The sequence below is a fragment of the Perca flavescens genome, chromosome 2, assembly GCF_004354835.1.
Source record: "Perca flavescens isolate YP-PL-M2 chromosome 2, PFLA_1.0, whole genome shotgun sequence".
Lineage (NCBI taxonomy): Eukaryota > Metazoa > Chordata > Actinopteri > Perciformes > Percidae > Perca > Perca flavescens.
The window spans coordinates 29,095,931-29,240,109 of record NC_041332.1 but is presented as its reverse complement, the minus strand read 5'-3'; the positions used below and the strand labels follow the sequence as shown (position 1 = coordinate 29,240,109).

At 39.2% G+C, this 144,179-nt stretch overlaps 2 protein-coding genes, 1 long non-coding RNA gene and 1 other non-coding gene across 6 annotated transcripts in view; 1 reads left to right on the top strand and 3 right to left on the bottom strand.

The window, feature by feature from the left end:
* ednraa (endothelin receptor type Aa) overlaps positions 1–6,561 on the bottom strand; it is an 11,906-nt gene extending 5,345 nt beyond the window's left edge. The window contains exons 1-4 of one of the 2 annotated variants that reach the window (XM_028598003.1): positions 6,227–6,561; positions 4,687–5,202; positions 2,335–2,462; positions 448–646 (exon numbers count right to left, since the gene is read on the bottom strand). In XM_028598003.1, coding sequence (XP_028453804.1) covers positions 448–646; positions 2,335–2,462; positions 4,687–5,154 — 795 coding nt within the window. In that variant the 5' untranslated portion in view covers positions 5,155–5,202; positions 6,227–6,561. The remainder of the gene's footprint in view (positions 1–447; positions 647–2,334; positions 2,463–4,686; positions 5,203–6,226) is intronic. The other variant, XM_028598011.1, reaches the window with a different exon arrangement.
* Positions 6,562–35,313: 28,752 nt separating this feature from the next.
* LOC114571660 (uncharacterized) lies at positions 35,314–123,705 on the top strand. The gene is made up of 4 exons (XR_003694697.1): positions 35,314–35,566; positions 37,058–37,181; positions 70,053–70,140; positions 123,640–123,705. It is a non-coding gene; the product is annotated as an uncharacterized LOC114571660 (long non-coding RNA).
* Positions 103,658–105,334, bottom strand: pou4f2 (POU class 4 homeobox 2). Of its 2 annotated transcripts, XM_028602713.1 has the most exons (3): positions 105,259–105,326; positions 105,130–105,180; positions 103,658–104,801 (listed from the first exon to the last, which is right to left on the bottom strand). In XM_028602713.1, exons 1-3 carry the CDS (start codon positions 105,324–105,326, stop codon positions 103,859–103,861), a joined length of 1,062 nt encoding a protein of 353 aa, XP_028458514.1. In that variant the 3' UTR covers positions 103,658–103,858. The 2 variants fall into 2 exon arrangements, with proteins under 2 accessions (XP_028458514.1, XP_028458505.1); XM_028602704.1 differs by having other exon boundaries at positions 103,658–104,791; positions 105,126–105,334.
* A 9,663-nt stretch (positions 123,706–133,368) lies between the features above and the next one.
* On the bottom strand, positions 133,369–133,440 carry trnae-uuc (transfer RNA glutamic acid (anticodon UUC)). The gene has a single exon. It is a non-coding gene; the product is annotated as a tRNA-Glu (tRNA).
* Between the last annotated feature and the right edge of the window lie 10,739 nt (positions 133,441–144,179).

The window sequence follows — 144,179 nt, the reverse complement described above, 5'->3', positions numbered from 1 at the left end:
TTTGGGAGGAATACTCCTTAAGTATCTGTAGGTTGGTATATTAATTGTCTTGTATTTTTAATTATTTATTGCTGGAGCAGGACATTTATTTTATTGTTGTATTTGGCTCTAAAAATACATGCCTCTATAACCAAAATAGCACATTAAAAATTAAATAAAAAAACGCTCATTGACTCCAAAACAAACAACACACGCTTTTAAGACAACGGAAACATTAGGCCGACCTCGCGCTTTCACTTTAAGTAATGCAGGTGCGTTTCCTATTTCGTTACTCCACTATTGTTTTGCCTCGTTATTGCAAATTCAACTATCCCTCCTCTATGAGTACTTTGACACAATGTACTACACAGCTCATCGTGGCCTTGATACAAGCAAAACATTGGGAAACAAAAGCACTAAACAGCGATTTCCTTATCCAAAAACGATAAGAAAAGGATGATAGCGTACCACCATGAAGTCACTCTTGGGGTTAAGCATGCAGGTGCGTATGGATTTGTTCCTGTAGTCGAAGCTGACCATGTCGAACCCGATAGCCTCGGGTACTGCCAGGACGAGTGACAGCAACCAAATAGACACAATCTCCACGACTGTAAACAGAGGGATGCCCACTCCCTGAACTCTGCTCCAGGAGGCCACAGCTCTGTACCTGTGGAGGGCAGACACAGCGATACAGTAAGGTCCAGGCATAGCAGATGGTAGATTCAAGTAATAAGATTAGGGGACAGTGAGTTACTAAAGCAGGAATGTTTATGATGTAGCACTCCTGGAATACAAATGTAACACAATTACCATGTTATTACTATTTTCTTAATTGAAACAGGGCTGCAGTTCGGCTGCTTTCAGTCAGTGCTCCATCGTTAAATAGAAATCAGTGAATTCATCATTTTCTTTGTCTCTCCTGACTGACAAAGCAAACAACATTTTCTTTATGTATGGCAGCACACCAAGCACAACAAACTGCTCAGTCAGCAAAGGATATCCAAATGTTACGAATGAATGAGGAGAGACGATCAATTGTTTATTTTAAATATCCAATATTTATACTTTTGTGAAGCCTCCAAACAGACTGGTCCATGTTGGCAGAGAGGTCTGTCTGTTGGCTTGTGTTTCCCATGCACTGAATACTTGTTTGCTTGTTTGTTTCATTAATGGAAACCACTTGTCGAAATGTTTTAGTAAAATCCTGCATCAAGATTTTATGGCAAAAACAATATATTTTTCATGACACATTTGAATTTCTCTGTTGAACAACATGGCGGCATTTATATTTCACTAAGTGGTAATGTATCCACCTTTTTTCTCTTCCTCCAACATTGAAAAGATACAAAAGAGACACACAGAAAAAAATGCTACACGTTTCCTGGAAACAAATGGTGAGCATCTGCTCTTGAACACAACTGTACAGCACTGCAGTGTTTTTCTCATAATAGAGGTCATTAAATATGTCTGCCTGGTCGAACCTTGGAGCCTATTCAGAGCATGCAGGCAAGCCTCTTATCTCTAAAGTTGTGTCTAAAGTGAGATCACACTGAACTTCAGAACTTAACGATAATCATTTATTCATTAGGGATTTTCTATTAAGGTACTGTTAAAAAAAAAAAAAGTTGTCAGTATAGATAATGACGTTATCTATACAGTGCAAATACTGGAGCCTATCATACACTTAATGTTGCATATAAAATGAGTGATTCCATTAAAGAAGTAAAGAGCATCTTATAAAACAGCTCATCACACAAGTTTTGAACACAGAGGCAACAAATTGAAAGAAAAATTCCTTCCCAGTGAGAATGCTCAGTCAGTATTGACCTTTCCCGAAAATGATCATCATCTCAGCGAACCAAATCTCCATGTCATTAAACTGGAATCAAATCCCAAAAAATCTTTGCATCTCTATTATAATGACACAATTATATTAGAAGCAAACATTAATGACAAATCTAAATCAATGCGCCCCCCCCCCCCAACATTTGATTGCTTCCTTAATAAAAATAAATAAATCTGGAAAAAAAATCTTCATGTTTCAGTATGTGCACAAACATGGTGCAAGTTACTTCACTTCATATGTCTCTAAGGAATGATAAATACACAAACATAAACACAAATACAACCTTCTTTATAAGACTGAGAAACAGTTATAATGTCCAATAAGTTTTGGAGAATGAATTTATTCCACTTTAACAATTCATATGCACAAAACCTATTATAATAAGTGTATTTTGGTCACGTTTGTAGCACTCACACAGAGCAGGAATTTTGCATTAACTTTTCAGCTGGCCCACCAAAACGGACCCTCAAAGCTGTTGATGTGACAGTGTGGCGTGTGAAAGCACTGACCTGTCCACACTGAGGGCACACAGGTTAAGGACGGTGATACCCACAGAGGCTTTCTGCAGGAAGGGCACCAGTTTACACAGAAACAGGGCAAAATCAGTTTCCTCAAGAGGCCAGCGTCCTGCCAGGAGCTGGTGGAAAAAGCACATAAAATAACTGTCACACAAACACTTCTCTAATAGGAATTAACTCACATTTGGAACATTTATTGTTCAACATTCACACTAGTACCTGCAACCAATGATTATTTTCGTTGTTGATTAATCTGTTGATTATTTTCTTGCTTAATCGATTAGTTGTTTGGTCTATAAAGATTTGGTCTCAGAAAATGGTTGACAAAGGTTGATCAGTGTTTGCCAAAGCCCAAGATGACGTCCTCAAATGTCTTGTTTTGTCCTCAACTCAAAGATATTCGGTTTACTGTCATAGAGGAGTGAAGAAACTAAAAAATATTCATATTTTAAAAGCTGGAATCAGAATTTTGACTTTTTTTTTCTTTCTTAAAAAATGACTCAAACCGATTAATTGATCAAAATAGTTGGCGATTAATTTAATGGTTGACAACTAATCAATTAATGGATTCATCTTTGTAGCTCTAATTCACACTTATGTAATTTGTCAATAAATCACTGATTGGCTTAGCTTTTGTGTCATTATCAAGTAAATTATTTCAATAATATAATCTGTTTTTACAAGTCTTTTGACAGCTGACTTTTATTAATCTTACTTTTGTTACTGGATTCATGCGTACCGTCGTTAATATCTATTTAAGGCAATTTTACTGTAGTTGGAGGCACATCAGAGAACTCTCAACGTCATCTTAACGTCAGAGTGAGTTTAATCTGACACGGACCATATGGAGTTCATCTGCTGATAAAACTTTGCACAATTTTTGCAATACATTCACGTCTCCTGCAAACATACGGCCTCTCCAAACAAACTCTACGACCACATTTTCACAATAATTCCCTGCGTTGTCACCAGTATCTCAGAGCCACTTTGACAACCTCTTATAATATTACTCCCTTTGACCAGGCCACTTTCTTTTTCATCAAAGTGGTACTTTTCCTTCAGCATGTTACAACCTGCCTTAAACCGTTTCCCAAAGCTGAGCCAAAGGAAGAACTTCATGGTGCTTCCTGGCCATCTATTGTTTACTTCTGTCGTCTAAGTTTCCCAGATTTCAGTGTGTAAGTAGCTGATTATTTTTGGAAACACTGTCACAGCCTTGAGGAAGTGAACAAGTTGAAGGTTTAAAAATTGTAGACGTGGCTCTTTCTTTGTTTGTGAATAAACTGTTCCCCCCCAAGAAGAGTTTCTTTTTTTTTTCTTGCACGTGTTGCTCGGACTACAGAGTTGCTGTGCCCTACAACTTCCAAGTTAATTCTAACCAGGTGGCTTTTTAATTTTTTGTACATTTTTTTTAATGTTTTCTTGTAAAATGGCTTACCATAATGCATTGGAAAGATCAGGTTGACTGATGACTCCATTTTGCCATTATTCTTGATTATTATACAAAGCATGACACTATTTGTTGGTTTAAATCAGCCCAAGACAGGAGCCCCAGGCATAATTTATCATCATTAGGTGCTTCATATTTTAAAGGCACAATCCGTAGTCCAAAAGAAAAACAAGAAATGTAAGTCACCGTAAATCAAAACACAAAATTGAAACCGCTCTCAGACTGATTGACAGGTCTTTTGAATACATGAATCATTAGAAAACTACTAACTGTAATGTTTGTAATGTTTTCTGATGCTGTAAAAGGTTTGTTTACATTAGTAATGCTCATAAATACAGGAAAAATTTAAAAGGACTTTTAATTATAACCAGCTGAGAAAAATAGACATTTATTAACAATACAGCATTTGAACCTTACTTTCATTTGGATACAACATTATAGATGGGGCTTTAATGAAGAATTCAGTTCAAAACTTCACAAGTGATTTTTCACTTGAGTAACATTGGGTCCTTTTTTTGTTTTGTTTTTAAATAAAACCTCTGGATAAGGGTCAGTGACTAATATCCCGGGTCAATACAAGGCCACTGGCATGTGTGCCTCCAGCCTGATTCCCATGTTTATTTAAGCCAGGCATATCCCTGCACCTCTCATCACCAATCGGCCCACACGAGGGAGATAACGGCATACGACTGATTACACTTTCCTATCTTTCGCTTACAACCCTTCCTACTCCCCCCCCCCTTTCCCGTAATATTCCACTTTATCTCTGCGTATCACCTCCATTGTTGCTGCATTTCATCATATCGACACAGAGACCTGTCACTCAGCAGCTTGGCTTTCAAAATAAGGTCAAGACTTTGATTAAACATGCACCAACAGAGTGAAAACCGTACCTTGTATACATTGATGGGTATATCAATGATTATGTAGATAAGGTCCCCCAGTGCCAGACTGGCAATGAGGGCATTTGGCCCGTTCCTCATGCACTTGTGCTGGTATATAATCCTCAGCAGGGTGGCGTTGCCGACCAGGCCAACGACAAACACTATGATGGAAATGATGGTGTTGATGTACTTAAAATAGCTATTAATAGAGGTATTTACAGAGCACATTGGAGGTGGTACCGGCCTCTTCATGACAGTTTCATTTCCAGATCCCACAGCTTGTGCCTCAGCCCCTGGGACCCCCAGGTGGATGCCAGGCCCTGTGCTGGGAATGACAGTGCTGTAGAACCCCGGATACTGGAGGGTGGAGTGGACCTCCTCTGCTTCAGCTCTGTTTATCTGGCACATTCCTCTGGCTGCCATACAGGCCATTAGCACCAACATATGCACAGCTGGGGTGCCCATTATGGAACACATTCGGCGCTTTGATTTCACTGATTGAAAGACTGTCCCAATATATCACTGCTGAGAAAAGAAAACAAATAACAAGAAGAAAAATGTGGTTATTTTTCAGACAACACTCTACCCAACACTGGTTGTTTTTGCATTTTGCCTCCACTTAAAATGGAACCAACGTGGAATAATACACGTCAGTTACAAGAGTTAAACAGCATTACTGTCCTTTCAAAAGCTGTGAGGAAGTTTACAACTTCTTCAAGACTTCAAAAAGGATTTGCCAAGGAGGCACAGATGGGCTAGTTAGAGCCAGACAGGCATCAGCAGAGCGCATTGGGCATCTTGTTTGCTCTCAGTCGTCCCTGGAAGAGGGAGCTGTCGGTTATGGCTTTGTGTCAATAATGTTTCAACCACACAGTGAAGCTTCTGATGCTGTTTTCACAATGAGCCCCTTGCGTGAGTTTGAGACTGAATGATTTCCTCAGTTTTGCATTCTCCCTCTGCTTCTAATTTAGAAGGCTTAAACATGTGGTTACAAAACAAAGAGCTCTTTTTTTTTAATTTTTTTTTTTACATGAAAGAAGTGCTACACGGGTGATTTCTGGTCAACATTCAATGCAAGCAAAAAAAGTAAAAATACAAATCAGGTGAAGATCCAAATCTGCAAAATAACAAAATACGTACTCTTAGTTATACTTTGGATTTGCCTGTGAACCTTTTGGGTCTTTACTTAGTTTGCTGTTATGGATATGTAGATACCATCACCTTTACTGCCCTCACACGGGAAAATCAACAAACCTTCTGGACAAAATCAATTCATTCCACAAAACTCCTGGTAAAGAGCAGATAAAGTTTCAAACTGTCAGATTGATAGTGAAGCCCTTTTCATCATGTCACACAGCACCGGCAACTCTTATAGCCCAGAGTTCTTCCTGTTCAAAGTCCCAGCTGTCACCAAGTACACAAAGAACTATTTAGCAGCCAGCCCTTCAAGTAGCATCACAGTTTTGCATCAACATGACACTGCTGGGATCTGTGACAGCACGCAAACTGATCTATCCATAAATTATTAATAAATTTGGTTTTCACCTACCGCTTCTAAAATGTCTGCCTGGCCCCCTTGGAAACCGTCAGGCAAACTTTCGGCTGAAGCCCCCAGACGTCTGTATCACATCACATGAGTAATTAACGCACTATCAAAGCCGCAGCGTATCCCACTTGGTTTGAGCAATGCACCCGTCTGCTCTGAGGTGCCTTCGCATTATGGCTCAGAGTTTCCTGTGGAGAGTTTGCAGAATGTCTGAGTGTGTGTGTGTGTGTGTGTGTGTGTGTGTGCGAGAGTGTGTCTCTGCAAGTGTGTCTGTGTGTCAGAGTACCAGTGAGACACTTTGACTGGGTGGGATAGTAAATCTCCACCTCCCTTTGGTAACAGACTGGGCCCCCTTTGGAAACATCAGCCCCCCCCCACCGCTTTTTCCCCTCTCTCTCAGAGGCACCGCCTGCTGACAGTCATCTCCAAGGCAAAGCACACACACAGGGGCAAGGGCATCTGGGAGCCCAACGCCCCTCCAATCTGCCCCTTTCCTTAAATCCCTCCTACCTTCTCTTTCAATCCCTCTCTGACTTAGATTATGTCTTGTATACGTTACATGCAACTGTTTCCTCACACGAGAGGCAGCAGAGATTAGATGGGAGGGAGGGAGGAAGGCACAGGGAAGTCAGTGTCCATATTGTGATGTTATGTTTCCCTCATTTGAGAGGGGGGAAACCAAGACGGGAAATGGGAGCGAACCATCAGCCTGCCTTTTACTTTTACAGACTAACCGCTATGTGGGTGGCCCGACCAAATCACACTTTTATACTCCTGCTACACCTAAACTTCAGATGCAGTGTTGCAATAAAGCTTTATATTAGCTGTGAAATGTGAATAATCACTGTGTGGTATGGGGGAAAAGTCTTAATGAGCATTCCCTACAATAACCAAACAGCTGACAAAAAAAAGAAAAACCAAAGAAATCCAATAAATTGGTTTTCCTTGCATGCAAAGAACAAAACAAACAACACAGACAGTACTGTGCGAGATGACTACATGCCTGAAAGAGAATAGACCGTTTAATGTCAAGAGAGAAGAGTGCTCTTACATCATTGTCCATTATGGATTCCAATATGGACCATTTATCATGATGCGTGCTGAGAGCAGGAAGAGGGCTATCAAAGACACCACAATCTGTCTCTCCCGCTGCCAAAGAGCTGACAAAGAGGAAAACCACTCAATTAAAAAAATCATATGCTGCTCTTGCCTGGCAGAATTCAGTACATATTTGTTAAAGATGGCCAATTCCCCACTGAATACGTTAAACAAACAAATATATCAATACCTGTAAATACTTGATGTGGTTCATTGAAAATAAGCAGGTTATTTTATTTTTACTTTGAGTTACAGTTGATTAAAAAAATATATAATAATAACAAGCCAGGTGCCTGGGTAGCTCACCTGGTAGAGCAGGCATTCATATACAGAAGTTTACTCCTCAGAGCAGCAGCCGCAGGTTCAACTCCGCCCTGTGACCCTTTGCTGCATGTCATTCCCCCTCTCTCTCCCCTTTCATGTCTTCAGATGTCCTATATAAATAATATATTATATAATTTTTTGGCCTACCAAATGTCCAAAAAATAACAAGTGTACCTGTGTACATTTACAAGAATTTCACACAATTTCAGTTACATTTTTATTAAAAGGGTGTTAATAAAGGGTGATAGTGTGTTATTTCTGAACATTAAGTGTATTTATAAATGCTGGCTATACAAAGTAGATAGTTATGGACAGAAATTTGTAATATCAACCTGTGATATTTTTTTTATTCACGAGAATATAATATTATATAAATGCACCTTCAACTGGAACACTATATGATGAAAGAAAGAGAAACATGGATAGAGTTAATCACTCATACACACACACACACACACAGACACACACACACACACACACACACACACACACACACACGTAGTGCTCACATACACAAACAAACACACTCCCATTGACTGTTTCCCTGAGACCTTCAGTGTCAAAGGTCCTTGACTGGCTAGCTTCTGAGATGGCTCCATTGTGTGTTTTCAATCCTATTTCTTTAACCCCTGACATACAGTATTTGTTTCTTTCAAATTTGCGCTGTTAATTTGAAGTATCATGTTCAACCTTTTCTTACTTCTCTTGCCCACCAAATCATCCAAACTAAACAACAAAACACGCAGTTAGTCAAAATGTATGAACGTATGAGCATTTTCTGATCTGCTGCCCCACTCCAAAATGCAAAAGACCAAAATTGACAGTTTTCTTATCTGCTATATGGTTTGGTTGGGGTTACACACAAAAGCAACTTGGTTAAGGTCAGGGAATGATCATTTGAACAAATCACCAATGCTGTTGTCCTTATCAGGTGAGGACAATCTTTTCCTCTCAGCCATGTTATACAAATACTTTTGATATCATGCAATAATACTCTTTATTGTAATATGGGGCTTGCACATATAGTATAGCTTGAACCATATATCCATCATTAATTATTTTGCCATTATACTTTAAGTTAAGTAAAAAAACATTTTGTTAACTAGAAATAATTACTAGATTCCATATATGTAATGCAATTAATACATACAAAATGTAACAATTATATACCTTTCCCTTAAAACACTGCCATGTCTACATTTTTTTTTTAAACTTTAAATTAAACTTTTATGCTTCCTCCCAGAACATATAGGTTCAGTGTTTATCATTCATTTGCAGTTACTTTTCCTACAGTCAAACGTGACTTAACTGGGTAATGCCAATATTTACAGCCAATTAAAATTAAAGGGATCGTGTTTTCTTTAATTGTAGTCATGAATTTATCATTGCTTCTGAATTAGTTATGGTCAGCAGTGGCAAATATTTAATTTATTGGAACGTGATTTGCTGACGGCATGTGATTTCTTCCCCCCACCACTTTATCCAAAGTCCCTTGATTGTTGGCAGCTTCTATGACACTTTAACTTTTGAGGGGGTAGTAGAGTCTTTGTTAGTAAATCCATTAATATATAAATGATGAAACCTTTACCTGCTCCCAGTTGCTTTGGCTTTCATGTTGTTGTTGTGTTGTTGTTTGGATCGTAATCAGGTATTAATGCCATTCTGTCTGAACTCAAAGATGGCAGGCTGCCTGGTAATTCATATGCTTGTTCTCTGATGGCATCTGTCGAAGTGTGCTCTCTGCATATTGGTACATACCCTATGGGAAATTTCAATCCAGCCCCAGACTGAGTGGGATGTAAGCAATTTCTTAACTGGGACACTTGCGCGAAAACAGAAAGAACAGAGAGAGAGAGAGAGAGAGAGCAAGAGAGAGAGAGAGAAAGAAAGAGAGAAAGAAAGAGAGAGAGTAATAAGTCATAAGTTTGAGGCCAATTCTGTGACAAGCAGTGACAGAGTGAAGAGGGTTCAGTGTACTGCCTGGCTTTATTAATTTGTGACATAACGCTCCACACAAACAAAAAGTTACAGCATGAGAGAAAAAGAAAATGGGAATCTTGATGGAGGAATTTTTATTATACCCTGATTAGTGCCAGCACTTGACTTCATCAACAAAAAAAAAAAAACAATCAATGTAATATTACCAGACTATCTTAATTAGGAGGAGGAGAGCTTTGTCAAAGCAGCGATGATGATATCTGATGAACAGAGCCTGTGGAGAAGGCTGTGCTCTTGAGAGGAATTTGGCTGTTGTAAAGTTCCTGCAACTTTCTTAACTTTGGCCTCGAGCTTTCTGAAGGTGGATGGTTAATGGAAGCTGACAGCCGGTTATCTTTTGTACAACTTTACTATGATAAGTTTGCAGAAACAGCTAATTTGGGGCTCTTGGAGCTTTCAGCTGATTATCTTTGAAATGTGTTTTCCTCGAGACCTAGGTCATAAACATTAAAGCATCCGAATGAATCAAAATTGTCTGTTTTCTCATCTCATTAGAGAAAGGTTTTGCTTTAGTTATGACAAAAGGTAAATGTCTAGCGATGCACAACATGTCATTGCTGTATAAGACTTACATACTTGAGTTCAATCAGATTTTTTTATTTACATCACAGAGATTATCCATAGCACAAACAGGAAGTCACATCAGCACCATAATATTTAACACATGAAGTGAATTTGAATTGCTGCCATTGAGGGTTTTTTGAGTTATTTCACTTGAACCAGAGTAACAGGGGCAGCTGACTTGAAATGCATTTGTACAGTGTATTTTCCACTTAAATCTTTGCTGCTTCATATCTCAGAACTGCATTCAAATCAGACAGCACCTTGCAATTTACAAACTCAACCACTTCCAAGGGATGGCTCGGTCTTACCGGCATCAGCACTCCCAACTGGAATCAGGCAGGCTGTGAGGCTGTGCATAAATGGGGAAGTGTGATTGTCAATTTGAACATCATCGTGTTGAGTACCAGTAACATTGTACAAGATTAATACAAATTGCAGTAACGTGGTCTAATCTGTTAACTTTTTGCAAAATGCAGAGAGTCGAAAAGGACGATTCTGCTCTGTGTGCCGTGCGTAGAGTCGATGTCACAAGCAAGCATTAGCAATATGGTTAAATATAGGAACATTTTTTAGTTTTCTGTAATGTGGCATTGCATGAAATGTGCCAAAGAGAAAGTTAAAAAGTTTAACAATCTCTATGTCTGGAGGTTGCTTACAAATAATGAATTAATTAGTTAATAAAAAATTGAAACATAGGAACTTTGCTATTACACTACTGTTGTTGGAAAACAATGCCATCTAGATTCTCTGGAGTCTCTTTGGGGCTGCGATAACTATTATTCGTAGGAGACAGCATTGTCCAGGAGCAGTGTCCGTAAAGGCTGTGATTTGATGTGGCTAGAGGCTCTTGGATCTTAACTGATCTGAAGTAACGTAATGTTAAGCTGTGATAAAAGTTAATGATAGCTGTAAATTATAGCCAATAGTTATACAGCCCACCCCAACCCACAGTTATTTTTCATTAGCCCAACCTTTTCAGTCCATTATCGCCAGCTCCAACAAGTTAACTGTGTCAAATTTCAAAACGCGACCTTTTGCACTGCCGATTAATGGTCACATTTACTACCCTCAAGTTAGAGGCCAGTTGTATTTTCATACACTGACTAGAGCCCCTTTCCAACATGCACATGCACTGCAACCCTGAAATGATACCCAGAGGGCACTACGTGACTTATCTCAAATCTTGACGAATCACGTAAAGGCAAGCAGTCGTCCCACCCTATCAGAAGTTCGCTTCTCCACGGACGCTAGTTTGAAAAAGCTGTCTGATGCTTGTGGCCTGACCGTAACAGATTTTTCACTGCTGAAAACCTAGAAACTAAAAAGAAATGTGTTAAGTTTGTAAGTCGTTATGTTAGCGTGTGCCAGAGCCAGACACGTCAACAGAGGTCCAAGTCCAACCAGAAACATCAGGTATGATTCATGAGCTTCAAAACTAATGTTAACGTTGATGTGAGCGGAACAGCGTTAATGAGGAGTCTGCAGCTACCAACCTTAACATTACCTTAGTCAATGACACCGACGTCAACAATAACGTGAGTAACAAAACACATGGATGGCCTGACTATTGGTCAAGGGACCAAATTATGTATTTTTGCTCCACAAACAGCTGGCTCGTTTTTAAAGATAACAAACTGGGCTGCAAAACATGTAGCAGCATCTCGTCACTTGTTGGCCAGACAGCGAGGGGACTAAAGCTGTCAAGAGAATGACACACGCACAAACACGCATGCACACACACACACACACACACACACACACACACACACACACACACACACACACACACACACACACACACACACACACACACACACACACACACACACACACACACACACACACACACACACACACACACACACACACACACACACACACACACACACACATGACTTGTTTAAATAAATGCATACATTTATGTTGTTAATAAATAACAATAAATTGTTGTTGTACCAGCAATATCTCCAAGTTTTGTTTTTCACTGTAGAAATCTCAAATGTCATAATGATTTGCCAATGCAAGAGAGTACCAGCACCTTTTTTTCCCCACTTAAAGCACTGGTTTCTATCATGCGGCTGGCGCGAAACCGGAAGAAAACAAACATCTGAGGGCGAAGAGGGGTGATTAACACAAAGAGGCCAACGGAAATGTCTAACTGGAGAGACGACGAGATCCGGGAACGTCTGTGGGTAAAGGCCGATGCCGAAATCATCAGACAGATTTAACAAACTGCAAGAGACTCGGTTGTTTATGACCAAATTAGGAACCAGCTACGCTGCGTCATGTCCTGCCTCCGGCACCCTCTACCCAGACGCCACCCCTTGCCTAAACCCAACTGTGTATTTCCAGTAAAATGCATTGATAGAAAAAAAAAAAAACATAATCCCAGCAGTATTATAGTTCCGACAAATTATTTTTAGCAAATGAAAAAAATAGTTTTAACATTAACCTAATTTGTCGGAGAAACTCTGAGTATATTCAGAACTGTGTAGTGCTCTTGTCAAAGAATTACTGTGACATTTAGGGAAACTTGCTTGGTATATGTATCATGTGTGTGTGTTCAGTGTTTAGCCTTAACACGTTAGTTTAGCACAAACACTGGAAGCAGGGGTAAAGTGATAGCTTTGTCAAAGTTGATTTCAAAACTGTCATGTCACACGTTGTATCTTGTATACCAACAATGTTGAAAAATGAATCATGACATGATTTAATTAGCAGCTACCAGAGCTAGGTCTTTTTTGATTTTGGTTTCCGGTTGCTAGCTGTGTTCTGGTTGCTTCTACTATGCTAAGCTAAATGCAACAAGCATGTTTCCCAAATCAGTGTTCTTTTAATTTAATGTTAATAGGTTAATTATGACATTCAGACAATAGTTTTCTGGTAGCTAACGCACTTAACAGGTATTAACCAAAGCAGAATGATCATAAGTGACCAAATAATTTAATATTGTGGGAAGAAAACAGTTCATTAAAGTGAAACTCCAATAAACAGCAGCTACACAATGGTATCAATTAACAGCCTAACTGTGAGGTGAAAAGCAGTCATACAGGAGGATAAAGCTTGAAAAAACATATCTACCAAGCATCATTCTTAAAAACGATAAACTGCTTTTTATTTTTACATTTGTTGCTATAATATACAGACCCAAGGCTTGTTGTATTCACATGCTATACACAGAGCTTTCAGACGACAGGGTAACTGATAGTGGAGTCTTTGACATGCCACTTCCAGCTGAGACACATTCCTGCTTACAATCTGGCTCTTGTCGGACAGACCCTAAACGCGCTGATAAACGCGAGGGTCTGAGCCCATTGCACTTTGCTTTTCCCTATCAGAAAGCCCATGAGTGCATGCTCAAAATGTCTGGTGCATAATTAGAACTCCATGTCCATCAAACCAGCAAACAGGACTGCTTTGGATGCTTAGATATCTACGAGAGATACGTAGATATCTCTTTGTATATTCTGTATAAACTTCACATCAGTGTGTCTTTACTTCAGGTAGGTTACGTTTGAAAAACATCTGTGGACAATTTGAATGTGGCATGCTACTCGTAATCACAGCTGTGAAAACCAAGTGGCTAAAAACTGAAGATAACAAACCTCCGTCAAGAGAGACTGATGGGGTTTCCTTGTTTAACTTCCAGATGTTGCTCTGCTCGAGCTTGTTACCTGATAAAGATCTGATATCAGACCACAACTTGAATGTATTTCACCTTACACCTGCATCCGTCTGCTTGTTGAGAGCAGTGTTTTTGGGAAAAGGAAAAGGATTTGGACAGAAAAGAAAATGTTGTGGAGCATTGAATTTGAATGTTGGAGGAAATGGCTCTGTTTTTAGCTACAGGTGGCTGAGAGATTTACAAAATGCTTTTTAGAACAACACTACACAAGTTGATATATGTGTAGCATGTGATGGCAGTCTGTCAAGAAGTGCACTCCTCTCTGCCAACCGTCTGCACGCTTTCCTCCCAGTCGGTTCCCAACTGTCCATCATATCCAGTTTCTATTTTAATTGGAGTAACCTCCAGCATTAGCCCCCCTTCTCCCTCCAGAACACTTAATCCCTCCACTTATTTCCCTTGATTGCTTGCAGTGTTGTTTTCTGCTTTGATGTAGGGCATTTGGCCCGTTTGTATTGCTCTCTGAGACTGCCTTATAGAACTACTGAATACTTAACAATTATCAAAGCTAGTGAAGTGTGATTTGTGTGTAAAACTCGAGGTGAACCGTTTTAACATAAAAGTAATTGTAATTAATGGGGCTCACCTAGAACAACTTTTATTTTTGACCTCAACTTATGAAATGAAATACCAGATTACTGTCACCGCTGTGGTTCACTGTGATACTTTGACTCACAGACCTTCCATGCTGTATGACGGCTACCTCAGCCAGTGGAATATAATAATGAGCTAAAAGTAAGGTCCAGAAATAGTGCCAGTATTGTCCCGCCATGCACAAGGGTAATCAAATTTCTGTTTTTGTGTTATAATGGGATAATAACAATTAGGGTTATTCAAGCAAGACTATTCTTAACACTTGCACACGTGCACATACACATGCTCACTGTATGGCTTGCACCTGTCACAGTAGTCAGACACAATTGGAAGCTGTATTGTATGCTTGTGGACTTATTTTTTGTCACAGATGCCCATTTTTTTGCACTTTGAATATATTATATAATATATTTTTTAACAGCTGTATACTATTGATCCTGTATGGATGTGATATGATTGCTATGATTGTTCGCATGGCCTGGCTCAGGTTAAAGAGAATGAATGCCAAAGAACTTAATAATATTATCTTCTTTGACAGTCAGTCGGATCGGTGCATGACTCACATACTCGCCGATACCAATACCAGCATTTTAGGTCATATTGGAGGCATTCCCGATACTGGTATCAGTGTCGGAACAACTCTTGTGAAAACACCAGAAATGAATACACAGACTGTACTGTGATGATAATCAGTGTTTCTAAATGTTTATTGACATCTCATGTCATCGCGTTGTCAAACAGCTGCAGTGTCGCAGACTGTGGTTATCCCATAAAACCTTCATGCATGATACATTACCTTTGTTTTTTTTTATATTATTTTCCCTCTGAGTTGAACAAACCACTGGGATTTCTGGCCTCATCTGGCCTTTCGTAGTGTATGCCCTCCTTCTGAGTTGTACTACTCCAGCAGACTGAGCAGCAACTCCCAGGACCTTATCGTACATCCTGTGTTCATGAGTAAAAGGGGCTGTCAAAGGTTAGAGTGGAGAAGACTGACATCATCTGGCAGTGATAATGTTTCTGATTAGTGGCTGAGATATCATATGAGATGTGCCTTGAATGTGTATTTGAGTGTTTGTGATCTGTGCTTTTTTCTTCTCCTGATAATTAATAAAGGCCTGGGCTCAGAGAAATGGTATTTAGTATAAGTATACATTTGGTATTTACTTTTAACCATTTACAGACACTGACTCAAACTAAGTGAATATGTTCTTAATACCCCACAGTTTAATGAGTAAGAATGAATGAGGCTAAAAAACAGTTAACACAAAACTTAAAAAACGCCAAAGAAACAATACTACCTTTGATGGCCATGCACGTTAAAATACAGCGATGATCACACTGATTAGCTGTGATGGCTGTGATTCATGGGATATGCATATCTAAGCACCACTCAGACCAACTAGCCTCAAGCACTAAACTGACCTTTGACTTGTATAATGGGACCCTCATTCAGCCCTGAGGGTCAAAGGATACTTAGATGCCCACCTGTGTAGACAATTAATACAGGAAGCTTGTTTTCAAACTGAAACACAACACTGAATAGATTCAATTATTTATGTATCTTTATGATTTACTGGTTATAGATTCCAATATGGTATGCTTTAACAGTTTAATTGCCTCTCTGTTGACTGCGTTATTGGTTATTGAATCATCCATAATGCTTCACAGATAATGCAATACGTGTTTTCAATGTATAAATAATTTTTTTTGCATTGCCAGGTTGTAGGAACTCACATTTGACAGAAAGCCTCATTACCTGCAGGGCATCAGGTTTCACTAACCTTAATACACATGCATATTCATGACCTTCTATTACCGAAAACCTGATGGCTTGTTGTAAAAGGTTCTGTGGTTTTTCCAGTTTTCCAGTAGACAGAGAGTTGTTGTTTCTGTCCACTCAATGAATGTAAGTCCAATACTCATATGGCTCTGATTTGGCCTTCCTGAACTACTTAAGGGTACATTTCTGACTCTTTAAGCTGCTAAATGCTCCAGCTAGTCACTTCACTTTGTCTTCAGTTTGTTGCTATGCAGGTAGAGTACAGTGGGTTTATTAGAGCTTCTTCCCTGAAAGAGAGACAGCATTAATTGTGAGTGAAATGGTAAAGTTGCAGCATGGAAAACCAAAACAATGAGCTGAAAGTTACTAAAACGCTCTGTAGTGCTTAAAGGAACTATGAGGGTGATCATTTTCTGTGGGTTCATCACTATGTGCAATTCCTCTCACATTACACATAGTCATTGGATGCATTGTTTGCAACTATTGATAAGTGCAGCCTTAGATTGTGAGTGCTCACAATCTGTCAATCCAGTTTTCTTTTTATGCGTTGTAACAGCTTATGATTATGATTGATCTGTGTAGCATGAATACATGATTTATTTACATTGAAATGAATCATTAGTGGCAAAAGCTTTTATAAACCTTCTATAAGATGTTGCTTACTGTAAAAATGTACTAATTCCCAGAGTTACAATAGCTACTAATAATGAACCCTATGCAATATACTGGGTTTTCCACACTCCGTCCTTTTGTGTCCACTGTTTTCATGCCCTGGTAGTAGAATTTTTAACAGTTGGTTCCCTTCTTCTTTATGTGTTGCTCATGCAATCAGACTCAGTGTAGAGTGAGTTATACTGACCAAACCTCCCACATTTGGCTGGTGCTTCCTGCTCTTAAAGATCAAAGCTGAGGAAATGGCCACTGCCAGGCGTGCCAGGGCAGGGCTACCGAGTTACGTAGTGCATGTTTGGAGATACAAGTTATTAACCGCAGGCTCTGTGCTTTTATAATGCTATGTTCTTTTTGTTGGGTGTCTTTCTCTGAGAGATGTTTGTTAAAGTCACTAACCCAGTGATGACTGATGATGGACACAGCTTAAACAGTGCTGTTATGTGTAAAAACATTTAATATTTTGAGAGAAAACAATGAAGAAAAAAAAAACAAGAGATGACCATTTAGCATATCAGAACTGGTCTTCCCCATTGCTATTCAAAGGCAGCATTGCTTCATTGGCATTTGCGGGAAATTGGAGATGACATTGTACACTATGGTATTTCACTGAGACCACCGCTAAAATGTTATGAAACAACATGTCTATGACGATAGTGAAGTCCAGTGTAATTTCACAACAGTCGGACTGTAGCAAGCTTGAGAAAAGTTTTTTTTCAGCCATGAATATTCACGAGGATTAAGTACAGCCAATGTATCAACACTCAAATGACTTGCAAAGGGCGTAAACTGTGTTCACGTCAATGCAGCCGAGTGCCAAAAACCAGCTTCCTGAAAACCATCAGCATGTCCAGACATCATCATCATCATCATCATTTCCTGTGCTTGTTTACACTAAATGTTCTTCCAGAAGACAGGACTGCTGTGTGTGAAACTGTGATTATAAGAAATGTCAAAGACTATTAATAATGTATTTTAATGGTCTAAATGTTACCCGTTTGTGCCAAGACAAGCCTGAAGTGATTTTATCAGTCACCAAGTTATAGTTAACATAGCGTATACATCAAGTGTATGCACCAAAGCCTGAAACTTAATCTAGATGTACACACAATACTCCAATGTTACCTCTTCTGATTGAACAACCATATTGAATATACAGTGTGTATATATATATATATATATATATATATATATATATATATATATATATATATATATATATATATATCCAGACAGCTAGCTAGACTATCTGTCCAATCTGAGTTTTTGAAAGTACACATGTTCCACATGCTCCGCTCGGTGCTTAGCACTGCCCATGACGATTGTGATTGGTTTAAAGAAATATAAATGAACCAGAGCACTTTTTTTCTCCCATCCCGGATTGCTGTGTGGACTAGCCAGACGCTCCTCCGCAGCGTTGTGGAGGAAGGTCTGAGAAAGCAAGACTAGAAATCCATAAACAAATTCTAATTCTACTCTGTTGTGAGCAATATATATATATATATATATATATATATATATATATATATATATATATATGTGTGTGTGTGTGTGTGTGTGTATGTACAGTACAGGCCAAAAGTTTGGACACACTTTCTCATTCAATGCGTTTCCTTTTTTTTTTCATGAATATTTACATTGTAGATTCTCACTGAAGGCATCAAAGCTATGAATGAACACATATAGAATTATGTACTTAACAAAAAAGTGTGAAATAACTGAAAACATGTCTTATATTTTAGATTCTTCAAAGTAGCCACCCTTTGCTTTTTTATTAATAAGTGACAAAATTCCACTAATTAACCCTGACAAAGCACACCTGTGAAGTGAAAACCATTTCAGGTGACTACCTCATGAAGCTCATTGAGAGAACACCAAGGGTTTGCAGAGTTATCAAAAAAAGCAAAGGGTGGCTACTTTGAATAATCGAAAATATAAAACATGATTTCAGTTATTTCACACTTTTTTGTTAAGTACATAACTCCATATGTGTTCATTCATAGTTTTGATGCCTTCAGTGAGAATCTACAATGTAAATAGTCATGAAAATAAAGAAACACATTGAATGAGAAGGTGTGTCCAAACCTTTGGCCTGTACTGTATGTATGTATAAATATTATGTATAAGATATATAATCCTGAAAGACACCAGAATTTAACAAAAATATAGACATACAGTAAACATATTATCTTATTAAGAATGTTTCAATGTTCAGTAGTAATACTACACTATATCCTAAAAGACACATAATACCCAAATTAGTACAGCATTTTTTTAATCCTTGATCTTGAATTTTAACTTTGTCTTGCAGCCAGGTGAAATATACATGTATGTACATACACGATTTAGTGACAGCACCACCTAAAACCAGAAATACATCATCACTATCATCATCACCTACCAGTAACTATGTGGAAAACTTATCGTCAGACCGAAGAGCCATTTAAGGATTACATGTTAGTAATTGAGTTATAGTGATTGACGGGAAATACGTTAGTCATTTCTAAAATCAGACCTATAAATGGATAATATTTCAAATCAGTATAAACATTTAGTTTTGTTTATTTTCACAACTGTTTCCTCTGTTCTGTATAATCATTTACATTAATTCCCACTTTTTTAATCCTTTTCCTGAGGGATTTAAACACAGAAGTATGCAGTGACATTATATGCTAAATGTAATAATTCTAGGCTTAAAAAAAACACACACACACAAACACAAAGTATATTGAAACAATCCTGTGACATAGATACTATACATACAACATACTAATTATTACATATAGAGAGTATATATACCTGGACAAAGCAGCCACATGACAACTGCCGTTTGAAGCTCATTGTTCTCTATAAGACTGGTTTACAATTGAGATCCCACTACTCAGAGATGCTCCTAACCTTGTAAATATCTTATGTTACATAGTCCTGCTGAAGACAATTCGATTATATCTATTTTTGTTGAACTAACAACATCAAAAAATCCATACACTGACTCCCGTCTTTCATATTGCACCAACAAAACAAACATCACAAACAACAAGAAGCCGAGCAAGATCTAGGCTTTGGAAGTCATTTCACCACACCTTTATCGCGATATAAAACATGTCATATATTTATATATTTATTTATTGGTGAAACATGTTGAGGTGCACTGAGGCCATGAGGTAGAGATCAGTGGAGCAGCATGAGAGACTTCCTGTGGTTAGGGACTCTCAGAGGAGAGTGTGAACTTGTTCAGAAGTCTTGGATCACAGTACAGCCTACAGCCATACCTCCGTCTCCATCTGGTGTCGTAGCCACAGCAGCGAGGCTAATGACCCAAGTCTGCTGGCTCTTCGCTCAAATGGGCGACTCATCAATACGTCTGACCTGAGGATGGACTTGGAGCTCTGTATCAGCAGGAGGTCCACTGTTATTCAAGTCCATTTTCAGAGTATTGCTCACAACAGAGTAGCATTAGAATTTGTTTATGGATTTTTAGTCTCACTTTGTCAGACCTTCCTCCACAGCGCTGCGGAGGAGGGTCTGGCTAGTCCACACAGCAATCCGGGATGGGAGAAAAATATGCTCTGATTTATTTGCATTTCTTTAAACCAATCACAATCGTCTTGGGCAATGCTAAGCACCAAGCAGCACCGCTGCAAAATGAAGGAACTTGTCTGGCTGGAACATGTGTACGTTCAAAGGTTGTAACAGATAGTCTAGCTAGCTGTCTGGATTTACCCTGCAGAGATCTGAGAAAAGGTTAACCATAGTCCTCATAAATTGACCGGAGTTTAAAACGCCAACACAAAGAAAGCCCAAAGTAATGGATATCCGGCCTAAATTAGGGAAATCTGGCGGAATTTCCGTCAGCAACAGGGCAATATAAACAGCATAGCCTATATAGAATATACATGTTTATTGTATGCCTGTTGGGCATTTTTTCTAAAATGTTGTACCTTCATTAACCTTTGGACCCTCAGTTTATCTCAGGCTATCATAAACAGGAATAAACCCCACCCCCATGACGCATACAAATTCAAGAGCTTCTCTTATCCAAAGCTCTCTGTGTCCTAGGAAAATTTTCGTTCTGAGTTCCTTAATAAAACATAAACAGAGCAAACATGAAAAAGACCCGAGATGACCTCTGGCATAAAGTGGATGTAAGGCCACCCACTGGGAGTCTCTTCAATCAAAGACCTGGGTTGCTTGTGGTGTTGAAGGTGCAGGACGACTGAGATGAATCTGTGCTCAACAATTGTTCTGATGTCCAGAATCCAGGTCTCAAACTCTTTTTTCCCCCCCCACAGGACCCAATTCCCAGAGAGAACACATGCAGTCTCATGAAACATGTCCAATGAAAACAGTCACCTCGGTGACCTGCAGGGACCATCAGTGTGGGCCTCTAAATCCTCAGGGGAGATCCCGTGGGCTGAGCATTGGATGATTTAATTACACTCGGAAAACATTGTTTGTGTGCGTGCGTGCGTGCGTGCGTGCGTGCGTGCGTGCGTGCGTGCGTGCGTGCGTGCATTTGTGTATCTATAGCCATGTTTTGCTTTCCTGACTTGGCTGAACTGTGTGTAGACATCAGCATCAGTTTGAACCGTGTCCTTCTTTCATGCTTCCTTCTAATTTACAAGTACTCAACTGAAATAGGAAGAAGTGGCAGGAGCGCTTCTGGTATCCTTTTAACCCCCGGTGCTTATTGAAGGGAATACAATTCACAAAAAGGAAGAAGAATTATGACCAAGAAAGTCATAAAAAAACATGTCCACGCACTCAAGGTTTGGTTACTAAAAAGTGATAAAAAAAGGCCTTTAATAAATAGGATAAGACAATAAAAATACACCAACGAGTGTCGGCTTCGAGGAGGACCCTCTTTAATGACTTTCTTGGTCATAATTCTTCTTCCTTTTACTCATTATTTAATTGATGGGAATCTATGAGGGAGTGAAGAAGGAAACAATGTGTGTGAGTGTGTGTTTTGGTGTCCGTGGCGGGCCGCTAGTGTGTGTTTACAGGACATAAAAATGTTTTTCAAAGATAGGGGGCCGAGATGAGATCTGAGCTGGTTTTGGTCTGTTTGAAATATCGGCTCTTACTGAGCGCTGTGCCCTTTGTGCTTGTTCTCTTTATAGCCTCCACTCTGCAAAGAAATTGTGGAAGTATCTCACTATGACAGAAAGAGGCAAATAGGTTTGTTGTCTAAGAAACATGTTTAAGTTTTATATTAATAAGATAAAATAGGTTCATTTTTAGTCTGAATCATATAATTTTTACCAAGACTATCTCATGCTCATGTGATGCACAATAACTGAGATTTTACATCCTGACTAACTAAAAACATTACCGCACATCATAGTTATTATAAATCTTGGCCATAATAAATCAACAGCTTCTCGCTAACCAATCATTTACAACAAACCCCCCTATCAAAAGTTATATTGTGTATCCTCTGTGCTACTAATGAAGCCACCAACAATTCAGAATAAGATTTTAAAAAGCAACTGGGACACTTTTGCTTCGAAAGTAGTCCCCTCACCACACTTTGGTTCAAATGATCTCTTTCATTAACAAAACCTCCCAATACAAAACTATAAACATTAAAACTGCAAACAAGGAACATGGGGTGTACTGTAAAAAAGGGTAAGTAGTATAAAAGAAAAAAACTTAGTCTTGGCAAACAAACTTAGCGGCACAGACATGGCTGAAAGAATGTACACTAACCAGTCGGTCAGGAAACAGTGATTCTACTGTTTGGATTTATTATACATGCGGTGAGTCCCGGAGCCTTCTACAGTGTGACTGACGTAGGTTGAAGAGTGCAGACACTGATGAGCTAGCATTTTGTCCAAGAAATGTCAGCCAACAGATCTATCACATGTCTCCATAAACATGCAGAGGTCTAACTTTCTCACCCTGAAAATCAGTGTCGGTCTCCAGAGAACATATTTAGTGTTAGCACAGATAAGACATTTTCTCAGCATAACATTTGTTGTTGTCCGTAATTTTGCTTTTTTTTCTCTCTATTCTTGATGACAAAATGCTAGTACAACTAAAAACCTTAACGCCTTGATGGCTTTGTGATTGCTTCTGTAGTGCATAATCGCAAACACATTACAGCTCCAATAGTACCCTCTACCCTACATGTGGTAGCACTTAATTGGTTTTAAAGGCTGGAACCGGTTCCTTTGGTGGGTCGGTGTCACGACTGAGTTTGGTCAGAAGAAAAAAAGAGATTGAAAATAAAAGATCAAAAGGGTAGGAAATTCTTATTGTGGTTTCACTCGATGCAAGAAAATACAAATATGAAACATTGTGCTCTCTAAACACAGAGCTGTGTTTGCTTTCAGAGATGAATCCAGCAAAACATTTTGTGAAAATGACTTCTGTTCAAAATATTTTTACTTTCTCTGGCATTGCGAATATTTAATTTGGTTGTGATGAGTTTATTTTGTTATTTAGAGACGCTGATTAACTTTTTACATATACAGCGTTTGCTTTCGAGTTGATCATTTATTAGTTTTGTTGGAAAATGTAATCATTAACATTAATGAAGCTAGTGTCTGTGAAGATAATGTCGCATCAAGATTGCTGAAAGAAAAAGGGGATAATCCACTGCAGAGGAAACTCTGCCATCTTAAACAACTTTGCTCCTACCACAACAAAAGGGGATACACAGGGTCAAACCCTAGTGCATATCATATAGCTGCATGTGTTTGTGTTCCTCCTTAAACTGCATGGAAGCAAGACAATGCCTCCATTAGTCACCCAGTAAACAATCTTGGATTAAAAAAATCCAAGAGCGGTAGCACCGGGACTGGTTATAATATGGCTCCATATGTCTATATGTCTGTCTAAGGTATTTGATATTTGAACCCTTCCTTTGATGTCCCTCATCAGAGACGAACAGCTGATGTGTAATGACACTATAGGACAGACAGATACGTAATCATTCAGCCGGCACATGTACCAGTTGTCTGTGGGTTAAAGGACAAAAATGTGCAAAGTATATTTATATTCACGTCTATCGTCATGTTTATTAAAGTGATATTGTGGCAGTTGTAGTAACCATACTTTGGATAATCCTTTCAGACCAACTTGTACCTGAACTTATTATAGCACACAACAACATGCTGTTAGCTCTTGCAAATGCCCTTGTGTTATGTGCTGTTATTGGCAATAAATAACTCGAGCAAAGACTTCAAGCAAAAAGAGACCCGCTTGAGACATGCGTGAGAAATTTCTAACCTTTCCCAGGGTTCAGTGGGGCTTGGCTCTCTGCCTAGAAGCGTCAAGCTCTGGATGATGTTCGGGCCTTTTGATTTCTAATATGTCAAAGGAGAGTTTCTATAAACACTGATAAAACGATTCAGAGAATGAGAAAAGTCATAATGCTTTTACCATTTAACACAACTTGTAAATTATGATGAAATATAAATGTCTAAACCAGTTGTTCTCAAGCTTTTTGGCTTTTGACCCTCTAAAACAGAGGTGCCCAAATTCCTTTATATGAAGGGCGAAAATGCATCTGGATGGAAGGCCACGGGCCAAAAATAAAGGTTCACGTCGAAGAATTCCATTATTCTTTGTAGATAAAATGTACGTATTTAATCTATTTACTTAATCTAATAGGGAAGTTTACCAGCAATGTGCTTTACATTGCCGTAAATCTCAGATTAAGAACTTTTTAGCGGCATAAAAGGTGTGTTTCGTAATCATTACAGTTAGGATTTTACAGCACTTTCAAAATAAGCATGAGCATGTCAAATGCCATTGCGGGCCAAAACAAAGGAAGCACGGGCCAAACTTGGCCCGCGGGCCCTAAATTGACAGCCTTGTTCTAAAACAAAAGTCAAATTGTGACCCCTTTGTAAGGGTTATTTATTTTCATGCTCTATGAGCAAAGAGTGATCTTCTGTTTTACCTTTTCAAAATGTTATTTTTAATTAGTTAGTTTGAGCAGTAGTGGTAGTGTGCACATCCCCACTGGTGAGGTGCAGGGCAAAAAGGGGCTGGATACAACTGAAAACAATGAAATGCCCGCACTCTGCTAATACTCCCATAGGTGTGCTGCAACGTTTCGACCCTGCTTGGTCTTCCTCAGGCAAAATCAAGGAAGGCCCAGCAGGGGTCGAAAAGTTGCAGCACAATAAACGTATGGGAGTATTAGCAGAGTGTGGGCGTTTCATCCTTTTCAGTTGAATTAGTTAGTTTGCCAAGCCAGAAGATGTAAAACTATCCAGTAGCAAAGATAAAATACGCATGTTATGTAGAAGACATGAGCTTTTTCGTTTTTCCTGTCATTTTAATCATCTTCTAAGCCTTCAGATCTATCTTGCGGCCCCTTGGGGGATGTCCCACACCCAGGAACCATTGGACTAAACATTAGGTCTAGATGTGTGAGGCCAAATCACTTCAGCCTTCCTCTGTAAAAAATTTTTTTTCTCTGGTTTTATTTAACTTCTTTTATTTCTACTCTTCTACATGCTGTGGAGACTTTAATCTAGCTACATGTTAATGTTTTTAATTTTGTCATAGAGCCTTTTTGGAGGGTTACATCTTTTTGTCCAGTGATGATACTATTTCCTAGTTTAATGCTCTCAAATATGACAAGTTGTCTGTGGGATTTTTATATATATATATATATATATATATATATATATATATATATATATATATATATATATATATATATATATATATATATATATTTATATTTTGTGTTTTAAGGAAATGACCACTAGATGTCATAGTTGCTTGGTTTTCAGGAATATCCAGGAGTTCGGTTACAAATCTTTACAGACCTCCCGCTCTGCTGAGAAAAACACTGTTCAGGAAAGAAGGTTGCTTCCAGAGATTTTACGAGCTTGTAAAATCAAATATTTCTAATATTACACTTACATAATGTCAATTACACGGATTCACAGTTGATTCCAACACTTTTCAATTAGACTTTTGCAGAAATACACAAATGGCCACAAATGCAGTAGAAATGCTTTTAATGTAATTAAACATCATGTTTCTGATCGGTTTCAATGTTGTCTAATGCTTTTTTTAAACATTCAAAAAAACATTTGAACTTCATGAATGGAATCAAATGAATTCTTCTTTTTTTTTAGGATATCACAAGCCTTTCAGTAATATTTACAGGGTTTTAAAACAAAATTCTAAAATTGATTATGTTAATGTCATGCTAACAGGCAATCATTCAAACTTGTGTGCAAAAGTCCTGCATTAATGCCGGAAAAAAAAGTCTGCCTTAAATATTTCACTTTACTTCTGCACAGTCGGAACAAAAAGAGGCTATCAGCCCCCACATTATATTCTCCCCCCCTTCCTCCCCCTTCCTCCTGTCTTGCTTCTTCAATTTCTCCTCTGTCTAAATTTCTCTCACTGTGCATCTCTCCATCTTTCCAATTCAAGTCAGACAGATGCCTCTCCGGAACTTCAGAGCTGTGGAGTGGAAGTGATGAAAGCCACAAGCCGGGTCCCACTGCAAGACCCCAGCTCCTCGTCTGCCAGCACAAACTCCCTCATTTAGAAGCACATCCTGGAACTGGGGCTGCTTTTTAATTAAAGCCTTAGTGGATTGGGCGAGACTTAGTAGAGGTTGCGAGGGAAACTTTAAAGTTGCACTTGACAGGTATATTTAAGTTCACCAAGTTTGACCAGATGGAGCATGTATATTGTATAAGTCTTTGAATATGGTGGTGGTGGGGTGGAAAGAAATATATCAAACAAGCAAAAAGAAGAAAAAAAGGAGGGGGGGGAGAGTTGAAGGGTGGGTGTTAGTTGAGGGATGCAGGCATGGGGAGGGGGGAGGAAAGCATATAGGGAGCCCAGAGCAACTAGCAGGGAGCAAGCAGAGCACAGCCTTATGGGTGAATGTTAGATGTTTCGGCAAGGAGCTTCTCAAGATTTAATTTCATTAAGAGCAGCGGTCTTTATCTGGCATCAGATAAAATAAAACATTTGAAAGACTTAATTGTTAATATTCATCGATATGTCTAATTATGCAGCGAAAAAGTGAAAAATGCATCACGAGTTTCTCTGCATGGATGCAGATGAATGGATGTGTCCCTCAGAGAAGACACTTCTAACGTGTCTTTTTATGATTCATTAATCCGTCTTCACTAATCAGCAGCATCACAACAAACGGACAAACAAGTGATCAAAAAGAACCCAACATGCAGTATTGAACTACGCTCCCTTTGGGAAATCATCTTCGGGAGGAAGTCCCCCCCCCCTGCCATTTGTGGATATTCTTCATCCAAAATGAAAAGTTTGCTACAGTCTCTCAACACAAACAATTTGTCTGAAGGAAAGTATTGCACAGGAATGCAGGGGAAGGTAGTATCAAGTATTTAAAGTACCTTTCTATTATATACAGAGTTTGAAATGTAATTTATACATTGTTTGCTGTGCACAGGATTTGATTTTAGACAGAAATGGCTAATAGATGAATATGTATATGTATATAAATAGATGAATGAATACAAACAACCTTATGCATTTTGTCCACTTTGTCTTACGAGTGTGGAAAGACTGAAGAGCTTTGTATTTGCTCCCTCTAGTGAATAATTTGGGAAATGACAAACTGGACCCTTGATCAAAAAGAGAATTGTTTGTACATCAGCAGAAAAAGACCAGACACAGTATCATGCATCTTTGCATACTTTTGTGTTCTTAAGCCAATTCCATACACTCAGGAAAAATAGCTTAATATACTATATTAAACTGTTTTGTCTTGATTTGTAAAAAAAAAAAAAAAAAAAAAAACATTTCTAAATTTCAGAAACCATTCAGACAGAGAAAATCTTAATTCCTCCAAGCCAAGTTGGTCAGCTTGGCTATTTCCCAACAGCCAGCACTTCTTACTCTTTGGCCATAACCAAGCACAGCACTTACACTGTGATTTCATCATCATGCTGGACTTTGGTAATTGGGAACTTTCAAACTGTTAAGAAAGTATTTTTTATTCTTACTTTAAATGTGAAGAAAATGGTGAAGCCGTCCATATGTGATGACTTACACTTCATTGCACATTGCCTCTGTGTCTGTATCTTGTTCTCTAAACAGCATGCTCTCCCTTTCCGTCTTTATCATTCCCCCTGTGTTGCAATATAAGACGCTGGTGCATTCCCTGACCATCATCTCTCCCAAGAGAGGCCTTACTACCATTTATTCTCAGTTAAACCAGAATAAGTTGGCTCAGCTTTTCAGCTCTAGGCCTAATTTTAGTTTTGTCCTAGCTTACCTCTGAGCTCTCCCAAGAACCAGACTCTCTCCAGACACACAGGAGAACATTGTGAGCCTGTGCACCATCTGAGCCTGGGACCCTCAGGCTCCTGCTGTATCAATAATGCAGACATGACCATACTGATTGCAGGAGACAACTGGTGTTTAGAAGGAGCAAACCCAAAAGAGTGCTCTGTCTCTGCTGTATACACAAGTTAGCTCTGCTCTCTGTTTGCCACTGATTTAGATGTACAAGTGCTAGAATGATTGCTTGGGCTTTGTGCAAGGTATGTCTGGGTTAGGCATGCATGTGCATGTGCACGCGTGCACACACACACACACACACACACACACACACACACACACACACACACACACACACACACACACACACACACACACACACACACACACACACACCTAAGTACATGCACACACTCAGTCACAGGGAGGGCACATACAACACCCAGTCTTGTTGATGGGGCCATTGATTTTTGAAGGCCTCCCTTCTTTCTTTTCTTTTTCTTTGATTATTAATTCACAGAAGCAAAAGAGAACTGCCCAGTGCTTTTAAATCTTAACTGTTCACTGAAGTACCGGCTATGGGAAAGATGTGCCCCACACGTACAGTATGTGTTTGATACTGCCAGTAACAAAGAAGTAATCTCATTCCTTTCTGGTTTTTTATATTATTGAAATGGGTACTACAGCATTAATGCGGTTGGACAAAATATTTGTATGTATTTTTTAGGCTATATAATATAGAACAGGGGTGTCAAACTCAATTTCGCTAAGGGCCACACTGGAAAACAAGTTTTACATCAAGGGCCAAACATGTTTATTGACATACTTTTATTTCATCGAAAAAGTAAAATATCTTTGACTCAATTCTTGCATGTCTTCTCACTTACAGTTTGGTCCACATAAAGCCCTGAAAAAGTGAGCTAAAAAGTTCCAAAGCCATCCTTGAAATTAGCAAATCAAGCAAAACAATGATTACATTTTCTAAGTAGGCTACCACACAGCTGACTCACAACAAGCCCTTTCACAGCCGGAATATGCAAACTCTCTGGTTCTGTGGGAATTTCTGAGTCTCAAAGTCGGCAAATTTGGCAAATTCTGCTTTGAATGTTGCGTAATTGCAAGTTGAAAAACACTTTCCCATGTTTTTGGTTTGGCGCACAACTAGGCGGGCTAAAATGTATTGTGAACCTAAATTGATATGCGGGCTGGATCAGAATTTGCGAGGGGCCAGATTTGGCCCGTGGGCCTTGAGTTTGACACATATATCACACATGTGATATAGAAGATTACTGTAATTAGAGGACACACGCTTAGTAAAATTGTATTACTGGAAGTCCCATTTGGTCAATAATTAATAGTAAAAAAGAACTATGAGTGTACACTTCAGATCTCATCCTGTGGTTCGTGCATTGGCTTATATATGATACCATCCATGATACAATGGAGTAAACATTTGTTCCTAATTTGAAGCAAATTAGTCATAATTTGGGCAGCTGAATATTATACTTACCAACCAAAAATGTATCTGCAACTATTTTGATAATTGATTAATTGTTTAAATCATTTTTAAAGCCAAAACTGCCAAACATTTTTTGTTTCCAGCTTCTCATATGTGAGGATTTGCTGCTTTTCTCTGTCTTATGTGATACAAATATGAGTACCTTTGGGTTTTGGGACTGTTTGACAGACATAACAACTAATCTAAAGATGCTGGATCTCCAGGATATCGTGATGGAAATTGTCAATATTTTCTGACTTTGTATTGACCGAATAATTAATGGATGAATCGATAATGATCTGGTGTCGTATTCTCAGAAGACAAACACAGAAATGGACAATGCTGAACATTAATCAACCCTTTAATCACTAAACAGAAGTTAAACTCATTACTTCAATGTTTTAATGCCTGCAGGATCTGAATTATTTGCTACCAAATGGAGAACTTAACAAGACTCGAATATTTCAATTCTTTCCAGGGCCTTCCAGCCTTCTAGGGCTACACTATAATTGAAGCTCAGTTCTGTGAAACACGCTATTAATTAGATGTAGCATAAGTGATTGGTTAAATGCTCTGGGAACATGGCTCTTTGTTCTGGTGTAGAGCAGTGTACACGTTGTACTTACTGTGATAGGGGTTAATGTGATAGACTGTAATTGGCTCAAGAAAGTGGCTGGGTCAGAGTTAATTTGGCATCTGCTTTTTCATTCAGTCTAAAATAAATTGCCTGAAATTAAATAATAATAATAAGAGTCACATTTCATTAGACATCATGCCTGAGCGGGAATTAAAATAAATATGGATACAAATAAGGTTTGTTGAACCTATTTAATAAGATTGGATGTCAGAAGTATTTATTCTACAACATAAACAAATAAAAAAACATAAGGAAAACTTAAACTTAACAGATACAACTTAACATATTACTTACAATAAAAATGACAAAATTTCTATTTTGCAGTTAAATAAAACACATTAGCCTTTTCATCAAATATTAGATTATTTCAATCAACATTCTTAAATTGAGAGATTGCATTTGTTAAATCTATTTCATTTGTTTTCACCACCTTTATTGACTATAAATCAGCATTCGCTGTTTGAAGCATAAAGACCTAATCAAAGCTGCAGTCGGAATATGAAACAGCTCATGATGACCATAACACTGTGTTCGTGCAAGCAAACTTGAACTTTAAATATTTGAAGTCACGGGGAAATATTTATTCACATCTGTCATAAAGAAGTGACAGCTGTGAATGTGGTTTACCTTGATGTGTTTTGATTTATTCTGGCCGCCCTGAGGTTATACCTGTGAATTAGAGAGCATCAATAAGGAAAGACCATCTCCCCTATTCCAAATGGTAATTACCAACATCACTATTGATCCAACTATTGATGCATCGCTAATTGTTTCTTGCAGTTATTTATTTAATTCCATCTCTGGCATGTGAATGTGTCGACCTTGTGCAGCGGGGAAACATAAGGGTTGGTTAGGAGAGGGAAAAACACACATTAAGATTCCACTTAAGACCTTAAAACAGCAAGGCCTTCTCTCGTTTCCATCCAAAGGAGAGTGCTTGGTTATGATCTGTTCATGAGGTTGAAAAGCATAAGCAGAATGGCAATTTGAGTCGAGACAACATCGGATGATACTTTAGTTTCTTCTTCATTGCAGCCTTGAAGAGTGATGTTCTTAGAAAACTCCAAGGATACTACCAAAGGTTCAAAATGGCGTCATATTGATCAATTATAACACTACATTATCTAAGCTATAACATATTTGGTTACCAGTAGTCTTTAGAAGGACTTAAATCGGCGTGAAATAAAATAATACATATATAGTATATAGATGAAGTTATCTTGGGTAAGAGTGCATTCTTATTTTGAAATAAAGGCAAAATTAGTGGAGAGTTGAAACCATGAGCAGCATTCATATGATTGGCTGAATGCTAATAATATGATTGTGGTTTATGAGGTAGGTGTGTTGAAAAACGTCCCAGCATGCACTGAGGCAATAGATTCATTTATAATCTCATTTTATTCCTGCATTGTTACTGGTGTTCATTTTGTTCTACATTGTGCTCCACAATGTTTCCACTGTTTCCATACTTTGATCACTGTTAACGCTTTTGTGCGTAACTTTTTAATATTAATAAACACAAGTTACATTCAAGCCATTACCATATGAGTTGCTACAAATCTAATTAAGACTATCAGCTCCACACAACTCTCTCTGTATTTATCAGTATGGCTATGTTCAGAAGATTGTGTCGTCCGGTGACTTTCCCGCGCAGAAGCTCGAGTGAAGATAATTACCTCTTCTGAAGAGTGCATCATGTTTTTTTAATCCTCCGTGTCCTCCTTGGCTACTAGCCACTGTGTGGAGGAGGGGTGGTGGCGCGTGCGCGATCACGTAATGCTTGTATTATGTGGGCGTGCCGACAGTTTTGTTGTCATTACTTAGAATTCCTCATGGGGGCAGCAGAAACTACGCACTATAGCTTTAAACAATCTACGAGATGCTGGTGCATAATGTGTGAGGTTCTCCCATGGACAAGCAAGAAAGTTGAAACTTGTCTCTTAAAAGCAGTTTTAATTGCATAAACAATTTACAGTAAAGTGAGTGCTGCAGTTAATCATGTGTACAGATTGGTATCAAATTAAATGCCGTATGTTCTGGCTCTATTGGTCTTTTTAAGATAGAATCTTTTAGTTGGATTTATGTCTTTTCTCTCACAGTTTCTCAAACTAAGTTTTGTGTGGTTCCTTTTTGTTTACAAACTTGTATTCATTTTCATTTTTTCATTTTCAGGAGCAGAAGCATTTAATGAAATCTCAATCGTGGAGATTTAGGAATAAGCAGTTTAACCACAATGTAGTGTCCTGTAGTGCAATCCCAACTGTGTATTTACAGTATCTCCTGCTAAAGCTGTCAAGTTTGGGCTATGCAATGATGTTAATGGCACCATAACATTGGCACCGCAAACACAGATGCTCACCTAAATCTTCTTGTTGTGCAAATACCTCAAGTTCAGTCCCGGAAAATAACATTCCCTTATCATGCAGCTGCTTCGACTCGATCAACTTTTAGAGACACATAAATTCATACTTGAACACAGGACAGCTTTAGTGATGGAGTATGGCCAAATAGATCTTCTCGGACCCTGACCTGTGACCTAGGAGTGACTTGATGTTACGTACATTTTCCCCTTGTCTCATCTTACAGTAGCAACAACACGGTGTAGCCATAGCCACTGACTGTGTCAGACCACAGGTGCTTTGGGACACACACTGCATGGAATACACATCATGACCAAATGCAATGTGTGTGCATGTGCATGTGTGTGTGTGTGTGTGTGTGTGTGTGTGTGTGTGTGTGTGTGTGTGTGTGGAGAAAGTTGGCCTTTGCCAGGACATCTGGTACCTGTCACAACACTTTGTGCGTGTGTGAGCACTTCATTGGTGTGCCCTGCCCAGTTCTGCCCACCCATCAGGCACCTGTTAAGACCTTTAGTCAGAGCTGTAACAGAACATCCGCAAGGGCCATGTAGGTGTCTAATGCAAGGAGTGTGTCATGCTTGTGTACAGTCTCTCCGCTCGTCACACATTAAGGGTTTTTTGGATTTCATCCAAGAGCAAGGTGATGATGTGAGTAGATACGACATTGCTTGCCTGGGGATGAGTCTGCCTGACTGGTGACCTCAGTACCTTCACCACACATAACCACGGCTGAATCTCATCTGATGAACTATTGTTTTGACACAACAGTAGGTGATGCATTATGGCTTTTACTGGAATATGTGCACATACACACATATTTACAATGGATGTCAGCAGTTGATGATTTGAAGATAATTACAGTGTATTTATTTTCTCCTTGTCTCCCCTCTGTCTCTCCCTCCAACTCCCACCCCTCTAGATTGTGAAGCCAAGCCTCTAGCAGTGTAGTGCTGAAGGTGTGTTTGTGCTGTTATGCCCTCTGGCTTGGCTGCCAGCTTACTCCCACTGATCTGAGCCAGAAGGCAGACTGCCGAGGAATACCGATCACCTTGCCCAGACCGAATCCTTTGAGCTCTCTCTGGCATCTTTCCCCCTTCTGCCAGTTTCCTCCTCTGCTCCTCTCTTCCCCCTTCTGAAGTTGACAACAAAGACATCCTCAGGGTCCTCCTTGATGTGAGACCCACTCTTGATCTTTTTTCCCTATGTTTTTGTACCTTATAGTTGCACTACTTTCATATTCCGCAAGCACGATATTTACACACTAGTAGACAGAGAAACAGGGGTCTTTTCATGTAGGAACCCCTGCCAACATGTTAATCACCTGAGGACCTGCAGTGGTTATGTTGGCCCGGCAGAGGCAGGACATTAGTGAGACACCTCTTTCCCTCTATTTGACCAAAGACTTAAGACACTTTGCAGATTATGCTATCTATCTATCTATCTATCTATCTATCTATCTATCTATCTATCTATCTATCTATCTATCTATCTATCTATCTATCTATCTATCAATCTCTTTGCTTTGGACTTCATAGGTCTGTCAGTACAAGAATCAGTGCACTGTCATTGGAGCCATGATATCCAATAAGACTTACTCCTCCGCATACATCCTCCTGCCTCCACTTCTCCTTACCCCACCCCGCCCCTCAAGCCTCCATCATCACCCCATCACCAACCCCCTGCTTCCATGAAGTGAAATCTCTGAAGAGCTAATTAGTGGTGGAATGGAGTCCAGGAACAGCCAACGGAGCTGAAGGAGGGAGATTGGCGCTGGTGCTGGCTTTATCAGTCAGGGCCTGACAGAGGGGTGACAGAGAGTGGAGGAAAAAACCATCGGCTCACAACTGACAGAGGCAATGAAGCGAGCCTCTGAGCCGGAGAGAAAGAGAGTGACAGACAGGCAGGCGAGGCGAAAAAAGCTGGCTTCTAGCAGCTGTCCTGTGGCCTGTAGGCAAACTGAACAGTCCCACTCACTGAGGCAAGTTTTCCCCTGCGCCTGCCAAAGTGTTGTGTTTGTTGACCATCCCATTTGATGTTGTGTTACCATAGTGCAGCTTGGCCTAACAGTTCAGAATCTTGACTCAATTCAATTTTAAAACACCTGTTTCACATTTAAACAACTGGACTATTCCCATGCTACAGTGTCTGTGCTAAACAAATACTATTACTAGTATATGACTAACATACTGTATGTTATTTACTTCAGTAAAAAGTGCATAAACACAAGGGGATGTTCTAAATATTACAAAAGTATGTAACTGCAATTGGAGTTTTGTAATGGTTTTCAATTTTTCCACACCAATAAGATTTTAATAGTCATGACAATAGTAATCATTTGTTTTACATTTTTAGCTAATCATCCTCATGGGCAAATTAGGTATTTTGGAGCTAGAACACTTATTCTGGTATGGTTGTGTATTACATTAGTGTATTAATAAAGTGAAAGCTAATTAAAACCTTATTTCAACTCTGTGAAATATCACAGACAATGTTTTGTTGTTGGAGGTGGGTGGGGTGAGTCTGAAAATGTACAGTAATATGTTAAACCAGTTTTAATCCATTTTTATTTGTATCATTAATATAGTAGTTGTATTTAATTTAGTTGAACTCAAACTAAATTGGGCCTATGCATATTATTACCTTTTAATGCTTGAGGATACGATTTTATTTATTTATTTACCCACACTCGGAAAGTTCATGCAGAAAACAGCCAAATAATACAAGAAGAAGAAGAAGAAGAGGAACAACAACAACAACAACAACAACAACAACGGTGGACAGGTGGGGAGGGAAAGGGTAAAACGTCAAGCTACAGGCAGTCAAAACAAGTGACCACAGAGATGTGACTGTCGCGGAGGGAGTCTTATGACGATGCACAAAAAGGTAAATACGCGCGTGTCGAGTTGATGTGAACAAAAAAGCTAATTTGCTGTTAGCTGTTTGCATTGTTTGCAGAACGTTAGCTTTTAATTTGTTAGCGGCATACCAACATGTCTTGTGTCAAAATTATAGTAGGCCTATTGTGTGTGTGTGTGTGTGTGTGTGTGTGTGTGTGTGTGTGTGTGTGTGTGTGTGCTTACAGTAATACTTGGCTAAGGGAACTAACTGTTACCGAAGATATTAAAAACGAGTAACGTTACCTGACGTTGTCGTCACTGCCGAACCGCTTCGAACAGGGTATGGTTGTGCTAGCATACTCAATATTTATTAATGGGGTTAGCAACTTAAGCTAACGTTACACATATAAGAGGTAGCTATACGTTCAGTTTAGTGTCCAAATTCCTTAATTATGAACCTGCTAAACCACCTGTTTAACAGGTGTTTGGGTTATTGTTATGGTTAGGGTTAGGGCAACCTGTCTTAAATAAGACCCTCATCATTTTGGACACTCAGTTTTTTGAAAATAATTTGGGATACTAAACTGCACGTATACCCATATAAGATAGCCTACGTCATAGCATTCCTTTCAGTAAACATGACTAAACTTTATGGATATGAGAAATAAAAAATGGCCAGAATTGTGTAGAAGAGCTATCGTTTGGTTAAACGCGTTAAAAGTTGGGAGCCCAAAAAGTCCACAAGATTTTTGCAGTGATAATGTTGTCGATGATGACTTTCATATTGAAAACTAACTCCAAACATGTTTTGAAAAAAATAACATTTGGATTTGTCAATGAAAATGCAGCACGGAGTTGGAAAACAGAGGCTACTGATGTTGAAGTTGAACAAACTGAACTAGTTGTTATTTAGTTGCTAAATGCTTCTGTCCATTGTCTTTATCTAAAGCCACAATATGGTCAAAGTAGGCAGAATGTAGTATTTGTTATAGAAGCCGATTAGGAAACAGAGGGGCCCCATTGTGTGCATTGAACCTGTACTCAAGGGAAAGTATATGGAGGAAAGGTGTCACTCAGTAACAACTCAATGTGTTGTAGATTTTTCTCTTTTAATACTTAAACGTGTAGTAGCATTCTTCTCTGGGTTGCTTCATACAGATATCAAAGTTCAGTGAAGTTTACATGGAGATACAGTACATGAAAAACATTACTTTAAGGCATGTAATCAATTAACTATGGGCAGTATAGATAGTCTAGTATATAGTCACATACATGTCCTTCCCTTACCTTACCATTGTATATCTTTAGCTCGCTATAGTTAAGACAAGTCAGGTGTTCAGAGGACCGAAACTGGCCCTACTTAATAACTAATTCATGAAAAAAAAATGAATTAACCTTTGTTGTTCATGGTCCAGATGCATTGTTTCTGCCTTTCAGTGTGTGCCACTAAATGGTGACGTTTCTGCAGGATGTCATGAATGTGTTGCAAAGCTGATTTAATTGAGTAAGAAGACTGACATTTGTGTTCATTAAACAGATAACCAAGAAGTTCTCCTTGGATCCTGGCGGGATTAGATATCTCCTACCATTTGTTGCCTAGTCTCCCATCTTCCCATTGCTCAAGCTGCCTACATCTCCTCGGCATAACCTTCCACCAACTTGTGAGTACTAACATGGTGCATGTGTTTAGTGTTTAAGGCACAAGTTTAGATTTATGTGGGGATGGTATGGATATTTTTCTACCAACTTTCAATAAACCTAAAATATCCCCACCAACATTTTAGCTTGTAATCAAAAAGGCTGTAACAGATTTGCATCATTTGATCACATCTCTACTGTTGTGAATGAGAACAGGCTTTTCACAGGCACCTTTCAGCTCCAGGGGCTAAGTGTTTAGTACCCAAAAAGATAGCATTTGGTGGGTGTATCACTTTACATGGGCTATAATCATCAACAATGGATCATGTGGCAACTAGTATGTGACAGTAGTCTCTCTTACCTGACTCTGCAGTTTCCCTCAGCTCTACAAAGTTTGTCAGTGTCTATTAACTCATTGGTCTGCCGGCTCCCATTTTACTGCTTTGGTTCACTCTTGCAGCGCTCACCTGTGATAACTGACGCTATGCTACCAGTCCAGCACCAAACGGCAGACCGACAAAGTCAGCAACCAGCTAGTGAACACGGTGGAGCATTTAGCAGATAAAGTCAGCTATTTCCAGAGTTGGTATTGGAATATTGGACTTCCAGTCTTCAGGTGGATATAAACCCAACTTTTAAATTAATGCTGAAGCTACTCCGTATCTCCAGTATTTGTAAATAAGCAACTGTTTGTTAGCATTGTATTTATAGCTTATTTCTGCTTCCCCAGAAGTAGCCAAAATAGTTTAAGTTAATAATAATAGTTATCTAATATAATAATCCAATAATAGTTATTAAATAGTACCAGCTAGATTGGGTTCTATCCTCCTGTACACAGTGCTGTGGTGCTAGCATGGCTTGGGTGTGGGGAAAGGTCAGGGATGTGGCATTACACTTTTATGATGATGATTTATTTATTTTGTCAAGTAAATCCAATCAGAATGCCTGGGAGCTAGCCAGATAGCAAACAGGGATAATTAGCATCACTGGGAGAGGTGGCGTCTCCTTGTACTCTGGCCTCCACTTGCTTTTATCTGTAGAAGAGGTGAGGTGGTGGAGAAGCTAAATATTGATGGAGCTGTCCATACTCTAGCTTTGTTAAGGGCTGTGTTTCCATGCTGGACTTTCTTATCACTTACACTAAGGATGACAAACTTCAATCATTTTTACATCTTTTTTTTTTCTCTCTAGCCAATAAGTTTAAGGTGTTTATTTTGTAGTTTGAGAACATTGTTGCTATATCAACAAAGTCAGGATGAACCTTCTACTCAGATAGCAATCCATTTCTGCTCCTCTGTAGGCATTTTCACTTGAGCTAATTAGTTTTTAGGCGCTGAATTTTTATCCTCATTTTAAATCAAGAATGTTATGCTGTGTCTGCTGAGGTTTACACCAGGGATTGTTACAGACATCCCTTGTGTGTTCAAACTCACCACCTCTGGAATGTCCCCTCTGTGATTCCTCACAAGAGTTGCATACTAATTAAATTGTGTTTTTATAGGATGTACTGATAATAAAAATGACTCGGGATGTAGAATTATCTGTCCAAATAACCCACCCTCAAGACACTTGTTACAATACTGTATACATAGATGTGCATTTGGAAGTTGTCAATGTACACAGTTTCTGGGCGCCTGGGTAGATCACCTGGTAGAGCGTCTGCCCATACATGTAACTCGTATGATAGATATGTCAAATTTTATCTAGTTTACGTGCCTTAGATTTAAAAGAAATCTGGGTATCCTGATCATAGTTCAGTAATACAATCATAATGCACTGTCTACTGCAGCAGGCAAAGCAATTGCATAATCTGTTTTGGTTACGGAGTGGTTTAGCTGATCTAGCAAGCATTCAGAATCGGACAGAGAACTATGTGAGTGTTTAGAAACGAGGGTGAAGAAGCAGAACATGTGTTGTGCTGATGTGCGTCACTTTGCTGTGCATCTGTGTTCCTTTTCATAACCGTCCTCTTGATTTCCATTTAGAATTTGCAGTAACGGGATTTTTACACTATTATCTCTTGTTGCTCTGTGTACAAAAAAAAAGTCTGATGTTTGGCCTGACAGTCTGAGGTTTGAATTGAGAAGGAGTTTGGGTGTGAATGACGCTCGGATATGATGCAGTACTGTATTGGATATAACTGATATGCTTCTTGGCATTGCAGCTACATCATGCAGAGGCCTGATGTGCTTTATGAACAGTACCCATTATGATATACTGTATGTTCTCTCTCATTGTGATGCAGTATTCTCATGGATGCTAATCATAATGCCTATTAGACCCTAAAGGCATTACTAAAGGCAATAAGAGCAGTAATATTGATTAGAGATTGTCTCCTGAGTGATAGAGGTCAATTTGAATCGCTGAAGACTCTTAACCTCTATTTGGATTATTACTGCTTGCAACTGAAAAAGACCAACACAAAAAGGATAGCAGATATAAGAGGACAAACTGGGGAACTGTTTCGTCCTCCAAATAATGATTGATGGCTGTCCAAATTAGAACAACTGGCAAGTGAAATTCAGTCCTTTATTCTGGCTATGGTGAATGGTATTGTCCTGTTTTTGTGCTTTAGTTTTGCTCAAGACATTCTGTGTATACCTTGGGGTGTGCTGAATAATTAATAGTGCCCTAATGACAACTGTAGTCCTAGATATAAGAATGACCTTAAAAACATTGATCTTTTTTTTTGACGTTGCATATCACTTTGAACTATAAATCTATTTACATTTGACCCTGGCAGACTGATCTATAGCCAGCGTTTAAGTTTGAAATCTGGTAAACTGGTAACGCAGTGTATCACAGTTGAGCCTCTTTCTTTTGTTTCTGTAATGTATAGCTCCATTAATCAATATTTTTTGTATATAATTACTTCATGTAATGCAAAAGGGTTTGCTCTTAGTGACGAACCGACTCTGCAGGTCTACAGTATGGACGTTTTTAGCCTCTTGTAGTTCATAGTTTTGTTTGTGCACATTCACTCTATGGTTCAGTCTCACAGTTTGCTGTGGGTCAAGAGCTTACCTTGGTTTTAGTTACTAGGGCTGTCAAAATTGGCAAAAAAAATTACATTTGAATATTCCTTTAAAAAAACGTTTGAATATGAAATATACATTTTTGTGCGTTATGCCCACAAGAGGGCAAACCAATATAATGAGGGACATATCTAAGTAAATTTAACATGAACATGTGTTTTCTATTTCAACATGTCAGGGATCTCTGTGATTGCTGGTCCCTGTTAGCATAGAAATCTAGACGCACCCTAGCGGCAGCAAATGTAATTTGCAGCCAGGATCAGTCTAGCAGCTCTCCGTCTAAACAACAAGGACAGAAGAGTTGCGACGGTTCCGTGTGAATTCCCTGCTACTTGAAAACAAAGAAGATGGCTGCTGCTGCTGCGACTCTGGAAGACTTGGAGTTAAGCACTGAAGTCATTCTTAAAAAAAGGAAGATGTGTTCGGAGTTTTGCCGACCGGATACGGCAAAAGTTTAATCTGTCAACTAGCGTTGCTCTGGTTGGTTGTAGCGCTATCCTATTGCTTGCAGTAAGAATTTGAAAGACAACCGTTTATCCCGCTCCTCGGATTGAGCCCTGCCAATGGTGAGTTCCCAGACCCAACATCTTGATGTGGGTCTGGCTTGTCAGGTTAGGTCCCTGTATAATACAATTTAAAAGGTTATATTCTGGAGTGACATTAAAACTAACCAATCATATTCCACCTCAGTTAGGGAGGTGATAGATTTTCCAACATGCGAACAGCAAATGCAGCAGCAGCAGCTACAACTGAGAAAAGTGAGGATATTGTTGCTAGCTTATTGGTATGACTGAGCTTAAATAAATAAACATGTAATAATGAAAAATTTGAGATAGTTGGCTGGTAAAATTTTGGAGATAACTTGTGGATTTAGTTGGTAGGATGATAAAGCAGCAGAAGAATGGATAGATCCTTAGCCCAATGGTCATGGTTTACCTCTGAAGTTGGTGGTGACCAAAGCGGAGGTAATATTGCTTTGTGTCTGCTGGATCTATAAGGACAAAGTTGTGTCAACAACATCTGGTTTCAGTTGAACATTCTGTTGCTATTGGTACAGTTCCATAGCAGTTACATTACATTGTTACACCCATGGTTCCACCCACATAAATGAGACATGCATGGTGAGAAGATTAATTATTGTAATGTGGAGATTATTGCAAGAGAAAAGTATATGTATACGCCTATGTAAGTGGCCTGAAGTTTATACTTGTGCGTTGGTGTGTTTGTCGATCTCTTTAGGAGAATAGCAGGGCAGGCATATGTGTGTGCGTGGGGAGTGTGTGGTAGAGTGAGTGAGAGAGTGACTGTGATTAGCTTTGGCGCGAGTAGAGACTCTAGAGTCATAGTGAGAGTAACAAAGTGTCTCCCCTGTGCTTTCTGACCACAGACGGAAATCTGGGGGGGGGTGTAAACTATTTAAAAACTATTTAAAAAACATGTGCTATAACAGTGTTACTCGCATGGCTCCCATTATCCTCCATGACACGCTCTCTTCCACTTTGCTTGACAACTCTTCTCCAAAACAAACAGCTCTGAGATAACAGAGCTCAGCCCATAGCTTCACTCAAAGCAGATATGCGTGAAATAAAAACAGGACACGTAATTTCACTGTGTGTATTGTTTAACTACGCTAACTAACCGTAATAGCATGTAATGATGGAAAAAAAAACAGACACCGGCTGTGTCTCAAAGATTGGGCAACAGCCGGGATGTTGAGAATCCATTCGCGAGAGGTGATGGATAGTTCCAGTCACTTCGTCATGTATTCACTTCGTTGAAACAAGAGAAGAAAGCCTCACTGATGTGAAGAACAGGACAGAGATCCATAAATGCTCTCTGCCTGCCATATACCAACGCTCCGGTAAGTCCACCCACCCCGTCTTCTGCCCGGGCATGCCCCAGCTGCCCGCACATTTGTTGACAAACTCCCACAAACAATGACGCATGCGATGGTGAAATGGCGATTTATCCCTTTAAATGTGAATAATCAACATATTGCTCCTCATAACCACTGAAAACTTTCAAAAAATCAAACCCAAAGTCCAATTATTATGGACGGTATCTGACATTAAGCGTTTCTTCTTCACATTTTCAGCAGGGCAGCAGAGTGGCTGTGGGTGAACTGTCCACGGTTCTCATGGGGTTTATAAGTCCTAACGTGAAAAAGCTTAATGTGGTTTAATGTACCTAAACAACGATCAGTGATCACCAAATTTCTCTCTCATATTGCCCTTCATCACCATTGAAAACTGTCAAAAAATGTAACCCAAAGTCCAATTATTATGGACGTTATCTGACATTAAGCGTTTCTGCTTCATTAGATTTAGATCATTCACTTTTCTTTTTTTTTACGACGTAGTTAAGGTTGCCTTAACTGCATAGTGCTGCGGGAAACCCTGGGATAGACCAATCGGCCATGGCCCGATTATTGGTCCTGTTTTTTTGCAGTTTGCAGATTATCTGTATTTTTGTTTTATTTGCCTGATAAGTGATTTAAAGTTAATGAATTAAAAGTGCGCTACTTTGGCTGCGCTACAGCTCTGTGTCTGTCCCTCTGCTTCGGTTTCACTCACCACTGACTCTGACTTTATGTCCCGCCCACAACACTATCTGACTATCTTTTACTGTGTAAAACAACATTTTACAAAGTTTTTTATTGGGGTTTGTAACATTTCAAAATCTTAATTTTGACTTAAAGATTTTTATTTTCACTGTAAATGCATATCGGTTCCAAATAACGGTAATCTCCACATACCTACGTACGTACCCATAGCGTCGATTTAATGCAGAAGCAGAAATCGACCTTAGAAACTAACAAACACTGACATGTTCATGTCATGTTCATCTGCTGTAAATTATTGCCAAATGATATACTCTACACTTTCATGTGAAGTTATTATGTCAAATATGTCACAGAAAAAGTCCTCAGAAAATGTCATATTTTGTAAATAATTAGTAGGCTTTTGTACCACAGTTTATAGGGACGGTGATGATCAATTTCTTCATGCTACAGAGTTCTTTGGCTTTTTCCTGTTCTGCTGCCAAAAACATCTACACATCTGCTGAGCCAGACAAACTTCTATTGGAAAGATGCGTGCAATACTGGTTCAAAAAGTGAATGTACAAACGTTATCATTATGTTTTATGTCTAAGTATGATGTAGTTTGGTTGTATTTATATTACAGCTCTGCTGTACGGTATAGCATACTTACAGTTTCTGTGAAAGATTTGGAGGAAGCTACAGGCAGATGTCTGTTGCTTTGCCTCGCTCTAAGTGAAGGTGACAGCATTCAAACAGTGACAGGCTTCCCTTTGACTGAATGAACATTTCTGGAGGCACCCTGCAAGGCTTTTTTTGGTTTGCGAGGACCTATCATCAAGGGAACCTGCATGACGAAAATAAAAGTGGCTTTTTTTTCTGCCTTTCTTTTTTCACGTGCTGCCAACAGCACCACATCAACAAACTCCCTTCAACGGCCTTTTCTGGCCATGCTTTAATAGGCATGGTGAAAACTGGCTGTTGAAGGAAGTGTATATTGATATGATAAAACTTATTTCATCCTGAAAGTGCAGAGTCTATTGATTTTAGAAAGTTGTACTACATAAAAATAACATACGCTATATTGAAATAAATATGAAAGCTTGCAGATGAGGAGGTACGCTAAGTTTTGAGTGTTTTTATTCATCCTTGGATCAGTGATTATTCACAGTCGATACTTCAAAAATGACTTCAAATTCATTGAATGCTAAATATATACAGGTTGGGAAAAGCATGTAGAGCACTGTGAAGGTTTTTAAAGGTTTACTTGGCAAATGTAATAGATAAGAGATGTCAGTTTCACAGTTTATAAGCTCCCTGGGCCCCTAGAGGGCTGCCTTAGCCTCTGGCCATTCTTCCCTTACCTTAGGCATCATCTGGAAAAAAAACTGATGCTTCGAGTCATTCTGCATCCCTGCATCTGTCTGAAAATAATTGGTCAGGAACCTCCTCTCCAAAAAGGAGCAATGAAAGAGTAATAGCTTGCAGCACATGTCTGACAGATCACATTTGAAACTGAAAATGTATAGCCCTACACTATGTGAACTACTAACCTCATACCTAGTTTAAACAAAGTTTCCTGTACTTTATCAACACTCCTGAGGAGAGAAATGTGGGGCCAATATATAACATACTAAGCTTTGCAGTGGGGCTTCTCATGGACAATTTAGGAAAGCCGATGGGTCTACAATGTTATGGATTGACACAGTTGTTTTATTATTATTGCTGCAACAGCCACTAATTAGATAAATAACCATAAGGGGTGTCAAATGATTAAAATATTTTAATCTATCTGTTTTAAATGTACTTTAAAAGGGATACTTTTTTAATTCTCAAGTGCTATTTGAGACTTAATGTACTCCGGTGGTAACATGCAAATAACTTTAGTCTCTGGAAAGGCTTTGAAACTCAGCTTGTCATTCAAAACATCCTTTTCTTTATCCATTTCTGCTTAAGGTTTATTTATTTTTTGGGTCTGGAGCTGCTTTTTAATGATCATTGATTTAGTTAAAATGTAAGTAATAAAGACTATTACTCAGAATGGGTAGTCTCTCTTTAGATGAAGCGTGTGGCTGATAAAAGAACCTTTTATTTGTGATTCAGGATAACGTTTAACCTCTGAAGTCATACAGGGTGTGGCGTACACTACATCCATCGCAGTCACCGTCTTTATCTTGGCATCTCTGTGTTGGGTGACGGCATCACGGAGGGCTCTCTCCCTTCAGCACATTGCGGGTCTCCTCGTAGATCAGACCGGAGATGCGTTCTCTCTGTTGAGGCGAGCCAGACGATGGTCAAATCATGTGCGTTATTCGTGTCAATAAAAAAAGAGTGGCATTAAAAAGAATCAAAAAGTTTGACAGCCCTAACCATTCATGTTAAAGGTCCCATGGCATGAACATTTCACTTTATGAGGTTTTTTTAACATTAATATGCGTTCCCCCAGCCTGCCTATGGTCCCCCATTGGCTAGAAATGGCAATAGGTGTAACCCGAGCCCTGGGTATCCTGCTCTGCCTTTGAGAAAAAGAAAGCTCAGATGGGCCGATCTGGAATCTTGCTCCTTATGAGGTCATAAGGAGTCATAAGAATTTCGGGAGAGAGACTTCAGATACAGTATTAGGGGACCACTAAGGTCTATATAAAAGCATCCAAAGAGCACCATGTCATGGGACCTTTAAAATGAAACAGCGTTAAGCCTAAGTTACAGTTTCAAAAGCTAAAGTGTGTAGTTTCTGTCTCCCCCACGGGGAATTTTAAGTAATAAAGACAACAAAACTGACACAAGCCTTACGTGATCGCGCACGCGCCCCCACCCCTCCGCCACGCAGTTGCTTTAGCCACGGAAGACACGGAGGATTCAAGCTTCTGCGCGCCAAAATCACCGGACCACACAATCTTCTGAACATAGCCATACCGAGAAATACAGAGAGAGAGTTGTTTGGAGCTGATAGTCTTGATTAGCTTTGTAGCAATTCATTTGGCAATGGCTTGAATTTAACGGACGTTTATTATTATCAAAAAGTTACGCAGTAGAATATGTTTAATTACTTCAAGAGCTGATTTTTGCTAACTTCCTGTCCGTTCTCACTAACTTCCTCCTTTGGGGTACCTCTGGTCCGCTACAGTAGGTGACTCCTGGACCACACACACACACACACACACACACACACACACACACACACACACACACACACACACACACACACAAAGGTGAAAACTGTTAGAAAAATTTCTCTAGGAGTCAGTGTCAGAATCAAACAGGCAGGTATTCTAGCAGTTAACCGGTACATGAAAACAACTCATACAGTGTCTCTCATCAAATGCTCAAAGGCTTGAGTGCTTGACTCCCAGGTACTGCCATGCACAATCATGACCTCACAGAGACAATGTTTTACTGTCCACACTATATTTTTTCAACAAAACAATACTGTCTTTGAAGTAGAGAGCTCTTTAAAAATACAGTATTTTTGCTAAAATAGTAATACATTCTTCTTGAGTGACGGTTATAACTAAGTCCTAGTTAGTCATGGCAAACTAAAATTGTAGATTGGGAAACTTTGTAACTCATTGACATATACTATTTCAATAAATAATCACACTCTCTTGGGCTGCAATTATAACTTATGAGTGTCTGTGTGTCTGTCATCATGGCAAAATGTAGTCCTGGAGACACCTATTGCAGTGGTAACTACCACTGAGTATTTTGGTAGGTGTTTATATTTGTTTGTCTGTCTTTGGCCAAATTTTGTCACTGCGATAATGTCCCAACCATGTCACAAACCTTTATAGGTGTGTAGTTGAGATCAAAATGAAGGCAGAGTTTGAAGATGGGTGTGGTCCGAGAAAGGACTTTTTTTTTCTTTCTAGCACCTTTGTTTTGTCCTCTCTTTTCTTCCGCAATCTTTATTCGCGTGTATATTTGGTGATATAATCTGTTCCCTGGAGGGCTAGAATAGGTATGGTTAGCTTTGCCTGTTCCGCCATCGTCAGTCACGCTGTAGCTCTGCTGCCGGAGGCGTGAACGCGCAGAGAGGACCATGTCTTTGTAGTGCTCTCTCTCCTGATAAAGTGGGAACGGGATATCAGAAAACTGGTTTACTCTGTTTACTGCACAGCAGATACACTGGGAGACTCATGTTACTGAGCAAACGCTCTATTTCAGTGATGGCTGTTGGAATGTAGAGCTATTTATCATTTATTGTTTTACAAAAATAGAACACTTACAGTACCTTTTTTTTTTTTTTTTAAAGTAAAAATACATTTTCTTAGCAGTTCCTGTGAGGGTTTTGTTAAAGTAGTTGATTGATCAGTTGATCTACTATAGCAATGTTCCTCCTTTCCACTGGGTGACTTGACCTTTGATGCCTCATGAACTTATATGCATTTGATGTACAAAAGATTTATTCAGCAAAGAGACAAGTAATTCAAAGAAGCACAAAGGAGCTAATATAGTTTCCATTGCCATTTGAATTATTGGTTAAACAGAGTCTTAGTGAATGGAAATACTCAGTACTTACAGTATTTGTGTAAATGTGCTCTTTTCTTTCTGTTTCTACCTATTACAATAACACAGGAGTACCTGGTTAAAACCATGGCCAAAATTGCTGCTTTCCCCACATGGGAACTTGACTGCATTGTCCATCATTTCTGTGAACGACATATTCAGTCACATCCTCGTATGCATGGGAAAATATGCACAAAGGTAGACTGCTTTCTTCAACATTTCAAATGAAAATATACATAAAAAATACATTTATTTACTTGCTATCCAGTGTTGAAGGGAACATAAAATGCATAGAATGGATTGGGCCTGAATCTGCACAGTGTAGCCAACCTCTAATAATAACGTGGCATACCTACATTTGCCATTCTTTTTGGCCATGTCTAATCCGGCAGAAGAAAGGCTCCTGTGCTCAAGTACTGGAGGGAAAACAATACCATGGGGCTTTGCTCTACCTGTAAGCCCACAGATGAGACAGAAACAGAGGAAAATTAGGGGGGAAAAAATCATTATTCTCTGAATGAGATGTCTTGGGTTTGATCAGAGTGTGAATCAAAGCCCATCTCTTAGACTACTTAAACATTCACTTTTAAAATTCCAACCTGATTGTACTTTTATGGAAATTTCTTGCCATCAGTGGCTGCATTCTCTCCTGTCTCCAGGTCCTCTTGTATCCCTGTAGATATCTGACTCTGCCCTTCATTAGAATTCTCTTGGTAAGAAAGCAGGAGAAATGAGCAGAAGATGTAAATTCAGTCGAAAAGAAAAGGTTTAGATCTTTTCCTTTTTTGTCCAGGGAATAGAAAAAAAAAAAAAATCATGGATATAGCCCACCACTTTATCTAGTCAAACCTGACATTGGGGCAGAAGACTAAAGAATTTTATTAAGAATATGTTACAATGCGTCACATCATCACAATATAAATTATATTGTGTGTGCATACATATACTATTTTTTTATTACTTGATGCTTCTGTTAATTAATGGAGGAATGTACAATAGCGATTACAAGACAATTAGAAAATTAGTGGCTACAAATGTATTCATAGCCAACATAGTAACAATGTAGGAAAGGCTCCTTAAATAAAATTCAGAAAAAAAATAACATGTAATCTAACAATAATTCATTTATGGCAAAAAAGTGTATATAACTTACTAACTTGACTTGTTCAGACATATTCACTTGTTCTGAAACCATGTCTTACACCTCCATTTTGAAACCAAAGGGTCCATGGCACCACATCATTATATTCATTCAAGTGTATCATACTAAAGTTATTTTACCATAAATTAGGATTATTGTAATTTGTCTTGTAAATAAATATGCATATATAGTTGATACAATAAACATATTTGTATGTGTTTATTGTCAGATTAATTAGTTGAGGACAAGTGACAATTAGACAATTAACACTTAAGTTGGGCACCCATTTTACAGATTGGAGTCAAGATATGCTCAAGTGGGATTTGGGTACGATGGGATTTGGAGGAAACATTCGGCAGGGCCTTGTCACCACGACTTCATCAAATCCTTTTGCTCATCAGACATGCTTGACATTTCCAAGGCGTCTTGCAGATTGTGTCACACGAAACAGAAGTTGTATCTGCTTCTGTTTTAAGTAACTAAGGGCCTTAGTAGGTAGTAACCAAATAAATTCAAGCTTGTTTAGCCCCAGTACTGCTGTGCACTCATGTGTGATCGTGGGTGTTTTGACAGCGCTCACAGCCCAGTGCACGATCAATGTTTTTACAACGGTTAATTGGGGCTGGATTAGGATTTGAAGTTACAACACTTTGGCTCATTACTAGACCCATGGAAGCACAAATGTAGACAATTGCACTGAGCATCTGTTCCGCCAGACAGACACAAGACAGACAACTAGTGGTGTAACGGACCATACGTAGTTGCCGCAGTTTAATTGCAAAGTTTAACCATAATAATAGTGTGAAATCAATTTTTACTGTTGGTTAAAGTAGGCTGAAAAATCACTGTGGAGGGTTGGCATGAAAAGATACAGGCAACGCAATTTCAGTGGCAGTTGGTAGTTGATTTACCCAAGAATAGGGTGTTTAAAGCCGGGATTGGGCAGCGAACCCCGGTGCTAATATGGCACCGGTGCCTAAACGACGGAATAGCAATGTGGATTTCGGTGCCTCATTTCGTTGCCTCATACAGTAAATGCCTGCGCTGGTCTCTGATGCTCCGAAACTGACGTTAGAGGCAACAGAAGCATCGCTGCATGTCACGCTAGTTAACACTAAAGTTACACTTGGCAGCAGGTAACTTTAGCCTACCGTTAGCTAGTAACTGGATAAAACACGGTTAAAATGCTGACAGCTAAACGGTGTAAAAGTTGTGACTGTATTTCACTGTAGAGAATTCCAACAGCGTACAACAGTCTGCACTTGGTCACTGCTTTTGTCGGAAAAACAACATAGACAGGACTAAATAGTGCATTTACTTGAAACTGAGAGTAATTTCACCCTAGGGTCCTTTGCACCATGACCTCGAGCCAAACACCCCCCCAGAAGCTTTTTTCACCTGGGTCGAACATTGGGAGAGTTAGCGTAGAATAGCGTTATCAGCTGAATAGCTTAGTGCAGGGGCTAATGGATCCGAAGTGTCTCTTAACATTACCCCACTAATAATGCCCGAAATGATACCAAACGTCTACACTAGTACAAAATGTTGCATCTCTTTTTTCGGTGTTGTAATTTGTAGACGTCCCTAAGCACTTGTCTTACAGCAGCAACAACAACAGCAGAGAGCAGAAGCCAGCAGGCAAGTGTTACTTACATAAACTTCTGGTGTACTTACAAACTTTCCAATCCATCGTTTTATGAGTACATAACCTATTTGTACTACTGTAGACGTTTGGTATCATTTCGGGCATTATTAGTGGGGTAATGTTAAGAGACACTTTGGATCCATTAGCCCCTGCGCTAAGCTAACCAGCTGATAACGCTAACTCGTCCAATGTTCGACCCAGGTGAAAAAAGCTTCTGGGGGGGTGTTTGGCTCGAGGTCATGGTGCAAAGGACCCTAGGGTGAAATTACTTCGAACGATCACTTTAAGAGATGCATTTATATGTGTAAGAACTGTTCTAATGGATCCCGCTGCAAAACGGTTAAATGGACTGGTTGCAGTACAACTGTAATACTTACATTTCTGCAATGGCAGTTTATGTATTTGTCTACATTGACTTTGCTGGGGTTTCCCACCGTTGGTGATGCTACAGAAAGACAGCATTCAGTCTTGCCTGCCACACATTTGACCTCATTTAACTTTATACTACATTTACTTAGCAGAGATGGGAATTAATGCTTTTGATTTATACAAAGAAAAAGTGTAAATTTTCTAAATAAAGAAAATTGACAAAATACCAATATATTTATGATCTTGATTATACATCTGTTCTCTCGCTCATCATCGAGAATGCGTTGCATACATCTATCAATTTAGTTAGTTTATGTAGTTAATTTACTACTCTTAATGTGTGAAAATGAGTAGGAACATTAGCAGTATATATGGGTATGACTTAATTATAATACGTTTTTAATTCCTGTTGAACTGAAAAAAATATGTTCAGTTTCCTGCTTGATAAATCAAAGCAAACTACAGTTATTTCATTCTATTACTATAAAGCACTTAAATCAAACCGTTGTTTTTCTTCACTACTTGGATGTAAACCTTTCATACCTTAAAAATGGGCCAACAATAAGTACATGGAGTGTGTTGAAGGGTCAGCCAATAATTTGCTTGGGCAGTTCATTTTGAATGTCCCCTAAATTTTTTTTCTTTTTTTTAAAGATTTGTGAAGCTGAGAATCTACAGTAAATGATTATTTCTGATATTTTCAGATAGGAAGCAGGAGAGCCACTTTCTTAATCTATGCTTTGAATATGTGTGATGCCAACGTTGCAGAGTCGTGGCCACACAGGAGTATCCTCAAATCTGAAGGGAGTCACATCTCTGCTCTGGTGACGAGATTGTTGAAAATTAACAAACCTTTCAAGTGGAAAGTTCTTTGAATGGCTGCCTGCCATGATGGACACAGAAAAAATGTAGTCTGTAGTATTTCCTTACCGACCAGGGAAATGGCATCAAGGCCGAGCCGAGTCACATGGCAGCCAACCAGCACTTCTTCTCATTATTAAAAAGCCATGCACCGACTCCCAGATGCTAATCAGTCTCCCAGAGACCTCAGCGCTGTGTGGTTAGTACAGATTTACAGCTCTTCTCAGCCCTCCGCTTTTATTAAAGATGATCCTTCACACAGAAGTAAAAAGATGTTCTCCAGACAAATGTTAAAATGCAATGCAAAGTTTCAGGCATGAAAGGCAAAAACTGTAGGACTATTCCAGGGAGGATGAAAAAAGGAGGAAAGAATGAAGAAACATCAAAGGGCCAAAGAAGAAGGAGTAAAAAGGAGAAAAGCTGTGAAATATTTAGGACGAGGTCGCAACAGGTGGTCAAGAGTGCAATGCAAGGCTATCATTACCATGATGATGCTTGTACTTATGAAATTTAGACATTTGTTTTCTCCAAATAAAAAAAGAAAAGCAATTCATATACGGTAACCTAAGAAATGAAGCACACAATTAGATTGCTCCTAGATGTAGTTTGATGACAGTTAGGCTGCAAGAATTCAAATCAGAAACCATATCATTGTTATAAAATCATTGTAAAAACAAATGTGGCTGCTTGAAGCTTGTTGTGAGAAAGGAAGACATCAAAAATGACTTATGTACTGTAAAATATGGTGCTAAAGTTCCATAAAACTGATTTGATTCTAAACATTGTTTGCTACAAACCAAGAAAAATAAGAATTCTACTGGTATGTTGTTTCCACCTATACCTGGTGGCCAAATCCTGTACAGTGCATTAAACAGTGTAAAGTCATGCCCCATCAAGAATTTAAACCACTTGTCTGACAAGATGTGACTTAATTTTTTGAATACAGAATAGAACATTTGTTATTTTAAAAAAACTTTGAGCTGCATTCAGGGATATTGACTTACAGTATGAATAAGAAACCATTTCCACTCTGAGAGTAAACACCTCCTGCAGTATTCAAATGTTTTGTATTTATTCTTCCACATTCTATAAATGAAAACCAGTCATGCTTCAGAGGCAAACACTGATAGAAAATGCCCTCAATTTGAAAAGATCACTATCAGAAAGTAGCGTCCGCCTTATTTATATTGGGGTTGCTAGGGTGTTTCTGAATAAACTTGAATATTATATCCCCACACATTATACACAAAATCATATTAATTCATTGATATAATACTAGAAAAAAAACACCATTATACCTGTTAGAATATATATTTAGCCAGTGTTAACATTTGTCAATGAAAATCAAATTTATAGTTAGCTGTAAGACATTTACTGTCAGAGAAGAATTTTCTGATATGGTGAACTGATCAGAAGTCACTGGTGTGATTCTAGTATTTTAGACACCCCGACATTGTCTAACAGAAGATGAGCAACATCAGAGTCACATCTAATGATTTTATTAGCAAGTAATCCAATGGCTATTATTATAGATTAATAATTTAGTTTTGTAATACATTATCATCCCAAATTTCCAGAGCCCAAAGTTAAAATGACTTATTTTGTCTGACCAGCAGTCAAAAAACACTTGATCGATAACTTAATCCATTATTCAAAATTGTCATCAGTTCATTTTGATTTCAGTTTGAGTTTCAGTTGAGGCTGTTAAGGAGTAGATTTCTATTTCATGTTAGTGTAAATGCACTATTTTAAGTCACACAGATATAGGGCCATTGTGGGACTGCAATTAAAAGAAATCAAAATCTCAGAGTAAGGTTAAGATAAGGGATTTTCAAATAAGCCGCCTGCCTTTTACTTAGTACTATGGCTGACCGATTAATCGTTTTCAAATCAAAATTGCGATTTAAAAGAATGCGATTAGAGCGCGATTAACGAATGTGAATATTTAGTTGAATGTTTGGCGTAACATTTGGTTTAAGGACAAATAGGACATTTTGTTTACAGAAATGTCCTATTTTCAGTGGATTCTTCATTTATTTTGTATTCCCTTAACATGATCCTAGAAGGTGCAGTATGTAGATGCAGCTATTTAACTGAGGCATATCAGAGATTTCAGTTTACAGGAAAGTACTGATATGTTTTTAATGGAATTGTTTTTATTATGTGTTATAACTTTAGCTTCTGTTATAAATGTTCTGTGTTTGACTGTTCAAGGTTCCATGCTTATTAAAAGAAAAACACTTATTGCTGGCAATTCATATCTATGTTTTCATCCTTGCATAAGAATATAGAGCAGTTTTGGTGGCTCATGTTATAATGCTCAATGACATGTTTTATCTGTGACACTAAATGATGTGATATTAAACTTAAGCTAACCTTTCTTTTTTAAATCACGGATCGAATCGTAATTGCAATATCTGGCAGAAAAATCGCAATTAGATTTTTTTTCCCCAAATCGTTCAGTCCTACTTAATATTGTCAAATGAATGACCGTCAGACAGACTATGGAATTTGTATCTCCAGTTGGGATGCTTTGTGTGACACAGGAAGAGCACTGAGCTAAAATCACATACTTTGCATGAGAATAATAATACTTTATAATCGTGATAGTTGTGTGCTGTTTGGAGGTATTTATCATTATTGCCAGGTAAGCTAAAGATAAAGAAAGGAAACACTTTACCGCACTGTGTCGTGCTCTATTCCAGAAATAGCATCGTGAAAGCATAACCGCAGGGTGTCTCCGTATTTGAGGCTGTCGATGCTTCTTCTCCTCTTTGCTAGGCTTCGTCATTCACCACCCACTACTATACATCTTAATATAGAACTACATTGCCTTAACATCACTTCCTGGTTTCTCATCTACAGGACATTTTATTAGCGGTCTAGTCCACCAGACAGACGGTACAGTATTTTATACAGTAAAGTCAGACTCTCTTTTAACATTTAATCTGCATGAAACTAACAGTAAATTATGGACGACAAGTAACAGCAGCTCATCAGTGATCTTTTAAGACAAGTCTTTTAAGTTTTGTCAGTCTTCTACAAGGGCAGATCTCCACAGATGAACTCTGTATCTCTAAGATTATTAATACAACCCTTAGGGAGAACAAACTGCAAGTCTAGCAACTGCTTTATTAATCTCTCTTTAAATTAAGGAGCAGTGGTGGGCATCCTTTTCCTGCGGTTTTCCTTCTGCAGGTTTTATACACAGTACTGTAGAAGCCTGCATAGGTTCATAAACCCAAATGTCTCGTGGCGATTATTAGTCACCCTAACGACAATGCAATTAAGACCCTCGCCTAGCTAAAAACAACTGAGTATGCAAAAAAGTAAACTGTGCAGGAGTGTTTTTATTTGCCGTAATTCATAGACTGGTCCTGAGTCTGCCTTTCAGGTAAGTTTGCATTTCATTTGGCTCTGCTCTCTCTTAACAAACGAGATGAAGAAACAGGGTTAATTAACATATATTTACAAATTATACTATTCAAACTAATTTAGGTTCTGCAAAATGAATCTCGGATACAAAGGGAACCAAAATGGAAATTTCTGAGCATTAAAATGGATGAGTGTTGTTTTAAGAGTCTTTAGCATCACTGATCTTTTATTAAAGTTATTCAGTAGCCTTTTGCATGATTTCAATGAACAGTGCTTACAGAAGATCACACGACAGAGTGTTTCCAAATTATGTATTAATTCATCCTCGGCATGCATTCATGAAAAAAAAAAAAAAAAATGCCACTGGGAAATTGTAGAAGAGGTCACTTTATTTTTCTTAAGGTTCTCAGTTTGAACATGTGCATGACATCACAGTAAATTAGATACAGTATTATAATTAATGTATTTGCCTACCAGATTAACAGTACAGCGAACCCTCTGCCATGGAATTAGAGTCTGTGATCAATATCTAAAAGACTATGTTTTAATAATGTGAGTTTTATAATGTTTTTGAATATTCCCCCAAATAAAATGTCAGACTTTTGGTCCAAATAAAGAAGCTCTATATAATCTAATTTTATAATCAGATTATATAAACTATACAGTACAACAAAAATTAGCACAGTTCTGAAAGAAAGCTTTATTCAGGCTCTGCAGTTTCATACACATTTTACAGCTTAAAGATATTTTATTTACACACTAATGTGAATCACATCACCAAAAATGTTGCTTATGAAAAACCCATTAAACAGCATTGTCTAAACATTTATTAAAGACTGAGTTTGCAGCACTTTTTATTTATTTTTTGGGGCTTTTCATTCAAATATCTTTTCTGTCACATGCATTCTTAATTGTCAATGTTCCTAGGTTTTATTAAAAAAATTGAATTCAAAGATATTTAAGAGCTTCACCATGTGTGTTATTAAATACAGGTAATATTCACGATTAATATATTTTAAGACTTCATTTTCTCTTAAAGCTCAAACATTAAAATAGCACACAATGTCCACAGAGTACGGTTGAGATGCAGTTGCATCTACATGGGCCACATGATTTTCAACAATATACAACATTTTCACAGTGAGTAGCCTCAGAGCGGCACAATTATGAAGCCGTCACAGCAGATAGCAGCCTTATTTTGGTTCTCCATATTTCTCCAACACTCCACTTATTATTATTCATTTCAACAGTGAATATACATATCATGATTTGATAATGCGACGATAAAGAAAGATTTTCCTTCCCAACCATAAAGCAAACCATTTGTTCGCCAGCTCCATTTTTTTTGTTCCTTTGACTCTGTCATACACAATTTATTATTTATTCCAGTCTTCTGTATTACAAATGGTCTCAGGATTAGGACAAATCACGGCTCTCCAAACTATCAGGAGGGAAATGGATTCCTGAACAATATGTGTCAACGGAGAAATTGGCAAAGGAGTGACAGTGGCTCTGGAGAGGGGCCAAACAATGCCTGTATGTCGCAGGAGGAAATCATGCTGTTCCACTTGAGACAAACACAATTTCATATTAATGAATAATTGAGAAAGTTTAGAACTGGGTTGGGATAGATGTGCGTGAGTGTTACGTGTATCTGTGTCATGGTGATACTTGGATTGTTTCCAGCAGAGCAGCCGTATAGAGCTGCTGTTTCTTTAGTGGGATTAAGTGGATTGATCACATACAGTAGGGGTCACGACAAAGACCTGTTTTAGGAAACTTTTCCTTAAGAATGCATTTCTTCAGCTTTAATTTTAGTGACTTCACACACACCTTGGTTTATTGCTGTATTAGCTGATATTCTCCTACATGTATGTACTGCTCATCTGCATGAACTCACTGTGCCTGTGCTCGTTAACCTGTGCCTCAGTAACAAGGCCGCGACTCGTTTGTTACATGAGAGGAGGAGGAGGAGGAGGAGAAAGGAGGGGGTGGTCGACTTAGAGCACAGTGCCTTGACTGGAGACGAGGACGCTCCATACTGCAACCCCTTTCCATGCTAATGATCCGAGCTCTGCGCGTAATTAAAGCCCTGGTACCCCTCTCCTGTGAAACGCAAGGGGGGACTCTTGTACGTCTCCGAATGTAGCTAGAGGAGGTTCGGAAAAACTTCTGAACATCTATGGTCCATTATGTATAATTTCAAAACACATCCCAAGTAGGAGGAAAAGAAACTTTTCATTTTTAATGACAAAATCATGAATTATTCTATTTATTGTATACACTCACTCTTTCAAAGGTATAGTCCATGAAAGGTGAAACTGAATCAAGAGGGAAGTCTTTTTTGCCGTTAAGTAGGACTTACTGCAGCAAACGACACCTGTTGAGCGCTGTGGAAATGAGCAGAAGCTACATAAATGAGTGCAACATTAAAGGGATATCTTTTTAGTATTAAAACATTTTTTCTGCTCTTCTTTTGTTTTTCTTGTAGTTTCTCCACCATCATATTTCCATCACTCTGTTAAGATAAGGACAAAGTGCCATAACAAAAACAAAACACAATGACATGCTCCCCAGTACGCAGGAATGATTCAAACACTACACACTCAATTTCAAAACTATGGTGTTTTTGACATTTCATAAAAGTATCCTTAAAAATAGAAAGGTGCCTCTGTGATAAATGAAATAACATTTATATGATCCCCACGTTTCAATTTAAAAAGCTAAAGTTCATCCATGTGCTCTTGGACATTTTTGCAGAGGTTTCTGACACTCATGCTTATCATGTAGTTGAGAGATGTTGTGATATTGTGTTCTCGGAGAATTTCAGCCACGTTTCTAGTTTTAATTACATTATTACTAGTTGTTGCATATCCTGGGACTGAGCTGTGTGCTTGTGGCTTGTGAGACGCTAGCGTTTATAAACCAATAATGATTATCTTTAATACATGATTCATTAGTATGTCCTAAAGGAAGCACTGCTTTTTTTTATTCCTTACAGGCTGACTTGACTGCACTGTGTATTAAAAGTAGGAAAAACTCTAGCCCCCTTTTGTCTGTTTTTAAGGAAAGGAGGTAGAGTATGCCTTTCACTGTAATTGTTATCCATTATGTATGACACATTTTTGTTATTCAATGTTAATGAACTACACAAATTAAAAGCACTGTGCTCTTTATTTGTTGGGACATTTTCATCTTGTGTGCATCTGCAACATATGGTGTAGTTTTCACATTCAGCCAATAGGTGTCCCTACAAACCACATAAACAGTGCACTGTTCTGGTCCTGCTTGCAGCATGGCACTGTTGGAACTGCAAACATAACAATCATCACCATCTCTTTCACTATTACAGAACCAGAGGCCACAGTGACAAAAATACTGGTAATTAGAAAGTAATTTAACTTTCCATATACAATTCCTTGACTTTCTGTTGTGTTTGTTCAACCGAACCGAAGACCTCATTATAATTTCTGTATAGATCTCTTTAGATTGACTTATCAAATATACAAATACATCATGAATACTCTGGCTGAATTGATCTTATGTTTAAATAGAAATGTTAAATTATTGCATGTATTTACAAGACATGTAAATAATAAATGTGTGCATTCTAAAACAATATTAGATGCAGTCAAGAATGGACCTTTTTGAACTTGGAAAGTTAACTTAAAGGGGTATTTCCAAAGCAAATCTCTCAAAAAACATGAAACAAAAGGTGGTGGTAATATCCAATGTTGCCACACTTATAATTACACCGACCAACTTTACAGATAGTCATTGGCCGAGTTCACACACTCATGAAATAAAACTCTTCTGAGTGTAAAATGTTCAAGCAACTATGAGTATACAAGGTGATTTTCCTATACATTGACGATAACACAACTCCTGATAGTGTCATTCGATGACAGCAGAGATTAGATTACAAACCTAAGCGCGCTACAAATCTCATCTGTCAGTTATAATACCCGATTTGCCCATCAGTTAACAGTCCCCAGAGCTAACGCCTCCATCAGGCTCTCCTCATTACGATTTACTGTTCCCAGTAACTGGAATGAGCTGCAAAGCAATACTGAAGTGGACATTTTTATGTCAACAGCTCCATGCTTTTACTGCAATTCTTGAGTAATTTCTTCTTGCCTCCAAAGCCAGGAATAACCAGGCAATAACCAAAACCTGATGTTCCTTTATGTGTTGTCTCCTTTGTTCTTTGATAGCTTTTAACCCTCTTGAGTCTGCTTTTGTCTCTGCACTGGTACATTTGGGCTGTAATTGTATTCATGATGTCTTATTGTCTGATATACTGACTGTGGAGTAGCTCTGCCTTGTTGGAGTATTAGGTGGCTTCTAGTTGCAGTTCTATGTGTTGCTTCCCTTGTCACCGATTGTTATAGTGTATTATATCATGTATTAATTTTACATATTAAGGATTGATGCGTGGATATACTGTGTATATATACAGTAAATATGCATTGCTTCAATTCAAATCACTTACTATACTACAATACTACACGCTGTTTGTTAATATTTTTCATATTGACCTACTCAATCAAGTAACTGCAAAATAAAAAGAAAACAAAATCTAACATGTACAATATTTCAAAAATAAATGAATGAAACATTCAAAGAATTAATTCTCCCTTAAGTTACTGAATCTTTTTTTGCAGCACCAGTTGTTCACATGTTCAAACACACATTCTCTACACTTTATAAACAGCCCTGGTGTACTCAAACATGTAAATGACATCTTCATACTCCCACGGGCAACCAATGCACACAGCACATAAATAAACATACACAAATTAGATAACAAGGTAGCCACAACCAGGCCTTTGTAGGTCTTTGATAGCAAACCACTATACAACAGAGGATTGTAATAGGTTGTCCTTTTTTGCCTGTTGTTGATATACCATCTGGCCCATGTAACAACTGCATCCCTTTAGGCCTGCAAATAATGACTTTCCATATCCTTGCATCTAACCTGTGCATGGCTCATTGTGCTTTAGGGGAATATGTGACACTTCACATCCCTCCCCTTCGCTTTCCTTGTCTTTAGTACACCTCTACAGTTGATGTTTTTGACTATGGAGATAGGCAGGCCTTGGCTTGCAGGATAAAAGGAAAGGGTAGCGCCCCTCAATCACTCTGCCCTCCAGGAGGCGAGAAGAACGAGGCATGAGAGGGATGGGGGGCCTAGCAGGGTGCAGAGATGTAAGACACATTTAGACACCAGCTTTGGCTGGTGTAGAAACTGTTGACTTTTTTCCCCCTCTACCTCTTCTCTATCCTCTTTTGTTGCCCTTAGCGTCAAAAGGCATGCAAATATTGACGCAGGACTATTGAAACTACTGGTGAAAGCATATTTAAAATGTCAGGGCCCTGCCCGGTAAAGTGAAAAAGCTGGAAAGTGCATCTCCCACGTGGTGCTGTGATTATTGTGGCCACAGGTAGAGCTTTCTGTCCACCTGCCAAACTGTGCAATTGTATTTTTTTGCATCCAATCTGATATCCACCGAGAAAAAATGGCATGTGTTAAGGTTGGTGAATCCAATTTAACCTCTTTGCATGATTCCAATACCCCATCTTCTTTTTCATCCTCCTCCTATAGTTTTACATTTTCAGGAATTTGCTGAAACAACATCTGTGTAGTCATGCTGGGGGTAGAGGGGTAACGTGGAGAGCCGTATACTCAGAATCGTTACTCTGATCGAGGCACCCCTAGGGAGGCTGCAGGGCCTGGGTCAGCCATATGGTGGCAGAAGCCCCTGGAGGAGCCAGCCCGATAAGCTGGATCAGCTTCAGCACTTCCTGACCGAGACTTGGGCCCCACCACCAAGCAGGTAATGAGGGGGGTGGTGGCAGCTACCCCTTAGCAGCAGGAACCACAGCAGCACCATTAGGAGCCTGAGGGCAGAGAAATAGAAATGGTTTCATCCATGGCATCTGCTATGCTAAGGGAAAATTAAAGTCAGGGCTGCTGAAACTTGCACTAAATCTGCTGAGCCTCTCTGATAAAATATTTTAAGTGATAACTTGTTGAATGCTGAGGATGTTTTGATTATCAAATATCTACATTAATTTTCAAGAGATAGATTACGCTGGGGTTGTATCTAACAGAGTTGTGAAGAATCACCTTCTCTTTTTTTATTACTGTGTCAGACTTTTAGAAATAATAAATAGTTATCATCATAATAAAAGCCTGTGCAAAATAACTATTTTAAACGTATAACATCCTTTGTGATGCAGGGATACAATGTCAGTACCATTGAGTATTTTTCACTCAGAAATATACATGTCAACTTTTTCTGTACTCTCTCCCGAGTTCAACAAAAACATAATCTTTATGCAACAGATTATGTGAGATAATTTATAAAAAGAAAATAATGATGAAACATTTATTCTTGAGTGTCAAAATAATTTAGAATAAGTATGTGTGTTTGAATAAAAAATAAATGACAAAAATTCTGTAATAACTAGTAGTGTCAGTGAAAAGGCCAATACATTTTTTAAACCTGAATAGTTATATCTGGCAACTGGTTTATGTGTCCAGTATAACACAACTGTAAGCTCTCAGGACCTGTACATGGAGAGAAACAGACAGTCAATTTGTCTGCTGGCAGGTACACAAATCTCCACTGTCGGAGTGGACCGTACCATTCTCTGGACTGAACTAGAAGATTGCATTCCTCTAATACAAAGACTAGTGGTGGATATGGTGTAATACGTCCTCAGAGATGTCAACAAAATGAGATACTATAGTTTATAGTTTATGGTAGTGACTGACCTAAAAACAAGTATTGAATCCACAGTTTCTTGTTTGCACTTAGTCACACATGAAACATTTCGGAATTATTAAGGAGATAAAACAATTTTCCAGGCCTAACATTATTCTTAATAATTATTCATTGTGTTTCAGTATTTATTAGATATAGTAGAGTTTTGTTTTATAGTATTTGTCCTATAGGGTTCCAATAAAACTAAATGAATAAGTGAATTGATTAGTGCATACAGTAATCTATAGGATGAAACATTTTGCATTGTTGCATTTCTGTGGCTTAGAATATTACGCTGAGCACCCATATCTCCCTCCAAATGTGCTTTCCCTTCAACATTTCTGACTGCAAGGCCTTCCCCGTTTTGCTGCTCACTTGCACTTGTTGTGTGATTCTGAATTTTAACCAGCAGTGTCAGCCAAGAAACACCACAGAACATGTGTAAAGCATCGTAACCACTCATGTTTTATATACCAGTTAACACAAACAGCCATAGTTTGAGATAAACACTTGTCATGCTTCTCAGTTTACATTTTAAATTGGTTTCCATTTAGCCGGTGCAGGAACTTAACATTTAAATAGTTTTTGCGCTGTGCACATAATCACATAGATTTCTGTTGGTAAATTATATTAATACAGGTGATTTTCAACAAAACACTTTTACTGCTCAAAACTAGCTTGTATGGTTGTCCTGTAGCCCCTCCTCAACTGTGATGAAATAGCCAAGAAAGACACTTAGGAGAGTTTTCTGATCTGACGTCCCTGCTGCTGTCGTTCTTCTCCAGTGGACAGTCTCAGACCTATCAATGGCACAACTGCCCTGAAGTCATCGCTGTCTATGCTAGCTAACAGTGTGATAGTGATGGTCCATGTGTATTTCCCATGTCTCCCCATTACTCCCCACATTGTATTGTTTAAATATAATATATAGTCTAGTATGTTTTATTTATACAGCCCCAAATCACAAATTTGTCTCAAGAGGGCTTTATAATCTGCACAACATACAAACCCAGCATTGTGGGATTACTGGATTAGTCCAAAACAAATCTCTCAAAACTCAGAAATGAATGGCTTTTAAACCTAAAGTGTTTGGTCAACTAGATTATGATATGCAACCTGCATTTACGAACAAGCCAGTTCCAGAATCTCTAGTCTCAAGAAGTAGAGCATATATTCATTGCCTTATGAAGGGATTTCCAACTTTGCTCACCATTAATCAAATAAAGCAATTTTTTTTAGAAATATAGCCTGGAGCAGATTAATTGGTATGCTGTGTGTCTTCAGCTTTCCCAATATTTATGAGAATTTGTGGTAATCACACCAGAATTCTGCAAACCCAAAATGCCACACCGATATATCGGCGGGCCGATATCAGGCATTTTCCAAACTATGGGTATCGGCATTTATAATGGCCAATAAATTAATATTAAAAAAATGTAATAAAAACGGACAACCTTCAACCATGTTATGAGTGTTGGCGTTGCATAGTTTGTCCTCCAGAGGGCACTCTACAGCGCCCCTATTGGCAACTCTTTGATTTTTGTTGTTATTGTTTTTGTTCAAAGGACTTTAAGGTTCATATCTTAAGTTTGTATTTTATTTATCAGAAGTTTATTTATTTTAAATATATTATTTTAGAGAGGACTCATAAATAACTACAAATAACTAATTTAGGGAAATCTGTTTATGTTTTGTAACACATTTCTGGATTTAAAAAAAAAAAAAATATCGGCCGATATATCAGAATATCGGATTTTTAAATTACCAAATAGTTGTATCGATATCGGCCTTAAAAATCCTTTGACATAGGTAGCCAGTCAGACTTTTTATCTTTACCTCCCTGCCTCGATTTAAAGTTGTCAATTTTAACCGAAATGTTAACTCCCACCCAGCTTTGGTTTGGCTTAGGCTAAATTCACAACTACAGCAATGCATGATCTCTATTTTCATTCACTAATTACAATATCAGAATGGTAATACAAACCTGACACAATAAGAGCCAGTTCTCCTCCCAGTGAACAGCATAGATTAGCTGCAATTTACTATTAAAGTCTAAAAAGAGACAACTCGGTCCTTTGAGAGAAGCATTGTTGAAAGTTTTCACTCAGTGCCAAGTTTCTGAGCCGGAGCATGCCATTTTCATTTTGTTTGGCATTTTTGAGACGTCTGAGGGAGTTGGTGTGCACTTTAAGAGATGCTGACATGTTATTGTCGGAGTGCCTTTTGGTCCTCATCTCTAATAGAGAATGGCTTGCCTTTTGTATTCATAATGCATGCTCTCTTTGAGGTTGTTACAGGTGCCACTGAGAGACTCCTTATCAGTCTCTCCTTGTTGACGTTCACACCAACATAATTGTTTTGCCTTCCTAACAATATATTCTGAGAAGTATATGTAACATATTAGCTAATTGTGGATTCTCTCAGCAGTGTGGCCTTGCCCTGCCTCACCTGGTTTCTAATTAATTAGCTATGTTTATGCTAGCCATTATAACCTTGACAGCTCGTTACCTTCATCCCAGGAAAGGGTTCTTTCATGACAAATTACTAGGCTGGATTTGTGACACCTCTCTGACTTGCCTGTGGTGTCCCGTGCTGGGGACAAAAGCCCAGATGACTCTAACTGAGCTGTGTCTTGAAGATATGAGCTATTCAAATGAGATGCTAACAGAGAGGGACTTTGTGATGCTGGATGTCTAATGTTAATGTTCTCATTTGAATATAAAAGAATCTTTGCCATTTTCTGTGGATCAAAAAATGGGAATAAAAGATGTGAATGTGAGTTGTTCAGGCATGACTGACAAGACAATGGGAAAGTTTTACAGTGTCGCCGCCTTTTGTCAAACTGGTATTCAGATAGCATTCAAACAGAAAGGATTGTGGGTGAAATGCCGGGGACTTAATGGAAAATGAAAAATATCCAATCTTGTTTTAGTTAGTACACTTAAATTGTGATGCTATAGACAGTGGTGCCGCCAAAGGGTGGCCAGATACAATCGCTGCCCCACACACACCCCTTCTCGCGAGTCACATATGCATCATATGCAACATGCAAATAAAGGAAAAGGACAACTAAACTATTTGAAGAACATTGAATCAACTAATGCATGTATACAGTATACATGCATTAGGTGATTCAATGTTCTTCAAATACAGATTAAACCCATTAAAAAAGGATTGTTATGGAACTCAAAATGTTAACTGTACTGTTATTAGTCTATGCACATCCGATAATTAGTAACATTAACTGTAAAATAAGAAACCCAAATATATCAGTATTATGGCAGAAACGATTTCTCGAGTAACTCGAATAATTCGATTACTAAAAATCCCAGATGCAAAATGATTTGCCTCGAAGCTTCGTTTGATCAATGTTACCAACGTTGAATTGCTCACAGTGTTTCCGCACGGACAATTATTACTGTCGCACACCGGGCTGACGCTGCTGGCGACACATGCCGTGAAGACTGATGGCGCAGATTACAAAAAGAGAGAGCGTTAATAGTGAGGGGTTAAGAGAAGAGACAGGCTGGAGAAAACGTCAGAAAGTGTCCAAAGTTTGGAATCAGTTCAAACATAATTAAAACGAAAACTCTGTACAGCGTGTGTCTACTGCAAAATCAAACTAGCTTACCACAATAATAGCACAACGTCAATGCTTCAGCATCTCAACAGAAAACATTGAGTCTAACTTAATCATCCATTCCACAAAGCGGACCTGACAGAGTCAAAGAGTTGTACGGACGATGAAACTACACCAAACACAACAACTACCAAAAACAAAGACAAGAAAATACATAGTAGTGTCCACAATTTGATCTAAAGAGCCGACTTGTTGACTATCCCTTCGGAAAAACAGCTGATTGTTGGGCACCATTTTCTCTCACTCTCTCTCTTCATGGAGAAAGAGCTGATCAACGATCTACTAGCACAAGTGTAACATAGCTGTGTGACATTGTAATCAAATATATAAATGAAAAAAGGTTGACTATAACTAATATTTACATATAGGCCTATATATAGATCAGTCTCAGGTTGAAACTTGTAGTACTGAAAGTTAAGTTGCACAACTTAAGGTAATGTTTATGTATGTTTAATGTATGCCTTAGTTTGAGGTTGTTTTTGCATTTCAAAAAATGTTTTCTTTAAAAACAATGTAATATGGCACTTAAATGCACTTAATGTGTTTAGTTTTTTGAGAGATGATGCAATGTAGCCTAGGCAATAACATTGTTGCTTTTTTCGAAAATTAAACCAAACTATTGTATATTATTGCTCTTCAATAAAACAAAAGTATTTCCTATCCGATTACTTGATTAATCAATGGAATAATCGGTAGAATACTCGATTACTAAAATAATCGATAGCTGCAGCCCTAATCAGTATATTATTCTCTAAGTCTCATATTGACATAGTTTACATAGTTAACAGAATAATAGAATTCCTGAAATTCAGTTATTTTCAGTGGCCCCATCTTGCCACCCCTATGAAAATTTCTGGGGGCGCCACTGGCTAGAGACGAAAGTGTGTGGAGTTTCTTGCGAGGATGAGGAAGCTATAGAGGCTTGGCTGGTTTGTTTGGTGGATTAAGCAGTTTGCTTCTGATGGCTAGATGGCTACAAGCTAGGTTACAAGACTGTGTTAGAGATAAGTGTATGTATTGTTGATGTCCAAGATGGTGTAGCTAAAGAAGATTATTTATATGGTGGCTTAGGCAGTGTGCTAGTTGACATGGCATGCTGTTGGCATAATAGTTAGCTTAGCAGGCTAGTTAGTTTGACACATCTCAACAAAATTCCACTTATTGAGAGGCCATGTGATGATCCTGTAGATTTGTCTGCACTCTTACACTCACACAAAAAGACAAGCCAAGGGAGACCTCCCATTGGCTGGCATGAGTCAAGGCCGAGTCAAGCCGCAGAGTATCTGCTTTTTGCTTGAGTGAGAGTACTAATATAAGGCAGCTTAGAGGTAAACTAGGTTAGGGCTAGAGAATGATGTCACCATCACTGCCATAGACCCAACCTCTGGAACATTTTACTATGTATTGATAACTGACCATATTAAAGAATAAGTCCAATAAATTGATCGTTAGAGTACGGAAAGACAATGACCACAGTCACATTTTGTCGTCCGCTTGTACATTTGTGCTTGCTGCCCATCACTGAACACATCTGGTGTTGAACACACACACACACACATTAATCAGACATGTATTCTCATATTGAGAGCATTATGCTCAACTATCTCTTTGGCGGTCAGTTTAGTTCCTGCAGCCTCAGTGTACTCTGGTTTAACAATGTTACTTAAAATATTGAAATTGTTCCCGGTGTCCTGAGAAAGCAATTACAGCTTACTCAGACAAATAGGCCTATTCAGGGGAGGGTCCTGATTTCCCTGAACCCAACAGGATGTCCTTCAATGAGACGGAGATAATAATTCATGCTCAGGGGCTCCAGATATGTCAACAGGTCTTATCTACTGCTCCTTATTCACCATCATTGCTTAATATACTGTATTGTCAAAGGCACATTGAGGATGTATAATTCAATAAGCAATGTACTAAAGAATTAATATATTCAAGTTAATTATGCCACCGTGTAAGGGAACTGTTGTACATTGGATTACCAAAATTATTTTTTACTTTTGACCTTGGTCTCTGCGGATCAGCTTCATAATGAGGTTTTAGTTATAGCTTAACATTTTAAAACAATTGGCGTGGAGCGGCCCCTTTATTTATGATTCAAGGATTGATGTCCTTTGTTTAAATAAAATATGGCTGAAAGGTGGGAGTGTGAATGAATCTTTTCAAGCGAGTGATTACATGGGAGATTTATTTATTCATGTTTATGTTAGGTTTCGCTATTCTTAAGACAGCTGCTCCACAGAGGAAAAACTGCAGAGGAGATGGAAAGGAGGTGGCTGGTGTAAAGTGTTGATAGAGAAACTAATGATATCTGAAGGTTTTAATGAGAGGCTCTGCTTCTCTCAACCTTCACCGTTCCAATATGCAAACCAACCCTGCAGGTCCTGTACCTGCTCTGAGCTGAACAACTTGTTCAGCGGAAAATGAGTGGCCTCATTGTATATCCTCCCAACTTTGACAGCTGGGAGACGCCTAAGGCTCATCCTGAAGCTACTACCTCGGTTTGTGAGAGTAGAGCTGCTCCAGAAAGACTTGGATATTTTGCAATCTTCCATTAATTGCAATGCTGTATCAGTGGCACTTGTTTGTCCTGGCACTCCATGCCTTTGTAGTTCTGATTGACAGTGTGAGTGTTAGAATGGAGAGGGCACTACTGAACAAATGATTAGTTATTCCTTACTGGCCAATGGCAGCTAATAATGATGATTTAAAACAAGAGAAACGGTTCTTGCGAGGTCAAAGTGTGAACACCAGCCTCAGAGGATCACAGCAACTTCTGTAAATTGCATTAATTTTTTACAAAATATGCTAGGTTCTTTGTGTCTGCTAGCCTCATCTTATTAGATTTTGCAATTATTATTCTTTTTCACTGTTACTACCCGCAAAAAAGGCACACCCCTGACACAGTGGAAATAATTAGCGTGAGGTCTAAGGTTTTTATTTCTAGAGATCACGACACTGAATTACCTGAAGAATACCTGGAGCAATCTATGAACCTAATTAACTTCCCACAGAGACCAAATCAACACATCATTTTGAAATATATGGGAAGTCAAAACGAGCATTTGCCAAGGTCTTATCCGTCCCTTTCTCTGCCTGCTGTCTTGCCAATGCTGCTTTCTCTGGGATCTATTGCATGTAAGCAGAGCTGAAGAATGACGGGCGAATGTGGTGGGAAGGACCCATTTATTCCATCAAGTAATCAATGTGCAGTTTTAATTCATTTGAAGGCACTCAATCATGCCCCTAATGTTGATGGCTCACGGGTGTGAGCATCAGTTATGCAGGAGTGTTATATAGCTTTGATTTGGACCTATTTCATCAAATATTTATGGGGTAGAAAAAAAAGTGCATCAAAATAAAAGTGAACTGAATTACACTTAAGTTTCTCATGTGTTGGGAGATCTTGACTTGTATTTTTCTGAATACTGAGAGTTCTTGTGTCCAGGTTTCTTTGGGTTTTTTATTTTTTTTATTTTAGGGAGTGTTGGAAGAATCAGACATGTCATGAAACTTTTTTTTGCCTATTTACTTGATGAACTCATCAAACCCTTGCTTTCAAGCCATAAAAGGCTTTTGTGTGAATGGACATATAGAACAAAAGCAAGTGATGCAAAAAGGTGAAATAGGGGTATATCTCTCCAGCTCAATTGAGCCTGCCTTTTCTCCTCACTCTTCATCAGCCTTGCCTGCCTCGCCTCTGTCTGCCAGTGTGTTTGCCTTTTAGATGTGATGTGAGCGTAGTATTCTCTCAGACCCAGGCAGTTACTTTGTGAACAGCCGCTGCCTGCACACTGATGTTATTTCACTGCTGCATCCCCCAAGTTATATTAAACTTGCAACTGGCCCTCTTTAAGTCTTTTTCATGAGATGTATGTTTTAAAGAGTGTGTCAATTCTTAAAGATGCCCTTGGCTTTTATCAGTCGTTTTTAAGAAAGCTTTCAATAAAGAGTGAGGCGAGAGCCCGATGTGGCAGTGGCCCATTTTGCGTGCATAAACTGCATATAAAATCTTAAAGTCAGATCTTAAAGTCTGATACAATCTGACTTAAAACCGTCTCAACAACGCCGAGGCTTCAATATTAATGAATTTAACTTAACATCGTTTTAACAATGATTCAATGTTTGCTCTTTTCAGTTTAAAGCACTTTTCTTGTTTTAAAGCAATAACCATGCATTCCTTTTCATGCATAGCTTCAGCTGCTTGCTTCCAACTGCAATTAGACGTTTAAAAGCTGTGACTTTTCCTTTGAAAACCCCTTTTACAGCAGTAAATAAAATGCCTTTTATTTTATGTTTGCACCGATCTACAAATAAACCCTCAGCAACCCTGTCTGTTTTTAACAATCTCTAAGTTCCAGCTGTTCTGTTGACCTGTATTCCTCATAGAGTGCCAGGCTAAAGCAAGGGCACAATTACTTCTTATTAGGGCTCTGACTCCTGATACACCTCTACTAGGAGGGGCGAGCCATCAGTTTTCAACATGCTTAAAGTTCTTCTAGAAGGAGACAGGGGAGCCCAGCAAATGTGAGTTTATGTCTATGGCTGATGTGATAGCAAGTCGGTGGTAGCGTCCTGCTGAGTTCCTGCACAGATCAGACAGATCCACAGTGATCCACAGTGCTCACTCCTGAGACTCTGGCCTTCTGCAACATTTACCCACTACATGGGCTCTTCGAGCTGTCATTCATACACTGAAGCACATACACACATCATGCAAGCGCACACACCCACAGGACAGAAATTACAGTATGGCTTAATTATGTGCATATCAGCCTCCAACAAATCAGGTCCTTTGACAGTCCTACATTAAGAAATTACTAAGTGTTTACTCAGTGGCGTGAATTAATCATGTCTTGGTTTGTATTTTCGCTACGGTGTTTTCTTTTGCTTGAGTGATTATGGGTCTACCTTTTCTTATAAAGAGTGTGTTTTTTAAAATGAGAAAATCAAATGTGATTAATTAAAAGTTTAACTCTGAGACTGTCTGCCCATGTGTGTCTATTTCAGAAGGGGCCACGTCATTTTGGATAAAGAGGGATGAGAATGTGGCCACTTTACCTCCCTGCAAACTTGCTGTCATCCCTGTAGAAAACTGGTATGTTACTATATATATATATATATATATATATATATATATATATATATATATATATATATATATATATATATGTATGTATGTATCCCTGTACTGTGTCCTTGAGTGCCGAAAAAGGCGCCTTTAAATAAAATGTATTATTATTATTATATAGGTTTGGAACCACTGCTGCTCTAATGTAAAAGAGTATTGCACTTTTTCACGCTAGCTTCTATAAAAACTTCTGACCATAACATTGTAAATATTTGACATTGAAATATTCATTTTTAAAGCCCCACTACTTTGTTTTTACAGTCAGGGGTTGCATCATGCAGCACTCTAAGGTCTAATACTAGTGCTGCATTATTATTATTATTATTATTATTATTCATTTCTCATCAACTTGACAATGTTGGATACAAATGCCGTTAATTCACACAGCACAAAAGAATATTGATCTCCTTTCATTTCATCATAGTTGGTCTGAATTTTCCGCATAAGCTTGACCGGTACTTGACTTCCCACATTGATCCACACACAGTATATACTGACCAGAGGAGAGAGAGGCCAAGACCATCAATACAAAAGTGGGGCCCTGTGGACTTTGCCAAAAGCTAATTATGCCAAGATTCTCATATAGACCAATTAGCAGACTACAAAACTTTACAGATCGATTTAGCTGCTATCCCCCCTTCAGATTCAAACCACGATAGGTTTTCCTTTCTGTGAACTGCATCTACAAAAGATGGAGTTGAGATTTCAAATAGTTTACCAGTATGAAAAAAAATGTATACACTTTAAACAATATCTATTAAACTTCATTCAGTATCAAGTAAAGAGACTAAGTTTTAGATATTGATGTAAAATGTTTCAGGATAATGCACAAACCTAGTTGTAATTTTGGCTAGTGTGAGGAGTAACATTAATAGGGAAGCTTTTGCAATGCAGCTGTGGTAAGATACTAAGCTAATTGTTGATACAGGTTGCAATTATGTGTATTGGATATAGGAGTCCTAACACATGTGATGGCATGGGGATATTTATATTGCAATGTTCAGCCAAAGTGTCATAATCATGTTTTTTTTAATCACAATTTCTTTTTATCATCTTGGCTAAACGTTGTTAAAGGTAAGCATATGAACTCTCCCTTGGTCGACAGACTATGCAAATATTAAAACCGTAAAAGAAATGTTTCATCCATAACATCATATGAGTTATCTTTATCTATTAGCACTAGCTCATTTTTAGATCTGGAACCTATACCAGTATACGGTGGCTGATTTAAGGTTCAGGGATCTGATTGCCGCGGGCAAGTTATTCTAAGAGCCCCCTGATGTCAGTGGGACTGTCTGGCAGAATAAAAGGCAAGGCAATAAACTGGGGGAAAAAGTAGCACACAGCATTGAAATCGGGACCTCCCCGAGGCGATGGCCCAACTGGCCCGTGGTTAAATCCTCCACTGAAAGTGTAATAATCACACCAGAGCCCCACAGAGGGAAGGGAAGAGAAAGAGAAAGAGTGGGGGAAGACGCAGAGGTACCAAAACAAAAGCCACCCCTCTCTGTCCTGTTCTCTTTGTGCCTTCTATCTAAAGGGAAAAAAGACGGAAAAATCTTGGCACTAAGAAAGGGAATTATAGCGGCTGTGATGACGACTGATGGGAAAGTGGAACAAGATCTGAAACAGATCACAAGGGTTTATTGTAGCTGTGGCAGTCATTCTGATGTGTTTGCAGATATTAGCATTAGACTTGTACTCTAATCCTGTCCATAGGCTATCATTGGCTCACCCTGGCTGCAGATAAATGGTTAATAATACGTTGAGTACGCTAAGCAAGGGGCTTTGCAGTTGTAAGATTACTTAACACACATTTGTGCACAAAAAGAATGTATTAGTTATGGCTGTGTTATCTGTGCTTTATAAGCTTTGGCTTGTCTTTGGCTATGTTGAATTTATTTTTCTGCCTCTCAAAAAAATCAACAAAAAAGAAAGAACACCATTTGTTTAGATAGTAATATTAAGCCCTCCCCATTACACTCCTCTTGAATGCCTCTCAATTCTTTCCCCTTTAAGAGTGCCCAGCAGGAACTCCCATTATAAATCACATTTAGTACCTCTGACATGTTAGAGGAAGTGATATAGCTGCCAGTGCTCTAATTGCCTTTGCCCTGCATGCCTCGTCTATGAGCTTCCGTCTTACATTTTAAGACACTTGCCCAAGTTGAGTACTTCTGTATTTCATTTATCTGTGTCCATCTTAAGACTTGTGCAAATGAGGAACACGTGGAACAAAACATAGTGTCATGTATTGTTTCAAAACATCAATTAAGAGAATGTTTTCTATCCAGAAACACAGCTTGAGTGCTACCTCTTTTGTTCTTGCTGGTAAATTGTGGGAGGTTGAATGGGCATGCTAATTATGACAGGAAAGGTCAAACTAATTAGCACTCCCTTTGAACTTGCCATTGAATGTTCCTGATATCTCCACGCACACTTGACAGGGTTCAAATTAATCACGAGTTGTCCTACATGCAGCCAAAATATCAACTTTTTGAGGAGGCTTTTATTTGAAGAGGGTTCAGTAACAAGATATTTACATGTGCAAATAGGCCTTTTTATCAAGTGCAAAGAGAACACTTTGTGCACCATTAAACCTGCACAATGCCGTAATCGTCTTTGTTTAGATATGTTAAATAAAGCACATCATTATGCTCCACTGGGTGCTAAGTGGTGTTTAAAAGGCCATAAATTCAATTAGACAACGTTTAATGCTGCCCCTAGACCATGTTAGTGCAGTGACGCACGTGATCCAAGGGAGGGTCGCGTCAGCCATTTTTAAGAATTATTACTTAGGATTTACATTTATATTGTCATTTTAATAGTATGGCCCTCTTCAACCGATAGGGGCCTCAGATGCTTCCAGGGCCCCAGCTCATTCCCCCTCCCTCAGGATTGCATCCCATTTGTCATATATACATAGCTAGGAAAAAAATCTCTCCTCAGTCATTAGAGCGGTCCCGTTAGCCTGGTGCTAATGCACAGTTTAGCAGCCACTGCGGAAAATGCTAAAGAGGTCCTGACAATTCCTGGGGGTCGGCTAAGTGTGGGCCAAGGGTTTCTGTGTGCGCAAGTTCGCACTAGCATTAGTGTTTGAAGGGGGGTAGGAAGGGGTCCCAGTGGTTGTTTGCCTGTTTTCCATCAAGAGCCCTCATCTCCTTTATCCCCTTTGTGGCGGAGGCCCTCCTCGGGCAGTTCCCTCTGAGGGGGATCTAAAAAGAGCAGCTGCTGGGGAATGAGTGCCATTTCCTCCTGCTGTCACCAGCACACTGGCAACCCTTAGTCCTCCTGTCCCCCTCCACCCACAAACCCCCTATTAATATGCATATGAACTTGTTTCTCTTAGTTCTGAACTCCAGTGACAAAGTGGGAAAGCATATGCCTGAAATATTCATGATCGCACGCAGTAATTAAGCAGTGGAGAAGGGAAGTCTACGAGGGAGAGTCACTACCCCTCTGCTGTAGTTAAAAATGGCTTCTTTTTTTCTCCAGCACTAAAAAGCACGTTATCCTCTGCTTTCTCTGTAATTCTTCGAAGCATTTTCATCGTTGTGTGTGCTGTTGTGCAACACAGTGCCATTTTCCGTGTGAAGTTAATTGAGGCTTAAAAGAAGTGCAGTTTTTGTTTAGTGAGTTAACTCTAGTAAAGTCCTAGAGAGAACACACCATTCTCCATTCATGCCCATCATTAACTCCTTTAATATTTCTTCCATGCAAACACTGAAACTTGTGAGATTATTAGATGATATTACTGCAACAGAATTTGTAAGTGGTGAAAGCAACCTGCTGAGCATCATATTACGCTTAGGTTTAGATAAGCATATTTTCACTTTAGGACCCTAACCCTTTATTTAAAGTACTCTGGGCTTGATCGTTCATGATAGTTCACAGAAATAAAAAATGTGAAGGGATTTTTTTTACTAGCAATTTCCTATAATTTACACTATTAACCCATTTGGATATCTTATTCATATCAATATAATTGATATAGGTTTTAACAATAATATCTGTTCATGAAATTTTACTGTGTCACTTGGGGGTTATTTCAGCGTTCATGTACTCCATCTTTGGATGCAACATTTGATAAATACCCTGACAAGATATTACATTTTGAAATTGTTGGATTTTCTTTCATGGATATAACACTATATTGTGAAATTAGGAAATACATTTTGCATTGCATTATTGTCTTTATTTTGCTAAATGTCCAGTTCTATGTGGAAAATGCACTTTATCTGTATTCAAAGCCAGAGACTTTAAATGTCAGAGAATAAAGCATGCTGCAGACCATTGAGAGATTTAGCAAGAAGAATCAGAGGACACAGAGGTGGACGCCTCTGTACAGCCTCCAGAGAGATGGAGAGAGAGGGAGAGAGGGAGTGAGAGAGATGGAGAGAGAGGGGGGTAGTTATAGAGAGAGAGAGAGAGAGAGAGAGAGAGAGAGAGGGCTGTGAGATGGTTGCCGAGGCTTGACAGCCAGGTAGATTGTATCTGACATAAAGCCCAGAGATGAAAGAAGAGCGGACAGCTGGCCCACTGCACTAAGCACACTCCATGCAGTTGCACTCACCTCGCCATGCTGCGTGCCCCCCCCCCCTTTTTTCGCTCTCATTCTCCTCCTATTTACGCTCTCCGGGCAGCTCCTTAGGGTTGTGTCCACCACCTTCCACCATGGGATCATCTGGGCTCTCTGGGCCCTGTCTGGCCCCGGCTGGCCCATCTGAGGAGCAGTGGTCCAGAGTTCAGCCTCCCTCTCCTGCCTCCTGCCTCCTGCCTCCTGCCTTGTCTCCACGCCTCCCCTCTCCGCTCCGTGCCTGTCATCTCACAGCCCACTCAGTGCCACACTGGCTTGTTTTGTCAATAACCATTTATTTGTTTGCTGGAATGGCAGCAGCCATTACATCTGACCTCCCTGTTTCATCAATTATGGATAGATTATTGGATGTGAACATCTGCAAGAGCTTGCTGTTGGACTCACCTCCTGGCAGGGATTAGATAAAGTATTAAACTGTTGTTTATTGTCAGGCCAAAACTCTACTGGGAAGCCCAAGAATTTCTACAACCGCACAGCAAAAAATAACTCCCATCAACAAGGCACCTTAAATAGTTTAGCAGTGCTGCCGAGGCCCCCTCATGGTAAGATATGGGCCATTTATTATTTACACTTATTACTGGTTGTTATAACACTCATGGTAAAAGCTCCTGGCAGATGAGGCTTAGTCATTCTTTGTCACCTTTGTAAATGTGTAAACCAGAGGCCAAACACACACACACACACACACACACACACACACACACACACACACACACATACATACATACATACATACATACATACATACAGATGCTTGTCTCTCAAAGCAACTTTCTACTGGGAAAAGTCTTTCTGCTCTGCATAGAGAAATGGCCGCTGCTAAACCACTAATGATTGAGAGAACAGGCTTATTGACAGACCACATACACATACACACACAGTCTCAGGGGTCAGAGAGATATTTAAAAAACACTTTTAGGTTATTTATTTTTAAAACATGCCAAATAAAATGTTTAACACATGAATTATAGATTGTAAACGGATATCTTCTGGCTGAAGATGTAACACTGGCATGGTATTTAATAGATGGAAATGGGGGAAATAGGCAGCAGTGGTGCTAAATAAGGATTAGAGTGATGGCTCGAGCTGTTCCACAAACTTTTCCAATACTGTCAGGGATGAATTTCAGTTTAACCATGCCGTTCTTAATGTCATATTACACGTTGACAGCACTGCTGCCCTTTACTGTCTCTCATTGTTGAGTCTGATAATAGGGCAATATGTTTTTATAGTTAAATTGTAGTTGAGACTTTAGTATTTCACACAATTATGTATTTAAACATTGAGCAGTAGTTAAAATGTAACTGAGTAGTCAAAAGCATAGATATGTCAGCAAAGGTTTATTACATAGAGAAATACAGGTGAAGTACTCTTTGTTTCCTATTATGATATAATTCCCAGGGTGTTTGTACATCAGTGAATAAATGAATAAAAGCCGGGAGAATGTTTTCCTCCCAATATCAATGCGATATAAATCCTGGTATGGCAAATGTATGCAAAATTATCATTTCATCGGACAAAACTGCTCAAACTCTTCAACTAATTCCTTCAGTCTTTAATTACTATTTGCTTGGAATCATTTATTTGATCAGCAGAATTTTGCGAAACAACAACATCCTCAATGGGATCATACAGTATCATCACAATATAATTACGCAGAAAGTTGTCGAACGACAATATTGAATTATTGTCTAGAACTTGATATCAGAATAATAAGAAATAAAAAAATATTTTTTATCAATTTAACCCACACTAATTTACGTTGCGTTCTAATTTTGACACGTTGTATGCAAAGCATAAGCACCACAGCCATACTGTATCTTTCCTTTCAAAAACTACATTTCTTTCTGAGACATGTTTGTTTGTACAGGTGACCTGAAGTTGGATGAACAGGCTTTTCTTGGCTGCTTAGTATCTTCCCCATACTGCAGTGAAGAAGAGGTTCCTGCACTGCCTTTTTAGTCCCCTGTCAAAGCCTCTCACAATTCACCTTCAAGGCATCTACTCAGCTGTCAACACCAGTTGTCAACCCAACACTTAGCATTCACATTGTTTCTATGAAAATGAAGATATGCAGCACGTGGCCCCAGCATTTTCGTTAATATCTTTAGGTGGTTTAGGCAGTGATGTAACCTCTGTCAAACAGGAAGTATCTGTTTTTTTCCAGGCTTTACAAAAAGAGCATGAAAACCTCCTGTGTGCTCGAGAGTAGCGGGGCACTGTGCATCAAAATATCAGTGCAGGTTGAAAGGCACAAAATAAGGTCAGTGTCACCGCACTGCATTATTAATACCCCACTGTTTATCTCCTTGCCCATTGAATCTGTGCGCAAGAAAATGCTGCCTCCTATGAAATATTGATGCAATTTCCTAGCTTTACATGTAGAAGAAGCAATTGAAAAAACTAGGTGTTACACACTGGCAGCAGGTTGCTGAATGGCATGTTGCCTGGTAACATAAATTGTCAAACGCAGCAAAACACTGGTGAACCGCTGGAGAAACAAGCATGTTGTCATGTTCATTGAAGGACATATTGTTTGAACACTGGCCGCTCTGTGAATTATAAAATATCTGTGGATATTAATTTATTTTAAGGATCAAAATAACTTTTAATATTAGTAAAATATTGCTGTCCAGGCGCCCAAGCAAACATTTTAGGAAAAACCCAGTGTATCCTTGCCCATGTTTGTTGTTTGTTGTGGTTGTGGCAATGGCCAATGTTTCAGGCTAAATTGAAGGCCTATTGGTAAATGTGGCTTGCCATATTAATGTCTTGGACCTGAAAACCTGACCTTTGGCACTTCATTCACTTCCAGTATTCATTTCTAAAGGCTTGATACATTTTTAAAGGTGTATTCATTTTGAATTGATAGCACCTTAGTTGTTATTCCATCACACCTCACTTCAAAGTATAGATAAGTAGCTGATGAAAAAGCATTTTCTGTATAAAGAGGGATAGCAGGTCTTTGCACTTTGAGGGAGAAATCAAGAGAAAAGTGTGTCTTTTTGACCTTGCCCAATAAGTACAGAATTTATGTGGCATTTTAATCATTTTTATTTTATTTGTTGCACCTCATACAATTCTTTGTTGATGCATCACCATCATCAGCACACATACAGGTAGTAAACAACGATGCACCACTATAAAGCACAACACGCTCTCTCCCTTTTGTCTTTTGTCTCTTTCATGTTAAAAATCGCTTACTAATTAAGCCAAATGCCACTGCATCCAGAACGCATGCTTACACACACACACACACACACACACACACAAAGGGAGAGGAAGAGAGAGCTCTCTAATGATCAACATGCGCCAGCATCTTTATTATCCCAGCCAGCCCGCCTGTGTCTCTACAGCCAGCTCATGTGCTGTTTAAGTGATTGTAAATCATCCCACAGTAATGGCTGAGATTAGCATACTATCAAAAAGCTTTTTTCATGCATGATGTGGTAACATCTCAGGGCCCTAAGTGTTTTATGGTGAGTGAGACCGTATCACCCACTGTCATTAACAATCTAGTGGTGGCCACGCAGGCAGCTGTACTCGGGCTGCTGCTGTTAGTGTTACCAGATGCGTGAGGAAGATGCGGGCTTGGACTGCAGCCCATTATGGGTGCTGCCTGTCAGGAGCCATTAGGCACATGCTTTTTGATTAATGCTCTAAGTGATGGTGTGAGTACTACTCAGAGACCAGTGCACGGAAAGAGGGGAAAGAAAAGGTTATTGCCTCACTAAGGAATGCCTGAACGGGCGCCGTAGTGTCAGCGATGATGATCGTGATTATGGTCTACCTTTTGCCAAAAGCGGTGGGTGGGTGTGAGGGAAGCTTTGTGATGAATCTTTTGACTGATCAGAGTGGTTTAAGGCTCTGATTTCCTCTTCCTGTTTTTGAGGGGATCCAGCTTAGGGAGAGGATCTCAGGGTCCCCCCCCCCCCCCCCCCCCCACACCGCCTGCTATTGTGACCCATGAATTATTGATTAACCTTGGTAATAGAAAAGATATGACTGTGGTATGTTTTGACCTACCTCTTCTGTGGTGGTAAAGTGGTAATACCAAATAGATATGCATATGCATGCAGATGATTGCATAAGATTGATTCAAAATAGGATAAAGATTAGCATGTGTCTGTACGATTGCTGTTTGAATAGAGAATCTTTTCCCATCTAATTGTTAAAAAAGACACATGTGGTCTGAATTATATTTGAGTGGGGTGTCAATACAGACTATTTTTTATAACTTATATAACTTTTATATAAGTGAATAAGTCCTCATCTTTTAAACATATCTGTTGTGACAAAATACTAGGGCTGCCATTTCTTAGTCGGTTAGTCGATTTGGTCTTAGTCGACTAAGATTTCTTTAGTCAATTAGTCATTTTTTTATGCTTATTCATGCTTAATTACTTATTTCCAAGAAACTTCTGAGCACATTTTTGGTAAACACAAGATTTAAAGTGGTGCTTTTGCAGGATTAATTGTGGGGAAACTCAGTTTTACAGATGGTTAATTAACTACATTTATATTGTGCTTTTCTAGTCTTAACCACCTCTCAAAGTGCACAGCTCTGTCAGTTAAATCAACTAATCGATTAGTCGACAAAATCGTTTAAGTGTTAGTCGACTAAGAATTTCTTTAGTCGAGGACAGCCCTACAAAATAAAGTATCGCAGATAGTGAACTTCTTAGAAAAATGTATGTAAGCCAAAGTATTTATCTGATCATTGCCTTGTAAAAATTTCATTTGGGCTGCCATCTCTGTGTAACAAGTTATTCTCCGGAGCAACAAGACCCATGTGTTCTCATGACATGTTCAAATGAATCCATCTGTTCAGGTCGTGTTCCTGTGATGATCTCACCTTCCACAGCGGATCAATAAACGAAACGCTATGTTTAAACTGAATCAAATTTTCCAGTTGTAGGGTTGGGCTTTCATCCGCAGCAAGCCCCTACAGTCCTCACTCTTAGCTTTACCGTATATACAATTAAACGCCCCAGTAACCTGCGCGTTTCCATTAGATTGGACCTGTAGGGATGTAGCCGCACGTTTACCCCCACCCCAACCTAAGAGAGATGACCAGCCGCAGTAATTGCACGGCGCCGTGTTTACATTTATTCATGAAACGGAGGACCGCCTTTTCATCCCCATTTCCACCTGTCACCCATTCCATTTGCCGCGTCAGGAGAGAGCCCCTCCACGCACGCCCCCCCACGCCCCATCAAACTTGGTGCTACAATCACTAATCAGTCCCTCCCCTCATGAAGAACCACTGCCTACTTGTTCCCTACCGATATTTGATTCCCCGCCAGCCTGAGCGAATGATTACGTTTTCATGCATTTGGTTCCACCAAAATGTAAGAGCACTCAGCCACGTCCTTTATTGATTACTTCTAGTGCAAACAGTAGGCAGAGTGTGATATACATAATTGGACAGTTGTCAGGGGAGGTCTAGCAGTGATAACCAGCGTCTTATTTCCCCTCCCTGATGGATATATGACACACCTTGTGAAGTGATCGCTTGCTCCTTATGTGGGGAAAAGATAAATATGTCGGCTAAATGGCTTTAACGATGTAAAGCCACATACACTGCGTTAACAATGACAACAATGTGCTGATAGCCTGATGTTGATCTCAACATGAAGAAAAGAGTTTACCGATTGCTGCGATGATGAAATAACACCAGTTTTTGACTGATGTGAGAGTGATAACACATCACCACCAACACAGTGTACAGCACAGCCCTATTTCTTTGAACTACCGTATATTAAGACAAAACAAGACTCTAGAGAGCAGACAGAGACGCCTTGTAGGTAATATACACAACATGTGCTTGGCTAATTATCTTCCTGGATGCTTATAACCACAATAAACTGGCGGCACATTGTTGGAACAAAAGCCGGCTCGCCAAGCCAAAATACTCTTTCTCTCTTCAGCCTCTAAAATTACGTTTTCAGAGGCACAGTAGAAATAATAACACTCTAATCATCGCTAAAGTAAACATTGTTCTGTTAAAAAAAACAAAAAGACATCCTTAAAGTTTGTATTTTAGTAATGAAAAGCAAACAGTGGCTGCTGCAATTGCCTGACCTGTTACACAGAGGTGATGAAATGTCCCAACAGAATCTCAGTATAGCTCCGTCTCTCTCATGATAATAGATTCAGCCGCACAAATGGAAGAACCACAGATGTGTAATAACTCCATCAAACTCACGTTTCTGTGTTTTCACAAGGTTAGACACACACACACAGACACCCTCTGGAATTTCACATTTTACTCCTCCTCACCCTTCATCCATTCCAAAGAATAATTCTGTGTGGTCAAGGTTACAACCACTGTTTGTGTTTGTTGGGTAATCATACAGCATTTCCAAGGTAGGCCTCCCTCCACTCTGGAGCCTTCACATTACAAAAACATCCACTTACACGGATTCATACATGGAGACATTGACACTGGTTGGGAGTTTGGTGGGGGCGAGGAAGCAACTGAAGTGGGACCCAAACAGAATCCATTTTTAATGTGGCGTTCCCGCTTGGACATGTACTCTTTCAAGTCAGCATAGAAAAAAAAAAACTACAGAGACTTTGCTCCCTTTGACCAAGGCATTGTGGCATCAGAGATGAGCTGGTGCCTGTATCAGGAAATGTAAATCTGTTATAGAATCCCACACAGAATAAAAACAATAGGCTACTGATATCTTGCCACACAGTGGTCACACAGACATTTCACTGTATCTGCAGCCGCCCGGCATGTAAGTGAAGTGGAAATGACATGTTCAGTGATCCAAACTCATCTATGAAGTCAACGGTCCCAGAACACATTAGTGTCGCTCTTTACTGTCTACCTATTGCTGCCATTGCATTTCTTAAAGGATAATTCCGGTTTAGTACAGTGTCTTATTTATGTATAGTTTGGGTCATCTGTCCTATTGCTAATAACATTATTTATACTTACTTAATTAACTTAAGTTAATTGCTGAGAGCTGGGACCATAGCAAGATTGCCAAAAAAAAAAGGAAGTCCATCTGGGCAAGAAACATGAGCTGTCAGACGATCATACAGATCAAGAAACTTCTTCGGAATTAAAAAGAAAATGCAGTAGTCCGTACAATTATTATCCAAGATGTCCTTCATAAACTGAAACTGAAAGTATGCCCACTTCACAGTGTGATTTTCCAGGTGTGTGGAAGTGAGAAAATACACGTGGTTTGAGCTTTCGCAAGCTCTCTTTTTTTCAATTTTCATTTCACACAACTGTCCGAAAGTATGACGTTAACCCCATTTGAACAGTTATCGCGCTGAGACGTACGTTACATTTCACCATCTAGTATGTTCAGCCGTAAGGAATGTACAGGCCGGTCTTACAAAATTGACGACTATCATAATGTTGAGAATTGGGTTTTAAATTTCCGATGACTTTTCAGCATTGAGACATTATCTTTCAAGAGAGAATTGTGATGCATCTATTTTTTTTCCCCACCCCTACCTAGTTGTTTCTTGCCTCATTTGACTTTGGGATAGTAATGTTACCGTGTTCCCAGATACATCAACTAATATAAACCGTGGTCAAAACTATAAAAATATGACCCAAGTTGAAATGATCCTTTAAGACCATCCGACCACCCATCCACCTACCTAATAACCTACCTAACTGCTTACCTACTTATCTGTAAGTCATGTCCATCTCGCTGTGGGTGTGCAGACAAGTGGAACAGATCCATTACCCTACCAAGATGTTAAGATATTTATCTGCAGTCTATATGTATACAGCAATTCTTCAGTTATAATATGAAAGACTTGCTTTCACTTTTTGATGTTCTCCACATGCCTTCATTCACATCATCTCCCTTTTCCTTGTTTCTTTACCTGCACTGCTCAGCTTCTATGACCAGCCCTGTGTCATCTAGGCTGCACGTAATTATCCAGCCACCAAAGCCAAGCTGCCGTGCCAATCAGCCTATCAAGGGTTAGAGGGACACACTTGTCTGCAGCGGTACCACGCGCACATCTCTGGCTCCGGCCCATCTCAGCAGTCTTTCCTAATGACTTGTAGCCAACAAATTCCTAAGACTCTCAGGTGGCTTCCTCCAACCAGGCTCTGTGCGATGATGAAAAGCCTGAGATAAAATAAACTGACAGTTGCAACTCATTGCGAGGAGCAGGCAGCACCCTAGCAGCAGCTGAGACCCCAGGAGCCCAGCACTCCCTCTCTTTTTTTCCCCATCCTTTCCTCCATCACCGCCTCCATTCTCCTCTGCCCTCCTGTGTGTGTCTCAGTGTGTGTGTGTGTGTGTATGGGTGATAGACTGCAAGTGTGTACGTTTGATGTATGTGTGAATGCATTTGTAGTGGAATTGTGTGTGTGTGTTTGTGAGCATCTACACGTGAAAATGCATTTGGTGGATGAGTGTGTTCTGCAGAGGGGGTGCAGTTTAACTACTGGGAGGGGAAACTAGATGCCCCTGCCACTGTTCCCTAATTAAAGCCCATTCCCGCCTCTTTTATTTCAGTCCATTAAGCAAAAAAACGTGGCCACCCCTCTCTCGCTTCCACACATGACACACTCCAATCAATACACTCCCACTGGCTGCCTCACTGGGTTCCTCAAATGAATAGATTGCAGTGCAACATTATGTCTAATTGAATTTTGCTGAGGACGCTATGCAGAGCACTGTTGCAGGGTTTCAGATCGGTTCTTAAGGTTAAAACAAAAGGTTTGTCAAAAAATGAAATTAATAGATTTGAAAAATATATTAGCATTAGTGAGATCCCTTGAATCCTTGTGTCAAATCAAATGAAAAACAGATACTTACCTACACACGTAGGAATTGTTTGTTAATATGTTGTCGTATACTTTAAAATCATTATTAGTATCACCACAATACAAGATGAATTCATGCCTGATTCATTTTCACTGTTTTTGTTTTGTGATATGAAAGCAGTACGCCATAGCTACAGCCACCTAGCCATCCACTTAGCTCAGCATCACAAAGGTTCACATTAGCACATCAGGCCCCTGGGAGAGAGCCTCCTCCTGGCTGGTGGCTGTGGGGATTCAGCCAGGAATGGGGGATGGGGGGCTGGCAGATGGTTCAGTGGTATGTCTGACGGACTGACTGATGGCTGGATAGATGGATGGATTCACAGCGCTGACTCTTTCATTCTTCTCTTGTGTCTATGGCCACAATTTCTACTAAAGTCCCTTTGTATGACATTTACATGGACTGCCATCTCTCTTTTGGCAAGTTCTTATCCATAGTTCCTTTACGCAACAATACACGTGGAGGTAACATTTTATAGGATATCATCCAGACTAGGGCTGTTGTTTTTATTCAAATTTCAAATTACCATTTAAACATGGCAACAAATTTAACATTTGATCTAAAATTCCCAGTATGTGTAAAAAAAACAAAAAAACTTGTAGCTACTCGTACATATTAGCTTTTCAATCTTGAACTGCATCTCACAGTCAAGAGAGAACCACGCTCAAAAATGCCCTGTACTCAGCGCCTTGTAAACTAGACTACTGTCTTCTCTTTGTCAACACAAAATGTAGTATACTAGCGAGCCATGCACAACAGATAATTGTGACACCAAACCATTTTACATGGTACATGAATAAATCTTGGATGCAGGTGAGCTCTTTAAAACAGAACTTCCTTACAGTGATGGTACCACAACAACAAATCTAAAGCCCAAACTTGATTTTTTTTTAAGAAAAATGATGGCCCTTATCCAGACATGACAAAAGCTGATTACTATTAGAAATTTTTGAATACCAGGACCAATACTATACCTGAGTTATGGTACTGATGCAAAAACAATGCTTTATCTGATACTTTACTTAAAGAAATATTATATATATTATTAAATGTCTACAAAACCCTTTGTTCAGTTAACAAAAGAAGCCAAACATATCTAATGTTATCTAAACACAAGCCCCTGTAAAAGAACTTTTAGCTTAGAAAATACAACATGAAATTGGAATAGTTACAATAACAGTACCAATCTGAGCAAGCATTCAATTCACATTACAATTTTTGATACTCAGCGGTACGGACAAATTTTGGTTGGTACCAAAAACGGTTTGATGCACAGTCCTACACAGCAGAGAGAACTTTTCCTGTGTTTGTTCCTAAATTCATATTGTTTGGTATTTTATTGATCAATTTGAAAATGGTAGAATAATCCGATGTTAGCAGCCACCAGTCTAATCCTCAGGATGTCACAGTCTCATCTTTCTTAATTGATTTGTTCGCCTCTGTCAGTGAGTTTCAGTGCGAACATCTCATTGTGTGTCTTCAGTGACCTCTGCAGCTGTTCCCATGCCAATTAGCACGATGGCTCAAAGCAGGTGCCAAGGCAAATATTTAGCTAATTATCAATATTTAATAACATATCTGCACTGGCTCCTTTCCTAAGGTCCAGTAGAAGCTATTACATTTCACCCCATAGATACACAGCAATGACATGTAATAACGGCTTGAATATAAAAGAGATTAATAATTTAAAGTGAGCCAACAAATTAGGACCATCATTTAAAAAAACTAGGCTTGAAACCATTTTGCATAAAACCAGCCCAGTTCAAGGTAATGCCACGGCTCTCCTGATAAAAAATTACAGCATTAATTCAGCAAAGTGAACTTATTGCTCCGACTCCTTCTCAGAAATCCCTGGAGCATTCGGAGTAGAGGAATGAAATGATAGCATTCATGGGCTCAGAGGCGCTTATTTCCATTTTCCCCATCAAACCTAGTCTGAGCTTCTGTCTGTGTGTTGTGGTGAAAGGGGAAGGATTGGTCCTTTTCTCCTTGTGGTACAATTGCTGAGATCCCGGTGAATAGCGTGTTTTTATACTGAAGTTTCCCTCCCAGAGGGGCTGAGGCCTCTACCAGAAGTCCATTGTGTACACACACACACACACACACACACACACACACACACACACACACACACACACACACACACACACACACACACACACACACACACACTGTGACCTCTCTGGGTCATTGCTGGAACTACATAGACATGTCCCACCTTTGATGTGGGGATCTTAACTGGCACCTTAATTGACTCTTCAAGCTGTGTCAAATGAAAACGATCAACAGGAGTTATTTAGTCTTAACACTAAAGATCCACCTCTGGTTACAAAACGAGGTTGGCTGTCAAGTATACTACACATGTATGTACAAATTGGTACATAACATGGTTAGTTTTATATGTGTATTGTCTTGAAAATCTGTGTGTTAAGTGGGTGTTAAGGGTGTGAGATTTTCAACATTAAAGTGCGTTTCAGAATTCCTGTTCAATTCCCACTGAGCAAATACTTCACTTGTGCAGAGGAGCTGCAGCACCTTGCGCGGCAAACTCTTTTAATGGAGCATGTTGCTGGAGGCATCGTTGCTTACTTGTGTGATATTACCATTTACCTGCTGTTTTGAATTTTATTTGAATTGGGATGAAAAGATCAGGAGAAGGTGTTCGCTGGCAGACGTATCTGAACCCCAGTTTTTTCTTCCTCTTCCACATTCTAATTTCAGGCATGCCAAATGACTTGACATAGCGCTTTATACTTCTATACTTCCCATGTGCCTTTTGGGATTTAATCTGCTTTGGCAAAGAGTGAGAGAGAGTCTACATCATTTCCCCAAGGATATGCATGCAGAGGGCAGAAAACATCAATCGGCCACCTTACACATTGGATCTTTGTTGATAAGGCGTTGTGAAATGTTTTGAATCGTATAAAATGAAGCCTTCTCATTTTTAGCTCATTTTAGATCAAATATTTTGGCATTGTTGGTGTTCAGAGATGCATTTATGGAGAAAAGGAGTGTGTGGGGCAGATTACATCAACTTAAATTCTGATGTAAGTTCACTTAAACATCTGTGTTTAATGTGCAGTCTATCATTAGACACACAGCAGTTCCAAACTGGCGCTCTACACCTTAAACTTTAGCCATGCTGGCTAGCGGCATGGCTCTCAGGGTGGCAATGTCAGTCGGTCCACCACTTTACCGGTATCTTAACAACTATTCGATGGATTGCCATGAAATTCTGTACAGACATTCATGGGCTACTGTGGATGAATCCTAACTACTTTAATGTTCCCCTGCCTTCTTCTAGCTTCACCAGCAGGCCAAAGTGAAAGCCAGTGAAAATCACTAACTTGTTCAAGCAAAATAGGCACAGTTGTATAAAATAGATGTTAACGTCTTGCAACAGTGTGTTTTATCCAGTAATACTGCTAGTATAACAATCCGACAAATTCAAAGTTCAAGTTCATTCTTTTAAAATATTCCACTGTAGGAGTAAAAGTAAACCTAGGGATAACTTGTGACTGTTACAGGTTATGGGTAAAGGCTGAGGAACATGATGACGTTTGAATTTGGTGATATTCACTTACCACACCCATTCCTTGTTTCCGTTATTTTATACACCTAATGTAACTGATCTCTTTTTAAATAATCAAGGACAATAATTTTTCTTTTTAGCAAAGCAGCTAGTTAGCAATGTTAATAATCTAGCCAGACAGCTTATTTAATTGACAGATCTGACCTTAAATATTAGTTACTTAAGCATATCTCTAGATCATTGCACAGGTTAGATGCAGGTTCCATTTACAGTTAGTTAATTTTTGACAAACTTGGCAAAATAGAGTAACATGGAATCATTCCTGTAAATCTTCAGCGAAGTGTTTTCAGCAAGCAGGTTGTGCATATGCTCTGATATACACATAGCATGCTCTGTTGAGTTACATGGACATTATTCCCTCAAATTGGATATAGTATTTGACATAAATGAAAAAACGAAAATTTGGAAAACTGATATTTGGTGATTAATGTAAAGCTCAGTTGGTTATGCATGGTTATTCTTTTAAGATTGTGAAACGGTTTGTTCCAATGTCCATAAAGGGTGCAAAGATGTCACACTAATTTTACAAGATAAATGATGATTTGGTTCCAATCATCGACTGTAAAAATAATGGATGAAGCTTCCGAATCTGAAAAGTAAAGCCAATGCAGAAGTGCCTTAAACCTGCATTCTATCTATCTATTCTATCTAACCAGCTCCACCGGTTGCAAAAAAAGTCAGTTTATATAGAAGTCTATGCAAAAATGACCCTGCTTCTCACTTGATTTATTACCTAAATTTGTATAATGAGTTTATGGCCTCAATCGCTAGTTTCAAGTCTTTTTCAATACAGCGTGATGTTCATTTTGTAAATTATGCTCCCATTTATTTTAAAATTGACAATAAAACAGGGGATGCTTTAGGGCGTGGCTACACACCGACCTTTCAGTCATGACCGAGGCTTAGCAATGCTAACCATGGCACTGTGTACATTCAAATAATAATAATAATAATAATAATAATAATAATAATAATAATAATAATAATAATGTTTTTGGGTGTTGTCATTGTTTTCGTTTTAAACGTTGATACTCTCACTGTGTTTTCACTTCATCAAACTTAATTAGAACGCTTGTTTAGCGTTCTGCCAACCAAGCTAGCTAGCTACCGCTAGCGTTTGCTGGTACCTTAAGGGAACAAGACATTAAGGCATACAGAGTACACATATTTAGGGAGATGTTTGTTAGATCAAGAGGCCTCTCAGGCTTTTACTATCCGCTGTGGTGGCTGCTTGATCATCCTCGGCTCCAACCAAGTTCCTCCCATGTATGATTTTTTTTTGGTCTCTAAACAACTTGTGAGAAAAACCCAGCTCCAACTTCAATTAGTCCCATCAGAAAATGTCAGAGATGCTACATTTATGTTTTTCTACAGTCTGTCTAAATGTGGGCTCTGAACCTGGCAACCCAAACGCATTTTTCAATATTAACATTATAGTGACCTTTTGATCACCAAAGCATCACTTACGTGTGTAGTTATTAAACTCTTTCACTAACAACTTGTAAACCCTTCATAATATTCTGTATCATAAAATGATATTCATTTATTGTAATTTTGTAATTAGAATTGTAATTTTATTGTAATTACAATTGTAATTTGTGCCAGACCAAGTAAGCTCCACATACTAAACTATTTAAAAAAAGATAATTTTATTATTATATATTGAAACACATTTATACATAAGACAGAGCAATGCTGTAAACCTGTGTTAAAAACAAAACCATAAGAAAAAAAAACTTACCTGTTTAGCTTCACATCTGGTTATTGTTTCAATTCTGAAGAAAAACAAGAAATATCAGAGGACTCACTGATGAAAAGAAAACACCAGTTTATCACGTTTATGGGTTTTTCACTTTGGAACTACGGGCGAGGTCTTTAAGGAGGACTGGTACCGTTTAATAAAGAACAGGCTTCAAAAGAACAAAAGTTCAACCTTCAACAACCCTGGCACAAGACAAAGAAAATTATATTATTACAGATTAGAAAAACTTTGGTTGGGATTTAAAGATGACATTGATTTTAGTGAAAAGACACCCAAGGGTAATCCCAGCAATACATATATATTACTATTAATACATATATATATATATACATATATATTTTTTCTTGACATGAACAACATACATACAACATTGTCAATTACCTGCTTGACAGTCCTTCATAGTGTAGAACCTTTGTTTGAAAATCATTGCCATGCACACTTATTCTTTGCTTACGGTCAATCAGCTGTCACCCACAGGAAGAAATGGAAGTCTCTGTTTCAGGAAATAATCGCTGAAAACCCATATTGCCATACAAACTAATAATCATATCCATTTCCTCTTTTTTGCAAGTCTTTGTTTATTGGGACAGTGGTTTATTTTAACCTTTAACACTGTCAATTGTATATTAACAACAAACAAAAAATGTGAGATGTACTGTTAATGTTTGGAGTATTTTTTAAACACATAGGTAGAAGTAAATTTGGCATATTGATATTAATATTCTCCTTTGAGGCTGCCCAAATATCCAGTCTCAAACCTCAGGTAAATTGGAAGTCCTTGAACAGTAAATATACTTGAAACATAAGGACATCAAAAAAAGACCTTCCCAAGGACGCACATCTACAGGTAAAAAGGTGAAAAATCTGTTTTGAATTTAAGTATTAAAATGAACTGTGTGTGAGACCTTAATGAGACAAAAAAAAAAAATTACACAAGGTCGTCTTCCGTAAGAGAACAGAAATTCCATCCCTGTGGGTCAGAAAAGACAGAACTTTTTGTTTTAGCAAACTGCCCATCAAATAAGCATAATAACCATCAGAATTCATACGGTGTTCTGAGACTCCTGAAGGCAAGCGGCCCCACTCAAATTAGCAGCTCTGATAAATCACCATTAATTAGCTAATAAAAGCCAGCAGGTGGTTCGGAGCCCAAAGACATTCCCCGGTTGTCTGAATTATGTATATTACAGCAGTGCACTGATAAAGTAAATGAGTAGGGGGAACAACAGATAGGATTTCTGGAGGGCCCTCGTGTAGGCATAATGCTCCAATCAAATCTCCTGCAATTCCACAATCCCACCCACAGGAATACAAGTGGCTCTGACCCCCACTCAAATCAAATAACACGCAGGGCTCTGGTGTGAGGCATATTTATACATGGATTATGCATTCAGAATACAAAGTTTGCCTTGGCCCACCCCTGAATGAAAAGCTTGTAAAGAACAGAGAAACACGGTTTGATTGAGACAGAATGACCTCTCTACATTGAGCTGACAAGGGCAGCATGTGTTCTTCATCATCTTCATCGTCATACATCATTTATCACTCAAACCGCACAATGTGTTGTGGCTGCATTACCTGATGTTAAGCCAAGTATGGGACTTCCATGTCTATTTTAACCAAGGCCTAACTTTATTGGCTACCTATGCTCAACATTCAATCAATCCTGGTGCTGTAATGAATGAGATATTATTTTAAAAAAAAAAAGCTGTGTGAGACACAAGCCTGACTGTATGGAACACCCTACGCATACATGTATAGATACAACCTTCACTGAATAGTTACCCATCGCAATTTCCCAGAGCCAATTATTAGTTTTCTTTGTTTGACCGGTTATCTAAATGGTTGTTGATTCAATTTGATTGAATCAGCTCCAAAGTATTATATAACTTGGTATATTGGTTTTGATTTTGATCATAATTATTAAAGGTGACGGTGGTGATGATGGTATTATTATTGTTTTTTTATTATTATTATTATTATTATTATTATTATTATTATTATATGGCCTTCTCTCCATATCACCTCTCAGCCCAATTTTCCTTGTTCTTGTTCTACTCGTCCTGCAGGCCTTTACTGCTTAGCAATGTCTCTCCTCCCCTTTCCCATGTATGTCCTAGACAACAACAGATGCCATCCTCACAGATCTCATAAAAACTGAGCATGAGCTTAACAAGTCACTTAAGAAAAAAAAACGAATACCACTTTTCGAGAAAAAAAAAAAAAACTGACAAGATACTAGCAAACCTATTAAAACAAAGCCTCAACACTTAACCTATGACTTCTTTCATGCTTGCTAGCTCTGTACTCCAGTTCATGCCTTTTGGTCAGAGGTCATGAGCAAACTATCCAAGATTCTGGGTCTCAGCATCTCTTTTTGCTTCTCGGTGATTGCTCTACACTTCAAGTCACCTAGCAGTTCACGCCATTTATTTTAACGGCTCAAACAATAGCTTTAAGACTATGTTACTTAATTGGAAGGACCATCAACCACTGGCTTCATCTGATTACTGAACATTCCATTTAAAAAACTTCACTGTTCTCTGTAAGGACATGGCCTTTTTGCAATTCAAAAGTTTTCAATATGCTATGAGCTCCTTGTGGTAGCATTTGTTTGTACTGTTTTTCACTGTAAATGGTTAATTCATTTTGACATTATGAGTGCAATATATAAAATCCTTATCAAGTATGTTTTACCCATAAACAGTCTATGCGTGTGTTTAAGCTTTATAGGACAGACATTTAAGGCTTTAACTAAAGAGCTAAAAGAATGTAAATGAGAAAACATGGCAAGCATTGTTTACAATATTTGATTTAATATAAATAGATCTGATGCCAACCATTTACATAGATTAGTAAATTCAGTGTTTCCCTCAGAATGAGAAACCATTGGCAGGAATGTAAATTGTATTGCCTCGCATACTTGCACACATACATGTGCATTCTCATGCAAATACAAACAAAACAGGGACCCACTCATATGAACATTGCTCCTTAGCGTTACTAGTGGTCAAAAACTTTACAGGGTACCTTTTAAGTTCGAAATGATTTACTAAATTTGAGCACAGAAATACATAATGATTTAAATAGTCTTATGATCAGTTTTTCCTAGAAAATAATCAGCATCATGGTATGTTTTCACACCACTTACCTTTGGAGTGAGTGTAGCTCAAGCACCCACTTCATAAAATCCCTGAGAAGCATCATTAGCCTGAATAGGGGTTAATAGAGGTTAATTCAACATTGAAATGCTGCTTTGATAGCTGGTTAGCTACTCAGTCTTAGTAGTGCACTGATTATTTTTGCGTTACGTTAGCACAGAAGGGATGTTTTAGTGCATTTTGATGAACTGTTGTTTTTGTAAAACTGCATATTTTGCACATTATAATCCGTCTAACTCTGTTCAATTCTGCCACTGTCAGAAATCTAGTTTGCTTCTTTCCTCCTTGGGTAAATGAGCTCTTTTCTCTGGGTTAGATGTCCTGAGGCAGCCACTTGGCAGAGGGTAAAAGAAATGGCAAAAAGGCATCCACACAAGTGGGACATGGGAGCAGATGGGACACTGATTGCAGTGTTGTTTACAGCTGTTGAGGTCCTTCCATACCGCTATATAGAGGTCAGAAACTATGTCTGTCTGCCACATTTCACAGCACAGCCACACAGATGCACAGGCATCTCCCCGACAAAGCTCACCGTCGATATTAGCAATTTTAAAGAAACGATGGAATATATGTTTTGGCGGGTCTTAGCAACAGGGTTATTTTTGGGGATGATTCTTATTCTTTCAGTCAATATCAGAGTTCTTGTTTCCCTTAAAATGTTCTCACAGGAACAACTGCAATCTGCACATGCTCACGGAAAGTGAGAAGGAAGTAAAAAGGACAGGAGAGAGTGAGAAAGAGAGACTATCTGGAAGGAAAGCCATCCAACACAAAGGTCTTTGACGATCGTTAACATTTCTTTATGTTCGCATTGAATCACTTTATATGGTTTTACTAGGGACGTTGACCATTTAGGATTGCTCCATCAGGGTACTGACTATAGTCTGTATCTCGAGCAATAATAGCCTAGAGCGGCAGGTGAAATATATGCAAAGTAATCAACCTTTTGCAAAGGCACCTCAGAAGCACACATTTCAACAGCACAGTGTAATCTAATATAGTGGGTGACATCAACTTGCTTTGCTGAGACATTTTTTCCAACAAAGAATTTGCATGGCAAGCTCATGTAACTTTTGTCACAGGCAATAAAATTGCAATATACCTCTCATTTCCATTACAATACTTGACACACTGCCTATAATGTGGACTTGATGGTCAAGCAGAAACATTGTCATTTTTGAGAAATTATGTAGGCTATGTGTAATAATTTCTGGGAAATAAAGAAATCTATAATTCTGTGCAGGAAACTCTGTCTGTCTATACCTGCTCCATATTTGTATGATGTCTGTGGCTTTTTGGTAGCAGTTGTTAGATGGAAATGTCTAGCTGAAATTTGTGTGGTTGCTCATTTCCAGCATGATTGGCAGCTAACAATCTGTACCCTGGATAATGTCATGAAATACTGCCTTTAAGTCCTGTCAGAAATACTGCAATTACAGATTTAGTACACACAAACGATCCAGCAAAGTCATAAACGTGAGGCTGGAGAAGATTGGAGATATTCTATAAGACCTCAGCGGGTGAAATACTGTGTGATATTAAGTATACATATATGTTTTTTACATGGAATCTGTCCTATATATTATTCTGTCTAAATAAAAACAGTTTCTTATAAACATACTTTTGTACATTATTATATCGTTGTAAACCCAAAGCGTTCGTTTTTATAGTTTGTCAACTGTCAGAGATCTTTCTGCACCATTTATACCCTGGCATCTATCAATTTAATATCTTTGGTTTGGGCAATGTTGCAAATCAGTTAGCAGGACTGTTTTTTATGGCAATATTGGATTTGCATGTTTTCTCGTATATTTGATAAAGTACCTTGATTTGTCAGGTATTTAATTTACTGGATGAGCCAAGAAATAGACACTTTCAGTTGGTTATTTTGTTTTTAAAATGGTTCTCAATTGAATTCCAAGAAAACTAACTTAATGACAGTATATTAGGGGTGGGAATCACCAGAGGCCTCATGATATGATATCATCACAATACTTCGCGATACGATATTATTGCGATTTTAAACATATTGCGACATTCTGCGATATATTGCAATTTATTACCTTTTTTCCAACTTCAGATGTTTCCCAATTTTAAATTATGTCCCCAAAAGGAAACTTTGTCAACCTCTGTTTTATCTTAAAAGATAAATTTCTCTGTTTGTTCATCTCACTTCAATTTTACAGCTGCACAATGGTATTGTCATGCAGACAAACTAACCAACATGTATATAATAATAGATCGATACTTGGCGTCTGTGTATCGATACAGTATTTCTACAGAAAATATCGCAATACTATGCTGTATGCATTTTTCCCCCACCCCTACAGTATATACATCGATATAATGATATAATGATCTGTACCATGATTGCACCATGACAATTTTATCCATATCACCCACCACTTTCTGCGCATTTGAAAGGATAAGATGTATTTTTACAACTTTAAATTCTGGGAGTATGAACCTGAGTCGACAAGACCAGAACATTATACAAGGAGAGAGAAAAAACTGTCAAGGTAGCAGAGTTAATAGCAATTTTGACCATCTGTTTTTAACAAAGTGTATCATAAATCTGTAACATTGATATCCCACACTACACTACATCCGTGTACAGTATATGCGTCTCTGCATAATGTGCAGAGCGTAGTGTAGTGATTTGTGGCTCACACAAACTGAGGAACATAAAAAGTGAGATGAACAGACATAAAGCACCGTGTGTGGGAAGCTTGGGAAACTTATAGAGCGTCGCATTAACAAGGCCAGATCCAAAGTGTGTAAAACAGTCTAATGAGATACTGAGTGTATGGGATTTTTGTCCTCTGTAGCCTCGCTTTCTGTATCCTAAATCCCTGTGGAGTTTACATCAACTACAGAGACTTGACATGATTCAAGTTTAATGATAAATAATAATTTATTTTGGATATTTAATATTCTTGCTGCTTTGCCGACCTGTTCTTTGTGTCCGTGACTTACAGGAATTCCCCTTGAAGCCCATTATAAAGTCGGATTTATTTCATGAACAAAAGTTGGCTAATTTAATAATGTCTCATGATGTTAAATATGATAGCATTCTAGTAGTTAATGTATATTTAATAATGCAAATATTTTAATTAGCCCAACCCCAACTCCATGCTTGTAATCTCAAGTGTATAGTGTTTAGTGTTGTTTGCTCGGTTCTGCCTCCACACTCTGACACACCTCCTTCTCCTATTCATCTGAAATAATTCTAGTCTACTCATTTCATTTTCCAAGTTGTCTCTAAATAAATTGATATATCAACCATCAGACAAATACACCACGAGTTTAGGCCTCAAACTGTGTCAGAGCAAAATTGGGGATTCATTTAACAAAAAGTACATTGCTGGACAGCAGCTTCAAAAATGCTTGACCATAACCTCCATGGATTATTAATGGGGGCCATCAACAAGGCAGTCAGTTAACACTGTTTCTATGGAGGTGGGACCACTGAATCACACTGCTTAATAATCGCATATTGTTTTGATATGATATACCGTATAATGATACAATGCATACATTATGTAATGCTTTAGACAGATTTAATCCGGTCATACTGTAGATCTTTGTTTGTGTTTGGCGTTTGAGATTGTGTGTGTGTTGTGCGAGTGTGTGTGTCCTTATTGGTGCTTTGAGATGCATAGCCATTGAAGCCATAATTTAGTCCATTATGTCCTCTGGTTTGCAGTCGTAGCCCCAGGCCGCTGGCACTGAACGTTGTGTCATTTGCTACCAACTGGGTTTTTGATGAGAGTGTGTGACCTAGACGCCTCATCCCTCACCACTGTCTCATTCCCTTTATTTACATCTGTCTTTAGCATTCTAATTACTCTCTTTATTGCTTTAGCCTGGAGGAATCTGTTATACTGGAGGGAAAAAAAGGCTAAGGACACTGGAGTTTTAACCAATAATAAAACAGCATAACTCCCATTACCCATAGGCAAAGATTGGGCCTGTGAGGGTCTCCTGTTATTGGCTGTGGGCAAGAAAACTATGGAAAGCCTTCTCAGTACAGGGTTTACATGCACGGTGCCATTTGCCTGATCTGTTGTGTGCGTTTGTTTTCCTGACAAAGTCTTACAAGGTCAAAAGAAAACTGGTTTTCCTGATAATAAGCAGTTTTATAGATGTTGATGGTGACGTGATCATATTGTAAGCAATCATTTAATTAGACTTTAGTCAATTGATAGTTTTGCCTAAATTCATTTAGTGTGTATAATTTTAAGCACATTTTCTCACACTAAAACTGTGCATTGTCCTTCAGTTTCTAATCATACATAAAGCAAGCCGGATGCACATTCAGTACATCGTCCACTCAATCTTTTTGTTGCTGGACAATGTCAATGCAAAAAAAAAAAAAAAAAAAAAAAAAAAAAAAAAAAAATCACTTTTAAATGTTTCGTCCCTTCCCACAGAATTTTATGAAATGGCATCTAGAGCAGCCACAGCAGTCTTTAATGAGCTCTCAACTTTAAAGACTTGAAGGATATTAACAAGCTGCTTGACAAATGGTGCTTAGAAGCACATTAAAGACGCAGCTAATGGTGCGCATAATGACGGCTAATTTTCGATCAGATATAAATTAGAGCCCCCAACAGTTATTTGCCTTAAGGACTTTATGTAAATGATTCTGTTCTGTATAAACTGAAAACTGAGAGAGTGAGAGAGAATGAGAGGGGGGGAGAGAGAGAGAGAAAGAGACTAGCACTCCTTGTGGGTATGATTAATAGATCTGCAACAGAGCACGGCTGTCAAAACCCAATGAACACACATCCACTAGACAGCTCTACCACCTTCTCATTAAGGTCCAATCTCTGCGAGGTCTACAACTTACTCATTCGGAACACCAAAACCACCTCTGAGAACGAGCGAGTGTGAACAGTCAATGGTTGCAAAAGGATAATCAGGTGAAAAGGGAATGCAAGGAGGAGACCTAGCCGTTCCTAAACGTGTACACCCATCCCATTGTTAAATATTTGATGGCTGAAGGCACTTTGATGCCATCAATTTACACATTAGGTCATAATGCATAACCCGAGTACACATGGTGTGACTGAATTAAATGACGAACACATTTAGTTAATAGCTTATATATTCACACACATTATGAAGAATCCACAGATTAAGATCTGTCATTCTGATGTCAAAGGTCCTGGCGCATGCCCGTGTATTCCTTCTACACAAATTAGCACCGATGCACTGATGCACACCCGTCAGATGGCTGCCAATGCACTTGCATTGGTATCTTTTTTGTTTTAATAGAAAATGTCTTTAAAATACAAATAATAATAGACAGAGGGTTTGAATTTTGTACCAAGCAATTCAAAAGGGAATTTAATTTTATCGATTGTAAAACACTTTAAGCATATGAATTCTAGAATAGTCTAGATAAAGCTGGGTATAAGATTATCCTGCTTTATCTTGTTTTTGCTGATCAGTCTTAAGGTAACTATGCTTTTAACTGGACGTGTTTCTGTGTGTTTTTAGCATTTACAGAAGGACTGAAACTTCTTAAAAACTTAATTATTCAGATGATCCTCAAGATGATTTGAAGACCTTTCAGTCAATACATTTCAGTGAATACTGTTAATCAATACAACATTAAAAAAACTAATGAATATGGAATGTTTGAAGGTAAAATGAAATGGGAATGACATGATTAAATGATCTTAAGTTATTTTATTTTGATGGGCATTCGGTTCTCACTATGTAAATTCTTCTAAAGTTGACTGTCTTACCTTTCTGGATAGTAAACTGCTGGTTCTGATTTGAAATGGTCTGGTCCATTAAGCTACAGTTAACATGGAAAGAGCAAAACTTTTAAGTTTTAATTATGCATGGGTGTTTTTGACTTTTCTGAACTCAAACAAGTCTAAACAACACATGAGAGCCACATGACAAATTCATTAGATTCTAATAAAATGATGTCTACCAAATACTTCTCCTTGAAGGGCAATAATGTAACTGGTGTTCCTCACACTGCCCTAGCTGTAAGAAAAAGTATTGCAAAAGCTTAATAATATTAGTGGCGGTGAGAGAGGTCTGTTTCTCATTGGAATTTTTTTCTAGTCCATATTTATGTTTCTTGTTGATGCACCAAAACAAATTCCCAAATCCTGATTTTGATTCTCGGTTTCATTTTTCACAATAATCATCATTTTAAAATAATCATTAAAATAAGACGTTATTCACAGCACAAGGGGTTCCCAGTCCCATTTTTTGGACTGGACTTAATGTTGAATGATTTACTATTATCTACCAAAATAATAAATAATAATAAAGCCCACTGGCATCCAAATTGCTAAATTTACTGAACACACATAATCTGTCCTTGATAAAGTCTAAAACACGCTCGCCATGTTGGAGATAGCTGTGTTGCAACAGTCTAGCAGGGGTGTAGACAGTATCCCCCCTCTAGCAAAACCATTTGAATATTCATTTAGATTCACGTTGAAAAATAAAAATCCACAAACTTACACAATGGCATCAACTGTATGGACGATAAAGAACAATCTACAAAACCGAGAATTATAATGCTGAAAAGGTTATAATTCTAATAGAATACATTTGTTAATAGAATCATTCTATTAATAACAAATGTATAAAATGAATGAAAAAGCTCTGGGGGAAAGGTAGAACTTTGGTAATGCATCCAAATCATTATTTTGGTGGCAGCCACATGTCAGGGGTGACTGTGGTCTCCCAGGTCTCCCAGCATTTTTTCTGATTCATAATGAAAATTTCTAAATTTCAGTAAATTATAATTTATCGGTATCTTAAAGTTTTGTTTCGATGCAGACTGTAAACATAGCACCTGGAAAACCTTGATTTTTATTACTTTGCGTTGAAAAAAAATATGCGATTTTAAGGGCAGCACTGCGTTTGAATACGTCAATGTCATACATTTTTAATAAGAAAGGAATTCTTGTCTGTGCGCGTTTCGACAGTATCCACTGTTTGCAGCACATACATTTATTCTGTTTCACATTTCAAATTAAAAGTTAGACAGTCCAGGCCTTTTCCTAAAACTATAGCCCCCCACTGAAACGCGTAAATAAGTTCTATTTCTGGCTAATAATGCGTTCACGTTTTTACTCTCACATTGCAGAAAGAAATCTCTCGCCTGGTGAAACCCAGCATAATTTTCGATTTTCAGAGTTTCTAAAAGTAGGCCTATAATGTTGTCACGTCTTAAATGAGTAGCGACGGAATCGCCAAACTTTTATTTGACCAGTTCAAGCTGGTGTGGATTTCTTCTGCAACCTATGTAACACAGTAACTGCTCATGTGGTTTAATTAACAATTCACTCTTCAATCAGCATAAAAAAGCGAGAATTGTTGGATGTTTTTCATTGGTAAAATGGAACATATGCCTACTGTATTTGAACAAAAAGTATGCCTACCCTTGGCATTAAACTCGTCTGTTTATGAGTGTGCACGTGGTTGGTACGTGTGTGCGCGTGCGTCTATGAGAGAGAGAGAGAGAGATAGAGATAGAGAGAGAGAGAGAGAGAGAGAGAGAGAGAGAGAGAGAGCTGTTTCCTTGGCAGACACAGTGCTTTGCCTCCTTTTGCATGCCATCCTAGATCAAAAAGTATCCCACCAAAATCCTTCCAGCCATCCGATGCTGCTCCATCGATTAGTTTCTGGAAAACACTTAACAAACTAATGACCATTGATGGCTGATTAATACTGCATTAACAACAACTGATTGGCGACAGTATCAAATGGCGATCGGCGGTTAACATTCAAGCAGCCATCTGACGGGTGTTGCACAATATTTTGGCGGTGCAAAAGAGCCAACAGATGATAAATAAAGGGTTATATAGTGCGTAGCGCGTTCAGTTCATGGCTTACACTTCTTCTAATGCGAGAGCAGTCGCGTCTTTGAAGGCAGACACTTGGCGTAAATGTACAGTTAAAATATTCTACTCTCGGGTCCCCAGGCGGAGCTCCGACAGTCCCTGGCCTCATTAAATTTTCATCAGTATCCCTGTGAAAGGGGGGAAATGTTCAGGGGAAAGAGAAAAATAAAACAGAGGGCGTAATTATAACAAAAGGAAACAGCACTGCCCTTTTCGTTTTGTAGAAAGCTCCCACTGTGACGTGCTCTATGTACCTTTCAATGTATGGAGCACAGATGTGTCTGTGGCTTTAAGGTAAACTGTTTGTTTCACATATTTATCATATACAAAATAGACCTTCGATTTTTTTTTCATTGTGCTGCTGAGGCCTTTGTGGTGTGTGTGTGTGTGTGTGTGTGTGTGTGTGTGTGTGTGTGTGTGTGTGTGTGTGTGTGTGTGTGTGTGTGTGTGTGTGTGTGTGTGTGTGTGTGTGTGTGTGTGTTTCAGTGCTGGGGCCAAATTGATTTTCTATCAAAGAATCCAGATCGATTCTCTACCAATATGAGAAAGTGAAAGCAGGTAGCAGTCTGGTTGAGAAGCATGCCTGTTTGCCTGTCTGTTTGTCTCTCTCTCTCTCTCTCTCTCTCTCTCTCTCTCTCTGTGTGTGTGTGTGTGTGTGTGTGTGTGTGTGTGTGTGTGTGTGTTTGTGCGCACAGCTCCGGCTTGTCAAGCAGCAGCGTGGCTCACTGCATAAAGTTAATTTCAATTCCCGATGAGACACTCACTCGGCAGCCCTCCCTGACCAGCGGTAATTAACAGGGATAGCTAATGACTACTTAACTCGCTCTTCATAATTATCTGGTTTTCATAATTCGATGTGTAATTTAATAATTCGCTCTTATTAACGTATTAAGTGAATGGCTCATTTAGGGGAAATTAGAAGCACTCACCAGGAGCATCTTTTAATTGATGAACCATCATCGCTGTCTCATTAATAAGGCTCGTTTTGATACTCTTAATTTGTCACAAGGATGGCGGTTGAACATGTTTGGTTTATGGATCAATGTTATGAAGGCGTTGTCTTTCCAGTTTATAGTCATTTTATTAAAATGTTTTTGTTGGATGAATATTGAGGAGATATATATATATATATATATATATATATATATATATATATATGTCACGTGTAGTTAATTAAAGTATTTATATATTAGAATAAAGAATAATATTTAAAAAAAATATTTGGTGAAAATGATTGTCTCGCCATGTGACACTTTTAGAAAAGCCTATATATTTTAGTATTTGTATGGTCATACAAATATGAAAACACTTAACAGAGGGTAAAAACTTTTGTTGCAAACTAATTTTTGACTATTAAGTAAATATGTTTTTTTTTTTAGAATCAATATTTTTTTTTTGTGCAAAAATCACCTTTCTTCTTCCTATAAAATGAACTCCTATGATCAATTTGAAATGATCCCCAAAATAATCTAATGCAAATGTATTCCATGTGTTGTAAATAATCAGGAATGCTAATGTTTGGCTCGTGCAGCCTCTCAGGTATCTGTCCATGGTGCTGAAACGCTTGCTCAGCGCTCAACAAGCCAGCCAGCCAGCCCTGAAGCCAGCAACCCTGCTATGGACATGACATTCAAAATGCTCCTCTCTTCTTCTTTTTTAACCCTCCTCCTACTCATATCGAACCATTACTTCGAACCAAAGCTTTTGCTTCAAAGCCTGCGCGCCCGCATGCACGAGCGAAGCATGTTTGAGTGTGTATTTAAATAGAGACGGGCACGTTGGCAGGCGAGCTGTTTTTCTGGCGGGCTGACATCTGGCAAGTCTGCGCTCCAGGGACCCATCCAGCTCTCCACAGACCCCCTGATTAGACTCTAATAGAATATTAGCATTTGCTCTCAGGTAAGGCAACAGTGAGTCGCATAAGCTGGCAGCAAGTCGGTGGAGAAGCCACGTGTGTCTTTAACATTGATGGAATATAGAGAAAAAGGGGCTCCTGAAGGCCTGCTTTATGATCAGGCCTGGAGGGAGACGATGCTGAGGCCAAATAGCTGTTTCTAATTACATTATCATGTCAGTTATTCATCCCTAATATTACCTAGGTAGTGGGAGAACAGATTGGGTATAGGGTGGGGGTGGGCTGGTGGTGGTGTCTTGCCCATCGGCACTGTGGCAGTTTGCAAAATCAAACCTGACACCTTTTGGTAACGGTAAACTCACGTTATCTTTAAAAAGAAATGGCAACATTTGTAGTCAAATAAGCCTAAAGAATCCACAAAATGTCTTTTCAAAGCTGTGCAGCCCACAGCTAAACCGTTTCCAGCCTCCTCATCAATAAATAAATAGATGAATAAATAAAAGTATATTAATGTCTGGATGAGCCACATTACACAGTGTAGTCATGGAAAACGTCCAATTAAATGTTAAAGTTAGTTCTTTAATGAAACACATATTGCAGTTCAATAATTAAATAAATTAAAATTACATGGATGTAATAAATTAATAGAATTATTTAACCAGGAACCAAAAGCAACATACATTACAGAAATAAGTTACCTCAGCTAAAACAGCAATACAGCAAAAACCTGTACGGATATATTTATGTGCATCGACTGGTTCCAATGAAATATTTACATTGTACACGTATACTTCCATGAAGCTGTTTCTTTTGTCTTCAAGAAAAAACATTACTTAAACAAGGTGATTTTAACAAGCAACGACTTCATAATGATGCGCGTATATTTATACAAATAAATAGCAGAAAACATACATAAAATAATTTAAAAAGAGAATACTATCTCATATATATCTCGATTGTACCATCTCAAATGTGAGAAATCGTAAACTAAAATTTGTGACTGTATATTTCACAGTCGTTTCCCTTTAAACCAGGACAACACGCTTAACTTGCTGTCAGAATGTGATTTTCTCAAGCAAAACGAGGAGGGGGGAATCCCAATAAATATATAATGAAGTAAACATGACCTCACTCAATAAATAGTTCATAAGATACCGGCCCACGCTGGATTGTAAACTTATTGCAGCCGGCAAGAAATCATATTATTTTTAATAGCGAGGTTCTGTGAAATCCGCACGTGAGTCCCTAATTCGATATTTCCACATACTGAGGCCTAATAATAAACAACCCTACCTTAACCCAAACCCCGGGTATCTTCAAAATAGATCCCTGACTTTGATCACACATGGTAACAAAATAAGTGGAATTAATTACACATTTAGACACAAAATGAAGTGTGTGACAAGTAAATTATTAATTTACAGAGGGTTATTTGGCAGTAATGTACTATTAGCTTCCAAGACCATGGAGTGTGTTATCCTCTTAATCCCCTCATGGACCCTGAATAAATGTCAGACTGCATCGTCATAAACTCGGAGGGATAATGTAGCTCATCCTGTAAGCCAAAAATATAAACACCAATAGTCAACCAAGTACTTTGAGTTCAACTAGCCCCGTTGTGTGTAAATAACAACCGCTATTTTCAGTGGGGCGATTTCTGCTAACGCAATATAGTCCTCATTTGAAATGAATCCTAAATAAAAACGAAAGCATAGAGTCCTGTAAGTCATACTGCGTGGACATAAAAAAAAGGTGAAGCATAGTAATTGTGGAAACAGTGGTGTCTTACTTGCTCTGTCAAACGGTGCTTTACTTGACTCCACGTCTCCCCCTCAGCGAGTAAAAGACGTGACTGTGGGTGTTTGTTTTTTTCAGTCATTGTTCAATTTTTTAGGAATTTTTCGAAGTTCAAAGCACAAAGTCATCGATGATTGAAAAAACGGTGCGAGATAGGAAATATGATACAAATCGTCTCTAAACAGTCCCGAGTCTTTTAGTGGGCGGTGGTTTAAAGCGATTTTAGACGCATGCAGAGTATTTCATTCGTTTCTGTTTCTGTCGCTGGTTGCAAAACCAGACCCGCACCACGTTCTTTTTCAGGTCCAGCTTCTCTGCGATTGCTGCGATTTTCTCCGAGGAGGGACGCGGCTGAATGGCAAAATAGGCCTCCAGTGATCTCTTCTCTGGCGCGGCTATCGACGTGCGCTTCCTCTTCTTCTCCGCGCCGTTGAACAACTCGGGTTTATTAAGTTTCTCCCTGTGTGATTTCTCGGCTTCTTCTAGCCAAGCTTGCAGGATGGGCTTCAAAGCAATCATGTTGTTGTGAGAGAGCGTGAGGGACTCGAATCGGCAGATGGTGCTCTGGCTGAGGGAGCCCACCCCAGGAATCTTCAGGCTGGCTAAAGCTGACCCTACATCCGCCTGGGTAACCCCGAGTTTGATCCGTCTCTGCTTAAACCTCTCTGCGAAGGCTTCCAAGTCCCTTGGATCGGCGTCCACGTCGCTCATGCCCATGTGCTGTTGTAGCCCGTGGGCGTGAGCCATGTTGATGGCTGCCTGGTGCATGTGGTTCATGCCCGCCATGTGGGCAGGGTGCGCAGCCGTGGAAACCACCGAGCCATCCGGCCCTGCCATGGCTCCTAGTGTCAGTCCCGGGGTGATGTGGTCCAGCAGGTCCCCCTCCAGTGCCTGGTGAGGCTGGTGATGGTGGTGATGGTGGTGGTGATGGTGGTGTCCGGACAAGGCGGATGGATGAGAAATAGGCACCGAGGAGGAGGAGGAGGAAGACGAGGTGCAGGGGAGAGTGTTCATGGTGTGGTAGGTTGCGTCCGGCTTGAAGGGACTGTGATGTGGAGGGTGGTGGTGGCTCTTGGTCTGCGAGACTATATCCACCGCCGCTAGAGCTTCAGCCCGGGCCAACAAACTCTCATCCAAGCCTCCGAATATATTGCTCTGCAATTGCAAATAGAATGCACACATAGCCGTCAGCAGGGAATTCTCCCTCCACTCCTCGGTTTAAAACATTTCCAGAATGTGAAAAAAAAAGAAATCCCCAAAAAAAAGGAGCACACAAAACAAGACACATGCAACATCCCAGGTCATAAAAATTAATACGCAAGGCAAAGCCGACTGAATACATAAGTTGAGCAGAGGAAAAAAAAAATATGGAGGTGTTGGGTGATTTGCTGTGCAGACATGAAAAAAACATCAAGCAAAAAAAAAAAAAAAAAAAAAAAAGTGGGCTGTCAAAATGTGCCTTTAAGCAGTGATTATGCAGAATACGTACCGGTGGGGTTGGGAGACAGGCTCTGCGCATCGCCTCCGAGCTGCTGCCGCTGCTGCTGATGATGGTGTTGCTGTGTCGGGAGGACGAGCAGGACGATGAGGGTGCATTGGAATTGGAGGATGAGGAATGCAACGAGTACTTGGGTTCGGGCAAGCTGGCGTGAGCCATGGCAAAAGGCTGCTTGCTGTTCAGAGACATCATCATCATATTTGCGGGCGATCCAAGCCTCGGCAAGTTCCTTTTAATAAGTTAAGACTCCGCCTCCTCGGTCGGGAGTTGAAGCCCAATTGCTTCGCGGGAATCTCAAGTCACTGTCGAATAAAGTGTAGGCTGAAGATGGTCGTCCAACGCTGAAGTTATCACATCTATTTATTATTGCTAGCGGAAGTATGGAGGTGTCTCGTCTTTGTGGCAAATGAGATAACGCAGGCACCAGCAAGCCATGCAACTGAGCGCAGTCGATACCTTTTCCGTTGTGGACTTGTGGCGCGATTGTTCAAAACAAAAACAAAAACAACCAGTTTTTTTTTTCTCTCCTTCAGCCGGCTCCACCTTGTATTATATATATAATTTTTGTTTGCCTTGGATTAGTTTTTTTGTGGCAGAACTCCTCATATACGACGCCAGAACGATTTGAAAAAAAGTTTCTTTCCGTATCTTAGGATTTCCAAAATACTTCTAGTTTCAAACAATTGCCGCTTTCGTTGACCTGTTTGGCTTTTGTGTGAAAAAGGTTTCCGTCTTGAAATGACCGTAAGTGAGAAGTAATGGTGGTGACAGTCTCTGTGCTGTACCTCGTTGAATGCTGCGGGGACCCGAACTGCCTCTGCTCTGAGGCGAAGGGCAGACTGAGTCTCTCTCCGCCTCTCTCTCTCTCTCTCTCTCTCTCTCTCTCTCTCTCTCTCTCTCTCTCACTCACTCTCACTCACACTCACACACACACACACACACACACACACACACACCCCTCTCTCTCTCGCTCTCTCTCTTTACAGCTCTCCCAGTCTCTCACATACACATACTCTTTTCAGCTGTACCTGAGAAACCCTTTCATGATTTATTATTCTTCATTAGCCTCACCAGCACCACCGCCGCCGCCGCCGCTGGGGACTCTGCGCATGGGCAGTCTGCGACAAGGCATTTATTTCAAATGACTGCTTCTTACCACCAACACCTCGTGACTTTTTCTAATAACGATTTATTGCAACTGAAAATATGTTATTGTTGAATATTGAAACATGGACTTTAACCTTTGCCAAACAGACAATTGCGTCTCTGATAAATACCATGGACAGCTCCACACCACTGACTTAGGTCAAAATACATCCAAGTTATTATCGTTTAAAGTCAAAGATATAGGCTATAACTGTGATTTTATTATAACACCTAGGCCTACGGTAAAAAAATACAATTTGTAATTTTTTTTTAAAACTAATCTAATAGTATTGGCAACTGCTCTGATTATTATAGCCTATTTATATCTTAATTTAAGGTCTAGCAAATGGTTCATATTATCGCCTGCAATTTCTTCTCCTTTGTTGCTATGCCGCTTGTATGAATTTGTGAAATTTATGAAATTTTGAAAACGTGTAGAAAATACGAGAAATAAATTACTAAACTTTGTGAGAAAATTCTAATATTTGGTATTATTTTGTATTGGTTTTTTGCATGGTGTTTTCTGCATGCAAACGGGGCACTTCGTGAATTACGACAAAAGTGGATATTTCAAATAATTAGCACCGTTTAATTGCAAATCTATATACTTGTCATAGCAGGCTATTATCTTATCTCTCCTCTAATTAAGCCACATCATTGGTAACGTCATTAAAATATTTAATCACGTTGTAATTAACAAGGGGTGTTTAATTTGTTTAATACGGTCACGTCTATAGGATGAGATAAATGTTATGATGTAAGTCTCTCGGAGATTAGAACATATTCTTATGGCAAACAATGCCTCTTGGATATGTTTGTCTTTTTCCTGTACGGCTCTTAATTTTTCAAAACACCTCTCTCTCTCTCTACACACACACACACACACACACACACACACACACACACACACACACACACACACACACACACACACACACACACACACACACACACACACACACACACACACACACATCTTGTAGCAGTTATGAAGCAGTGATCAATGGCGGTGATCTATGTGTTGACCCCTTAACCACCTTAAATAACTATTTAAGGTGACTATTACCTTGTAATAGTATAAATCGCTAATGTTAAGGATTCCACATCAAATCCTCCCGTTTCTTTGGAGATATGAAGAAGTATGGTGTTATCCTAAATATAAGCTACTCATCGCCGCCCCGGTATGTGGCCACAGCCTGTGCAGCGTTTCAATACAAGTGTGTAAGCGTTTTAATCCGGGCTACCGATGTCACAGCGTTAACGTGGCGCTATAGACGCGTTCTCTTGAATACGCGTCGGGATGTCAGTTCCCGTTTTTCTTTTCGATTCACGCAGACATCCCACGGCTGCGACAGAAACCCTGTTGGTGTTGCTGCATAGCAGTTAGTTTTTACATTGCAAGAGAGCCATCCAGCTGCAGAAATATGTTGGCTCCCCAGCGGGACAACAGGCGCTGCTGGAGCCACCTCCAGACAGAGATCAGGCTCCGGAGACATCAAGGAGCAATCAGTGTCTGCTCACATATACCGACAGACTGATTTATGATGAAACTTTAAAGAAATCATTTATATTTCACCACCTCTAAATTGGTGTATGAAATTTTCATCCACAATGAAACACACAAAAAAGTATATCTTAAGTCAAATAAATCAGCTTGAGCTGCTCCTAAGCAATTGGCTTTGAAGTACATTTTCAACACTTTCCTGAGTGTGTTCACGTACCTAAGGCTTTTACTTTCTGTGCCAACAGCTTTCTCACTTTCGAGGGAGGGCAGTTTGTCAGACTGGTTAACAGAATCACTTTTGAAGGGTCTGCCATGGCAAACACAATTAGATATTTCAGGATAACCACATACATTTGGCTGATATGGTTTGAAATAACATACAATGTAGGTTTTTTGAATTTTGTTTGTATTTTGTATTTTGTTTGGCTTACATGGGCTGTGATAGCGCTTTCTATGCTTATTTTAAATGTTTATCTTAAATGATTTATTAGCAAAAACAGATACATGAATATAATTTATGACAAGATTTAATTGAGAAAAGCGACCACAGGGATCATAACAGGATTTCAGAATTATTTGACTATATAACAAATATTTTAATAAAGCCTATAAAAAGGCCCCCTAAATGAGAAACATCCCACACTCTTAAGATTGGGCTGCTTTTGTTGTCACTTTTTAAAAAATGTTTCTGTGCCATCAGCTAAATGCTCTTTCAGTTTAAAATATCTTGGCCTCAATTTGTGCCATCACACTGATCCAGTAATTGGAGGGAATGTTGCTATCACACATACAGACTTGTCTCAACGCTGGAAGGTGCAGTCATTCCTTGCCTTTATAAACATAAACCCTCAGTAGAATTGTGCAAGAAAAGGCTTCTCTCACTTCAAGGCGCTTTACTACATATACATCGGCACTGTCTAAAAATAAAAGAAAAGCCCAAGTTAAATGGAGAGAGCACATGCAGCGGGGCTTGATATAACTCAGGTGACTTGTTTGCTTTTTTTCCTCCTCGCTCTCTTGCTTACATCCGAATCAAGGAGTGCTGCAGAGGTGTCTGTGTGCTTTACACAAAGACATACTCTTCTCAGCCTCCCTCAGGAGCTCTCCACGTTAACAATCCCAATTACACCGAGACCACCAGAGACAGCTGTTTTTATTACAGAGCCGCTCCTTTGTGCCGCCAACAAGGTATCTCCGCTCCTAGACTGAACACAGAGCTAAAGCTACACTGAGAGGAGAGGGAGAGAAGTGTGGAGTGAAGTGGATGAAGTCTCTTGGCTGCTCGCAGTGGTGATGCCTTTATTCACAGCTTCCCCCTCCCTTTTCTGATCTGGTGGAGCTCTTTACATGTCGGAGCAGAAGGTCAATGCTTGTTGGGAGAGGGTCTACAAAGAGATCAGGATCTAACTCAAGGCAACAGCAAATCGCACAAAGAATTGGGGGGGCTCAGCCACTAAGAGCGGTGCTTTATTTATTCATCTGCTTTACCTGGGAAATGTGACAGGTTCCGCAAGGAACATTGTGGCTTTAATGTGTTGTTTAAATGCATTCAACTAAAGGTAGAAGCCTTCAGGATTTACTAAATGTCACACACTGTACTGTAGCTCTCAGAGGGAACAAGTGGCTCACCACTTGAGATAATGAAAGAGGTTTCAAAAAACTGCACTTGAATTGCAGCTCGACTGGTATACAAACTGTGAGACGTTTTCTATTTTATCTCTACGCGGGGCTAAATAAAAGCATCAACAGCTCTCAGGATATTCTAATTACTTATTATAGGTTTATACAGACCTGCTTGTTTTTCTGTGACATTTTATGAGAGCCACTTTTCCTGAAATAAGACCTGAAATGTTTGAGGCAGATTATGATGACATATTGCCAATAAGGCCTTTTTTGTGATAAAATAACAATTAATTTGATAATAACAAAACACAATTGAAAAGGCGTAGAAGGTGCAATAATCTAACAACACATAATTATCCAAATAATCAAACAACACAACTTATGTCACAATTTGCAGCCATAAAATTCCTTCATGAAAGTTTAATCTTAGCACCTCTGCGTAAAGCGAATCCCATCTTCATGCAATAGGACAGAGTTTGTGCGTCTTTGCAGTCCAACAATTAATGGTGTCTTTTTTAAAACCCTAACTGTGATTGTTTCCTTAATCTTAAAGCCGCATATTAGATTTTATGTTTTGGCCACTAGGGGGCAGTGGAACAAGATGACATCTTACCACCTTATAAAGTTATATGGCAAACGTGTTAGCGAACAGTAGCCTGTTTACACATGAGCAATTTTAGTATTCATTTGGAGTCCTTGTTTGTGTCAACCTGACAAATATAAGTCCAATATTCACTTTTCATTATATTATGAGTTTTGTGTGTGTGTGTGTGTGTGTGTGTGTGTGTGTGTGTGTGTGTGTGTGTGTGTGTGTGTGTGTGTGTGTGTGCGTGCGTGTGTGTGCGTGCGTGTTTGTATCTGTCTGATCTACTCCAATCTCGCCTTCTACTGGACCCATTAGCCTATTATTTTTTGTGCACATTTATGACTGTATGCTCAAGGACCTCTCATGGTTGGTGTGATGTACAATATTTGAAAATATTTTAATGACTTCTCTGTTTTATACCGTCATTGATTGCTGACTCCTCTTAACTGGCTGGTGGAGCAACATCTGCTTCAGTATTGAAAGGCATTTCCAGCAATCAGCTAGGCTAAAAACAAGTCTGTTGCAGGTCACATTTTGAACTTTGTAATGACTCAAACACTGACATCCATAGAAAAGTTTGGTCTTATTTTGAACAGGAGCATCTGCAGATTAATTCTATCCCGATATGTTATGCTAAAGTTAGGCATGAGACAAGAGGAATAAAACTGAGTTTTTGTTATCTTCAGCGCCTCCTTGACTGTAAAGGTCTTTTCTGATGGTAAGCGACACTTTGCCTGCCTACTGGCTTAGATTCGTAGGGTCTTACTGCGCTCTGTATGTGAATAGACAAGCAGACAAGCTTTTCACGAGTGAACGCGAGGTACTCAATGCGTGGTAACCATGGGGCTTCTGTGCACTACTGTATCCCTGCCGGTACAAATGAATGACATTAGTTGACTGTGGTATCATATATATCCCTAATCATAGCTAGATTGATAACAAAAGGTGGCAATTTTAGTCTTTTCTAACCACAGACTGTTATTGTTGAAAGCTAAAATTAGCTAAATTAGCATAGTCAGAATTCTATAGCCTATTTTAAGTTTAACATTACTCAACAAAACCATGTCTTTTTTATGTCCTGATGAATTTTTATAGCAGCACGAATGTGACAGCTTCACGGGATTGCGCCCGCTTGCCACCCCACCTGTCAGATTACCTGCGTCCCCCTACCTGCCAGCTCGCCTCTCATTGAAAATGAATTACTAGGTGCGTCAATCGCTCCCCATGTGAAAGACTTTGAGGGACAACTGAGTGAGATTCAACTCTTCTTAGTCAGGGAGAGGAGAGGGAGATACACCTGGCGGAGCTCTGCATTCTACTGTGTGCACTTTCTAGTTTAACGGTAGCTCTGCTTTGGTCTCCACCAACTCCTGAGGAAAACGTTGGCCACTAAATGTGCCACTGTCCCACCAGTTAGTCACTAGCTTTGTCTGTTTGTCATTTGGCCCTCGGCAGGAAGCGTACAGTGGGTTTATCAGAGGTATCACGCTAAAAAAAAACGCTGCTTGCTGCTAATGATGCTAATGAGAGCAGTGAACCAAAACAGTAAAGTTGCTTGCTGTCAAACCAAAATTATGAGCTGAAAGAATTACACAGTCATTTTATCCATTATTAATACAAACATATTGATTAGTTCACAGTGTGTTTTAGTTTATTTACCATAACCATTAATTTAACCTAACTGTAACCCAATATCAGCATTGAGTCTAGCGATAGTGTTGATCATCTCAGTTCAGTTGTCGCTGACTAGACAAAGACAATGTGTCCATATTTCTCCATAGCATTATGGCCAATATGATCTCTTATGTGGACTACAGTATGATAACCAACCGCAAAGCCAGCTAACCTGGTCTAGTAGTGAAGCCAACCTCAGGCCATGACTGATTAGAGGCCTTGAGAGTGAGATGTGCCATGAGGTCAGGAAAACAAATAATATCACCACCAATTTCCCTATTACGCACCAGGTACCAATCTTTGGGGGGGGAAGCATTAGATTCTGGCCCATCCCTGCCTATTGGCTGCAGGGCAGCAGATGATAAGGTCAAGACTCATAATGATGTCACATACCTTTAGGTACTTCAGATCAATATCGAGAGAGGCGCGTTATACCTGACAGCCAGTCAAATAAAGCCTGCCTGGCAAAGGAAGAAAAAAATGACTTGCTTTGAGATTGTCTCTTCTGATAAAATGAGATCCTCTCTCTGACGCTGCTTTTGGCAAAGATCATATCGGTGGACGCCTTTGTGATCTTTAAAACCAATGTGGTCACACGTGATAAAAAATATCCTCTAGATTTGACTGATCAACCTTGAATGACAGGATAAAAACTGTAAAATTGTAACTGCATAGTAAAGCATGGGTTAGTGTAAAGCGCTTGCAGCTGATGAGCATGGTTTCTGTAGGATAACGTTTGACACGACAGACGTTCCTTTGAGTAAAGCTGACCTCATATGACAACAAACGATGACGAGGAATGCAGCGTATATGTGAAGTTACACCTCAGAGCATGCGACTATAAAGAATGCGTAAATCAAGTGCTGTACAAGTGATTAATGTAGCAGGATGATTGCAGAATTCTGTCCAACCTGGGAGAACATTTCTTCTGCCTCTCTCATTAGTTTGACTGTCCCACGTGGTAATATATTGCTTGTCACTGGGTTGTCTAATAGTTGATGCTAATTGACCTCCTCTCCCCCTTTCTTCTGCACAAATGAAAAGATTTCCTCCATCCTGTGATGGAGCATGTCACAATCTGATCCGACAAATTAAAAAGCTCTCTGCTGTCACACTGTCATCATTCCAAGCCCTCGCCTCATCAGCTATAATGATCATTTTTCTACACTGAAACCACTGCAGTGCACTGCCAAACGCAATACGTAAGAGGGCACGGTGCTGCAGCTGCGCGATGTGTGATATATCAAAATGTTTTTCATCTGTGAAATCTTCAATATTGTTTATCTTGATCTATCCTTCAACCTATACATGTTTACTATCAAGAATGTTTAAGTTCATGCTCTCTAAATTTAAAATTTTGAATCAGTTAAACCAAGTACAGTTTATGTTTGCATACATTTTTGAAAAAAAAAATATGCAGCATTTATTATTTAGCAGAACTCCAAATTTACAGTAGGTTATATTTTATTTAAAGGCTTAAAAACATTACCAGTGTAACCTCCTCTTTAACAGCCTCAGATTATTTACAAATTGTCACATTCACCTGCCTCACACTGTCAACCTGAAAAAGATGCTTTTAGTCGACTAAAACAAGTCTTACATTCTGTTTATTAGAAATACACAGATCATATAAATAAAAGTGACATTAGCCTAATTTCTTAATCTCAGAATACTGAATGAACATTTAGACAAGACGAGCCTCTTTTCTAAACAGCTTCACAATAAATTCTATTCATTTTTGTGCCACTCTGCGAGGCCATTGGCCTGAACATGATAGCAACACGAAAGCTCGGCCACCGCACATTATTGGCTGCAGGGCGGTGATGTCGCTCATTACCTGCAATCAGCTGCCCCATCTGTGGCCAAAACAGAAATTGAATGTGGCATATTACCTGCTGACTTTGTGTGTATAACTTTATAATTTATGCGGTGTACCCATACTATTGACAAAAACGCAGGGCGGTGATCAAAGCAAGCCATTCAGGAGGTTGGACAGGGCCACGAAGACAGGGCCTGTAACACTAATGATCTTCAAACGCTCGTCTATTTCACTGGGAGCTATGCACAACTCCCTAGCAAGTCCCGCGTCCTCCCCCTGGAGGTAATTGTGCCTGGCTGGTTAGGTGACAGGTGTCAAGTGGCCCCTCCTCAACTGATTCATCTCGCTAAGCAGAGAGGAAAAGCCGATCTCAGGCTCTCCCTTTCTCTCTCTTTCTTTCGCTCTCTCTTTTTTGTAACCTCAAACAACTACTTTGTCATCACCGTGCCCTGATCACAGCTTTGTTTTTAATGACAGTGTTTGGAATGCAGTCACAGCTCGGTCCACAACTTGGTTCATGCTCTCCAAACTGTTCATGTTGTATCATGAGCTTTTTGAGCACAAATTAACATATAGTATGCATGTTTGTGCATGACAGAGAGAGAGCAGGGCTGCAACTGATGACTATTTAAAAAAATATATATTTATTTATTATTAATTAATTATTATTAATTAATTACTTAGTTATGGAAAAGGGGTATGATTAAAATACTTCTTCCTACTCCTTTTCAGACATGTCTATGTTGGCTAATGTTTCTTATTGTTTATTGAATGTTTTGCTTTGTTTATTTTTGATGTCTGAAATAAATGTCTTCATTCATTCATTCATTCATTCAATATCAGTTGAACTGCCAGTTCTATTTTTGAGTGAAACATGCCCTTAAAAATGTCTTAAAGCCCAATGTGATGTCTTCAGATCGCTTGTTTTTTTACACACAACCGCCAAAAGTAAAAAATACTCAGTTTAGTATCACATAAGACAAAGAAATGCAGCAATCCTCATAATTGAAAAGCTGGAACTGGACAATGTTTGGCATTTGTACCTAAAAAAAATACTTACCGGATTAATCAATTTTCAAAATAGTTCAAATCAAATCCGCTAATCTTTTAATTGGCTTATTCATCTTTAAGAGAGAGAGAAACAAAGTTGCTTACGAGACACGTTAGATGTTAGAACTTTGCGCCGTGGAATTGTAGTAGTCAACACCAGGTCTTCAGCTAACGATTGCTTTTCATTATCAGTTAACCTCTTAATTATTTTTCTGTTCAACAGATTTTCATAAAATGGCATAAAATAGGGAAAACCACCCTTGTTTTTTAAATGCCTTGAATGATTATAAGTTGTCAAAGTGTTCTGTTAATTGAATAATTGATTGACCAAGACATTTCAGAACTAATTATTCCTAATCCAACGTTCTTTTGAAGCCTGTGTCCTCTTTCTGTGCAGAATAACTGGTGAGAGTTTATTGAGTAACTGAGTGAAAACAATGCTGAACGTTGTTGACCACAGAGTCACTGACAGACAGGTTAGCACACAGGCCAAAAATCATGCAACCCAGTGGAGATGTGGAGAGAAAAATGCAGTGTGTGCGCATGTGTGTGTGTATGTGCGTGTGTGCGTGAGAGAGACACAGAGAACGAGAGCGAGACCACACCCTCTCCATGCCCGCCTGTCTAAGCAGAATCCCATAGGGACCTGCCATACACACGCTCTCTCACACACACACCCCAGTCATTAATTCCTGCTTTGCATCTCCACACCATGTAATATTTATGGGTCACCGCAGCTTTGTATTCACAAATGGAAACGCCAAGAGAAAAAAGGGAGAAGACACGATACCTCAATCAATCCTGTGAATAAGGTTCAGATTGTCACATCATGGCTTTTTTTCCCTCCACTAAGCCAGTGCTTAGGCAGCATTCTCTTCTTTGACCTCTAAACAAGTGTTTTGTATGACGGATTGTCAGACACAACCTTTGAGATGGAGTCATATTTAACTTCCTTAGAGTATAAAAAAAAAAAAAAAAAAAGCTCAAGGCAAAGGTATTATGAACGTGACAGAAAATTCCATAGCTGCAGAATTTGAAGAACAACAAAACTGCATTAGTCAGTAAAAAACAAATGCAGACTTAATACATTTTTGCCAGATATGACACCAGAGTATAAACGACATACAGCACTCTAGTACAGACATTTGCTGCTACTCAGAATCTCCACACTAATCAAGGGAAGTCTTTGGTGCATTTTTCCTCTTCTGCATCTGACAGATCATAATTGGGGGGCTTTTTTTCCACTTCCTAAGATGTTGCCTGAAATCTGTGATGCAACAGTAGGAGCTATACCCTTGCTGCCTTTCAAATCAACAGTGTTGTCAAAACAGAGCCCTGAGGAACCCCCAGTAGAGCATGGCTCACCAGACCCCTGTAGAGATTTGAAGACCACTTTGGAACTCTAATCCACTCAAAATGTGCTGATAATTTTCCTTGCCAGGACACTCTCTGCCTGGTGTCACAAGATTGGCCTCCCGGGAGCAGATCAGCCAATGATAACAAAGTAGCCAGATGTCTGGCGCTGGCAGAGTCCCAGAAGCCAGACAGCGGCACGCAGCAGCATCCGCTGTGGGCCACAGATCAAAGATACCTGAGAATTACTTATGGGCACAAAATATGTGTTGCTTACTCTACAGTTCCCATTAATAACAATCTGGGAGAATTTGTATTTCTAATTAACTCTTTTCTTTCGGCATACAAAGTGCTGTAGGTTGTCTAAGGCTGCAGCAGCAATTTTTTCGTGGCAACTGCGAGTCAACAACAGGAAGTCGGATGCAGCACTGTCTAAAGGAGCCAGATCAGCTTTAAATGCAGTTCTGAGGCTCAGAACACCCCCTGACTTTCCTCAATAAACAAACAAACAGTGTAAGAGTCAGCGTATTTAGATTTAATCATGCTGCATGGTGCCTCCTTAGACTGGCCCTTGATGCATACCTCGAAAGCTATAAGTGTTGACGTTGAACTGATTAAACTGAGGTGTAAACGTAATTAGCTATTTATTTCTTGGCTCATTCTTTTCTCTTAAATTTTGTCCTAAAACTGAGTAAGGGATACTTAATCTGTAAAGACCAGGCCCGTTACACCAGCATTCCCTGTACATTTACAAATCGTAGCCACTGAGCATCTGACTCACACTGATTCATACTTTCTACAAGATTTGAAGCCTTGGCTTGTTTTTCACCATGGTTGTTTGGGTTAGGCACACTGACATTAAGAAGCATTGCAGTTCCATGTTGTTTTCTCCTGCAGGCCCTGCACTTATTTTAGAGGCCCTCCATTTATTCCATCTTATGTGTTATGTTTAATACACAAATATTTAGAGTAGAGCCCTGACTTTGAACTGAAAAGAAATAGTTAAAATCTCTCTGCCTTGGGAAGGCATTTGTTGCGTTTTTTCATCTTTATGTGGGGAAGAGGCATATTTCATCTTGCGCACATTTGTGCATATTTTGTCAGGCTCACTATGTTCTAGTGCACTTAAAAGTCATTGTTCAACGGATGGATGATATGCATCCCATGCAATGTGTGTGTGTGTGCACACTGTATTGTATTAATTATTAAGTATAGAAAGTGTTGCTTCATGTCCGTATTTGATGGAGATCCCCCCCTCTCACACCCGCCACCCCTTCCCCCAATTATGTATATTACCTTTGCTGGTGCATGGTTCATGCAAATTTCCATTTGCATCGCTCTCTTGAATGTGCTATCTGCTGGCTGGAATCCCTTAAAGCCTATAGTGAATACTGCCCTTCATCAGATCTTGGTTGTGACATTTTCTTCTTGTATCTGTTATTCTACTATGACTCTCACTGTTTGAAGTGCACAGATGAACAAAAAAGCACTATTTTGAGGTTTCATTTGTTTTTGGCTTTTAATAGGCTATATAATTCTTGATTACCTTGCTGTTCCAAGGCCTTTTCTTTTCTATAATTTCTGCTCACTGTATATCCTCATTTTAGACAAAGGAATGCCTACCAACCCTAACACAGGCCTTTCTCTAAGGTGTTCTTGAAGCTGAGCATACTTGTGTTGGTTAAAACACAGCTGCCAATTAACAAATGAAGCAAAGATTTTCATCGGTTGTTAATAAATGATCAATTTTGCTTCATATCAACCTTCTCACTGGGAAGTAGTTCCACATAAATACGTCTTTTATGAGTGTATTTAAGGCCCTGCACCAACATCCAGTCCCAGTACATTTCAGGGTTACCCCAGGTCATTTTTTTAATGTCGTTTACTTGAAAATGTAACTTTAAAACAAGGCTTAAAACTGCCTTAGTGAGATCCTGTCTCCCAGCTCCGGCAGCTCATCACTCCTAAAACAGCCGCTCTCATCCACCCCGGCCCCGACCGTTATTAATGTGCGCTGAATAATTTAACAGGGTAAAATTACCATGCTCTTTTGAAAAGATTTTTGCCTACACAATTAAAGAGCATTATAGTGATTTTTAGTTGAACAAGAATTATGACTGTTTTCCCTCCTCTCTGCTACACTTTCTGGCTTCCTTGTTATGAGCTGTGGGTGAGCGGAGTTGTAAAGGCCTGCGATTCTCTGCTTCTGTCTGACTGCTAGGAGAGGTTGTGCTCCAGCCCTGAACTATACCATGACGAGCAGCTGATGGATAATGGATGAAGTAGTATATGTTCAACTTCCGACGAAAGGACCCCCATAATGGTCTGCTGGCTCCACTAAACATGGGCTATATTTGGGCTGTTAAAAAGCATGGTCTTTTTCCGGTGGTGTTAAAGGTGCCTGGATTGAGATAGCTACTCAAATACCACATGGCTGCAGGTGTTGGAAGGATTGTATTTAATAATCTTTGAGTTTTTCACAGAATCCCCATGCTAAGTCAAACAGAATTTATTAAAAAGGACAGTAATAGCTTGTTTTATGAAAGTTAGTGGGCTAACAGTACAATATTATACTGCTGTTGCATGCTATCAGCATCAGCAGGAGTGTTTGCCAGGCCTTCACTCTTATTCCATGCGGACAACTGTCCACATCTCAACCACAGGCCAACAATTGGCAGTAATTGGCACGTTTCCTTGGCTGTCCTGGGAAAGATCTGAGAGTGCATACGGCCACGGACAGGCTGCCCTCTCCACCAATTAGAGAGTTGTCTCCTCGTGGGGCAGGGGCTGGGGGAGGTCCACCTCACTGCTACCTTGTCTCTTGATCAAAATGATTTGTGGAGATCCTTTCCTCTCTTCCTCCTTGCCTACCACTCTCTTGCCACTGAGGTATTACTGTGTGTGAACTGCTAGTGAGAGTCTTCAGTCAAGGACCCCAACCAGCGGCTGACAGCCTTACAGTAGCAGTCAGTGGGACATTCACATTAGAGGTGCACTGACAGTCAGGCTGTGCAAGACAGGCTTCCCAATGAAAATGCTCCACACTTTGCTGGTGGTTTCCTAATACACTACTTGCTGGCTCTCCTCTCCATATGAAAGGTGGATGTGACGCTGAATTGGGTTTGGTAGAAGCTGGAGTTTCTCCGAATAGCTGAACTTGATTCTTTCTTTTACACTTTCTCTTGTTGCTAGTGTATTGTCCTTTTGTTGTTGTGTCTCCAGGCATAAGCAGTGCATTATAGCTGCATGGCTTTATTATGATGGCTTTGACGCAATGATGGCAAGTGTCTCATGTGGTTAGAAATGTGCAGGCCACACAAGGTACCATGGGACCCCAGTGCGAAGGATCACAGGCCTCAATGCATGCTGCTAACGCTCCCCAGTTTATGCCACAAGGAAGGCTGCGGAACCAACACCCAACCCCCTTATTCTCTCCCCTCTCGGTCTCTCTTGTCCTCAAAGCCTATGTCTCTTGGTATTTCACTTCAGTAAATATGAGGAGGCGAGGAGATGCTTCCTATACTCAGAAATATATGTCAGGCTACTGGGTTATGTTGTGTTGCAATGTGATGTAGAAGGCAACAAAGCAAGAGCGCTCAGAGAGAGAAAGAAACAGCCTTACTTATTCTCTTTAATCCATCGTGAGATATTCAGAACTAGGTTAAATTATACCTCACATTACCCAACACTTAGCTCATTTGAGCATGTAACAAGATCACTGTTTACACATGTGGGGCTAAAGCAACTAGCTAGAGTTTTTTTTTTTTTTCAGTCAACAATTAGCACAGGTAAACCCTAGCCTTCACCACAGGTTGACAGGCTCACCGTAAAGCAGCTTTATTTCCTGCAAGGACCTTTATGAAGGGGGCCTACCTAATATGCTGTCTGGCCCCGGGGCCTGTGGGAGTGTGGTTGGATTATTATGTTAATGTGTGTGCCTCCTGCCCTCTCCTCAGTCCCAGCTGGCCTCCCTGTCGTTAGGAAGTGCTTTGCTCTGACAGAGGAGTAATATGCTCCGTGATTGAGGGGCCAAAAGATCGAGCACTATGAGAGAGGGGCCACCACTGATAAGCATATGATAAAAGTGCCATTGTACGCGAATGCCTCAGAGACATGGAAGATGACTTAGCAATTCCTATGGATTTCAGTGGAGGAGTGAATATGTATAAGGACTGTGTGGTCTTTTTTGTGCAGCTGAATTTAATTGCCCATAGCATTATATCTCATGCCATGTATTTTATTCTACTTTTATTGCATGGACTCTTTCATTATGAGCCAGTGGCACATCCACCTGTAAATATAATGGCTCCCACTGAACAAGCTAAGGAGTGGTGCTTTTAATCATCCTGTAGGAATCAATATGAGACTAAGAGAAGATTCAGTTTGATGTAGTTCATAATATAAATAAAGCAATTAGATGAGCTCTAATTCTGAGCGCTGTCAGAAAAAACATTCAATCAAACCCATATTTTAAGATGTCAGAAATGCTACAGAGGAGCTTCAGTGGATGTCTGAGTGTCATTTACGTGCAATAATATGTAACACAGCCTTAATTGATGGAGAGTTGGTTAAGTCAGTGTAACTCCATCAGGAAAAATGACACTGCTCTGCCAGATGGCGTTACCCTGCAGCTCTATGTCACACACTCTCATTTAATCAACCTGACACAAAAGTAAAAAGAGAGGTGAGAGAAAAAAGAAGAAAAAAACCTAAACTTCTTTTGGCTTGTCGAGAAGGAGAAACGCCGGTTGCACTGCTTTGGATCCTGCACATAATTGTGTAAAAATGTCAGCCAAACAGAGGAAGATCTCTCCTTTTAAACACTTGTCTTTTTTATCTCGCCGCCTCAGGAGTGCTCGGGTATAGCTACATATTAGCTTTGTGTGGGCCCATTCACAAAGTGTATGGAGTGTTTGTGTTTTGTCGGGGGTTTGTTTTGTTTGCTTTTTAATCAAGTTCAATTTCGTCTCCATCAATACAAGCTCTTCCCACACCCTTCTTTCTCATGTCTGCCCAGATTATAATGTGTCTCTTTTTGCTGAGGAGCCTTCACTCTTGTTATTGTTTGTTCCCTTTTATGGGGCCCCAGCTGTAACGAGAGGAAGGGTATCTGTGGGTAATTGGTGGGTAAATACTTTGCCGTGACTAAACGTCAGAGCAAGAGAGTTTGTAACACAAGCACGTTGCTGTCTTTTGAGGAGAAGGCAAAGAAAGACAAAGGGTAAATGGAGAAGCCCTTTATGTTGTATTTTTACCTGATTTTCTTCCAGAGCATCAAACTAAATATCTTGAATCATTGTTTTCCTGGCTTCTCTTATATCAAGAAATTATTTTCAAAATGAAATATATATTTCGTAACACAATGCTTACCATTTGGAGATGTGACGGATTTAGGCTACACCCGTTTTGTTGACTAGGCGGAAAACAATTAGACGATTAATCCATTATTGCAACATTTTTATTTAATTATTGACATGATATATAAGCGATTGATCATATACATAATTTTTAGTAGTATAAACTCCAAACATTATCTGGTTTAATCTTCTCAAATGTGCTGCTTTTCACAGTTTTATACGGTTGTTAGTCTATATCCTTGACGTTCCACTTCTAGGATTGCTTCGATGCTGTAGGAAATTCCGCCGGATGCATGTCTTTTCGCTGATGTCTGTTTCCTTCGCTTTCTTTCTGTTGGAATTTTAAACTCTGGTGGATTTCTGAGGTCTATGGTAAACTGCTCCTCAGATCTCTGCAGGGTATATCCAGACAGCTAGCTAGACTATCTGTCCAATCTGAGTTTTCTGTTGCACGACTAAAACAACTTTTGACGTACACGTAGCACCAAGTTCCCTCCCGAGGCTTTTTTGCAGCGGCTCCGTGCGGAGCTTAGCGCTTCCCGTGACGATTTTGATTGGTTAAAAGAAATGCCTATGAACCAGAGCGCGTTTTTCTCCCATCCCAGAATGCTGTGTGGACTAGCAAGACCCTCCTCCACAGCGCTTTGGAGGAAGGTCTGGCAAAGAGTGGCTATACGGTTGTAAATGTAAATAAAGGACAGCAACTAATGATTATTGTCAGTATCGATTCATCTGCCGATTATTTTATCTATGAATTGTTAGGTCTATAAAATGACTTGAAGTAGTAAAAAAAAACGGCCATCCCAGTTTCCAGGAGTCTGAGGAAATATCTCAAAATGTCTGTTTTGTTTTCTTATACTGTTTCATCTACAGTGAATACAATATTTTGATTCCCTGATATCCATTTTGTATTACTTCAACATAAAAATAAAGATGACCAATGTTACATGATTTTACTCAACAAATAGAAAGTGCAGAAGTATGTGTCGTCTGCTTGAGGTTGGAGTGCAGTTTGTTCTGGAAACACATTTAATGTTTCTCAAGTATTAATGGCATTTGGCATTTATCTTGACCAGTATAAATGCAACAAATAAAAACCATCAGAGGAATGAAGAATAAATAACCAGTTTACAGTTTTTTTTCGATTGCTTAAGCACTATTTTGACAACAAGGACCGGTTTTTCAAAACACTAAACCCAATTAGCACAACCATACACCCAATTAGCAGAACACCTCAGACCATTTGCAAGATGAAACACTTGCAAAAACTATACACTAATTTATAAAAAACATATTTTGTTACCATATGAAACACACACGTTTCATATAACTTAATTCAGTTTGAACCGGTTACACACTGCTGTTGCTAACCTAAAAACATTTTTAACAATTCTACTTCTCAGTGATTAGAGTACTGTAAATGAAGTACACAGAGAAAGTGCAAATATACAATAAGTTCACCAAACTTAACACACACAGACCAATGCTGCAGACTGAGGAAAATATAATTTATTTCTCTCCATATACCCAAATCAGTCAAGAAAACATGTCCCAGTTTTCATGCTACTACAGTAGTGTGCATAACACTGTTAGCTCAGCAAACAACAGACAAACATAAAATACTGTATCCAGTAGAGGTTACAATTACAGTACAAAAAATACTGTAATACTAAATACTAAAATACTAGACTTACTTGCTGCATTTTTTGTAGTGCTTAAACCTGATTGGTGTGTCTACAATTAAGCAATCATGTGTTTGCGTACCTGATGGCTGTGTTTCACAGGTTGGCTCCTAGGTGTGGTCATTTGACAGTTTTGCTCCTTGAGTGTAAGGTTTTCATATAATTGTGTAATACTTTTGATTTAAGTATGTAAGCAATTGGCAAAAACTGTAATTTTGAAGTTGCATTCAATCAGTGGCATGGCTTTACTCTATATACTTATCAAGCCCTCTGAGGCACCATTAGGTTGACCTCCCTTTTCACTTATAGCCATTTAGATCCCTCCGGTTGTCACGTAAATGTCTTCTTTTTATTCAGAACAAGTGACTTTTCACTCAACTTTGGCAAAATGGAACAGGGGGCGCTTTGATTGTTACCCTGTCCTTTGTTGTTTGTTAAAGTCCTCGAGGTTTGGCAGCCATTGTCTTTATAAATTCAAAGCTGTGTTAAATGCGGCCCAGCTAATAACGGGGAGCCTTCAAACCCTCCATGAGATGATGCTGTCAAATGATGACATAAAAACGTTGCATGTAATCCCCCTGTGCAGACCCCGGGTGTAAATATGCCAGCTCCACCATTTTCACAGCGTTTACTCCCAGTTCAAACAACCTCTTTCCCTGCTCTCCCCCTTCCCTGAAAACACAATGACAGCTCTACGATATTCTCCTCTAGATTCCTTGGCTGCCTGTGACCAATGAAACAACCAGGAACAGATAACCTCCTTCATCCACATTGTGGGTAAGACACATCTCTCTTCTTCTTTGTGTCTGTGGGCTGAAACTTCTGCCACTCACACATTTTGTACTGAGCGTGCTCAGAATTTTGGGTGTGATTCTTGTAAATTAATTTGGTGATTTTTGAGCGAAGGATTAGTGCTATTTGTTTGCACGGTTGTATGTTTGTTCACACAGTATTAGACACTTGCTGTTGACTTGAAATCAAGTAGGCCTATATTGCACGCATACTCAATAGGAACCATATAGCTTATGTCTCTAATGCCTTAAACCAAATAACAGTAAACAATAATTTGAACTCCTTCATACAGAATATATATATATATATATATATATATATATATATATATATATATATATATATATATATATATATATATATATATATATATATATATATATATATATATATATATATATATATATGCCCTGAGAGCTAGTATTTGGTATTTGTTTGATGTTGTTGATGTAATTTTCCTGTCATAGCTGAGGTACATTTTAAACTAAAATAAATGGTGATAAATGAAAAGCCATTCATTACCTTAATCCTACAGAGAAACTTATTATATTTATCCTGGTGGGATTTGCCATTTTCATGTTGTGCCAAACTCTAATCACATGGGAAAGTGGTCATTGAGTAAGTTTAATAAGTATACTGACTTTGTAAAGCTCTTACTGGACACTTAAGCAAAATGATAGAATATACCCTCAAACGACATAAATTTGTCCCCAGACAAAGAGTCTGAATTCCATTTGCATAACAGTTTGTCTAAACATTCAGCAAAATTAAACTTTTCAGTGGTATGCATCACTCATGTGAGTATTTTTCTATGGTTACAGTAAGTTTGGGTTAACGGGACTGTGCCTCCATTCTAACCGAACCCATCGTGTGTATCCTTGAAGACTCAATAAATATAAAAAAAACTAATATCTATATATAATATAAATAAATAATAAATACATAATTGTATATGTGTTGAATGCATATAGTTTCTAAAAATACATTTGCAGAGCTGATTAATAAAAATAAAAGAATTTGAAACCTGCATTGTTTACATCCATGTTTGCTTGCTACCAGTCTTCTTCTTCCTTGCCTTGTTGGCATATTCTGCCTTTCTTGGCACGTTATCGCCAACAGCAGTCATTCATTCGTGTTTTTGTGCGCACACGCAGGATAATAACAGCGACCCACAAAACGTTGCTCCATAACGTTACTGGCTTCCAAAAACTCCACAGGGCACCTTTAAGTTGAGGCAACCAAAACTTATTGGTTAAGAAAAGGTTATGGTCATGGTTCAAAGAAACCAATGTTGACTTGTGATGCGACACAGGGTGGGAACCGCCCTCTCACTATGACCCAACCATCCACCTCAACCTCCTCCCTGAGAGGTTTTGCCGTGGCATAAATACATCATCCTACTTCCTCCTTTGCCACCTAGAAAGAAAGGTAATTTCTCTCATAACTGCAAGAGGTTGATTATTAGGAAATATCATATTTATTGTTCAAAAAAATCAACCAACTACCAACTGACAATGTTAACACTGGACTGACTTTAGTACATGTCATAATACATTTAGCATGTGGCACGATTATAATACTTTTTGAAGTAAATTAAGCACAAAAAACAAACAAATACTATAACTAAGTGCTAACAATATTAAACAATGTAATTAAATTGCAAAAATCATATACTCAGTAAGCATATTTATGATTCAATTAAAATTAGCATATGTGTCTCTCTCTATTCTGTAGCACTGCACAAGCACATGGCACATACTCGCCCCCACACACTATTTAACTGTCCTTGTAGACGTGACCCACACATGTTCCTCATCCATCCCTTGTCTCTGTCTAGTTTGGCTGCTCATCACGCAGCAATCCATACTGTGGCTTCTCATTTGCAGGCTCCGTGTTTTGTGTGGTCCCTCTTTTGCTTCCCATGGATCTCTCTGCAGGGAGCTGAGCTGACAGACTTGTCTGATTGATGTATTGGGGGGCGTCTCGTCAGCTATTGTTTTCCTCGACAGCGTTCAGTGGCTTCACTCACCAGCCTTATCTGTCCTACCTAGAGTACAGTATGTGAATGCGGATGTGTCAGATTCACTGTACTGCAGATGGTATCGGTTACGGAGGTATATGGGTCGCATGGCGACCTAAGAATTTACGTATCCTGTGAGCAGCAGCTAAAGAACGCTTTTGTCTGACATGAAGATTTAAGAGTTCAATTTCATTGAGGTGTTCTGTGAATTTGTTGGGTATGTGTATTTTAGCGGTTGCATTACATTGCCCCTCGCAACTTTTCTTTGGACAACTTTCCCAACTTCCATATCAAAAGAGTCACGGCTCCATGTAACGAGAGTATTCACTTTAAGACCATGAATAGTTTTCTACTAGTTTTAGTGTGTACCTGAAAACTTTCCCACAGAACTTTCCTCCATGTCAGTGTTGCACCCTTTGATAATCCTGCCCAAAACTCTTTAAATTCACAGGAGAATTCTTAAAAATTCTTGAAAAACTCCTCTCTGGCAGTAGATGTGTTACTGCCAACCCGTTCACCTGCTTGATAAAGTGGGCAAGGCTGGAAGGTTGGAGGGGCTGGATGTCCGATCACGGCACAGGCCATTAAAGATGAAGGACTGTGGTCAGAGGTAGAGGGGAAAACCAAGCCAGGCATGCGGACAGTGGGCGCTCGCACCCTCCCTCATAGCATCACAAACCAGGCCGACACTTCCCCCAGTAATGAGCAGGGGCCCAGACTATGGGGTCAATTATTCATACCGAGTCAGCTGGGAAAGATAGAGCGAGAGAGGAGGGGTGTTGAAGCTTCATCGAATCCTACAATTCTAACACACTCCGCAATGATTTTTTGTTGCAGCGCAGCCTCCATCAACCCAACTAATTCTAAGCCCAAGTCTTGTCTGGGTGGATGGAGTGTAACTTTAAAAGGCATACATGAGTGGCCACTCACTCCAGTGGCCATCCTGCAGCTGTAGCCTTGGCTACTCAGCCATTCTCTGGCCTCACAATTACTGTGTTGAAAGGACAGACATTGATCGTCAACACACTACAGCTGTTTCCAAGTAGTGTCATTATGCATACAGTAGACCATGTCGGGTCAGTTATCAAAGGGCATTACTCAACGTGGAGAGCCTCAGTGTCAAGTATTAGTCCTGCCTGTTTGTGCTATGTGTGGATTATGTTACTGAATTAGCATTTTAGATGCTAGATGAAGTGTAGTCTCTGCTGAAAATAATGGAGAAGGTCAAACACAAAAGGAAATGCTTCGTAATACTTAAGATCCTCAAGCTTCACAAGGGATCGTGATGGCAGTTTTCTTGTTTTTGTCAGAAACAAATGAGCATTTGATCATTGGCAGCGCAGCATAGAAGGATCAAACCTATTGAGATGCTCCCCTTCACAACCATTTAAGAAGACATTGATGGAGCAACCCATGGGAACAAGAATGACTCCTCCTTTCAAGGCCATTTTGCCATAACAGAAATTTCCATGTCTTCACATTTAGTGGCAATATCTCTGACGTCAGGATAATCCATTTAGGTGACAGATTGCTGAGCTTTTCACTTACAAGTTGCATATCGGTCTGAATTTTAATAGTTCACAAGTGCAAGGGGAAGAACAAATATAGTTCTTACTGTATCTACATGATTGATCAGAGTATGTACAGTGATGATCCATGTAAAATGTGAGTATCAAACAGTCAACCTCTGTAGTATGGAAAGCTGTCTATAAAAAGGCTGTAGTCTTCAGCTTTGGGTTGATTTTAATTGGATTTCAATGTGACCAAGAAAAAACATCAAAGCATCCATAGAAACTTTTCAGTCATGCAGCATAATCTACTTTTCTGTTGTCCATCCATATTCTGTTTTGTCCTGTATTTCTTTTGCAAAAGCTATTTGTATTTTAACAAAAAAGATTGCTGTTTACACTACTGCATCAGCGATGCAAGTGTCTATGAACACTTTAATAAAAACTTTTACAGTAATTTACAGTAGTGGCAAGTAACAAAGTACATTTTACTTTTGAGTACTAGTAATAGTAGTATTTTCATTTTCTGCCACGTACCACTTCTACTCTAGTACATTTCAGAGGAAAATGTACTTTTTACTCAACTACAGATATTTGACTGCTGGAGTTACTAGTTATGTTGCAGATACAAATTTTACATAAAACTTTCAATCAGCTTTAAAATGATTCGTCAATGCTGTAGGTAGCTTCATGAATAACCAGAACTCTGTAGCCGCTCCTCATCTGTGCTTGACGCAATCAGCTCGAAGCTACCTTAACATGTTGCATGTTGGGTAATGTAGGAGCCAGGTTTCAACTAGGAAGAAGAATCCGTGGAATAAAAAGGACGGCATCTCTGGTTCTGCTGCATTGATTTTGATACAGCAGAACTTTGAAACTGTTTATTGTGAGTCCGACAATGTTATAGAAGTGCAATGCTAAATCGCTGTAGTACTCTTAATTAAATGAACACTTCTTCCACCACTGGTAACTCGTCACGATTGGAATCCATTATATGTAATATAAATTCAAACTGACCATGAACACAGACCACACCTTTTAATCCTGCAATGTATTTGATACTAGAAAAATACTTTTTGGTTGGAGTATAACTTTAAATTAACCTACAATGGCAGTTTTATATATATATATGTTACAAATGATATTATTACGATCATAATTGTCCATGAATATTTTATAAATAAAAGGAGTTAAGATCCTTGGTGCATTCATTTACAAATAATGGACCAAATCATGTAATAAAACCAAACATTACTGTACCTCTCTCTATTAAAATGGGGTTCCCTCGCTACGTAATAGTATTATATATCTCTGCGTTCATACTGGAGGGCATGCTGTGTACATTGTGCTGCGAATGACTGTGAATATAGAGAGAGATCCATCAAAATCACATAATGGCCAACATCAAGATGTACCATGAAGTAAAAACACATGGAAAGAGGATGCCCCTCTTTATTAGCTGTCATCATTTCCATGAATATATGTGCAAATACTGTAAATGGCTAGTATCACACAGGGAGCAAATGTGTCCCTAAAGAAGCCGTTGAAATTGGAGGGTGGAAGGAGGAGAGGCAGTGTGCATATGTGTGTGTTTGAGGGAGAGAAAGAAACCGAATGGTGGGGGGTTCATGGATGAAAAATCATCACCAGTCCAAATGCAGATATTGTGGCTGCCTCACACTCTTGCCAGTGTCACCCTCCATTCGTCACTGTCCACAAGCCTGCCTCTCATTAAGTGGCCCCGCTCCGGCGACAACTTAATTTCCTTAAGAGGACCAGACACCTGATTCAATTGTGTGCCCATTACAGATTTGTTTTCCCTGTCTAGGCCTTGCTGGGACCACATGGCTGTGAACAGAAATACACTCCCACTATATTAAATGTTGTGGACATAATTCCCAGACATATGATTCATGTCTGCCTCCCAGGATCCATCCCTCACAATGCCCTTAGCTAAAATGGTGGTGGGTAGCTCCAGTCAGCTGGGCTGGTTCAGCTGCTGTAGACATTATATTATCAGTGTTGTCTATTATTCTTTTCGTTTAGATAGTTAACACTCGCATTTCCAGACGAGGCCTTCTAGTTTATATATATATATATATATATATATATATATATATATATATATATATATATATATATATATATTTGGTTGACTTCTCAAATCCGTCCGTGTTGATTTTTGTATTTTTACCTTTTTAATCAAGATCATTTTTCCTCATCTTATCAGGCTCATTGGTTTGTTATCACGTCATCATAAGACCCGGAGCTCTTCAATAATTCAGAAACACTTTTGAACCATTTCAACATGACTGTTCCTCAGTCCTCTGTCTTTGAAGATCAGACAGCGTAAGATGTTTTTATGCGCACGTCAGTGCGGCTGAGACTTCCATTGTCCATTTGACTGCTGGTCTCCATAGCTTACCTCTCACCTACACCTGTCAGTCAAACAGTAGTCGTTGGCGATCGGTGAGAAACAGCTTTTCCTCTTGTACATGGTTTAACTGATTGTTGCTGTAATTCTTCTGTCGTAGCTTTTATCCGCAAGGTGTGAGTACTGTATGTTTGATACCAGATGCTCACCCAAAACCACACAAAAGCCTCATGTATTCATTTATTTATGATTCTCTCTGTCGTTTTTTTCTTTCTTTTTTTTACACGCATCCTGCCAATTACCCAAAAAGTTCTCCTTTGAGGAGTCGTTTTTTTGATCGTCCAAATAGGATTGTGTGTGTCTGTGTGCATTGTTTAGTATTGAATGTTCGGAATTCTAAGATAGATTAACACCCACCACCCTCACTTTCTCTCACACACACACACACACACACACACACACACACACACACACACACACACACACACACACACACACACACAGTCAGAGTGCATGTTTTGCCTTAAACCTATCCAGAAGACACCTCTAAGATATAGAACTGCTGAGTATAGGTCTGTTCTCAGCAGCAAATAAAACAGAGAACAACTCAAAGTTATAGAAGCTATTCACTCCCCCATACTGCTCCCTTCCTGTGATGCTTTCCTGCTGATCCTGCTGAATGTGTTTGTGTTTTGTGTGTGTGTCCTTTGCTCTTATTGAAAGTATTGACAGCTTTACCAAAGCAAAATGATCCTGTTGTAAATTTCAAATGTTGCACATTTTATTTTTAGCTGTTCAGTTGACATTATAAGTAGGCGAGCATAAACTCATGCACAACTACTAAGATGGCGAGTATAACACAAAATCCAAGACTATTTATGCTGCACACAGATGGAACCAACTTTCTGATGATTTTACTGTAAATGTGCTTCAAGTTAAGCCACTTTCAAATCTAAATGAAAAAACTGTGCTGTTCTCCTGTGACTTCAATTCATGTGTTTCTCTACTGCACTTTTATTTCCTTTGTTAAATTTGAGGCAACTTATAACTTATTACGACACTGTACGGTAACTGTATTGCTGGTCTATTATGTTTTACCTATTTATGTTTTATATAATTGTATCTATTTTTTAAATCTATTTTTACTCTTGCTTATTTGATTTTATATACGTTTTTAATGTGTATTGTTTTTGAATGACGTTCTAATGCTTTTCTTTGCCTATGTGATCATTTTTATGTAAGGTAACATGAGGCCATGACATTTTAGGTGCCAAATCTGTGTTGTAAACACACTGCGACTGAATCATAATAAAACACTGAATTTCATTATAACAATTGAAGAATAATCTGTATTTAAAGTAACAATTTGACAGGGTCAATTGCAGGGTAACCAGATAGACACCCACAGGCAATTTATAGTTCTCGGTTCACCTGACCTGCATGTTTTTAAGAGTCTGTGGGTACAATCAAGAGACAGCTACACCAGCTGATTCTGTACATTTCTATTTCCACTACATTTTTTTTATTTTTCCAGTTTTTCTCTCCCTTTTTTTTTTTACACCCCCCCCAGCCCCCCATTCTGGTCCAGTAGAGCTCAGCAGCGTGTGTGGAGGAGTGTCTCCTGTTCCCCCTGTCCTCTCCCTCTCCAGGAGCATCAAAAGGAGGAGGACCCACGCAGGGTGTTTGAAGAGCCCACCGACACTCCCCTATGGGTGGTGAACTGGCAGATGCTCAAACCACACAACTCTATCTAGACGGGAGGAGCATCCTTCTCATCTGCTTTTGTAGCTTTCATTGGTTTCCCTTGCAGCCATGAACCAGACATTAGTTTCAACTGTATTGTCGTTTGTAGATTTGTATTCTTGCACATAACATGTCGTTGATTTTTTTAGAGTGCATCCTTCAGCCATGGTGTTATGACAATTTGTCCTTGGTTTTGTTTGTTTATAGATTGATTTGTACTCCTCTCCAGCCTTGTAGTTTTAATACTTTACCTTTAAAAGGTAGATTCACCCAATTATTTGCAATATTTCCTGTCGTATATCTAGTGGTATATAGAGATTAAGATTTGTGTTGTTTGTGGTGATTTATGCCAATCAGAACTGAAGGATAACACCCCCTAGATGCTAATTTTCAAGGGCTCTAAAACTATTCCCATATGGGACTGATATTTCAGATGGAGCAGGATTTCTTTTTTTCTTGAAAGACATGTTGCGGTTAAATGTTTAGCCATGTGAGCAGCGTAGCTCTAGGAATGTCAATATCGGTCTGTTAGTTGGTCTGAGAACTTTGGGCCGGATGGAAATATCTTAAATTATTTGATGAACTGGCATGTAATTTTGTGCAGACATTCATGGTCCGCAGAGGATAAAGCCTTCTGACTTTGGTGATTCTCTGACTTATCCTTTAGCAGCACCATGAGTTTCTGGGTAAAATGTTCTGACAGTTATTTGATAAACCCTCATACGTTTCATCTAATTTTCAAGGGATCCTAAAACTGCACTTCCCATACCGGGAGTTGAACCCAGGCTGTCTGGGTGAAAACCAGGAATCCTAACCGGACCACATGGGACTGATTTTTTCAAGATAACAAGATTTGTTTTTCTTCTTGAAAGACATGTTAAATGTTTGCGAGCAGCATAGCTTTAGGAATGTCAATATTGGCCTGTTAGTCGGTCTGAGAACTTTGGCCCAGATGGAAATATCTTAAAGCGCCCATATTGTGCTCATTTTCAGGTTCATAATTGTATTTTAAGGTTGTACCAGAATAGGTTTACATGGTTTAATTTTCAAAAAACACCATATTTTTGTTGTACTGCACAGCTCTTTCTCACTGCTGCAGATCTTCTTCACCTTGTCTCTGTTTTAGCTACAGAGTGAGACCTCTTTTCTTCTTCTTCTTCTGTACTATCTTTGATTGCCATCGCACATGCACAGTAGCTCAGATGTTGATCATGTCAGCTAGCTCCATAGACAGTAAAAGAAAGGTTGTTTCTCCAACTTCGGTCAGTTACAAGGCAGGATTAGCTGGGAGACTTCTTCTAAACGAGGGCGCACATGTAAGTAGTTCTTTTGTAGATTATAATGAACTTGTGTGTGTTGTAGCAGTGCTTTGCTATTGAGAACGATGTAGCATGCCAGCACTAACGCTAGCACGCTAATGCTAGCACGCTAATGCTAGCACGCTAACGTTAGCAATGCTAATATGGAAATATCTTAAATTATTTGATGAACTGGCATGTAATTTTGTGCAGACATTCATGGTCCGCAGAGGATAAAGCCTACTGACTTTGGTGATTCTCTGACTTATCCTTCAGCAGCACCATGAGTTTCTGGGTAAAATGTCCTGACAGTTATTAGATAAACCCTCATACGTTTCATCTAATTTTCAAGGGATCCTAAAACTGCACTTCCCATACCAGGAGTTGAACCCGGGCGAAAACCAGGAATCCTAACCGCTAGACCATATGGGACAGATTTTTTCAAGTTAACAGGATTTGTTTTTCTTCTTGAAAGACATGTTAACTGTTTGCGAGCAGCATAGCTTTAGGAATGTCAATATCGGCCTGTTGGCCAGCTATTTTGTGCAGACATTCATGGTCCGCAGAGGATAAAGCCTACTGACTTTGGTGATTCTCTGACTTATCATTTAGCATCACCATGAGTTTCTGGGTTAAATGTCATTACAGTTATCTGATAAACCCTCATACGTTTCATCTAATTTTCAAGGGATCCTAAAACCGCAGTTCCCATACCGGGAGTTGAACCCGGGCCACCTGGGTGAAAACCAGCAATCTTAACCGCTAGACCACATGGGACTGATTGTTTCAAGATAACAGGATTTGTTTTTCTTCTTGAAAGACATGTTAAATGTTTACGAGCAGCGTAGCTCTAGGAATGTCAATATCGGCTTGTTCGTCGGTCTGAGAACTTTGGCCTGGATGAAAATATGTTAAATTATTTGATGAACTGGCATGGAATTTAGTGCAGACATTCATGGTCCTACTGACTTTGGTGATTCTCTGACTTATCCTTTAGCATCACCATGAGTTTCAGATTTGAGGTTCTTAGTAAAATGTCCTGACAGTTATTTGATAAACCCTCACACGTTCCATCTAATTTTCAAGGGATCCTAAATCTGCAGTTCCCGGGACACTTGAGTGAAAACCAGGAATCCTATAATGACTAGACCCTATAGGACTTTTACTTAGGGAACTGACCCTTTAGCAGGAGGCATGTTATTGAGTGCATCTGGCAAAGACAAGTGTAAACTTAGATGAGGTTTCTTCTCTCAATAACATGTCTTACTGGGTTTTTCCCCCATCAAGAACATAAAATGCAATACTTTTTGCTGCAAACATAGAGAGGCACACTGTATTGTCAGGATCTTTTCATTTGCTCAGCCATCATAGCATCACACAGCTGTGGTCCCTGACATGCTGGTTGTCTGGCCTTTAGCTTCTTGGGTGGCAGCACTGTAGCTCTGACCTGATCTGTCTCGCTGTACTCCACCTGCTCGTTCAGTCTGCCTCTATTTGCTCGACAGCCCTCGCCTCCTCCGATAGGCCTCCCAAGAACAATGGCTCGTGAAAGACATGACTTTCTCCCTCTCTCTCTTTAATTCTTTATCTCTCTCCTTCTTCCAATTTTTTCCGTTGCGTCTCTGTATCTCTTTCACTCTGCCTGTCCATCTATCAAAGCCAACTCCTTTGTGCTCATGTCAGTGAGAGGTCTTGCAGTAAAGAAGAACCTGCAGTCTGTTTCATATTACACCTCACAGAGTGCTGCAACTGTCTGTTTTTATCAGCCGGTCCTGCCTCCCACAAAACGCTTTCTCCACCTTGCACAAAGCACAAACTTTATATTACTTGTTGGTTTACTCCTAATCCATCTATTGAGTGATTTCAAGATGTAATGGAAATATAGCATGAATGTGATATGTAACAATACAAAATTAGGACATTACCATACCTATGTTGTATAATTAAATGTTAGGCATAGGGATTTATACAAATCACATTGTAAGGTAAAATAATTGTCATGGTTTAATTGAAGCTTTATGCACACGACGCTTTATATACAAGCTTTGATAAAGGGATATAAAAAGGCCAACACATTCTCAATCCCAGCATGTCAAAAAGCGATGCTTGGTCAGGTGCCTTTGGCGCAAAAAGTCTCCTTTAACGTACTTTCTGACACTCTGGGTCGGGACTCTTGTCGTCACTTTTTGAAGCTCTGGGTCAGGACGCACGTTTAACTGACATGCGGCACAAGAACGGGACAGTAAACGAGGAAAAGATCGTGGGTGGGGTTACAAATGTACGTTTCAGTGACATACGGGACAAGATTGGGACATGAACCTCGGTCTCTTGGGTGAAAGTCCTGTCTTGTTTGACCCATGAGCCCCCCAAACGGCCTTCGGTCTTCAATACTACTTGATACAGTTGTTGCTCTTAATACTACGTCATCTTACAGTGCCGCGGTCAAGCTGCTGCTATGCCCGTTGCGTTCCATCCAGTCGCTGTTGATTTATCCAACGCTTAGAGCCACTGACCAAGCATCATTATTTGACAAGTTGGGAATGAGAATGGATTGAGAAGGCATATTACTGATGTGAAACCTAATCCTCAATGTTTTTAGGTGTATTGTTTTGATATTCTGTTTCCAGCATTCTAGGCTGGAAACAGAATATAATAAGCATAATATTAAAGCCAGTACCAAGTTGTAGTTCATCCAATGGCCACTAGGTGCTGGCTCTACGAAAATTCTAATTGTAGTGAACTTACTGTAATGGGTGACCCTTTTACTCTTAAAATACAATGTCAGCGTTATCTTCTTTACAGAAAGCAATTAAGTAGTAATTTTGTATCTGTTTTGTGGTAGTTTTGAACTATTGAGGCAATTGATGTGTATATTTGGGGCGCTTTTGCATTATGGGCTTGTTTCTCAGCCCTTTATGCTCCTTCTGCCTTCAGTTAAGTCGTGAGCATGAAGACTCATTCTTGAGCTTGGTAACACATCTTTGATAAAATATTCTAAACTATAGGTGCCCTTACTTTCAACTTTTTTTGCTACTCGTGCTGCGTGCCGAAAAAATGCAGCCACCTGTGCGTGTTAACCGGCACATTATTTGATTGAAATGCATGGATTTCAGATGTCTTTCTCCTAAGCAATGCATCTGTGTGTGAACAGGTCCTTAATCAGCTGAGGAATGCACTTAAAATGTGGACACTTTGCATCATGTTTGGTTTGTAATTCAGCAGGGAAACAGAAAACGCAGCTCTGTTTTACCCATTTCATTTACAGTGATCCTACTTCCCCCGAGCAAGCTATTACAACTCTGTGGTCATATTTCATTAAAGAACTGTTTAAAATGCAACACTCTTAATAGGCTCATCGTAACGGGGTGTGTGTGTGTGTGTGTGTGTGTGTGTGTGTGTGTGTGTGTGTGTGTGTGTGTGTGTGTGTGTGTGTGTGTGTGTGAAGCAGCGCACGGCCATTATACTAGTGTGTGATTCCTGCGTTTGTTCGATCTTTTTATCTAGTGATCAAAAAGGGACTGTGTGCCCATGCTGAAGGGGGTTGGCCCAATGAAGGAAGGGAGAGGGTCTCTACACATGTAATCCTTGTCAATGAATTTAGGCAATCTTTTTTTTATAATGAATATTTCAGTAGTTATTGCAGCGAGCTACTCGTGTGAGTCTCTTTTCACTGCTCCCTTTGCTCATAAGTGAATCACTCGTCTAATGATTTAATTAATAGCATTGTATCCACAGATGAAAAGCTTATATTTAATCAGCAAAATGGAGTGAACTGAGATCAGGGGCCTTGACTGTCATCAAAATGTGCTTGGGGTCCCTCTTGCTCACTAAGCCACTTTAAGCCCTGGGACACCCATACTTAATTGAGAGTTAATAAATAAATGTGGTTAGAGTAATCCCTGGATCCAGCCCCTCAGAGCTCCCAATCTAGCTGTGTGTGTGTTTGTGTGTGTGTGTGTGTGTGTGTGTGTGTGTGTGTGTGTGTGTGTGTGCATACATGCCTACCATGGCCAAGCTCCCTGTGTCACTACAACCGTGCCAAGGCAGGCTCTACTGTAGTGTGCCAGATACTGGTTTATTTACCTGAGATGCCCCCTGCGTCACTGCTAGTGCCATATGTTAGATCCCAGGACAATTGATCCTAGAAGGCACCTTCTCCCTTTTTCTCAGATTTTAGTCGATACAATGCTGCATATTCATTAAATTAATAATTCATTCAAGACTGTTTTTTTTCTTTATTTAAAAATTCTCCTTGGTTTTACAAATATGTTAATGGGAAACAAAGGTAACACATATAGATACAAATTAAAACAAAGACTAACTAGCTGTATCCTGGCAGGTTTAAAACCCTCTGTAAAGTTAAATGTTGGATGAGAGTTGGCCCATAATTATATTGTTATAGTCATATATATATATATATATATATATATATATATATATATATATATATGTTTGATTTTTGCATGAACATTTCATGCATCATCAAACTATTACACACCCATGAAATAAGTCTACACTCCAAAATCTATACAGTTGATGTAATCTTGGTGATCAGCAAAGTTACGTACTAGAGCTAGACCAATAAATCGACCAGGCAGATATATTAACCAATATTAACTTATTTCAGCTATATCAGTTTCAGTGTATATGTCGCTCGATAATAAGATTGTGTGCTTATATGTTTAAAAAGATGTAATATCGGCCAATATATCGTTATTAGATTTAAATATTAGATTTTAAATATCGCTATCAGTTTCGGTTAACAATATAGCACATACACTTTTAATAGTTTTTGAGTTAGAGGGATGCCTCTGTTAACCATATTACATGTACATGTATGCACTTTTTATGCAATCATGCATTTACCACTTTTAATAGGCTAATTAAAAAAAAAAAGAACAACAACAACAATAGGCAGCGATAGACAATTGAAATTAGTGATCATGAATTTCATAGATTGCTAAATTATGCTGAAATTATATGTCTGTAAAATATGGAAACTTCATCCCAGTGACTTCTGTTGACTGTAATAATATACAGTCTATGGTTGAGATGAGCAGAGTTTTGAGTTGTTATGCAGCCAACCAGTAGACAACAATGGGCTTTCTTCACAGCAGACATTTTGTAATAGTAGTTAAAGCACAGGTGTTAGTAATAACAATGACAATGGCTCTGTTATATTGAAAGTGCTCATATTATCAGTCCCTCCAGAAAAACGCGTTATACACATATATCTTAGCAGAAAGTTGAAAAATGTTGCGTTTACCTCACACAAGAGCAGCCATTTCCCCCTGTTGCCATGGGAACATTATGAAGTGACGTAATTACGCAACGTGAACATCATCGAAAAGCAGGGTGTTGGGGGAATCACTTTTTTTCCTCTTTTTCATCAAACCGCAGTTTTTGCAAGTTCCCGCAATTTCATCGCATAAAATTGCATAAATATCCCGCATATTCCATTGGATTTTTTAAGAAAACGTGCCGCATAATCAAGGATTTTTGCCCACAACAATCACAAAAATACTCTGTATTTTGCTTTTTGGCTTTTTCCCTTACCTTTATTGTGTTATATATCTTTTTTGTGCATGTAATAGGTTTACAAAGTTTAAAAGCCCAAAGTCCACCCCAAAGGGACTTACAGAAAACACTGTTCACAAACTGCTCCGAACAGCTCTATTGTAGTCCAGCCTTTACTTCCGTGACGAACGTGCATCACTTTGTAACACACGTTATAATGCTCGCCTAGCTGCTAGCATGGCACGCCCTCATACTCTACTTCTGACTGGCTGGTTGTCCTTACCTAGCTACTGCACATGTGCGACTCCCAACAAAGATGGAATAGAAGTGTGATGCCTCACTCTGTAGCTAAAACAGAGAGCTCAACACACAGGGTGAAAAGAGGAGCTGCGGCAATGTGCAGTAGGACAAAAATATGGTGTTTTTTTGAAAATGAAACCATGTAAACCTATTCTGGTATAACTTCTAAATACAATTATGAACCTGAAGATGAGCATAATATGAGCACTTTAAGTGTCCCAGTAAGTTGTGACAGTAATCAAGCATGCACAAAACCAGGACCCAGAAACGTAAGCAGCTAAATGGAATTCAGCCATCATTCATTTTCACCTGTGCTTTTCCTTCTGTTACATGTCAAAATGTCTTGATTAAAAAGGCCAATAAAAGAGCTGTCACACTTGACATCCATGTCAAGTGAAAAAGACAGCTCCTAACAGCAGCTTGCAGCTTATACTGCATTTGGGGCAAGGTCCCCCAACTTTTCAGTTTTTTTATACTGTACTAATTCATATTTGCTGGTATGAAAGAGAAGGAAAAACTCAAAAAAAAGGAATGGAGAGAGAGAGAGAAGTGTGTGTTTAGCTAAGCAGGGGCAGCCCCTGGTCCATTGCCCATCATTTATTGATAAAGGCCCTGGAAAATGCGCAGGAAAAAAAAACCCTAATGAAATTATCAACGTTGTTGAATTAATGATGAATGGGAATAAGAAAAGGCTGGGCTCTCTGTGGAACCAGAGAGGAGCGCTGCTTCATTAGCCATGCAGTCTCATCACATCCTCTTTTGGAGCTGCAGACACTGGGGCTCTCCACTCTCTCCTCTCCTCACCATCAGGACCTGCCATTGGATTCCATTCAAAAAAAATTCCCTCAGTCCCTCTGCCCCTACCTCTCTGCTTTTTCTCTTTTGCCTATTTTTTTTAATTTTTTTTTGTCTTCCCTATTACTTCACCTGCCACCCCCACCCTCATCGCTTTTCAGAAGACGAGAACTCTTTGGTGGCTAATTTCATTTATCATTTCTTTCACTTTTCCTGAAGATGAAGAGAGAAAAAGCTGACCCAATTCTGGGGGTACTCGTGGTCAGAGAGAACACCTCTTTCCTGCCTACTCTTTCTTTCTTTCTTTCTTTCTTTCTTTTTCTTTCTTCTCTTTTCTCCAGCTCTCAGTCCTGACTGCCTCTCTGTGGATATCATTCCTGATTCTGCACATGCAAATGATATGGGAGGGAGCGAAGGGGGGGGGTCCGTTTGGATTCATTGCCCACTCCTCCTCCTTCTCCTCCTCGTCTTCTTCTTCTTTTCCCTGGGTGGCGCAGAAGTGGTCTGGCGAGGCGCAGCACGCTGAGAAATCACGGGCATGGGGTCTCATTAGGTAAGCAGAGGCCAGGGCAGCAGGGCTTCACCCAGACGCTGATTATTCTGAGAGCAATATCTGGAGGATCACCTCAGCTATACATCTGATTAGACACACTGATTATGCTGAGAGCAATATCTGGAGGATCTCTTCAGCTACACACCTGATTAGAGCTACTGTCTCTTATAGTTCAGAGCCCTCTTTGACTCTGGAAAATGAATTAATCGTGTCTGTTGTGTGGGATTGTGTTTGAGCTTTGAAATTTACTGCATTTATAGGAACTTTTTTGCCTCATTTAAGAATTGTCTGAATACATTTTTATTTTATTTCTAAAGCATAAAAGAGCTTTTCACTTTCTTCTTTCTCCTCTTAGTCACTCCTCTTCTTGAATCCCAGCTGCTCTCTTCTGGTGAGGCCTTCCCGTATCATTTATCTGGAGACAAATGCACTTAAATGAATGTTCTGCCAATTTGATGGATACGGTAATTATCTGTGAGCACTTTATTTACTTGAATTCAACCTACAACTGAATGAATGACTTGACCGTGGTTTTGGAGCTTTATAATACCCCGGGTATAGATCGCCCATATATGCATGTAGCCCCTGATGACACAAAGCACCGTGCATGACAGACTGCTGTGACACGCATAATATAATGTGCCTTCCTTTACATGATGATCTGATCTGAGAGGGATTCAATTATTTAATAACAACACGACAGACTTATATCATTAAAACAAATTGTGTGTGTCAACGCCAGCACACAGTCGGAGCTGCAAGGTCACAGGTGTAATGTCACGTTTTGAAGTCTTGATCCCTCCCATACACACTCACACACACACACACTCACACACACCCCCTCTCCGTCTGCTGGTTCTTTTCTTATGAATTGGCTGAATTGATCCTCATACAAATTAGGTCTGTCCTCAAAGGCTCCATCAATACATTGACTCCTTTTATGAGGGTCATCAAACAGCCATTACTGGGCATCAGGGGGTCCCGTTTGGGGAGAGACTGCCCAGGGTGACTGATGAGCCGGATGGGGATGGTACCTCGTCTGGGGCCCTCGGAGCTGTGGGACTGTAGCAAAGAAGCGATGGGAGGGGGTGCTTATTGAGTGTTAGATTCATTAGTTAAACAAAGCCAAATTAATTTGATGTGCAACAGAGCTGCTACTACCCCAAAACATTTAACTCTACAGATTTGGAATACTTTAAACATAATATTCATCTGTCAGGAAAAACTGAGACACATTGGACACACGATCCTCTTATCCTAAGATCCCTCCTTCAATGTAATTAGGGTGATTTTCAATTTCTGGTACAAGGGGAGGTGCACATGTACTGAGTTTATTGTTGTCCATTAACATGCAAGTAATTTGGCAGAACAAATTCCAAGGGAAGTAGAAATAAAACAGATTTTCTCGTGCATGACGTCTTAAATTGCATCATTAAAAAGCCCCATTTATTTATCTGGTCTGATCCTGCTATTTGAATGGCTTTCTCAAAGCTTTATCTTGTGTTTATCATTGTTAAGTGTTTGTGGGAGTATGCAGTATAAATGCAAGGCTTCCTTGCAAGCCTGGTATAAGGTTTCAGCATGCTTGATTGTTGCATTAACAAAGACCAAACTATCCTTTCCCTGATCCCCAAAACAAGAAGAAAAAAACTAATCAAACAAACAAAGCACTTGAAAATGTGTGATATTTTACTCATGACAAGAAAAAATTATGTTGAAGCACCAGCAATAGACAAGAAGGGGGGGGGGGGGAGCCCAGGAGTATTCCCCATGGTTGCTCTCAGGTATTATGAAAGAATCTTTGAAACTGAACAGAGACACAGCAGGATGTAAACAAACTGTCACTGCTGTCAAACACTTGCTTCAAGAAGTGTCAAAAGTTTAGGCTTTTCAATTACAGCCGTTTTAATATGCATGCAAGCCTCCCCTGACTCATTAAAATGCACAATTTTAAGTCTAATTGTTGAGGAAAACTGTGTTTTATGTTGCTGCAATGGTAATAACTAATGATAGATGCATAAAATTAGCATACATTTCCCAGACCAAGAGAATATGTGATCATTGTGCCATAGAGAATTGCTCTAAGTTAGGAAGTTAATTTCATTATCTCCTCCTCCTCATTTAAACCCTGCCACTTTACAATAATTGGAAAACAGAATAAAAGATTAGCTTTTGAGTGGATGACGGGCATTAATAAAGTGTGATGGAATGTGAGTGTTACAGAGTGGGTACCAATTACAGCAGCCAATCTCAGACAGGCAGCCATTGATGGTGGTGGTTCAATCTCTTCATCTGCCGTACATTACCATCAGGGACCCACTGCAGAGACCTCTGCTCCAGCTAGCAGGCTAATTGTCAATTCTGCTTAAGTCATAAGGAGAGCTATTTTACCAGGGCTTTGGAGAGGAAGTGAACTGTAAAATTAAAGTAAAAAAAGTCAAAGTATAGCATAATTGTAGAAATTCCAGTTCAAGGAGAAGCACAGAGAGATTTTGTGGAGTAATTTGGGTTAGATGATGTGAAAAGAAATGTCTTTTGGAAATAATATTGCAAAAGAACGATATTATCAATCCACTTAATGAAATGTGGCACAACCTGGTGTGTTAAAATTGCCAAAGGTTGAATAAATGTAACCAGCACATTGGTTTGAAATGTAAAACATTTTTTTCAATATCAAGCACATTGTAGTCATGTTCCAGTAGGTCTATGTTTGAGTGAAGGAGAAAATTCATGACATGAGTTTCTTCCTAATTCTCATGGGTCACCCTCATCCCTCATCATGTCATTGCTTTAAACACATTAACCACATCAGTCACAGTGACCCAACACGTCATCACTTATTGGCTGTTTCAACTGTTCAAACAAATGGCCGGCACAACTGCAATTTTGCTTTGAATTTGTAAAATTAAAAATCGAATCAAAGGCTCAAGAGTATATATCAGAACATTTGCAGAACTTAATATGTAGCAGGTGTGTAGTCAGAGTTACTGTGTATCTGTATCCTGTAGGCCAAATGGTCCATTGGAGCGTGCTAAAGGAGGACAAAACACCAGCTACAACCTATTAACCAAGACTGTTCTCTACCAAAAAACTTTCCCATTGGTCGTTAGTTCAAGCAGCAATTACGCCTCGTATTTACGGTTATAGTGGCGGTTCTCTCTAGTGGCCATAGTAATTATGACGGGAGCAAAGCACAAAGTAATGTGACAATAAGAGCGCCAAGTTTTGCGTAAGGAGGCAAGCTGGGGTGGTGGATGGGTCAAATAAACACAAGGCAAGTTTTTATTAACTTTTAAGGAACAAACAGAGCTTTCTTATTCCCCTGTGGGTCGTTTTTCCTGCCACCGCTAGGGGTGCTAATTTATGAAACACTCCTGTGGGTCCTATTAGAGGGTAGGAACAAACAACCTATATCGTCGTATGGTTTGGAGGACTTGTATCAACCCCATAACTGTTCTAATTAAAGGCTTACAGTATAACTGATCTTTAAAGCATTGGTAAATCCTTTATTAATCATAAAAAAAACATCAGTTATGACTAATAAACCCTTTATAAGGGGTGTATTAGTCAATGATACCATAGTGTTTATCTGTTTACAAACTGTGTAGTCTCCTCATAAGGTTTTTATTCTCATATGAATAGTGAGTAGTGGTAACTTCTGGCATGGCCTAAAAAAGACACCATCATACATTTTATTTCTATGTATAAATATATTCAGTTATATGAAATTTAAGGTTTTTATTACTTACCAATTTACACAAGTGAAAACAAAGGCCTTACTATTCTGGTTAGTAATCCAGAAGAAATTCAATACCATTATTCAGGATTCATTGAATGTTATCCAATGCAGTGCTGATTTTGCAGGCTGTTTACATGGAGTTCGTCACCTTCAGTGGTTTATAGTTATGATGTTTGATTCTTCTGGAGGTTTATCAGCCCGTATTTCACTTACAGGACAGTGATAAAGAACCATTTTCTGTATGGATTTAATTTTTTTAATATTTGAAGAGCCACTGTTGCTAACAAATGGAAAGTGCATTTTTCTTTTATTTATTTTCTTAATAATGCTGTGATAAATTTACTAACTCTGGAAATTTAACACCACTGCATCATGTAAAAACAAAGCAAAAATCAGCTGATCTAAACAACATTCATTTTCCTATACGCCTTTAATTCAACATGTAAGTAGGACAGAATGGTAGAAACTTGCCTGTATGTATACACACACACACACACACACACACACACACACACACACACACACACACACACACACATCTAGCCTCATCAAAAATGATGTGTTGGGCCCTTTGTTGTCACATTTTCATGAGGGTGTATTTAAGCCATTTCT

Bases quoted from the DNA above. Each gene is read 5' to 3' on its own strand.
- pou4f2 (XM_028602704.1), bottom strand. From the start codon at position 105,332: ATGATGATGATGTCTCTGAACAGCAAGCAGCCTTTTGCCATGGCTCAC. The intron at 104,792-105,125 runs GTACGTATTCTG...TTGCAATTGCAG, and splicing joins CCTGTCTCCCAACCCCACCG to AGCAATATATTCGGAGGCTT.